We start from the raw sequence: 144,179 nt of genomic DNA, 5'->3' as shown, positions 1-144,179 counted from the left end.
GCACAGTGTGTATTTATAGCCAGTGGGTCTCCAGCTGTGGAGCCTGAGTTTGGTGAATACACACAGATGCCAGATACACAGAAGCGACCCCCCCCACGGGAGTGCTCTCAGCCAATCAGGATGTACACACACACACACACTCACACTCACACTGTACTACACATCGCACTAGGGAAACCCAGGCAATAGTCAGGTGCAAGACATGATATTACCAGTGAAGTTTTAGAATTGTTCAAGTTGTGAAAACGCAGAGAATTCCTTTTAAAAAAGATCCTCTGAATATTTGGAGACCTCTTTTTCTAATTCACTTCTCACATATTATGTATATTTAGACATTTGGCAAGCGGAAGACATTTAAAGGAAGTCTGGCAGTGATTTGCTCTTAAAGGTGGAATCCAGTAATTGAGTATTTCATAAAGTTGGAAGATTCACAAGAAACTGACTTCATCAGAACACAAGAAGCAAAGACTGTAGTTCCTAGTGGAGTGAAACCTCAGAAAACAATGGCTCTTAAATGTCCCATAATGCAACAGTTTGTGTATCAGTGCTCTCTTGCCTGAGTAAAATGACATTTTATGATGGAGTGCTGCCCCCTTGTGTAGGAAACACACACACAAACACACACACACACACACACACACACACACACACACACACAATGGGAGGAAGAGATTGCATGGGTTACTGATTGAGCTGAATGTCTGTAGCTCAGTAACCTTTCTGTTTGACTTTATTTAACACCAAGGTTCATCAGCTCCCGGGTCAGTTACTGACTTCTAATCATTTCTCTTTAGCTCACAGTGTTTTTTTAGTTGCTATGACAATGTTATCAGTAGTACGATGCAGTATTTCAAAACCCTCAGTACAGGACTCTCTACTGGTCATACTAGTACATCATTACCATTACCGTTCATTGATTGTCCTTTATTTGGCTCGTCAACATCTGTCACTACGAGACCAATGTCTCCACCTCTCAGTTTCTGGTGAAATATGAGTACATTAGTTAAGTCCCCTAAACATGTGATAGTGTAATCTCAGTTATTGTAACAATCACTTAGTCCAAGACCATGTAAGATACATGTTATAAAATAACAAAGTGCTAAAGACCGCTGGCTTATTTAGAGACACGTTGATCCATGTGTGTTGTCCCTACAAATAAATGAAATTACTGCCAACTAACATGCTAGTTAACATTAACATAGGCACAGGCTAATTACTGCTAACTAACATGCTAGTTAACATTAACATAGGCACAGGCTAATTACTGCTAACTAACATGCTAGTTAACATTGACATAGGTACAGGCTAATTACTGCTAACTAACATGCTAGTTAACATTAACATAGGCACAGGCTAATTACTGCTAACTAACATGCTAGTTAACATTAACATAGGCACAGGCTAATTACTGCTAACTAACATGCTAGTTAACATTGTAATTCCGGTAATTCCTCTACTGTGCGACTGTTGCGTGGTTATGACAATTGTTAGCCTATTTTTATAAAAACGTCTGCTACGGAGTCATAACCTTAGATGCAAGGTAGCAGAGCCTTTTATACATTGTTGTGTTTCTTTAGAAATAAACAACAGACTTCAGATGGAAAGTTATTTGCTGTCAAAGTGACGTCAAAATGAATGGGAGTCAATGAAATGCTAATGGCGGGTGATGTAGTTATTTCCTGGAACTTTCAAAACATCTATTAGAAAATTATAAAACTATAATATCCTTGTACTGGTGTCTGGCATGTGTGCTCCTTGTCTTTGATGGTTTTTACTATTTCTATTTCTATTACATTATTATTATGTAATGCCATGTACGCTCTGGAATAATCAATCAATAAATCAATAAATCAAACAAACAAACCAGGCAAGGCAAGGCAAGGCAAGGCAGCTTTATTTGTAGAGCACATTTCAGCAACAGGGCAATTCAAAGTGCTTTACACAAAATCAGTTAAATAAAACACAAGTACAAACAGTTTAAACAGTATAAAACACATGAATAGACAGTTAAAAACAAAATAGACACATAAAACATAAGAATAAAAGTTACAGTGCAGCATGAGAAATTTAAAGATAAAACATATAAATGGACAGTCTAAAACAAAATAGAAACATTAGGACACATAAAACACAAGAATAAAAGTTACAGTGCAGCATAAGAAATTTAATTGTTTCAGAACACATCTACTGTTCCCGCTTGGGGAAATTATGTCACTCAGTTCTGTCCCTGACAGAAGGAAAATATCAATGATATTTTTACTTTTAGCTTTTATCTGGCCCCTGGCAGCAGATTTTTCGTGCACTTTTCCAACAGTGTACCCCAGGTACACTCACTCAGTTTACTTTTAGCTTTTATCTGGCCCCTGGCAGCAGATTTTTCGTGCACTTTTCCAACAGTGCGTCACTCACCCGTGTCTGTTTGTTAAAGAAATGAGCAGTCATTTAAAGAAAGGCAGCATCACTTTTATCTGGCCCCTGGCAGCAGATTTTTCGTGCACTTTTCCAACAGTGTACCCCAGGTACACTCACTCAGTTCTGTCCCTGACAGAAGGAAAATATCAATGATATTTTTACTTTTAGCTTTTATCTGGCTCCTGGCAGCAGATTTTTCGTGCACTTTTATCTGGCCCCTGTCAGCAGATTTTTCGTGCACTTTTCCAACAGTGTACCCCAGGTACACTCACTCAGTTTACTTTTAGCTTTTATCTGGCCCCTGGCAGCAGATTTTTCGTGCACTTTTCCAACAGTGCGTCACTCACCCGTGTCTGTTAAAGAAATGAGCAGTCATTTAAAGAAAGGCAGCATCACTTTTATCTGGCCCCTGGCAGCAGATTTTTCGTGCACTTTTCCAACAGTGTACCCCAGGTACACTCACTCAGTTCTGTCCCTGACAGAAGGAAAATATCAATGATATTTTTACTTTTAGCTTTTATCTGGCTCCTGGCAGCAGATTTTTCGTGCACTTTTATCTGGCCCCTGTCAGCAGATTTTTCGTGCACTTTTCCAACAGTGTACCCCAGGTACACTCACTCAGTTTACTTTTAGCTTTTATCTGGCCCCTGGCAGCAGATTTTTCGTGCACTTTTCCAACAGTGCGTCACTCACCCGTGTCTGTTAAAGAAATGAGCAGTCATTTAAAGAAAGGCAGCATCACTTTTATCTGGCCCCTGGCAGCAGATTTTTCGTGCACTTTTCCAACAGTGTACCCCAGGTACACTCACTCAGTTCTGCTGCTGACAGAAGGAAAATATCAATGATATTTTTACTTTTAGCTTTTATCTGGCCCCTGGCAGCAGATTTTTCGTGCACTTTTATCTGACCCCTGGCAGCAGATTTTTCGTGCACTTTTCCAACAGTGTACCCCAGGTACACTCACTCAGTTTACTTTTAGCTTTTATCTGGCTCCTGGCAGCAGATCTTTCGTGCACTTTTCCAACAGTGTACCCCAGGTACACTCACTCAGTTCTGTCCCTGACAGAAGGAAAATATCAATGATATTTTTACTTTTAGCTTTTATCTGGCCCCTGGCAGCAGATTTTTCGTGCACTTTTCCAACAGTGCGTCACTCACCCGTGTCTGTTCGTTAAAGAAATGAGCATTCATTTAAAGAAAGGCAGCATCAAAAGAAAAGTCTTCAGCCTTGATTTAAAAGAACTGAGAGTAGCAGCGGATCTACAGGTTTCTGGGAGTTTATTCCAGATATGAGGAGCATAGAAACTGAAAGCTGCTTCACCCTGTTTAGTTCTGACTCTGGGGACAGAAAGTAGACCTGTCCCAGATGACCTGAGAGGTCTGGGTGGTTCATACAACAAGTCACTGATTTTTATCTTCCCTTATAACTACATTTCCTTTTACTTTGTGCATTTATTGTTTCTCTTGATTAAATAGTTAATTCACTTTGATAGAAATTATTGTACAACATAAAAGAGAAAATAAAATGCATTTGAGTATAATTCTGCTTTGTGTTTGTTGTCATAGTATGAATACAGAAAGATTTTAAGACTACAGCAATATCTCCATAAAATTCATTAATATCCCCAATGGGAACAGTATGTGGGACCAAATCATGTCTTGTTTGTTATTTCAATACACACTAGGTTTTTCCTTAACAAAAGTTTTGTTATTTCAACACAGACGTTTTTTTCCTTAACAAAAGTTATGGATGTAACACAGAAAGTTCAATAAAAATCACAAGATTGATCCACATTTCTCCTTGTGAGAATACGTCTAGCTTAATAATAGGTCAAAAGGTCAGTGTGTGATTGGGTTTACTCAAACACACCAGCAGCTGATAGGTCGCCCCCTGCAGCCTCATGCCCCGTCTCGTCCAATCACTCTGCTTTATTTGGCATGTTATGTAATCGGGCCGCCTGGGGGAGGGGGGGGGGGGAGGGAAAGCTCTGCTCTCTCTGTCCAGCCGATCGCTTCCAGGCAGCAGAGGAGCACTGTGGCTGCACGCACGGTGAGTCTCTGCATGGGACACACACAAACACACAAACACACACACACACACAACTGTTGAGGACATTAATTTGACACTCATTCTGGCTGCTTATGACTTGACACAGTGTGGTGTGGATATTGTGCTATTATTAATATTGTTAATAGACTGTTCTGTTGGGAGCTGTCCAACTGAACACTTTCAAATCCAATCAACTTCTCCGCACTTTTGATTTGTCAACACCGGAGGCCTGAGCTACATTAAGGGATTTCATTGGTTGGCAGGATTGCAGGCCCCGCCCCTCACTGTTTGGGGTCAATAAACTGTCAGTCATAATTACTAAGCACTTTTTCATTCATTGACAATGTGCTGCTGTACAATGATCATTTTGCTGTTTTTATGCTGCATATATTTACCGTAAATACAAAACTAAACTAAACAAACTAAAGAATAACAAACATAAGCCAAATGTCTCTGCATGCAATATTTATTCAAGATTAAATACTGTATTGCCATACAGCTTAGTTTTTAGGAATTAGCCTCAGTGTGCTCCTGACAGAATAACAGACAATAAATACAACAATAAATAAAAACAGAACACGTAATAGTGCGTTGAAGAGTACATGCATTACATCCATCCATGACCGATCCAGAACAGAATAAAGGTGCTGGTGAAGAAGCCGTGGAGCAGCAGGATACTTCTGCAGGCTGTGCTGGGAAGGAAGCGGGGTGTCTTGGAGTTCGATGGCCCTGAGGGGAGTTATTAACGGGGGTTAGGTTGGTGGGGTGCTTGGAGTCCTGTAGTATTTATAGACCTTTGCGCTGAATGGGGGGGCTTGTGGAAGTCAGAGATGGGCTTGAGTTTGCAGCTGAGGGTTTTTGAGGCAGAGCAAAGCATTCTGCTGAGCTGTGGAGCTGCCATCCAACACTTATAGAAACAGGTGAAAATACTTTTTGTATAACTGCAGCATGCCCAACAGTCATGACATGCAGGCTGCTCCTTCTGTGGAATTGGATCTGGAATTGGAAGGGGTATGTTCAGAATAATAGCAGTGTTGTGTTCTGTGAAGAAACAGGTGTCAATTATGGCCCATATTTAATTTATAAATATCCATATTAAAGGAAGGAAGGAAGCAAATGTTGTGCATGCTGGATGCAGACTTTGATTAAACAGTTGATTGGAGAGGGGAAAACATATAAAGAAGTGCAGAAAATGAGAGGCTGCTCAGCCCAAATGATTTTAAATGCCTTGAAATAGCATCAAAGCCTAAACGACGTAAAAACAGTCAGCTACCATTGGAATGGATGGAAGAATAGGCTCGACCAATGATCAGCTCAGGGAAAATCAAAGAAGACTTAAAGTTACCTGTGAGAATCAGAAGAAGGCTACGTGAAGCAAAGCTATCAGCTAGATGTACCCCCCCCCCCCCCCCCCCCCGCAGAGTCCCATTGCTGAAAGAAAGCCATGTATTGAATAGGTTGAAATTTGCCAAAGGACACACTGATAGGTCAAAGGAGAAATGGAGCAACATTTTGTGGACTGGCGAGAGCTACTTTAAATGCTTGTAATAATTCCAAACATTTGTTGTGTTTATCCTGGTGTGTGTTGCTGCCTGTGCAGAACCCAGTGACTGTGAAGATGAAGATTGCATTGATTGGACAGAGTCTGTTTGGCCAAGAGGTTTACAAAGAGCTGAGGAAGGAAGGCTACACCATCGTAGGAGTCTTCACCGTTCCTGACAAGGATGGCAGGGCTGACCCACTGGGTGAGACGTTTACTGACTCATTAAAACACAATGCATGGCTGTAGGACCAGTTCAAGTCAAATTAATGAAATACTATCTTTCCTCTCTCAGTTAAAGCCCGCCTGTCATTTATAGACAGGATTTATCACTTTGTTGCACTGAACTCAAAGGAAAATCAATATGGTTGTCCTGTCAAAGTTGCATAGTCATTAGTATTGATGTTTAAGGGCATTGTGAAATCCCCTGTATGCTATCTTCAGGGGTTAAAGTGGCATCTGCCAGGTGGGGGAACCCTGAAATCTGAGGGGTGGGGGTGATAACATCACACCAAATTCCATTCTCAAATTTAACACTGTAAAGTCCCTTTAAAGTCCCTTTCCAATACACTGCACTTTTAAAGAAATTTCTATTTTTAAGCCAACTCGCGTTACTCTTGTTATTTCCTTCTGCCAAGACAGCTAGTAGTTACATTATGATTAGTGTCATAACTGCATGCCGAATGAATCAGAGCACTCAAGGCCAAACTGCCTCCCAAGTAACCTGTGACCGGCTATTCTTTAAATGGAGTCCGACGCAGTCAGTCCACAGAAAACCCACCAGGGCTACATTCACTTCCAGAAAACTTCACAGAGAACAGCATCACCGATCCGTTTGAGCTAAGCATTCTCTGTCCAGCTCAGCTAAAATCCCCAGACCTGCAGTAGGTTACCATGTCGACCAAGCTACAAAGCCTGTTTGTAACCAGTAGGCCACTGCAGCAAGATCTTCACCGACTTTACCAGACAGTATGCAGCTGTTCTGCAACTGCAACAGACTCACGGTGTGCTGCTGAGAGGGAACAGGGGAACCACTGGAATGGAAACAGGAAGCACTGATGTATGAAACTGCCAATTAGATTCATTTACTTGTAAATTGAAGCTAAAGTAACGCCGAACCAGGTCGTTCCAGCCCACCTTAACTCCTGGATATCAGTACTGTAGTATCTTATACTACAAAATCCTCTTTATCTTTTCAGTCTTTACGTACCTTGTCACTAAAAGTTTTTTTTAAGTGCTGGATCATTCTTTTCCTCCACAGCAACTGAGGCGGAGAAGGATGGTGTTGCCGTGTTCAAGTTCCCCCGCTGGCGTGTGAAGGGCCAGGCCATCCCGGAGGTGGTGGCTCAGTACAAGGCCACGGGGGCCGAGCTCAACGTCCTGCCCTTCTGCTCCCAGTTCATCCCCATGGAGGTCATCGACCACCCCAAACACGGCTCCATCATCTACCACCCCTCGCTGCTGCCTCGCCACAGGGGAGCCTCCGCTATCAACTGGTGAGTCATGTCATGTTCGTTAGGTTGAGGTTGGCATGACGACTAGCTCAGTCTTTGACCTGCTGTCCCCCGGACACACAGGACCCTGATCCACGGTGACAAAAAAGGCGGGTTCACTGTGTTCTGGGCCGATGACGGACTGGACACGGGACCAATCCTACTGCAGAGGGACTGTGATGTTGAGCCCAATGACACTGTCAACACAATCTACAAGAGGTTTCTCTTCCCAGAGGGTGTCAAAGGCACAGTAAGTGTAGGGAGGGGGCCAGGCATTGTGGGGGGTGTAGGCTGAGCTTTTTGTGAGTAAATATTATAAAGCCATTCCATACACGCATTATGATAGGTGCTTCAGAAAAAAGGCACATCAGAGGATTTATTTCCTGAGGTGTCTCAAGAACTATGGGATGCCCCTTAACATTCTACAGAACTTTTACTGACAGGCAACATGTGGTTTGGTTTGGTAGGACTACTTCACATGACCTTAATCTTTTAACAAAGGTGGTCAAGACTGCATCTAAAATCCTTCAGGTTCCACTTGAACCGCTCCAAAACATTTACTGGAGACACAGTACCAGGAAGGCACAGGGTATTCTGCAGGATTCTAGTCATCCTGCACAAAATCTCTTCTCCCCCCGTCCATCAGGGAGACGTTAGCAGAGCATCCCGACGTGCACATCACGTTTCCGCGTAATAATGAATGAATGACAGTAGGGCTCTGATCTTAGTTACTATGGTTACTGTGCTTGGATGTTTTTAAATGTTAATTTTAAATATTTTTAATTGTTACTTATTAGCTGGTGCTGAGAGAGTGCCAAGGCACATTGTATTTCATTACTGTGGTACTCTGTACTAATATGGATATGATAATAAACTTGTGAAGTGAGATAGTCCACAGATGGTTCACTAGTTATACTTTAACATGCTTTGTTTGCCTCAGAGGTTATAGTCTAATATAATATGTCATCTGGCTCACACTGTGGTGGAGAAAACTGTAGAGTCTCAGCTTTCCAGTCATCCACACTTTTACACTGCATGAAAACACTGCATTGGTTATCATAAAGCGGGCGTGGGACTCAGAAAGCTACTTTGGACATTTCTGTGTGTTTGTCACATTTTAGCTGTCTCTGGTCCCCAGGGTGAGGGGGGGGGGGGGGGGGCAGCGGCTAGACCAGCAAAAGCCAATGTGTGCTTCTTTAATCGATATGTATTATATTATACATTATCTTTTGCATTTGTAATCCAAACAATGCCAACCCCCCCCCCCCGACAGTTGCTATTAGCCAAGGCGGACACAGAGGATCAAAAAGCACGATGGACTCTAAAGCTCTAAAGAAGAGGTTGTTATCTTCTTGCAGGGGAAGTCACCGGGCACCACAATCTTCTGAACATAGTCATACTGAGACATCCAGAGAGAGTCGTGTGGAGCTGAGAGTCTTCATCAGCTTTGTAGCAACTTATCTGACAATGGCTTGAATGTAAAGGACGTTCATTAATATCAAAAAGTTACGCACTAAAGCTTTAAATAGCAAAATGAACAAAAACAGCTGTCGGCCATCTTTGCCTGATAAAAGAGTCAAAGTACAGTGTATATTCATTTACTACACTAATATGTGAACCCAGGTACAAACCATTTCCATGACAACATGTAGGTAAAGAAAAAGATGTTCTTCAGTTTCCTGCAGTCAGTTCATTCTACATAACAACACAGGGATGGCAAACAGGTAGCACACATGTTAGCTCCACTGACTGGAACTGCATGGTCCTGGTTCCAGGTGGAGGCGGTGAGGCTGATAGCAGAAGGGAAGGCCCCGAGGATCAGCCAGCCACAGGAGGGAGCCACGTATGAGGGCATTCAGAAGAAAGACAACGCCAAGGTAAAACCCGACCAGCAGGTCTCTCTACGAAGGCCCAAGGGAGAAGACACTATGAGCCAAATGTAAAGCTATAAGTCATGTAAAAATACAAAATAAAGTGATTCACTATCACTAGATTATTAGATCGTAAACAAGAAGGAACTGACAGGAAACAGTGAAGCTGATTTAAATGTGGAGACAGGGTACTCAAAATATGAGTAGCACTAATACCCTATAGGTTTATGCTGGTATGAAACATTTTATAGTGATATAATGTATGCTAACTAAAATCCATTCCTGACCTAATGATTACACGGTGTAATGTAACTGTCAGTTGGTATAGTTATAGCAATCGTTACCAGTTTGGTATCCTGATATTAACAACAGCTTTAAAACCATGTTGCAGTGAGAGCACGATATCGGATGCATTTGGCCATTGACTCTAGATTTAAATCAGCAACTAAGAACTATTGTTTGAATTGAAATACCACTGAATGTATAGCATTGGAATATTTGACTTTTGAGTGTATGTGTTGTGAAGCCTTGGACATTTCTGGTAAATGATTTCAGTGATTGATTTGCAATGATGTGTAATTTCTAAAACTTGGTTTTAAGGTTTTTAAAGAGTCCCAAATTAAAATGTAAGTTCAATATTAAGATGCTCAAATTTAATTTTTGACATTCAGATGCAAAATGCAAGAAATTGAAGGTTGGGGTAAATAACAACACACTAAATATGTTTGAAAGTGGGAATTCAAGCTAAAAATAAAAAAAAATAATATTGCATATTAAGACATGATGACAATTGATTCCCCTGACTGTTGGCAGATTGACTGGAACCAGCCAGCTGAGGCTCTTCACAACTGGATCAGAGGAAACGACAAAGTGCCTGGTGCCTGGGCAGAGGTGGAGGGACAGGTAACACTCTGACTGACTTTGAAGACTCTCTTAGAACAGACATCATGTTGTCAATTGACATCTTATAAAATAAGTTAATCTTAAAAACGTGAATATTAGGTTTTTAGTAATTGTGAATTTAATGTAAGTCAATAATTTGTCCAGCTTGTGTTTATCTTCACTAAAGTGCTCAGGTTCAGATTAATATTCTAAGTGTCTGACAGCATTATGGGAAGGATTTCTCACGAGGTCGACCTTTCTGTTAAAGAGGAAGATCCTTTTTTTAAACATAAAAACATCAGAAAAATTGTGTTCACTAAACCGACCAGACTCCATGTAAAAACACATTCATTTTAGCATCGTAAAAATACACACTTCAAAGTCCACAAAACCAAATTAAAACTATGAAAAGCCGTTTTGGGATGTCTTTCCACTTTTCCAACCATCGCAATTTTTTTTGGTTTTGGTTGAAATAAACAAACAGACACGTAGAATATTAATCTGAGTCTGTCAGCAGCAAAACAGCACATTATTGAAGGGAAATACAAGCTGACGATTGTCCTATTAACTTAAATCGTAGCTTGTTTCTCTGCTGCCGACTGCACCGATTTATTTATTTATTTGATTAGGGCAATGCACATTGATCAACATTTCTGTAAATGCGCCAGTGTTAGCCAATTGGCTATTTTTCAACTACAGTCAGCATGCATGTCTTTATGGTGGGAAGAAACTGGAGCACCCGGAGGAAACCCACACAAACACGGAGAGAACATACAAACTCCACACAGAAAGGCCCGAAACGATCTGGATATGAACCAAGAACCTTCTCGCTATGAGGCAGAAGTGCTAACTGCTATCTTCTAAGTGCCACTTAGCCACCGTGCTGCCTAATATCTGCCTGATTAAGAGATCTCTCTTTAACTGTTGACTTTTATTAGATCTGGTCCTTACCAAAGGTGTGCTGTTTGGTGTCTCTCTTTCTATAGAAGGTGACTTTCTACGGCTCCACTTTGGTGGATGATGGCTACACAGCCACGGGCCAGCCGCTGCAGATCCCCGGAGCCAGCCGGGCCGCCATCGTCACCAGGGCCGGCCTGCTGCTGTACGGCAACGACAGCAAGGCGGTAATCTTCCTCTTCTTCTTCTTCTACTTTTTCTTCTCTTCCTCTTGCTTTAGTAACACCATTTGTTTTGTCAGTTAAGTATTTATTAACATGTTTTCATATGCATTCAATCCGATAGTCTTCATACAATGTTATTTAAGTGTCCTCCTCCAAAGACTGAGGCTAAAGTACTGCTAATCTGATGGTTGCTTTTAGTCATGCTCTGTTTTTGTGCAGCTGTTGGTGAAGAATCTTCAGTTTGAGGATGGGAAGATGATTGCTGCAGCGCAGTACTTTGGCTCAGGCAGCAGTGCTGCTGTTGAGCTCACTGCGGAGGAGAAAAGCTTCGCTCAACAGATGAGGGTAGGAAAGAAATCCAACTGAAGAGTTTGTCCAGTAAGAAATGTTCCGCGTTGACTTTTGTTGCTGATGTTTCCTCACAGACAGTGTGGCAGAGTATTCTGAGTAATGTCAGTCAGATTGAAGACTCCACTGATTTCTTCAAGTCTGGTGCTGCGTCCATGGATGTGGTCAGGTAAGGAGAAAATGGGTGAAAGATGGATTTCTCTTCTCAAACAGAACTCATCTGGTGCACTGTAGGCATTCAGCTGACCATCCCATCTGAAGCTAAAGTCATTTCTAGACTACCAAAGCCACACGCATCCAAAGCTTATGATGGCAAAGGTTTGAGACTGAATGCTGACATATTCAAATCAAAAGGTAATCTATTTATACATCCATGCATATATGCACACATAAATTTATTGTAATACAGTATTTATCTGCACTGTCCAGTAATAATAAATATATTATTAATTCAAGCTATGACTATAGGTTTCTGTAGCTTGTAGGCTGAAAGGTGAAGACTGCTGCTGTACTCAGCTCATCAGTTCCAATGTGTTCCACTAGTCTTATGTTTTCACAGCAGAACATATGCGTCAACACTTGGAGACATGTTAACCTCTGCAGCATAATCCACTTCTCCACACAAAATGTCCACCACTTTGGTCCAGACTGAAAAATCTCAACATGAATATCATTAGACCAAACATACTCCTATTCATTTCCAGGATAATGTGTGTTGTTGCGGTACTCTTCAGGAAACAACAGACTTCGAGCTAGCAGGCTACAGGCTGAAAATGTCAAGTTTTAAAGAAGCTTTGGCATACCTGCTTTGTTCTGTCTGGTGAATGATTGTAAAGATTTATTTAGGGCATCTCCTCTCTAACTGGGACCTTTTGGGACTGATTGTGAGACTGCTGTAGACTGAGTTCACACGGAGATCCACTGTTAGAGATAATGAGTTGTAACCATGTATCAGCTGATTTAAGTAGCTCATGTAACTGTATTGTGTCAACAGGTAACTTCATTTAATATGATAGGAGGAGTTTTCTCCTGCGGGGCACAAATATTCCACCAGAAAAAGTTCCTTCCTGAAGCTACAGTATTTAGCAGAGGCTTAGCGCCGACCAGGACAATTAGTTCAAGGAAATGCAAACAACCCAGAGTGTTTTGTTCTCCTATCCCAGAATGCATCTGTGGTGTAGCCAGACCTTACTGCACAGCGCTGTGGAGATAGAACTGGCAGTGCGGCAAAAGCATAACTTCTTAATTTTAAGGTTTTAAGCTATTTGTCTTCTATAACATATCTTCTTTCAGACTAGTGGAAAGAAAACATTTATTTAACACTATGTCTATTGTCTATTTGCGCCTGTATCACACATTTTCTGTTTATCTTTAATATTGGTATTTATATTATTTTATTACAAGTACTTACTTTTCAATATTTATGGTCTCAGGTTAATATAATTTAAATTATGCTACCGACTCTTGCTTCTTTGCTCTAATTACACATTCAACTTAATTTTTAACGTCACTTACACCGCAATATTGTTTCTCTTATTATGGCAACCGCACTTTAAAATTCCTTTTGTTTGACGGCATTTTACTTACTCAGTCTACCATATTGTCATTGTCTATTTCTTGCCTGTATTTCTTTCGTGCTTACTTGTTTGTGTGTTATTGTTTTTTTTTGCTGTTGCTGCTATGCTGCTACTGTAACGAATTTCCCCGTCGTGGGATGAATAAAGTATAATCTAATCTAATCTAGATTTCTTTAAAATATCTTCAGCATGTTAGCAATGCCACTGTGAGCATGTTGGCATGCTGATGTTAGCATATAGCTTAAAGCACCGCTGTTGCTATGTGGCAGTTTGTGTTAAAAACAACATTAACATTACCACTGTAATCTACGGAAGAGGATTAGGGCCACATGTGAAAAAAAAACGTATTTGTTTAAATACTTGACATTAAAACTAGGTGGTCTGAGAAGAAAGTGAGAATTCTTCTTTTAGAATTCAGATTTTTTTATACTTGGAATTTGACTTTTTTTAAACCTTAAAAAAAAAGTCAGAATTTCATTTATTAACCGTAGTAAGAAATCCAACCGAATCCATGTTCCCTGTGCAGGCTGGTGGAGGAGGTGAAGCTGCGGGCCAGTAGCCTCCAGCTGCAGAACGAGGACGTCTACATGAACTGCACCTTCCAGGATTTCATCCAGATGTGCGTCAGAAAGCTCCGAGGGGAGGACGATGAAGAGGAGCTGCTCGTTGACTATGTTAGTGTGTAAATAGACAGAAAGGAGCCGTGACTTGGCTGCTATTCTGGAAGATGACATGTTGACTGTAGTTTAATTCCTCAGGTGGAGAAGAACACCAACAACATGAGCATAAAGATGCCTCATCAGCTGTTCATTAATGGAGAGTTTGTTGATGCAGAAGGAGGAAAGACTTACAAGACCATCAACCCCACAGATGGCACGGTGAGGACCACAACGCCCACAGAATCACACAAAATCAAAACCATTTATTTTATCATTAGTCTATATCCACAGCGTTCCACTTCCGGGATTGATAACCCGGACCGTTACCTTCCTCTGTCTCGGTGTTGGCGCTCTAACCTGCGGCTGATTTCTGAGGACTATGGTTACCTGGTCCCCAGATCTCTGCAGGGTAAATCCAGACAACTAGCTAGACTATCTGTCCAATCTGAGGACTATGGTTACCTGGTCCTCAGATCTCTGCAGGGTAAATCCAGACAGCTAGCTAGACTATCTGTCCAATCTGAGGACTATGGTTACCTGGTCCTCAGATCTCTGCAGGGTAAATCCAGACAGCTAGCTAGACTATCTGTCCAATCTGAGGACTATGGTTACCTGGTCCTCAGATCTCTGCAGGGTAAATCCAGACAGCTAGCTAGACTATCTGTCCAATCTGAGGACTATGGTTACCTGGTCCTCAGATCTCTGCAGGGTAAATCCAGACAGCTAGCTAGACTATCTGTCACATCTGAGTTTTCTGTTGAAGACTAAACTACTTCTGAACGTCCACATGTTCCACCAAAACGAGTTCCTTCCTGAGGCTGTGTGGACTAGCCAGACCCTCCTCCGCAGCGCTGTGGAGGAAGGTATGGCAAAGCGAGACTAAGAGCACATTATTTTAAATTCACAAGGCCAAATAAAAAAATTAAAACTTCTGGTGTTGGGGCTGCGGCTGTTGATAGCTTGCTAGGTTACAGGTAAAGGTGGATTTATAAAATGCCAGTCATTAAATGGAAATAACTTTGATATAATGCAAATTTTACAGACTGCCGTATTCAATTTAAAAAAAAGAGATCTTTATCCACTATATTGTTCTAACCTGCCGATCTGATCGGACGGGGGAGTTGTCTTTTACCCTGTCCTCTCTCCTGGCTGTGTGTGTCCTGCAGGCCATCTGTGACGTGTCTCTGGCCCAGATCAGTGATGTGGACAGGGCAGTCGCTGCTGCTAAGGAGGCCTTTGAAGAGGGGGAGTGGGGCAAGATGAACCCCAGAGACCGAGGCAGACTCATCTACAAGTCAGTGCACCTGGTCGTGCTAAACTTAACTTAAAGTTATAGTGTGTAGTTTCTGTCTCCCCCATGAGGAATTCTAAGTACTGACAACAACACTTTCAGTGCATCCACATTATACAAGCCTTCCGTGACTGCACACTGAGTTGTGTGGAGCTGATAGTCTTAATTAGCATTGTAGCAACTCATTTGGCAACAGCTTGAATGTAACAAACATTCATTATTATCAACTGTTATGCAGTAAAGCTTTACGTCTGCGGCTTTAAGCTCTACGGGCAACACACAGCAGCAGTGTTTGACATGTTTCCTAAGGCCACACCCTGGCATCCTTACATTACATTCTGCAACACTCTTCTTAACACTATACCTTAAAGGTGCTCATAGCGCTGTCACGAGTGTTTTTGGCAAGAACGTTTTTGTCATATACAGCAAACATCTCCTCACTATCTGCTAGCTGCCTGTCCCCAGAACACACTGTAAAAACATCTCCTCACTATCTGCTAGCTGCCTGTCCCCTGAACACACTGTAAAAAACATCTCCTCACTATCTGCTAGCTGCCTGTCCCCTGAACACACTGTAAAAAACATCTCCTCACTATCTGCTAGCTGCCTGTCCCCTGAACACACTGTAAAAACATCTCCTCACTATCTGCTAGCTGCCTGTCCCCTGAACACACTGTAAAAAACATCTCCTCACTATCTGCTAGCTGCCTGTCCCCAGAACACACTGTAAAAAAAAAACATCTCCTCACTATCTGCTAGCTGCCTGTCCCCTGAACACACTGTAAAAAACATCTCCTCACTACCTGCTAGCTGCCTGTTCCCTGAACACACTGTAAAAACATCTCCTCACTATCTGCTAGCTGCCTGTCCCCAGAACACACTGTAAAAACATCTCCTCACTATCTGCTAGCTGCCTGTCCCCAGAACACACTGTAAAACATCTCCTCACTATCTGCTAGCTGCCTGTCCCCAGAACACACTGTAAAACATCTCCTCACTATCTGCTAGCTGCCTGTCCCCTGAACACACTGTAAAAAACATCTCCTCACTATCTGCTAGCTGCCTGTCCCCTGAACACACTGTAAAAAACATCTCCTCACTATCTGCTAGCTGCCTGTCCCCTGAACACACTGTAAAAACATCTCCTCACTATCTGCTAGCTGCCTGTCCCCTGAACACACTGTAAAAAACATCTCCTCACTATCTGCTAGCTGCCTGTCCCCAGAACACACTGTAAAAAAAAAACATCTCCTCACTATCTGCTAGCTGCCTGTCCCCTGAACACACTGTAAAAAACATCTCCTCACTACCTGCTAGCTGCCTGTTCCCTGAACACACTGTAAAAACATCTCCTCACTATCTGCTAGCTGCCTGTCCCCAGAACACACTGTAAAACATCTCCTCACTATCTGCTAGCTGCCTGTCCCCAGAACACACTGTAAAAACATCTCCTCACTATCTGCTAGCTGCCTGTCCCCAGAACACACTGTAAAAACATCTCCTCACTATCTGCTAGCTGCCTGTCCCCAGAACACACTGTAAAAACATCTCCTCACTATCTGCTAGCTGCCTGTCCCCTGAACACACTGTAAAAAACATCTCCTCACTATCTGCTAGCTGCCTGTCCCCTGAACACACTGTAAAAAACATCTCCTCACTATCTGCTAGCTGCCTGTCCCCAGAACACACTGTAAAAAAAAAAACATCTCCTCACTATCTGCTAGCTGCCTGTCCCCTGAACACACTGTAAAAAACATCTCCTCACTACCTGCTAGCTGCCTGTTCCCTGAACACACTGTAAAAACATCTCCTCACTATCTGCTAGCTGCCTGTCCCCAGAACACACTGTAAAAACATCTCCTCACTATCTGCTAGCTGCCTGTCCCCAGAACACACTGTAAAAACATCTCCTCACTATCTGCTAGCTGCCTGTCCCCAGAACACACTGTAAAAACATCTCCTCACTATCTGCTAGCTGCCTGTCTTCTGAACACACTGTAAAAAACATCTCCTCACTATCTGCTAGCTGCCTGTCCCCTGAACACACTGTAAAAAACATCTCCTCACTATCTGCTAGCTGCCTGTCCCCAGAACACACTGTAAAAAAAAAAACATCTCCTCACTATCTGCTAGCTGCCTTTCCCCTGAACACACTGTAAAAAACATCTCCTCACTACCTGCTAGCTGCCTGTTCCCTGAACACACTGTAAAAACATCTCCTCACTATCTGCTAGCTGCCTGTCCCCAGAACACACTGTAAAAACATCTCCTCACTATCTGCTAGCTGCCTGTCCCCTGAACACACTGTAAAAAACATCTCCTCACTATCTGCTAGCTGCCTGTCCCCTGAACACACTGTAAAAAACATCTCCTCACTATCTGCTAGCTGCCTGTCCCCAGAACACACTGTAAAAAAAAAAACATCTCCTCACTATCTGCTAGCTGCCTGTCTTCTGAACACACTGTAAAAAACATCTCCTCACTATCTGCTAGCTGCCTGTCCCCTGAACACACTGTAAAAACATCTCCTCACTATCTGCTAGCTGCCTGTCCCCTGAACACACTGTAAAAAACATCTCCTCACTATCTGCTAGCTGCCTGTCCCCTGAACACACTGTAAAAAACATCTCCTCACTATCTGCTAGCTGCCTGTCCCCAGAACACACTGTAAAAACATCTCCTCACTATCTGCTAGCTGCCTGTCCCCTGAACACACTGTAAAAACATCTCCTCACTATCTGCTAGCTGCCTGTCCCCTGAACACACTGTAAAAAACATCTCCTCACTATCTGCTAGCTGCCTGTCCCCTGAACACACTGTAAAAACATCTCCTCACTATCTGCTAGCTGCCTGTCCCCTGAACACACTGTAAAAAACATCTCCTCACTATCTGCTAGCTGCCTGTCCCCAGAACACACTGTAAAAAAAAACATCTCCTCACTATCTGCTAGCTGCCTGTCCCCTGAACACACTGTAAAAAACATCTCCTCACTACCTGCTAGCTGCCTGTTCCCTGAACACACTGTAAAAACATCTCCTCACTATCTGCTAGCTGCCTGTCCCCAGAACACACTGTAAAAACATCTCCTCACTATCTGCTAGCTGCCTGTCCCCAGAACACACTGTAAAAACATCTCCTCACTATCTGCTAGCTGCCTGTCCCCAGAACACACTGTAAAAACATCTCCTCACTATCTGCTAGCTGCCTGTCCCCAGAACACACTGTAAAAACATCTCCTCACTATCTGCTAGCTGCCTGTCCCCTGAACACACTGTAAAAAACATCTCCTCACTATCTGCTAGCTGCCTGTCCCCTGAACACACTGTAAAAAACATCTCCTCACTATCTGCTAGCTGCCTGTCCCCAGAACACACTGTAAAAAAAAAACATCTCCTCACTATCTGCTAGCTGCCTGTCCCCTGAACACACTGTAAAAAACATCTCCTCACTACCTGCTAGCTGCCTGTTCCCTGAACACACTGTAAAAACATCTCCTCACTATCTGCTAGCTGCCTGTCCCCAGAACACACTGTAAAAACATCTCCTCACTATCTGCTAGCTGCCTGTCCCCAGAACACACTGTAAAAACATCTCCTCACTATCTGCTAGCTGCCTGTCTTCTGAACACACTGTAAAAAACATCTCCTCACTATCTGCTAGCTGCCTGTCCCCTGAACACACTGTAAAAACATCTCCTCACTATCTGCTAGCTGCCTGTCCCCTGAACACACTGTAAAAAACATCTCCTCACTATCTGCTAGCTGCCTGTCCCCTGAACACACTGTAAAAAACATCTCCTCACTATCTGCTAGCTGCCTGTCCCCAGAACACACTGTAAAAACATCTCCTCACTATCTGCTAGCTGCCTGTCCCCTGAACACACTGTAAAAAACATCTCCTCACTATCTGCTAGCTGCCTGTCCCCTGAACACACTGTAAAAAACATCTCCTCACTATCTGCTAGCTGCCTGTCCCCTGAACACACTGTAAAAACATCTCCTCACTATCTGCTAGCTGCCTGTCCCCTGAACACACTGTAAAAACATCTCCTCACTATCTGCTAGCTGCCTGTCCCCAGAACACACTGTAAAAAAAAAACATCTCCTCACTATCTGCTAGCTGCCTGTCCCCTGAACACACTGTAAAAAACATCTCCTCACTACCTGCTAGCTGCCTGTTCCCTGAACACACTGTAAAAACATCTCCTCACTATCTGCTAGCTGCCTGTCCCCAGAACACACTGTAAAAACATCTCCTCACTATCTGCTAGCTGCCTGTCCCCAGAACACACTGTAAAAACATCTCCTCACTATCTGCTAGCTGCCTGTCCCCAGAACACACTGTAAAAACATCTCCTCACTATCTGCTAGCTGCCTGTCCCCAGAACACACTGTAAAAACATCTCCTCACTATCTGCTAGCTGCCTGTCCCCTGAACACACTGTAAAAAACATCTCCTCACTATCTGCTAGCTGCCTGTCCCCTGAACACACTGTAAAAAACATCTCCTCACTATCTGCTAGCTGCCTGTCCCCAGAACACACTGTAAAAAAAAAAACATCTCCTCACTATCTGCTAGCTGCCTGTCCCCTGAACACACTGTAAAAAACATCTCCTCACTACCTGCTAGCTGCCTGTTCCCTGAACACACTGTAAAAACATCTCCTCACTATCTGCTAGCTGCTGTTCCCTGAACACACTGTAAAAACATCTCCTCACTATCTGCTAGCTGCCTGTCCCCAGAACACACTGTAAAAACATCTCCTCACTATCTGCTAGCTGCCTGTCCCCAGAACACACTGTAAAAACATCTCCTCACTATCTGCTAGCTGCCTGTCTTCTGAACACACTGTAAAAAACATCTCCTCACTATCTGCTAGCTGCCTGTCCCCTGAACACACTGTAAAAACATCTCCTCACTATCTGCTAGCTGCCTGTCCCCAGAACACACTGTAAAAAAAAAAAACATCTCCTCACTATCTGCTAGCTGCCTTTCCCCTGAACACACTGTAAAAAACATCTCCTCACTACCTGCTAGCTGCCTGTTCCCTGAACACACTGTAAAAACATCTCCTCACTATCTGCTAGCTGCCTGTCCCCAGAACACACTGTAAAAACATCTCCTCACTATCTGCTAGCTGCCTGTCCCCTGAACACATTGTAAAAAACATCTCCTCACTATCTGCTAGCTGCCTGTCCCCTGAACACACTGTAAAAACATCTCCTCACTATCTGCTAGCTGCCTGTCCCCAGAACACACTGTAAAAAAAAAACATCTCCTCACTATCTGCTAGCTGCCTGTCTTCTGAACACACTGTAAAAAACATCTCCTCACTATCTGCTAGCTGCCTGTCCCCTGAACACACTGTAAAAACATCTCCTCACTATCTGCTAGCTGCCTGTCCCCTGAACACACTGTAAAAAACATCTCCTCACTATCTGCTAGCTGCCTGTCCCCTGAACACACTGTAAAAAACATCTCCTCACTATCTGCTAGCTGCCTGTCCCCTGAACACACTGTAAAAAACATCTCCTCACTATCTGCTAGCTGCCTGTCCCCAGAACACACTGTAAAAAAAAAAACATCTCCTCACTATCTGCTAGCTGCCTGTCTTCTGAACACACTGTAAAAAACATCTCCTCACTATCTGCTAGCTGCCTGTCCCCTGAACACACTGTAAAAAACATCTCCTCACTATCTGCTAGCTGCCTGTCCCCAGAACACACTGTAAAAAAAAACATCTCCTCACTATCTGCTAGCTGCCTGTCCCCTGAACACACTGTAAAAAACATCTCCTCACTACTTGCTAGCTGCCTGTTCCCTGAACACACTGTAAAAACATCTCCTCACTATCTGCTAGCTGCCTGTCCCCAGAACACACTGTAAAAACATCTCCTCACTATCTGCTAGCTGCCTGTCCCCAGAACACACTGTAAAAACATCTCCTCACTATCTGCTAGCTGCCTGTCTTCTGAACACACTGTAAAAAACATCTCCTCACTATCTGCTAGCTGCCTGTCCCCAGAACACACTGTAAAAAAAAAAAACATCTCCTCACTATCTGCTAGCTGCCTGTCCCCTGAACACACTGTAAAAAACATCTCCTCACTACCTGCTAGCTGCCTGTTCCCTGAACACACTGTAAAAACATCTCCTCACTATCTGCTAGCTGCCTGTCCCCAGAACACACTGTAAAAAACATCTCCTCACTATCTGCTAGCTGCCTGTCCCCTGAACACACTGTAAAAAACATCTCCTCACTATCTGCTAGCTGCCTGTCCCCAGAACACACTGTAAAAAAAAAAAAACATCTCCTCACTATCTGCTAGCTGCCTGTCCCCAGAACACACTGTAAAAAAAAAACATCTCCTCACTATCTGCTAGCTGCCTGTCTTCTGAACACACTGTAAAAAACATCTCCTCACTATCTGCTAGCTGCCTGTCCCCTGAACACACTGTAAAAAACATCTCCTCACTATCTGCTAGCTGCCTGTCCCCAGAACACACTGTAAAAAAAAAACATCTCCTCACTATCTGCTAGCTGCCTGTCCCCTGAACACACTGTAAAAAACATCTCCTCACTACTTGCTAGCTGCCTGTTCCCTGAACACACTGTAAAAACATCTCCTCACTATCTGCTAGCTGCCTGTCCCCTGAACACACTGTAAAAAACATCTCCTCACTACTTGCTAGCTGCCTGTTCCCTGAACACACTGTAAAAAACATCTCCTCACTATCTGTTAGCTGCCTGTCCCCAGAACACACTGTAAAAACATCTCCTCACTATCTGCTAGCTGCCTGTCCCCAGAACACACTGTAAAAACATCTCCTCACTATCTGCTAGCTGCCTGTCTTCTGAACACACTGTAAAAAACATCTCCTCACTATCTGCTAGCTGCCTGTCCCCAGAACACACTGTAAAAAATATCTCACTATCTGCTAGCTGCCTGTCCCCAGAACACACTGTAAAAACATCTCCTCACTATCTGCTAGCTGCCTGTCCCCAGAACACACTGTAAAAACATCTCCTCACTATCTGCTAGCTGCCTCTCCCCTGAACACACTTTTTGCTCCTCACCCCAGGCTGGCTGACCTGATGGAGCAGCACCAGGAGGAGCTGGCCACCATCGAAGCCCTGGACTCTGGAGCGGTTTACACTCTGGCGCTGAAGACTCATGTGGGCATGTCCATCCAGACCTTCCGCTACTTTGCCGGCTGGTGTGATAAGATCCAAGTAAGACTGAAATGAGATGAAACTGATCTCAAACCACCACATGATAGTAGGACACAGCTAATCAGCAAAAGAACATAGCTGAATACATGGGGTCCTCTTTTCACAGGGTAGTACCATTCCTATCAATCAGGCCCGGCCCAATCGGAACCTCACCTTCACCAAGAAGGAACCAATAGGGTGAGAGAGTGGATTACACACACACACACACACACACACACACAAATTGTTTAAATAGAGACAGACACTACTGTTACGTTTAGATAAGATAATCCTTCATGTCCCAAAACAACAACAAATGAGAAGCATATAAGATATAATAAATAAGTAAACAGTAGAAAAGCAAAGTATTAGGGATCAACACTGGGAAGGCCGATACTGATTATTGGTAACACAATTTAATTGAATTCTTTAAGCAATTATTTAACAAACTTTCAACACAAGAGTAGAGAGAGAGTCAGATAGCGTTGTTGGGGGGTGGGGGCGTTACATCAGACTCAGTGGTGAGTGAAACCAAGGGAGAGGGACAGCCCCAGAGCTGTAGGACACTTTTTAATTCATTAACTTCATCAGTTATCAGGCAAAACCCCCCCCGCAGATACAGATACTCTGCAAACTGCTAAAGAAACGGGCTGATCATCATCCAGGAGACGATAATCAGTCTCTTCTTACAAAGTCTGTATAATAAGTAGATGTTAGGGTTTCAGAGGATGTAGGGCCCAAATGCAGAGACGGACAGGCTTGGAGGATTTAATAAACAAATGATGAAGTCCATACCAACAAAGTCCCGAGAACAGAAGGAAAATACCAAAACAGGTACAAGCAGAATCCCAAAAACCGGACAGGCAAAACATGGACCAGTGGCAAGCAATCCACTCAAGGACAAACGCGAAACCCCGAACACAACACAACAATCGGACAAGAGACAAAGACAGAACGGAGACTCAATACACACGGTAATGAGAAGATAACAGAACATATGCAAGACAAGACCAAAAATAACATAATCACAATCAACAAGACAGAAAACCAGGCTAACAACTTAAGACAGGATAACAGACCACCACCATAAGACAAGACAAAACACCAAAACCGTGCTGTCATCACAGTACCTGACATAGGAAATACTGCTATTGCACAGTTTTTGTGTGCTCTCGTTAAAACAGGAACTCAGAAACAAAACAAGTGTGTGTTAAGGTATTACCTTGAATCACATATTAATGCAAAAAATAAATAGACACATACAAACACAGACACTTCCCTTCCCTCTCTTTCTCCTCAGAGTGTGTGCTATCGTGATTCCCTGGAACTACCCTCTGATGATGCTGGCCTGGAAGACCGCCGCCTGCCTGGCCGCGGGGAACACAGTCGTCCTCAAACCGGCCCAGGTCAGACTCTGACAGTAATAACGGCTAGATTCACCGAGCCTGCTGACACGGAGGTCCAGCTGCTTATTGTGTGTAATGTGGACTGACACTGAGATGTGTTGGTCTGTATCTGCTGTGGCACTGCCACTATTTTCTTGATTTCATCTTCGGCATTCCTCCAAACAGAACTTTTTTTTTCTTGCCTCCACGATCAATACTTTCAACGTCACAAAAGGTTTTTCCCCGTCTACAGCGTGATAATCCGTAGAGATTGGACAAAGAATGACCTAGGGGGTGCATTTCAAGTCATTTCCATGTTAATTTATGGGAGGAGACAAGGCGGGGTCTGTGGCTCGTTCCCATTGATTGTGATGTATAAAGAAAAGGTGTGCAGGACCTAGCATACGCCCAGTTTTATACATGTGAATATTTCTGTGCGTAGGTACTTTTCATGTTTTGGCCGTACGCCATCTTCTGGTGTGAAAGCTGCGCAATCTTTTATACATGAGGCCCCTGGACCGTATGTTCCTATTTGTGTGTGTCTAAGTGACTGATGGGAACAACAATCTTCGACATTGGTCCCGTCTTAAGAAGATCTCAGCAGTCGGCAGCAGAGAAACAAGCTACAATGGAAGTTAACAGGACAATTGTCCAGCTTGTATTCACCTTCACTAAGTACTGTTTTGCCGCTGTTTATTTCCAGGTGACTCCACTGACAGCACTGAAGTTTGCCGAGTTGGCGGCGAGAGCGGGACTGCCTAAAGGAGTGGTCAACATTCTGCCGGGATCAGGTAGGAACACTTTGCTTGTTTTTTTTGTTTAAAAAAAAAAAAAAAAAAAAAAAAAAGTAATCACACACAGTCCTGAACTACACGCACACACATGCTCAGGATCTGTACATGCACTAATGGAGAGATGTCAGAGTGAGTGGGTTGCCAGCTGAACCAGCGCCCTGAGCGGTTGGGGGGGTACTGCCCAGTGCCCAGGAGGTGAAGTGGCATCTCTCCAGCCACCAATCCACACTCCCCACACTATTTGGCCCATACAGGGACTTGAACCAGTGACCCTCCGGTTCCCAACCCAACTCCCTATGGACTGAGCTACTACCACTGGTTGGGCAGTACATCAGTTTTAGGAGATTTGTTTTGTGATATCAGCTCCAGATTAAGAGTACACTGTGAGTACCAGCTCATAAAGTGCATGAAAGGTATTTGAGTTGTTGTTAATGTCCTCCTATTTTTCTTCTAGGTGCTCTAGTGGGTCAGCGTCTGTCGGACCACCCTGACGTCCGTAAACTGGCCTTCACAGGCTCCACTGAAATTGGTAAACACATTATGAAGAGGTGAGAGGTCCAGCACATTTCCAAAACTCTGACCAAACAAAAGGTCACACCAGTGCTCATCTCCACGTACCTGTGTCCTCCTCTACAGCTGTGCAGTGAGCAACGTCAAGAAGGTTTCTCTGGAGCTCGGAGGAAAGTCCCCTCTCATCATCTTCAGTGACTGTGACATGGACAAGGCTGTGCGCATGGTGAGGTCATTCATCATTCTAGTCCTTAGACCAAAATAATAGAAATAATAGACTAATACTGCTGCTGGTATTTCGTAGCTGTAGGTCTTAATTCACATCCTGTAATGACATCATCTATTGATTTATGGACTAACCATTTTTGGTAAATTGGCAGTCAGCATCTTGTTGTTCTGCACCCGGACGTAATGATTTCTGACGAGGGGGTGGAGCTGGGGAGGATGAAGTGGCACAGCCAGTGTTGTTTATGGTTGCTATGGAGTTGCGCTAAGCTAAACGCTAAAGGGGGAAACTTGCGGATTTTCAACCCTTCTGAAGCGTGTCATCCAGCTGAGATTTATAGCCAGCTAACGCTAGCTTGTTAGCTTGGTTGGCGACCAAATGTTCAGATTAACTCAGCAGATCAGATGAAACCAATAGCATTAGCAGCATCTTGACTACTGGCCTGCCAGAACTGACGCTGACGCTCAGTTCTATGGTGGAAATAGTAAAAAACTGTGATGTGTGTGTGTTTCAGGGAATGAGTTCAGTGTTCTTCAACAAGGGAGAGAACTGCATCGCAGCTGGAAGACTGTTTGTGGAAGACAACATTCATGAGCACTTTGTGAAAAGAGTGGTATGTCTTTTCATCTCGGACTTGCATCTCATTTGCTTAGTTGTCATGGAGATAAACAAATGATTATTCATAAATACTTTAATTTTAATTACAATGAATGTAATTAATAAATGTCTCATATTTTACATTTGTATACATTTTTCATGTAATTCTGCATTTTAACATCTTGTATTCTATAGTGTGTATTATTATTATTTGACGATACATACCTCATGTCATTGCATCATTATTGTCACCAGCCAATCATGTTTTTCAACCATTTTCCCATGCATTGGTGTCTAGGCTTTGTAATTGGTCCAGCCATCAGGCGGGCTGCAGGACAGGTGTTCTGCTGTCGCTGCTGACAGAAAGTCTGACAACATTATGGGATGGATCCCTACAGAGAGAGGGCTTGTTGTTGATGAAACAGCCCTGAAAACAAGTTCTTCAAATTAAGAGTTTATTCCAACCAGACCAGAGTGGTGATTGGTGGAACAGTGGAAAGATGAACCAAGACGCCTTTTGGTAGTTTAATTTAGTTTCTGTCCACTTTGAATGAAGCGTGTTTTACGATGATAAAAGTAGTGATTATTTACATGGAGTCTGGTGGTTTTGGTGATAGTGATTTTATGGAAGTTCAATGTTAATCTAAAAGGATCTTACTCAAAAAGGTGAACTTTTAGTGGATGTACGGAAGGTGCGCAATAGAGCTCAACAGTCCCGCCCCCCCTCTGAGAGACCTGGGGTTCTGGATGTAAATTTCCCATTCTATCATTGACATATGGAAAAATCCGTATATAAATAGTTTTAGACCATGCCTTAGGCTAACCAGCTACCATGTTACTCATAAACATACAACATATCATTTTGAGTGAAACAGAAAATCCCAAAAAGTCAAAGTGACCCATTAAGAGGTTATTTACAGGCTGAAAAATGAAAGACAGACGAGCTTTACTCATAAGATTACTGTAGCATCGAAAACAAGACACAAGATCGATGCTTCCATTCATTAAAACGTCTTAGTCCAATATAAAATGAGTGATTGAGAGATTTTGAAAACCTTTGCATGCACACTTTATAGAGGCTACAGTGTGCATCTATGTTTTTGGTCATCTTATTTGTGGTTTGTCTCAGGTTGAGGAGGTCAAGAAGATGAAGATTGGTGATCCCCTGGACCGCGCAACAGACCACGGTCCTCAGAACCACAAGGCCCACCTGGACAAACTGGTGGAGTATTGTCAGATCGGCATCAAGGAGGGAGCCACTCTGGTGTGTGGGGGCAAACAGGTGCAGCGGCCAGGTAGCGTAGCAATGTCTGTGTGGTCCATTTGTGATATGACAGATGATGCATGATCTCATGTCGGTCTATAAAGTGCTGTCTTGTTATATTTCTGTCCCCAGGTTTCTTCTTTGAGCCCACAGTGTTCACTGATGTGGAAGACCACATGTACATCGCTGTAGAGGAGTCATTCGGCCCCATCATGATCCTTTCCAAGTTCAAGAGCGGGTAATGCTGACTGAAGATTATGCCACATTTACCACAGCTCACAAGATGTTAACAAACTGTATTTTCTTCTTTGTCTCAGCGAGGTGGACGATGTCCTAAGAAGGGCCAACGCGACAGAGTTCGGCCTGGCGTCAGGTGTCTTCACACGGGACATCAGCAAAGCTCTGTACGTCAGTGAGAAGCTCAACGCAGGAACAGTTTTTGTCAACACCTACAACAAGACGGACGTGGCCTCGCCTTTCGGGGGCTTCAAACAGTCTGGCTTTGGCAAAGACCTGGGTAAGAAAACCTGCTGCTGGTATTGCGTAGCTGTAGGTCTTTAGTCATGTCCTGTAATAGAAATGGCATTACACAAGGATACATTTAGGCCATTGAGGGTTAACGGGGAACCAGCCTGGCCCTGTTCACAGGTAACACATGGGCCTCCCAGCTCTTCTAAAGTACCCTGATTAACAAAAATATAAAAAAGGTGAAAACTGGGTACACGGAGCGCTCTCATCAAGACTGTGAATTCTGTCATAACTGTGTAGCTAAGATTATATTATTCAGGCTGAATCCAGCATGACATAAACGTTGGAGTTTGAAACCAGTTAAAGAATGGTATGTCTCTGCAGTAGGGACCGTAGGCCTCCATGCGTGGTAAAGATTGATTGTGTACTGTAGGTCGTTGCTCCTGAATGTGTGTTTGCACTGCTGGATGATCAATAAAACTAACAACGCATCCAGCACCATGAGACACAGTTTATTTAACTGGCTATTAGAGGTGTGACGAGATCTCGCGGGATTAAAATGTGACGAGACTTCACATCGCGGTAGAAATTCATTCAACTGAAATCGCCAGCAGCCAGTAGAGTCTACCCTGGTGGGTCTTATAATACATCTGGCTTTGAAGATGAGCCTGGCTTGGACCTCTAAATTAGCATAGAAGATAATATAATATATATTACATTTAACAGTGCCCGCCGCACGCTGATGTTGTGAAGCTCAGTCGGTAACAAGGAAACGGCGGATGTTTGAAACCCAACACACTTGGTTCATATCCTGCTGCTGAAGTTTGTTGTGATTATTATCCACACTTACTGTCAGGGTCTATGTCCCTCCAACAGGACAAGATGCTCTCAACGAATACCTGAAGACAAAGGCAGTGACCATCGAGTATTGAAATCCCAGCGGGGGGCAGTGTGATGTGTGTGGACACTGATCAGGGAGGGACATGCAGACCTGGACTCATGTCTCTCATTAGTGACTACTGACTAATAATCTGATATCTGTAATAATACTGGATGTGCCTTAACATATTAAACAAAAACCTGTGAGCCATGTTGTTGCAGGTATTGTCCTAATCTATGCAAGTGAAGACAAAGTCAGCTCTCTGACTCCTTTGTAATCAATGTGATAAGTTTAAAAAAACAAAATAGGAATATTTTCAACAGATTGTATTAATTTCTAATATGGCTTATATTAGGTCAAACATTTCTAATAAGAATGACAACTGCTGAGCACCATCCCTGCTGCCTCCCTCTTTATTCTTGTGATGATGGCTTCATCCAAACTACTAATGTAGTTATTAATGTAACATTCTAAATCTCCAATCATTTTGATACACACAGTTCCTCGTGGCTCTAACCCTTGAAATGACTGCTCAACACACACAGAATACTTGAGCTTGTGGCTTCCACATTGCAGTCGATCATGCACAACACAACATGCAAGAATTAAATCTGTTGTGGTTTGGGGTTTTTGTTTGGGTGTGTGTTTCCCTTTCCTTGACCTCCTTATGTTTTTTGTCGGTTTTCTCCATGGTCCTGTGTTCTTTGCCTTGTCTTATTCCCCTGTGTCTGTTTGTTCTGCTTTCTGCTTTATTTTGGAAGTCACTTCCGGTCTTGTCTTGTCTTGTCTAGCTTCACTTTGTTTGTCTGATTGTCCTGCCCCGCCCTAATGTGATTCACCTGATGTCTCACCTGTTCCCCGTTACCTCGTTACCTCATGTATTTAACCCCAGTGTTTCCTCTGCCTCTTGTTGGATCATTCTAGTTAGTTTGTCTGCTTGTTCCTCGTCGCCCTGTGAGTTCCTGTTTCTGCGACCAGCTTCCCTGTGAGTCTCACCTACCTGTTTTTGTCCTGTCGGCTCCTCACCCTTTCCTCCCTGGACCCCTGTGGATTTTGTATTTTGGAAGTTTTTTTGCATCTTTTTCTTCTGTTCCCTGGTGTGTTCTGTTTGCTATTGTGGAAAATAAATTATTCCTGCCTTGCCTGTCTACTCTGCATTTGGGTCCTCCTTTATGCCGTACCGTGACAGAATGATCCAACCAGTCATGGACCCAGCAGAGCGCAGCAGGGGCCCAGTGGACATTGGGGAACGCTGGACGGTTTTAAGCCGGCTGGAATACGGCCTCAGCCGTTTCTTTTCGGAGCTGGGCAAAACCGCAGACGTGGGGCGCCAACTGACCATCTGTGCCCTCATGCGGAACGCCGTGGCAGGCCAGCCGTGGACCGTGAGGGTCCCAAGCGTGGCCGCGACGATCCGGGAGGTCTACCGACTGGAGGCGATCCTGCAGGCCTCCCTTATCCCCCCCAGCGAGCCGGTGTCAGCCGAGGCGGACCCCCAGCCGCCGACCGCCGCCGAGGCGGACCCCCAGCCGCCGACTGCTGCCGCCGCCGAGGCGGACCCCCAGCCGCCGACTGCTGCCGCCGCCGAGGCGGACCCCCAGCCGCCGACTGCTGCCGCTGCCGAGGCGGACCCCCAGCCGCCGACTGCTGCCGCCGCCGAGGCAGACCCCCAGCCGCCGACTGCTGCCGCCGCCGAGGCGGACCCCCACCGCCGACTGCTGCCGCCGACGAGGCGGACCCCCAGCCGGCGCTTGTCGAGACCGGTTCCCAGGGAGTGTGCACTGGACAGTCCTCCCTGGGAGCCGCCTCGGACCCCCAGCCGGCGCTTGTCGAGACCGGTTCCCAGGGAGTGTGCACTGGAAAGTCCTCCCTGGGAGTCGCCGCGGTTACTCAGCCGCCGGCTGCCGCGGACACTGACCGGCCGAACGGACTCCCTGATTCTGACCGGCCAACTGGACTTCTTGACCGGCCGACCGGACCCCTTGACTCAGACCGACCGACCGGTCCCCCTGACCCCAACCGGCCGACTGGCCCCCCTGACCCAGACCAGCCGACCGGCCCCTTAGGTTCAGACCAGCCGACCGGCCCCCCTGACCCAGACCGGCCGACCGGCCCCCCTGACCCAGACCGGCCGACCGGCCCCCCTGACCCAGACCGGCCGACCGGACCCCCAGACCGGCCGACTGGCTCCCTAGATCCAGACCGGCCGACTAGCCCCCCTGACCCAGACCGGCCGACCGGCCCCCCTGACCCAGACCGGCCGACCGGACCCCCTGACCCAGACCGCCTACCGGCCCCCTTGACCCGACCGGCTGCCTGGCCCCCTAGACCCTCACCCGCCGACCGCCCCTTAGACCCAGATCCTGACCGGCCGACTGGCCCCCTAAACCCTGACCAGCCAACCGGTCCCCTAGATCCAGACCAGCCAACCAGTTTCCCAGACCCAGACCAGCTGACTGGCCTCCCTGACCCAGACCAGTCGATTGGCCCCACTGACCCAGACAGGCCGACCTGCTCCCCTAACCCAGACCACCTGACCAGACCTCCCGACTCGGACCAGAGGCCCAGCATTTCTGACCCCTGGCTGGCACTCAGTGGTCCTGCCCCCCGGCCGACGGCAACAGTTTCTGGCCCTCAGTCGGAGGTCAGTGCCCCCGACCGCCAGCCGGTGTCTGGGCCTCTGCCCTCTCTAGGCACTGGCTCCCGGGGTCCCCCTGGTACCGGTTCCAGGCGTCCCCCGGGACTCAGTCCCCGGGCTTCCTCAGGTCCTGGCCTCAGTCCCAGGTCCTCAGGAACCCCGGCCCCCCATGTCTTTGCTTCTCCTAGTCCTAGTCTCCCTGGTCTTGTGTCTGTGCCTGTCTCTGTCTTTGTCCCCGTCATTGTGTCTGTTCCTGTCCCCGTCTCTGTACCTGTTCGTATCCCTGTCCCAGTGCTTGTCCCTATGCCTACGTCTGTCCCCATGCTTGTCTCAGTCCCTGTGTTTGTCTCTGTTCCAGTCTTTGTCCCTGTCCCGGTCACTGTCTCTGTCCCTGTCACCGTTCCTGTTCCTGTCTTTCTTCCTGTCCCTGCGTCCACCCCATCCAAATTTGTTCCCACACCTGATCCGTCTGTAGTCTCGCCGTCTCCGTCCGTCCCATCTAAAACTGCCCCTGAACCCGACCCCTCTGTCTCCGTGCTGTCCGTTCCGTCCGCGTCCCATTCTGCCCGGTCTACGCCTGTCCCGTTTCCCTGTGGGTCTTCCGTGAGCCCCTCCGCGGGCTCTTCCGTGAGCCTCTCCGCGGGCTCTTCCGTGAGCTCCTCCGCGGGCTCTTCCGTGAGCCTCTCCGCGGGCTCTTCCGTGAGCCCCTCCGCGGGCTCTTCCGTGAGCCTCTCCGCGGGCTCTTCCGTGAGCCCCTCCGCGGGCTCTTCCGTGAGCCTCTCCGCGGGCTCTTCCGTGAGCCCCTCCGCGGGCTCTTCCGTGAGCCCCTCCGCGAGCTCTTCCGTGAGCTCCTCCGCGAGCTCTTCCGTGACCCCCCTCCCGGGGGCTTCTTCGTGTCCCTAGTGCGCCCCCCGTGGGCTTCTCTGTGCTCCTAGTGCGCCCCCCCTGTGGGCTTCCTCGTGCCCCTAGTGCGCCCCCTAGTGGGGTTTTGTGGTATACCCATTCTTGGGTCTCTAGTGCGCCCTCTTGTGGTTTGTTTTTGTACGCCCGCTCTCGCGTTCCTAGTGCGCCCTCTTTTGGGCATTCTGATGCATCCCCTCGAACCTCCTAAATCTCTCGGTCCCTCTTCGATCCCTGTGTTGGTGAGTCACCCACATTCTCTGTATCTCTCTCCCCTTCTCTGTTTTGTTTGTGTATGTCTCTCTTCCACCCCCTGTGTCAATGTCCCCCTCATTTTGTCTCTTAGTCCTGTCCCTCTCTTTGGTCTAGTCATCTCTCACTGTCCCCTGTCTGGTTGTTTTGTCTCTTTGCTTGTTTTACAGATGCTGTCTCTCTGTGTGCCTCTCCATGTGTCTGCTCAGCTCACCTTGTCCCTTTCACCCACTCCGTGTCACCTTGCCTCCTTGTTCGTCTCCCCCATTGCCTCAGGCTTTCAATGTCTTCGTCTCTCTTTCTGTCCCGTCTGTCTCGCTCTCCTTTGTCTGTCTGGCTTTTTCTGTCTCGTTTTCTTCCCTTTTGTCTCTCCACCCCACTCGTCCGCTCTCTCTGTGTGTCCCGCGCTCGTTCCCACTCCCTTCTGGTTATCTCTTGACGCGTTTTCCTCTCTGCCCCTATCTCCCTGCGCCTTCCTCTCTCCATGTGTCTGTCTGTCTGACTACCCGCATTCCTCTCACTCTGTCTGTGTCGCTCTATGTCTCTATCCCTCTCGTTCGGTCCGTTGTCTCTATGTCTCTTTCTTTCTCCCTATCAGGTTTGCTCTCCGTCTTGGTGTCGTTTCTCCTCTGTCTTTGTCGTTCCCTGGGCCTGTCAGTCGGTCTTGTCCTCTGTGTCCCTCCTTCTGTGTGTCTCGGACTCGGTCTCTCTAGCGTCCTGTCTCTCTTTCTCTCATTTGGTTTGTTTTGTTTGCTCTCTCACTTTCTCTTTCTACAAGTGTGTCTCGGTATCTCCCTCGTTCTGCCTTTTTCTCTCCTTCGGTCTGTCTTGCTCTCTGCATCTTCCTCTCTTTGCGCCCCGCTGGCTCTCTCCCTGTGTCCCTGTCCTTTGTCCCTCCTCGGTCTTCTCTCTTCTGGTCCCTCGCTTGTCACCTGTCTCCGACCCTTTGTCTGGACTTCTTCGTGCCCACTTCCTTGTGCCCTCTCTCATTGTTTTTCCCTCGCCTGGTCTCTTGTCCGAACCTCTCCTCCTGCACCCTCTAGTCTCCGTCTTGTCCTCTCACTCCCTCCTCCTCAGTCCCTCCCTCGCTCCCTCCTCCTCAGTCCCTCTCTCGCTCCCTCCTCCTCTGTCCCTAGCGTGCTTGTGCCTTGCTCCTTGTGTCCTTTGGTCCCCTGGGTTCCCCCGTCCCTCGTTCCCCTCTTTCCCGGTGTCTTCCGCCCTTTCTGGGTTGTTTTCTGTTCTCTTTTGGGTTTTTGTTTGGGTTTTTTGACATCTGGGATCTGTCTTTGGGGGGGGGTACTGATGTGGTTTGGGGTTTTTGTTTGGGTGTGTGTTTCCCTTTCCTTGACCTCCTTATGTTTTTTGTCGGTTTTCTCCATGGTCCTGTGTTCTTTGCCTTGTCTTATTCCCCTGTGTCTGTTTGTTCTGCTTTCTGCTTTATTTTGGTAGTCACTTCCGGTCTTGTCTTGTCTTGTCTAGCTTCACTTTGTTTGTCTGATTGTCCTGCCCCACCCTAATGTGATTCACCTGATGTCTCACCTGTTCCCCGTTACCTCGTTACCTCATGTATTTAACCCCAGTGTTTCCTCTGCCTCTTGTTGGATCATTCTAGTTAGTTTGTCTGCTTGTTCCTCGTCGCCCTGTGAGTTCCTGTTTCTGCGACCAGCTTCCCTGTGAGTCTCACCTACCTGTTTTTGTCCTGTCGGCTCCTCACCCTTTCCTCCCTGGACCCCTGTGGATTTTGTATTTTGGAAGTTTTTTTGCATCTTTTTCTTCTGTTCCCTGGTGTGTTCTGTTTGCTATTTTGGACAATAAATTATTCCTGCCTTGCCTGTCTACTCTGCATTTGGGTCCTCCTTTATGCCGTACCGTGACATAAATCTATCTTTCAGTATCATGGATATAGTGCCATTTGGTCAGCCATGACACAAATCTATGAACTTCAATATGCAATGGAAAATAATGTAAGAATGAAATAGCACAACGTGGTGTGAACAGCAGACACACGTAGGGAGAGGAGTGGACTTCACAGAGAAACCCCATTCTGTTTCCTATGTTTAAAGGCCCAGTGTGTAATGTTTTAGTTGTTTTGGGTAGCTTATAAAACAAATATATAATGAATCTAATTTGAATTATATTATGAAAATATAAATTATATCCATTTAAAAAAAGGAGGGAGAGAGGGAGTGTTGCACTGAATGTGTTATCCTGGCTAATAAAACAATCTCTCAAACTATGAAAGGAAAAGCAGCAATATCATCAACTTCAAATGATTATTATCATCATCATCCTTAAAGTGTTGCTGTCCAGATAAAAACTTCCAAAGAATCAGCTTCAATGTATGTTCATGGCCACATTGAGGGAGTGGACCTTTCTCAATTCACAAAGACCTTTAAATGTCACACTGGAGGTACCAGGGGGAGGGAGGAGAACAGGTTCAGCCATCCACTTTCAGAGGAACAAAGAGCAGCATGTAACACTCAGATATTAAATCAGTGGTGGAAGAAGTATTCAGATCCTCCTATATTTCTGTGCAGGTTAAATAAAACTGGAGAAGGAGTTGAGTTGTAATACAATTCTTGTTGTATTTATCGTCTTAAGTTGTTTGGATGAAGATTTTAGCACAAGCCAGCACCAGGCCAGCCAGTTCAGAACAAGGAACACGTCTTTCAACAGGGCAGATGTGATCTAAACACACAGTAGCACACATGCTGGGGTTTATTAATGAAGTCCGGTGGATGTTTGTGTGTTTTTGTGGTCGGCCTCTCAGTGGGAGTTATTTCTGAAGCTTGCTGTGGTTTTCCTGAGAACCTGTTCTGCAAAATGACACTTTCAGTGTGCCAAAGTCCACGTAGTCAGACATACAAGGGTGGTCTTCTTGGACTTTGCCATTATTCATCTTCATCATGGCTGGACACCTGCTGGTAGTCGTCCTCATGTGTAAGTTAAACCTTTTGTCACTGTCTTTCATTGTAAACGTAGGCAGGTACACACCAATACAGGTCCACTTTTTTAGCAAGAGCCAGATGAATATGTAAAGTCAAGCCGTTATGTATTGGTAGCAGCATGGTTAATTAAACTTTTTAATCCGGTTTTAGAGATCAAGGGTTTATTGTAATATCTGTTTCACTTGTCACTTGTTGTTTTCTCCAACAGATTCCTTTTCTCAGATGAAAGCACAAGGTCAGTTTCTTTGACAGTACCTTTTTTCTATTTTCTATACGGTGCATTAAATCAGTTGCCCATAAGGCATCTTATCTTCATGCAGCTATTATGTATGTGATACAATAGATTATAAAGATATTGATAGATATAAAAGATATTAATATGGTTCCATTATCTTTATTGTGGTTCACCACGCCCCCAACCGGCCCCGTCAAGAGCCTGGGTCTGTCCCAGGTTCCTTCCTAAAAGGGAGTTTTCTTCACCACTGTCACACTAAATGCTTGCTCTTGGGGGAATTACTAGAATTGTTGGGTCTTTGTAAATTATAGAGTGTGGTATAGACCTACTCTATCTGTAAATTAAATAGCGGTCTAGACCTGCTCTATCTGTAAATTATAGAGCGGTCTAGCGGTCTAGACTTGCTCTATCTGTAAATTATAGAGCGGTCTAGACCTGCTCTATCTGTAGATTATAGAGCGGTCTAGACCTGCTCTATCTGTAAATTAGAGAGCGGTCTAGACCTACTCTATCTGTAAATTATAGAGTGGTCTAGACCTGCTCTATCTGTAAATTATAGAGCAGTCTAGACCTACTCTATCTGTAAATTATAGAGCGGTCAAGACCTGCTCTATCTGTAAATTATAGAGCAGTCTAGACCTACTCTATATGTAAATTATAGAGCGGTCAAGACCTGCTCTATCTGTAAATTATAGAGCGGTCTAGACCTGCTCTATCTGTAAATTTTAGAGCGGTCTAGACCTGCTCTATCTGTAAATTATAGAGAGGTCCAGACCTGCTCTATCTGTAAATTATAGAGCGGTCTAGACCTGCTCTATCTGTAAATTATAGAGCGGTCTAGACCTGCTCTATCTGTAAATTATGGAGAGGTCTAGACCTGCTCTATATGTAAATTATAGAGCGGTCTAGACCTGCTCTATATGTAAATTATAGAGCGGTCTAGACCTGCTCTATATGTCAATTATAGACTGCTCTATATGTAAATTATAGAGCGGTCTAGACCTGCTCTATCTGTAAATTATAGAGCGGTCTAGTCCTGCTCTATCTGTAAATTGTAGAGCGGTCTAGCGGCCTAGACCTGCTCTATCTGTAAATTATAGAGCGGTCGAGACCTGCTCTATCTGTAAATTATAGAGCGGTCTAGACCTGCTCTATCTGTAAATTATAGAGCGGTCTAGACCTGCTCTATCTGTAAATTATAGAGAGGTCTAGACCTGCTTTATCTGTAAATTATAGAGCGGTCTAGACCTGCTCTATCTGTAAATTATAGAATGGTCTAGACCTGCTCTATCTGTAAATTATAGAATGGTCTAGACCTGCTCTATCTGTACATTATAGAGTGGTCTAGACCTGCTCTATCTGTACATTATAGAGTGTGGTATAGACCTACTCTATCTGTAAAGTGTCCTGAGATAACTCTTTTTATGAGTTGACACTATAAATAAAACTGAATTGAACTATAACACGTGGAGCTCTCCACCTTTGTGTTCCTTCCAGCTCCTCCTCCACCGACCCTGACAGCGAGTCCAGCGGTGATCACACAGACAGACCCAGTCACACTCAGCTGCCAGGCTCCTTCACATCCCACTTTGTCAGAGTGTTATTTTCGTATGGTGAGAGGACAACCTGGCCGACGTTTCCCTTGTCGGCACACGCTGACAGGAAGTGAGCTGCTGAGGCTCTCCAATCAGAGTTCACCTGCTGAGGTTCAAGTGACGTGCTTTTACCTTCACGTGTCTCAGTCTCCGGACAGTGATCTCTCCTCCATCATCATTCGAAGTGAGTGAACACTACTAATCTCATGACGTCTGCTACAGTTTGAGCACAAACAACAAAGTGGCTTTTAACATGGAGGGGGAGTCTGCAAAATAAATGTTTTTTAAAAGAGATTTTTCATTTATTTAACCAAACACATACTTTGTTTTCAGCTCTTCTTCCACCGACCCTGACAGTGAGTCCAGCGGTGATCAACGAGACCGACTCAGTCACCCTGAACTGTCTCACTCCTTCATCTGTTTCTGTGTCTCTGTGTTATTTCTTCACTCTAAGTGGAGGAACTGTCAGAGAGCTCTCATGTCTGCAGACGCTGACAGGACGTGAGCTGCTGAAGACGGCCCATCAGAGTCCCCCCGCTGGCGTTCAGCTGACGTGTTTCTACACTGTAAAGGTTGGAGAGAAAAATTATCCATCGCCACACAGTGACACATCGTCCATCTCCATACACAGTGAGTGACTGCTATTATAATTCGATACATGTATATTTTATAGTATTTTGACTTTTTTACTTTGTTGTCTCACCAGGGAGGACTGTTGGTACAACAAGTGCCACTGGTACAAGTATCTCTACTTTCCCACCATCAGTGAACCCAGCAGCAGGTAATTATTACCTTTTACTACAACCCACACACTCTTTACTAAGTGTTTTACATACACTCGCTACACATACAAGTTGTAAACCAAAACAAAGAGAGAAACACATGTTTCAGAACCTCCACACCCATCAAAGGCAAGGCAAGGCAGCTTTATCCGTAGAGCACATTTCAGCAACAGGGCAAATCAAAGTGCTTTACACAAAATCAGTTAAACAGACAAAACACAAGTAAAAACAGTTAAAAATCATAAGCATTAAAAACCGGTAAAACACATGAATAGACAGTTAAAAACAAAATAGAAACATTAGGACACATAAAACACAAGAATAAAAGTTACAGTGCAGCATAAGAAATTTAAAGAAATGAGCATTAATTTAAAGAAAGGCAGCATCAAAAAGAAAGGTCTTCAGCCTTGATTTAAAAGAACTGAGAGTAGCAGCGGATCTGCAGGTTTCTGGGAGTTTATTCCAGATATGAGGAGCATAGAAACTGAAAGCTGCTTCACCCTGTTTAGTTCTGACTCTGGGGACAGAAAGCAGACCTGTCCCAGATGACCTGAGAGGTCTGGGGGGGTCATAGTGTAGTAGCAGATCAGAAATGTATTTTGGACCTAAACCGTTAAGGGATTTATAAACTAGCAGGAGTACTTTGAAATCAATTCTTTGAGACACAGGAAGCCAGTGTAAAGACTTCAGAACTGGAGTGATGTGATCCAGTCTCTTGGTCTTAGTGAGGACTCGAGCAGCAGCGTTCTGAATCAGCTGCAGCTGTCTGATTGATTTTTTAGGGAGACCTGTAAAGACCCCGTTACAGTAGTCAAGTCTACTGAAGATGAAAGCATGGACCAGTTTTTCAAAATCCTGTTGACATATTAGTCCTTTAACCCTTGATATATTCTTAAGGTGATAGTAGGCTGACTTTGTTATTGTCTTAATGTGGCTGTTAAAGTTCAGGTCTGAGTCCATGACTACACCAAGATTTCTGGCTTTGTCTGTTGTTTTTAAAATTGTTGTTTGAAGCTGAGCGCAGACTTTTAATCGTTCCTCTTTTGCTCCAAAAACAACCACCTCAGTTTTTCCTTCATTTAATTTCAGAAAGTTCTGGCACATCCAGTCGTTAATTTGTTTGATGCAGTTAGTCAGTTTTTGTACTGGACTATAGTCCCATGGCGATAAGGTTATGTAAGTTTGTGTGTCGTCCGCATAACTATGGTAACTTGTTTTGTTTTTCTCCATAATCTGAGCCAGTGGGAGCATGTAGATGTTAAACAGAAGAGGCCCCAGAATAGAGCCTTGGGGAACTCCGCACGTCATATTTGTACGCTCAGATGTATAATTACCTATTGTCACAAAGTAATCCCTATTCTGTAAGTAGGTTTCAAACCAGTTTAGTACTGAGCCAGAAAGTCCTACCCAGTTTTCCAATCGGTCTAGTAATATGTCGTGGTCGACCGTGTCAAATGCAGCACTGAGATCAAGTAGTACTGAGATTGAAATTTTGCCACTATCTGTGTTAAGGTGGATGTCATTAAAGACTTTGACGAGAGCCGTCTCAGTGCTGTGGTGTGGTCGGAAACCCGACTGAAAGGTATCAAAACTGTTGTTTAGTGACAGGAAATGGCTGAGTTGTAGAAAAAACGCTTTTTCAATGATATTACTTAAAAACGGAAGGTTTGATATCGGCCTATAGTTGCTCATTAGTGATGTGTCTAGGTTGTTCTTTTTTAAAAGTGGCTTGATTACTGCAGTTTTCAGGGCCTGTGGAAAGATACCTGAAAGAAGAGACGTGTTCACAATCTGTAGAAGATCAGAAGTCAAACAAGTCGAAACACTTTTGAAAACACTCGTTGGTAGAATATCAAGGCAACAAGAGGAGGATTTCAGATGTTGTATAATGTCCTCCAGGTTTTCATGGTTGATTATATGAAATTCTGTCATATTGGAAATAGTTTTGCTTGAACACTGTGACAACACATGTCCTGTACTTGATATGGAGGCACTGACTGTTTGTCTAATCTTCAGAATTTTGTCTTTGAAGAAGGATGCAAAGTCATTGCAGGCCTTGGTAGATAAAAGTTCAGATGCTACTGGCACTGGAGGGTTTGTTAACCTATCAACAGTAGCAAACAAAGCACGGTCGACCATGACATATTACTAAACCGATTTTCTGTTCTCACCAGTAGGACATTTCTCCATGGAGATCTTTTCTTACCAGAGACAACTTTGACCTTAGCGGGAGCAAAGGTATCAATAACATTTGGAATTTTACAGTTGAAATTATCTACAAGCTCACTGACTGATAGCCCAGAGAGGGCGGGTGTGGAGGAGAAAAGCTGTATAAATGTTTCACTGGTGTTTTCAGTGATATACCGTTTTCTGATTATCTTTGTTTGGACACTTTTGGGCCCAGAGATAGTGCCGCTAAAGAAAACACAGGAATGATCAGAGAGAGCAACGTCAGTCACCACAACCTTGGAAATGTTCAGACCCTTGGAGACAATCAAGTCCCTAATTGCGAGTGGGCTCTGTCACATGCTGAGTCAGTCCATAGTTCTCAAAAACACAACCCAGTTCTTTGGTCCCCCTGTCCTGGGGGTTGTCAACATGAATGTTAAAATCACCCGCAATGATTACACAATCAAAATTAATCCAGATTATAGACAGCAGTTCAGTGAAGTCATCAATGAAGGTTGCACAATATTTAGGTGGCCTGTAGATATTTAGAAAGGGGGAAGATCTTAATTGAAGAGCAACATATTCAAAAGAAGCAAAATTTCCATAGCATATTTGCATACAGTGGAATGAGTCATTAAACAAAATGGCGACTCCACCTCCTTTCTTATTCACTCTATTCTCACTCATAAAACTGAAGTTAGGGGGAGCGGACTCGATGAGACCAGCAGCGCTGTTATTATGGTCTAACCAGGTTTCAGTTAAAAACATAAAATCTAGATTGTGCTTAACAATAAAATCATTTATTAAAAATGATTTTCCTGCCAAAGACCTGACGTTTAGTAAGGCTAGTGTTAGTGTGTTTTCATTTTTTGGGACAGGCTGTAGCTGACGAGGAATGGATGCTAAATTTGCTAAGTTTGCAGTTAAGTGCTTATTCACCATTCTTTTCCTATTACCTATCACAACATAAATTGAGGAAGAGTTGAATCCACAGGGCCCGGGCTTGTCTTGGAAAAAGTCATTAGTATCACTAGTCCTGCAGCCAAGGCCCGGCACATATCAGATAGTGCTTGCTAGATTTTGCACACAAAATGTTCAAATTGTCAATGAACTGCAGAGAGTGGACGGTACATTCAGTTGAAAGCCATTTGTTTAGTGCCAACAGCCGGCTGAATCTCTCATCTCCTCTTCTGACTGACGGTATAGGACCACTGATAAACACATTTGCGTTTAGAGAGCTGACGGTGTCCAGCAGTTCCTTAAAGTCCAGTCTCTGCAATTCAGACTGTTGCTTTACAACGTCACGTGACCCGATATGCAGAATAATGTTCTTCACAGTTGGGTGTTCTGCTATGATAGCTGGGATTTTTTGGGTAAAGTCAGACACCATGTCTTTGGGAAAACAGAGTATTTTGGTGTTTTTACTGTTTTTTAAATCTTTTACAGCAGAGTCACCCACAATCAGGGTTTGAGGCCCAGTTGTTAGCTTTTTACTTTTTGAATTGCTCTCAGTCCTTACCCTGCTGTGTGGCGATGAGACGCAGTCCCGGTCCTCAGATGTCTGTCCAGCGTCCTGCAGCAGAGGAGCAAATCTGTTATCCAGTTGCACACCAGGTTGTTGGGGGGGCATTTTGTTGCTTATTTTCCCTTTTGCAGCTGTCCACGGCTGTGTCCAACTAGGTAGAGGGTTGAAGAGGCGCTCTGCCCAGATGATAATGCAGGCCAGCCGGTCATATCACAAATCTCAGGGCGCTGTGCCCTGCCCGCTAGTCGTCCTCCCATTTCCCAGGAGAATGATTTACTCTTAGGCTTCGCACCACAAGAGTTCCAGGGAGGACTGCCACTTGTTGATTTATTACCAGTTCCACCCTCCTGTTTCCTTGTAGTCTTCTTGGTGCTAATTAGCCGTGTGTTAGCATGCTTTTGTCCATTGTTATGGGTCCATGGTAAAGTGGTGTCATTTCCACAAGATCCGTTAACTTCCACGTTCACTTCTAGAAGGTGAACTTTGGTTTCCAGAAGTGCAATCTTCTGAAGGAGTTTGTAGTAGTCTTCCACGGAGAAAGGAGGCATCTTGCTGCTAATTAGCTTTATCTACAATCATTGTAGGACAGGCTTAAGCTATTGGTAGGCCACACTCACACAGAATAATGTTAAAATATGGCAATAGCCTACTATGTCTACAAAAAATGTATAGTCCAGTGTTTTTGAAGTGTCCAAGAGCCGCTGCTCATAGTTTCTCTCAGAGGAAAAGCACGATTATCAGCAAAAATATGCAAGCAGAGGCCGGAGCAAGCAGCAAAGCGTCTGCACTGTAAGAAGCAGGAAGTCTGTCAAAATGCCAGCTGTGTGTAACTTTAAATAATCACAAATCATATGTATTTAATAGTATTATGACTTTTGACTTTTGTACTTTGTTGTCTCACCAGGGAGGACTGTTGGTACAACAAGTACCACTGGTACAAGTATCTCTACTTTCCCACCATCAGTGAACCCAGCAGCAGGTAATTATTCAGAAGGCTCATCACAACATGAGACTTTGCTCCATGTGTCACCAGGGGCTCTACACATGAACTCAGCATGGAGAACATTGGTTGTGTTCACAGTTTACTAAAACAGGTTTTAAACAACTCACTGGAGGGGTTAGTTTATCTCCTTACCGCCATCTTGTCAGTCAAAAATAGTCGATCTCCGAATGCAGCGTTACAGGGAGGAGGGTAAAGATGAAAAGCTCCTAAAGCTTATTCCATATAAATGCACGGATAATTTGTTTTTTTGTCGTTAGTAAAAAACAATATTGACTCGGGTCCATTCACAAAAAGCCCCTAGTTGATGTTGGCGAGTTCTGCTTTAAGTCCCGCCCTCATCGGCCTCATGGGAACTCCTCACGGTGCTGGGTGATCTTTATCTTGTCCCCATTATTTTAACAGCCTGGTCTACCAAAGAGGATGATTTAGCTGTTAGCAAGCTACCCCAGTCCAGCCCATGGTGCTTTCACTCAAGTTCAGACATATTTAGTGTAACTTTGAATAATCACAAATCATATGTATTTTATAGTATTATGACTTTTGTACTTTGTTGTCTCACCAGGGAGGACTGTTGGTACAACAAGTACCACTGGAACAAGTATCTCTACTTTCCCACCGTCAGTGAAACCAGCAGCAGGTAATTATTCCCTTTTACAACGACCCACACACACTCTTTACTAAATGTTTTACATACACTCTATGCAGTATTAACATGTAAAACACTGAATATATTAATACAAAAAGTGATTGTCCTGAATCTCCGTCAAAGTGCATTTTGAAGAGATGGTTTCTGATTGGTTACTCTGTGATAGATGCTGTATGCAGTTGTTTATGGATATGTGAATTTAGCCTTTCTAGTGCAGATGTTAGCCCAGTTAGTAAAATAAAGCAGCAAATGAAAATGTGCTGATACTAGTACGACTCCTATGACTCCAGAATATGGTGACGGAATAACGGGTAAACTTTTAGTTTTGCATCAAAATGCAAACATGCTTTTTTGTTGATGTACTCATGTGCGAGTGTTAATACGTCTCACACTAAAACATAAAAACATACAAAACATATTACAGTAACATAGTATCTGGTAGTATGTATCTTTCATAATTAGCTTGAGCTGCAGAAAATCCCATTAGAAATTGGGGATTAAATATTAGATGTGATGCCATTTGTGCAAAAGGTTAAGAAATAGCTGAGATTTTATTTTGAAAAGTCATCTTCAGCAGACACACTGCACAGTGCTACACAGAAGTGATACATTTTCAAAATATTTTATTTTCAACTTGAATTCAGTGATAAAATTATGTTTAAAACTATTTTCCAATAACCATCAGTAGCAACATTTGGGTTTCCATGTTTCATCTTTGGTGTGACCTGGGATTTGGTGGTTGGTATCTACAGAACACAGCTTCCTGTTTTTCTTCATGTTGTGGAAGCCAAACTGTTTCAGACTCGTATCGTTGCAGAAGCGGTGGTTCTGAAGTGTGTAGCAGCCGCGGCTGGCTGTGGAGTCACGGTGGGCGTCCTCTTGCTTGTTTCTGCAACCCTCTGCAGCAAAAGAAGAACTGGTGAGAACAAGGATCATTCGTCAGTCAAACAATGTTTTACACGGGTGGACAAGCTGTTACTGTTGGTTTCTTTCTGATTATTACATATGCACTCTATGTAAACTCAAGAAATGCATTGCTGCATCTTAAGTAAAAATAAATGTATACTTGTATATATAACCTCTGCAATCATCTTACTTGGAGTGTCTCTCTCACCAGCAGGTTCTGAAGAAGTAAAAAGACTAGAGCCTCAAAACGAGAATGTAAGTATAACATGAGAGGCGATATAGAAAACATTTCCCATATACTGAATATTAACAGGTGCTACATTGGGGTTCTTTCTGTTCCCAGTGTGACACATACCATATGTACTCCATCATCGCTGAGCCAGCTGCCTCAGGCCTGAAGGGTAGGGTGTACAGCACGGTGCAGCCACACTGACACCTGGAAGAGAGGCAGACCCCCTCCAGGACCTCGTCTTTTAATACGTCTGCAGTGTCTTTTTATCAGATGAACCAAACTTTACAAACGGGTTGATGCAGACTGACGAAGCACCGCTTGTTCCAAACTGCATTTTGATTTAGCTTTATTTCAGGTCAAGATTGAACTTGTATTTAGTTTTACTCATATATGAAAGCATATGTTCACTTTACCTCTTTTAATAATACCCCGCAGCACTTTGGTTCCACTTTCCCAGCCTCTGCAGGTCTTTGGGGGCGACTCACGACTATTATTTAGAATCCTTTCTCTTTGAATAAAGTGCGCAGGTTTGAGCTCTTTCAGAAATATCTCTTTCAGTTAACACCTGCACTAAATACATTTAACCTTGTTAAGGGTTAAACAATCATTTTGACTGTGTGTGAGCAAGTGTGTAGGTGTGTGTGTGAGTGTGTATCTGATGAGCAGGTGTGTAGATGTGTGAGTGTGTATCTGATGAGCAGGTGTGTAGATGTGTGTGAGTGTGTATCTGATGAGCAGGTGTGTAGATGTGTGTGAGTGTGTATCTGATGAGCAGGTGTGTAGGTGTGTGTGTGAGTGTGTATCTGATGAGCAGGTGTGTAGATATGTGTGAGTGTGTATCTGATGAGCAGGTGTGTAGATGTGTGTGAGTGTGTATCTGATGAGCAGGTGTGTAGATGTGTGAGTGTGTATCTGATGAGCAGGTGTGTAGATGTGTGAGTGTGTATCTGATGAGCAGGTGTGTAGATGTGTGAGTGTGTATCTGATGAGCAGGTGTGTAGATGTGTGTGATGATGAATGGTTCCTGTACTACGTTACAGAGCTTTGAGTGGTATTTAAGACTAGATAAGATATATAAGAACCGATATTTACAGTTATATTTAATCCTCAGCTCCAACAATAGGTCTAATGAACTGTAATGATGTGATGTAGCCTGTGTATACTACTCCTGGCATTTTAGAAAAGGCAACAAATCATATGATACGACATTGTGTTAATGATAAAGTGAAACAGAGCTGTTGTCTAGGCAACAGAAATGATGGACATGTAGCCTAATCTTTGTTCAGCGATGAGAATGAGAATAACTGTAAATAAAACCCACGTGCACGTTGTGCGAGTGTATTTCTAGACTGTGTGTTACATATTGTGTGTTATACATATGATCATTTGGAACAGTTCCTTGTGCTTTTCTGGTAAATCATCGTCTATAATACGGTACATGACAGATTTATATGAAAGCTCAAACCTTTTTAACTTGTCCCAGACTTATTAGCGGTCAGACAGCTGGCGCAGAGCCAAATTCAGGATTTACTCTGTACTCTGTTAAGTATCGTTCAGCATTGATACAAGCGCTGTAATAAAATTATTAGTAGTAGTACTTTTAAAACTGTGACTTTCCTTTTGATAATGATGTATTTATGTATCTGCCTCGGTGGTTTTCTACAGAGGTTCAGAGTAAAGGATGAGAGCCTCGAACACCTAACCTGAACTTCAGTTAACATTTAGTGTAATTTAATAATGCTAAATCATGTTAGAAATTAGTAGGATAAATTATAAATTTCTGAGTGAAACGTCTTCTTCCTGTCTGGGCATCTTTCTCTGGAAATAAGTTTTAAAGTCCTGTTCATATTTAGACTTGTTTTGGGTATTTTCTAAAATCAAGCTTTATTTTTTGTAACTTTTGTTAACAGCGACCTGCCATCTTCACTCTATTTTTGTCATCCCATGTTTGTATCGTTATATATATATTTTAATTGCCGGTTTCATTTAATGTAGCACAGTTAACGGTCTGTGAACCATACATTTGCAGAATGATTTTGTTCTTAATGGATTTAATCTATTAAATAATTCCCCATAGATTAGATAGAGCCATTATAAGAGGACTAGACCTGTGTTAAGAAGCAGTGGGTGTCATGTTGCTGTTACCTGGAGCTGGGGTACGGTCACGGTCTTGGTGGCCTCGGACGCGGCCTCGGTGCCCCCTAAGACGCGGCCTCGGTACCCCTCGGACACGGCCTCTGCGGCCTTGGTGTCCCCTCGGACATGGCCCTGGTGGCTTCGGACACAGCGTGCTTGGCCAGCTCCCCGGGCAGCAGTGGCCTCACGGCGGTCTGGATCTCCCTGGAAGGGAGGGGGGAGCGCTTGTTGTAGGGAGCCAGACGGGAGGCCTCACCTGCAACGTGCTCAAAGATGTTGCTCACAAACGAGTTTGTGGGACCCATGGCTCTGGAGGGGATGCCGGTGTTGGGGTGGACCTGCTTCAGCACCTTGTACACGTAGAGGGTGTAGCCTTCCTTCCTGGTCTTTCTCTTCTTCTTGCCGGTCTCGCTGACTCTCTTAGACACGGCTTCTTTGAGTCCTTCTTAGGCGTTTTAAGGGCCGGCTCTGGCATGCTGACCAACTCAGACAGTTAGTAAACTACTGCGGTGACTCACTACACGACTACTGTCCAGGATGCAAATGTGACCGTGCTGCTGCTCGCACAGGATTGGTCCTTCCCGGGAGCTCGTGTAGTTATGTGGACCTGGCCACCCATGTAGGAAGCATTTGTCTTCTTTAGAACAAAAGACTTTCTTTGTCAGCTTCATTAATGTGGTCACAAAAATATATTTATGTGTTACGCGTCTTCTTCCCCTCTCCCAGGCAGCTCCAGGATCTCCCCGGCTCCCACAGCTTCCTTCACGGAGCAGCCTGTGGACCCGGCCGATGGGAACTGGGGCCCGGCACGGGAGGAGCGGGTCTTAGCCTTCGCTCTGGCTTTTCCTTCAGTTTTTCCTCTTCCAGACATTTTTAGATGCTCTTGTGACACTCAACTCAGAAAAGTCTTCCCCCCCACAGCCGAAGGCCTCCTATTTAATGTATGTCGGGGGAGAGGAGCGCCGCTTCCAGCAGAGCAGCGGAGGGCGGCCCGCTCTCACATTTGGAGGGCAGTTTCAAAGGATTGAAGCCGATGAGCGGCAGAGATCCGGGCGCTGAGCCCCTCACCGATCAGGAGCCGGAGGTCTGGAGCAGCGCCACCGTCTCACATCCGGGTCCCACAGTGTCTACAAGTATCTATCACGTGATTGCAGAAGACATACAATTATATAACTTTTTTTTATTATTATTATAACTAGTTGAGGTTAAATGAATCACAAGATCACAGACTAAATGAAATGATTTAACATATGAAAAAGCTCAACAGAGGTTCATTCCAGTGACTTTTCTCTTTAAGAAAGTGGTAGAGCTGTTGCCTGCCAATCGGAAGGTTGGTGGTTCGATCCCCGCCCCATTGTCGAAGTGTCCTTGGGCAAGACACTGAACCCCGAGTTAAATACAGCACATTTACATTTAATCTGGAAGCCATTTAGTCTCTGGGTGAAACTGAAAGCAGAAGACAGAAAGTGCAGTCAGTCATGACTCCCCCCCAACTTCCCTTTGAGTTGTGTTTATCAGACTCACCTTCAGCTTGTGGTGTCAGCAGGGTGAAGTTCTACAGGATCTCTGCTGTAGCTGGTCTCCCTAGGAGGAAGCTCTTTCTCAGTCTGGGTTCTTGTGGTCAGAACTGCCTGATGAGATCTGCTCCCCCAGTTTCAGTTTCATCCTTATTCGGGGTGCATAATAATAGATGGGGGTGACTTGAGTGAACCATGGCCTGTAAATATTAATAGACTGTTGAGTCTCATATGTTGTTTAACCGCTGCCAGTGGCACCAACCCACATGGAAGCCACTCACACCACACCCCTTGTTGACTTAGCCTTCAAAATAAAAGCCCGTTTTCTAAATACAAATTTCACACATTGCTTCTTTGTCACATTGATACATTACACACTCAGGGACAAATACAGTGCCTTGCGAAAGTATTCGGCCCCCTTGAACTTTTCAACCTTTTGACACATTTCGGGCTTCAAACATAAAGATATAAATTTTTTATTTTTTGTGAAGAATCACCAACAAGTGGGACACAATTGTGAAGTGGAACGAAATCTATTGGATATTTTAAACTTTTATAGCAAATAAAAAACTAAAAAGTGGTGCATGCTAAATGATCGGCCCCTTTACTTTCAGAGCAGCAAACTCAGTCCAGAAGTTCAGCGAGGATCTCTGAATGATCCAATGTTGTCCTAAATAATTGATGGTGATAAATAGAATCCACCTGTGTGTGATCAGGTCTCTGTAGAAATGCACCTGCTCTGTGATAGTCTCAGGGTTCTGTTGAAAGCGCAGAGAGCATTATGAAGTCACCGCGACCCAAGGAGCCAAACCACTTCAGGCCTGTTGCCCTGACTTCTCACCTGATGAAGACCATGGAGAGGATCATCCTGCGTCACCTGCGACCCCTGGTGGGCACACAGCTGGACCCCCTGCAGTTTGCTTACCAGCCTGGGATTGGAGTGGACGACGCAGTGATCTACCTGCTGCACAGATCGCTGCTTCACCTGGAGGACAGCGGGAGCACTGTGAGAGTCATGTTCTTCGACTTCTCCAGTGCTTTTAACACCATCCAGCCTTCGCTCCTCAGAGTGAAGATGGAGAGTGCCGGAGTGGACCAACATCTGGCTGCATGGACTACGGACTACCTCACCAACAGACCACAGTATGTGAGGCTCCATCACTGTGTGTCTGACGTGGTGCACTGCAGCACAGGTGCCCCTCAGGGTACGGTGCTCTCCCCCTTCCTTTTCACCCTCTACACCTCGGACTTCACACACAACACCACCCACTGCCACATCCAGAAGTTCTCTGATGACACAGCCGTTGTTGGTTGTGTCTCTGAGGGGAACGATCTGGAATACAGGTCGGTTATCAAGGACTTTGTCAGCTGGTGTGAGCTCAACCAGCTTCAGCTTAACACCAGCAAGACAAAGGAGATGATAGTCGACTTCAGGAGGAAAACATCCCCCTTCTCACCGGTGAGCATCCAGGGATTGGACATTGATGTAGTGGAGAGCTACAAATTCCTGGGTGTTCACCTAAACAATAAACTGAACTGGACTGATAACACCCAAGCACTCTACAAGAAGGGCCAGAGTCGCCTCCATCTGCTGAGGAGACTCAGGTCCTTTGGAGTGTGTAGGACTCTCCTCAGGACCTTCTATGACTCTGTGGTGGCCTCTGCCATCCTCTACGCTGTGGTCTGCTGGAGGGGGGCAGCTCGGACGGGACAGGAGCAGACTCAATAGACTGATCCGGAGAGCGAGCTCTGTCCTGGACTGTCCTCTGGACCCCATAGAGGAAGTAGGGGAGAGGAGGATGTTAGCCAAGCTGACATCCATCATGGACAACACCTCTCACCCCCTACATGACACTGTGGGGTCCCTGAGCAGCTCCTTCAGCAGCAGACTGATACCCCCCCGGTGTGAGAAGGAGAGGTACCGCAGGTCCTTCATCCCGGCCGCTGTCAGACTCTACAACACCTGCTCTACCTGATAGTGTTGTAGTTTCTGTTCCTGTTTTTCTCCCATCTACATCACACACTTTCTGTTTATCTTTAATATTGGTATTTATATTATTTTATTACAAGTACTTACTTTTCAATATTTATGGTCTCAGGTTAATATAATTTAAATTATGCTGCCGGCTCTTGCTTCTTTGCTCTAATTACACATTCAACTTAATTTTTAACGTCACTTACACCGCAATATTGTTTCTCTTATCATGGCAACCGCACTTTAAAATTCCTTTTGTTTGACGGCATTTTACTTACTCAGTCTACCATATTTTCATTGTCTATTTCTTGCCTGTATTTCTTGCCTTGTATTTCTTGCCTTGTATTTCTTTCGTGCTTACTTGTTTGTGTGTTATTGTTTTGTTTTTCTGTTTTTTGCTGTTGCTGCTATGCTGCTACTTGTAACGACAGAATTTCCCCGTCGTGGGATAAATAAAGTATAATCTAATCTAATCTAAGACCAAGGAACACACCAGGCAGGTCCTAATACTGTTGTGGAGAAGTTTAAAGCCGGATTTGGATCCAAAAAGATTTCCCAAGCTTTAAACATCCCAAGGAGCACTGTGCAAGCCATCATTTAGAAATGGAAGGAGTATCAGACCACTGCAAATCTACCAAGACCTGGTCCCTGTAAACCTTCAGCTCAGACAAGGAGAAGAGTGATCAGAGATGCAGCCAAGAGGCCCATGATCACTCTGGATGAACTGCAGAGACCTCCAGCTGAGGGGGGAGAGTCTGTCCATAGGACAACAATCAGTCGGACACTGCACAAATCTGGCCTTCATGGAAGAGTGGCAAGAAGAAAGCCATTTCTCAAAGATATCCATAAAAAGTCTTGTCTAAAGTTTGCCACAAGCCACCTGGAGACCCACCAAACATGTGGAAGAAGGTGCTCTGGTCAGATGAAACCACAATCAAACTTTTTGGCCACAATGCAAAACGATATGTTTGGCGTAAAAGCAACACAGCTCCTCACCCTCAACACACCGTCCCCACTGTCAAACATGGTGGTGGCAGCATCATGGTCTGGGCCTGCTTTTCTTCAGCAGGGACAGGGAAGATGGTTCACATTGAGGGGAAGATGGATGCAGCCAAATACAGGACCATTCTGGATGAAAACCTGTTGGAGTCTGCAAAAGACCTGGAACTGGGACGGAGATTTATCTTCCAACAAGACAATGATCCCAAACATACAGCAACATCTACAAAGGAATGGTTCCCAAATAAACGTCTCGAGGTGTTAGAATGGCCAAGTCAAAGTCCAGACCTGAATCCAGTCCAGAATCTGTGGAAAGAACTGAAACCTGCTGTTCACCAACGCTCTCCATCCAACCTCACTGAGCTCCAGCTGTTTTACAGGAAGAATGGGCAAGAACTTCAGTCTCTCGATGTTAAACTGATGGAGACGTCCCCCAAGAGACCTGCAGCTGGAATCGCAGCAAAAGGGGGCTCTACAAAGTCTTAACGCAAGGGGGCCAATCATTTAGCACGCACCACTTTTCAGTTTTTCATTTGCTAAAAAAGTTTAAAATATTCAATAGATTTCGTTCCACTTCACATTGTGTCCCACTTGTTGGTGATTCTTCACAACAAATAAAATGTTCTATCTTTATGTTTGAAGCCTGAAATGTGTCAAAAGGTTGAAAAGTTCAAGGGGGCCGAATACTTTCACAAGGCACTGTACATATATGGTCAGTGTTGGGCAAGGTACTTCCAAAATGTAATACATTTTAGATTACTAGTTAGGCTACTTTCATTTGAGAGTAATAACTTATTACAATATTACTGGCTCTGAATTGTAATGAGTTACACTACTTTTGAGTTACTTTCACCAAAATAAAAGCAGAATTTAGACTTGGCAGCTAGTGTGTGAATTTCACCACCGGATCAATAAAGTCTCCTCTTCATCCAATTGAATACATCTTAGATTATTCCTAATATTTTGTATAATATCAATACACAAAATAACTACAGCTATAAAAATAGACAAGTAAAATGTACAATAGGCAAGTAGGAGAATGAAAATACTCAAAAGTACCTTCCAGTTGTATTTAAGCACTGCATTGTTGTAAAACAATTAAGAAATTCATGTTTAGTTTTAAACTAAAGTAGTCTAAAGGAAATGGTCAATTACAGTGATTAGAACTCACTAGCTCCATTATTTACAGTACTTGATTTACAGTTGATGTGTGAAATGGTAAACAACTTTATTTATTAAACAGTAATTTAGTTTTACTGTGAGCCGTCACAGGAAGTGCTTTTATTTTGAAGTAGCCTACAAGGAAATGATCTGCTTTGTACTCTTGCTAGCTTACTGAGATGAACGAGAGACACTAGATGTAAAACATATAGAACAGTACTGGTCCCAGTAAGAGACCAGCGTGGTCGCTATCTATTCCATTAAAAGAACAACTCCAGCTAGAAGAGTAGCAAGCCTCCGGAATGATCATTTCACAACAACTACACATTTTCAGCAAAAACACTGACAAAAACGTTGAGTTGAATTATAAGCAACTGAAAAGTAGGCTGAGAGCTTCACACATCGAATAAACATTTTAGTTATATTAACCATGCAGTGATGATCTCCACCACTGCAGATAAACATCTATCTATCTATCCCTCCATCCATCCATCCATACCTAATCTGAAGCAGAAAGGAAAGGTCTCTATGGGCCGATGCATGGTAACACCCATAGGCCCCTACAGTGTTCCAAAGCTCAAGTCAAAGAAAGACAGAAGAGCTTTTACTTGAATAGAATATTTTATTTAGAGGACCCAAACAGCATAGCGATGTTCACATCTAAATCAGTAAATAACATCCAAGGGGACAAGAAGAATGCCATCCTCAGACCAGGAAGAAACGACAGGAAATAAGAGCTGGAAGGAGAAAAAGAACAGTGAAAGTGTGTTAACAACATGGAGGTGTAGTTGCTAATGTTTCAGTCTGTAGGCTTTATGCCACGGAGACACGTTTCTCTATCTTTAATGGTACTTTGTGCCAAGCTCGTCCTGAAGAAACCTTAGCCCTGTTTAAAACATAAAAACTAAACATGTTGCAAAAAAGGAATGTGAAGAAAGGTGTTTTCACCAACTGGTTTGGAGCAAAAGAAACAAGGTCCCAGCGTAGTTTGGGCAGAACTCGGTGCTAAAGGCCACGCAGTAGGCTGTAATCTGCCAGTAAACTGACTCCAGTAGAGGCTGCTAAGTGGAAACAACAAGTCGCCATATACCTTTTATTAATTACCTTCTAAATTAGAATAAACTTGAAATAAAATAAAAACCCAGGCTTTATTGATCCATAGGCTAAATTTGGTTTCCGCAACAAAATCAGTAAATACAGATTGGAATATTTAAAATATGATATAAAAGTGAAATAAATTAGCAATTAAAGACACAATGTCAAGTCAAAAGTGCCAATGGGGTCAGAAGAGAGAGCCAGTGTAGTTTATGTGAATGCAGTGTGCCCCCCCCCCCCCCCCCATGACAGGCAGACTCACAGCGCCTTCACTCCCCCGAGGGCCGCACGCTCTCGAAGACGCCGGCTTCCTTCATGGCCGTGAACTCTTTGACGGCGTCGTACTGCTTGTAGAAGTCAGCGTAGGCCTGTTTCCTGGGCTCCGTCACACCGTACTGGGGAACGACAGAGAGTAGGTTTTATTGCAATATAAAAAATATATAACAGGAAACAAAAGACAACCAATAGTCAGAAAAGAAAAGCTAGAATTAACCTTCAAATGAGTTGACTGGACACCAGTCGGATTAGATTTAGTTTTCTATTCTGAACGTCTGCTGAAGTATACGTTAGTCGAGACGCCGTCTATAAAGTCATGTTCATGTTGAATCACGTCAGACTTATGACTGTAGCCACGTGGCCGGGGCTCACTCTCACCTTGAAGCCGATAGCAGCCACGAAGGACAGAGCGAACGCAATGGGCAGGTGGAACCTCAGACGCTTTCCCAGCAGCCCCCTCATCACAGGCTTTGCCAAAGACATGACGGATCACCTGTGGACATAAAAAAATATATATAAATAATTAAGATTCAAAAATGAAGCTCCACTGTTGGGTTGATCGCTGCAGTCAATATGAAACATCTTCTATATAGAATGACTCATTTCTATGTGGAACAATATGAGACATTTGCTCTTCAAATAATTTCAGCCCCACAAACCCGTTTTTTTGCAGCTGATACTGATATCAATATTTGGGGGGTAAATAGATCTGAAAGTGACCATTAGCATATTATTTTAACATACAAAAGAGCTTGATACAGACGGCTTTGATTTGTTTTTCTATTGTGACCATGATACATACTAAGCAAGACATTTTACAGTTGAAAATTAAACTAACATAAAACGATAAAAAAAGGTGGACAAATCATTGACCATATCCTGTTTCTTCCACTAACGCAGCATCAGATAACAAATTAAGGGCTGTGGTCAGAAGTGGAGCTGCTCATCCATGCCGTCATTTCCTCCTGTAATCCACTCTTCTTCTCCCCACTCAAATCTGTCCTCCACCGTCTACTGCGTCCATTCAGAGTGCTGCTGCTAGGTTCCTTACTGGATCCAACAGGCCACACACATCACCCCTCTGCTCCCTTCACTGGCTTCCTGGAATTTATAGAATCCAAGATTCTCACCCTAACCTGTAGGGCTCTACGCGGTAAGGCCTCTGCTTATCTTGCCAACATATTTCACCAACATTTCCTTCTCCAGGTCTCTCAACCTAAATTTGCTATCACACCTCGCACTTTTACATGACATGTTATTTAGCAGACCCTTCATTCAAAGAGACTTACAATTTCTACACATGTCAGCGCTAACACGCCTCTGGAGCAGCTAGGGGTTAGGGGCACATTGGTTGATGTATCACAGTGGGAACTGACGCCAGATCTCTGACACCAAAGGCATGTGTCACATCCACTGCACCACCACCATCACCAACCGTATTTCAACATGTCTGAAGACACGGGGATATTGACCTTTGTTGCTATGGCGCCCAGACTCTGGAACCCTCTGCCAACCAGCGTTAGCGTTGCTGAGAATGTGAAGACTCACTTGTTCAGGCTAGCTTTTGGGTAACCTCGGTCGTTTATTTATTGATCATTTCATCTGTTGTATTTTTTACTTTATTGTATTCTCAGACCATTTCTCTATTGTGTTGTATTGTCTATGCATATTGTAAAGAACTTTGTGACCCTGTCTGTGAAAAGCACTGTATAAATTAATGTTTCTTACAAACACACACACACACATATATATATATATATATATTAGTATTTGTTGTCCTTGTTTATATATGCTGCGAAGCTGTGTGAATTGTGTTTCACATGCAATGACAAACTCATCTTATCAGCCTTAACTCAACTTTTAGTAAACTGGGTTCATTTTCAAATAAGAACAGTAGTTCAACTTCTTACAGTCCTCCCTTTAGAGGACAGTGTGTCACATGTCGTGTGACTAAGACAATGATAAAATAGTCCAGATGACTAATCAGCGTGTCCCTGAAGGCAGCAGACGGCCATCAGACGCCCTGCCTCTGTGAGAGTAAGGGTACGCCCAGTCTCACCACACGGTATACACAAACATCATCACATGGCTACCCAGCTGACGTCAGGACGAGGCCCTGCAGGGGATCCCCAAGATATGAAACACAACACCACGAAACATGTAGGTTTAAATATGCACATGGCGCAATAATAATAACATCCTGTTAACTATGTGCAGAAAGGTAAGGATGTGTGACATATCAACAAGTACAGCGGTGCTCTGAGGTTTTTGAACGGACAGCTCTAATATTAATAAGCAGACGGCATGTGACCCGTGATCTGAACCAAATGAAGTCTCTGGTTTGTTAATGTCACTATCAGCCACACAACACTTGGCAAATGTCAATTCAAATCCCTCCCATTCAAAAACAATAAGTTGATAGAAAACAGCATCATGTTGAGTTGATTCTGAACCAATCAGCTGTTAAATCAGCTGAGAGGCCGGCGTTTCCCAGCATGCTCTGGGTTCGCTTGGGTCGGTGAAATGCAACAGCGCCTTGATCTCGTGATGTCATCGTTGCCCACGTGTGTATGACGTCAGAGCAAGTCGGGATCAAGTCGGACACAAACCTACCCAGCATGCAACAGGCAGACCTGGCTCATCTGGAACGAGCCCAGTGTTGTTGCACCTGTTGGGGCGGGACAAAGGACCCCGTTACCATCCTTATTGGTAGAAACAACGCGTGACCTGATAGGTTCCATAGCTTCCACCTGAGCAGCCACAACAGGACACATCTTGACGTCAGTAATCACCAAGGGGGGCCGTGCTCATCTCCTGGTGTTATCCATTTCTCTAGTGTCTTCACACTGAAGGAATCTTACAATTCATATCTTTAAGAGGTCTTGTTCTCACTTCAGCAGCCTCCAGGCTCCAGAAACCTCCATTCTGAAGGTCATGGAGCGCTTCATAAGTCAGCCGAGCCAACATGTTAGTCCTAGTAACATGGCGAAATTGTATTTTATATGGCCGTTGACAGCTGTTTCTCATTTATAATAATAATAATAATAATAGTGATAAAACCAATGTTGAACCTGGCTTTATCCAATGTTTGCATTTCTGTTCCGGATATGTATGGAAACTAGCACATAATTAATAAGATAACTATTTGCTTATTCAAACAAAATGTCAGAAAACTATTTGTCTTACTGGCTACCATCCACTGAGTGAGTTTAATGTGTTCTCGTTCAGTTACAACATGTTCCTGTCCACCGCCGCGGTGCTAACAGCTGGAGCTAGCTAGCATAGCATTGTTAGGGTCAAAGTAGCATAATGCTGCCTAGCTGCTTCCTCTCTTCGTCGCATTAGCGGCTTTCTCTGAACCTTAACTAATAAACTGCATGTGTAACTGAGAGAATATAGGGAGGAACGTTCAGTAAACGTGTATCTAATGTCTACAGCACGCTGAGCTAACGCTAACAATAGCTCGTTAGCTAGCTCATACAGCTAACTGCTAGCCTAAAGAAAAGCCATATATATATATATATATATATATATATCTATGGAGGAAAAAAGATTCCGGATGAATGGTGAAATGCAGGCCTCGTATTAATGTGACAAAGCAACGTGGTATCATCTAAACCACTCACCTACGTAAGTAGACAGGTTTGTAGGAATACTCCCAGGTTGGACTCACGACCTTCACAGAGACGGCTAACAGCTCGGCTGCTCTTCTATACCGGAAGAAACGCTCTACTGGAGCCGCCGAAGGACAAATCTGGGTACCCGAAAAGCGAAGTGTTGGCAAGTTAGGTCATTGGTCGTCTTCTTCTTCTTTGGGTATTAACGGCAGCTTGCACCCTTAATGTGTCACTGCTACCATCTTCTGGAGTTAACTGAGTCCTACAGTGTCCAGGAGTCAGACGTGTCCCCTCAGCCCTGTTGTCACTAGGAAGCTGCCTTGTCCACTTTCTGTTACCTTACATCATTTCATTTCATCATGTTCTTTCTCTCTGATTCTGTGAAATAATACATTTTAATGGTTTATTTGATAGGGACTATGCATATTTATGAACATTGTTGCATAAAAAACACCATGCAAATATGCCAGAATTAGTCAAAATAACTACTTTTCATTTGTGGTCCCTAGGCAGGTGACATAGAACTGACATGAAGACAGCCAGCAGTCTCACTGCGCTCATTCAGCATAAATTAAAAGGTAACCATAATGGTGACATACACAAAACCAAACAACATGATGAAAAGACATTATTCATCCACCTCTATACTTCATTCAGTTTAATTCAAATGCAGGCTCCATGTTGATGACCAGAGGTGGAACAGGTACTCAGCGCTAAAGTAAAGTAATAATACTGTGTTACAATAAAAGTCCTGCAATCAAAAGGTTGCTTCAGTGGTACACAAGTATTGGCACCAATACATAGCCTACTTCATGTACCAAATGTAAAAGTACTGATTGTGCAGAATGGCCCCTTTTAGAATATTATATATTGGATTATAAAAATATTGAGCATTAATTATTCATTACTTTAATGTTGCAGCTGGTAAAGGTGCAATAAAGTTGTGTACATCATATTGGAACGTTCCCCACTATATGCTACCTCAGTGTTGGTGTTATGACATACTGTATGTAATTGTGAAGCTGCGTGGCATTATTTAAAATTATAATCTTTTAACAAGCATTCTTCTGATAGATACATCAACATGTATTTCTAATGAAGGGTTCAGTAAGTAAGGGAAGTTTATTTGCATAGCACTTTTCATTGATAAAAATCACAAAGTACTTCACAATAAAATCTGATACAACAAATTAAAATACAAAAATATTTAAATACAAATATAAAACATAAACGCAGTGACACAAATGCCTAAACGTACACTTCCTCATTACCAAGTCAGAGTTAAAAAATATATTTGCTTTTCTTAAAGATATAAAGGTCGATAAACTACAGACTTCTAAAACTCATAAATAACAGGGATGGGTGGCATGAAAGTATGATGTGTGAAAGTGTTGTGGAAGCCCTTACTGTGTCAATCTAAAATGAACGAGCATCAAGAAAAACCGAGGAAGCTGCAGCTCCTTGTCCTCCAAAAAAGGGATTTCTGCCCCCAGCAGGTGACGCTGCTGCTCCACCAGGAGTCCCTCCCTGTCCTGTCCCAGAGCAGACATGATCCCACCGCTGGGATGGGGGTCTGCTCTCCTGCACATCCAGCTGGCTCTCTAAACTACGTCCCATCTTAGCTCAAACAAGGCAATTATTTTGGATATCGTTCGTGTTTGAATGTCATGGAATTGATTTTATGCGTGACTGTTGTTTGTGTTGATGTTTTGGGGGGTCTGTCAACAAGGTTACAGAAAAACTACTGGCCCCATCATCAAGAAACTGGGTGGAAGGGTGTAGCAAGGGTCAAGGAAGAAGCCATTTTATTTGGAGGCAGATCTGAATCATGGCGCAAATACACACATTATTTTTCACTTTCATTAACACTGCAAGATTTTTATTATTTATTATTATTATTATTATTCCAATACCACGTTTGTGGTATTGGAATAATGTGAAAAAGGACTTCCCCGCTGGGCAAATTCCCATTGCATCAGCATGGTGGTGGGGGCACGCCTTGGTGGAGGTCTGCGCTGACGGAGGGCTCTGCTAGTTGGAACTAGGATGGCTGTGCCCCGAGGTATACAGGATGGTGAAGCTGGATCCTGACCTGCGGGGGGGTCTCCAGGCTGGTGCCCCACATTTTACAGAAAAATAGCATTGGTTCAAAATTGTGTAAACCCATCTGACAAATAATTAAGAAATAAAATGTAATGAAATGATGCAGAATTATGATACATGAAAGAAACTTTTATTTTGTCGTCAAAATTGCAGCCTCAAAATATGAAATGAGATACACAACTAACATTTATTCAAAAAACAAAAGGCTATCAGTAAAACCTTATGAAGATGATTTGTTCTGTCTTTTTTAACAGTTGAGAGACAGAGAAACAGGAAGATGCTTTATTCACATTTTATTTTACAAAATACTGCAGATTGTTGCAGAGTGAACAAGCTTTACTAAAACACACTCGGTTAATAAAAGAAACAGAGAAATGTATTTGGATGTTAGCAGTAAACAGCTTTAACCCAGTTACCCCGAACCCCAAACTGAAACAATGAGAGGGAAGATGGAACTCCATCCATCCTAAACGGCACCACCTTCTCTTCCATAAAGTGCTTTTTATTCAGGTGAGTATAGAACATTTCTACAAGCTTCTCATACAAACTGCATTAATTGATAATTAAAAGGAGAAGGCTGCAGGATAATAATCCCTATTATCACATGAAAACCTCTTTTCATCTAAGAGATGTCCTTAATGTTGTTTTGAGGTATCATAAACCCCCGTGATTGGTGTCTCCACCCAAAGAGCAACATGCTGAGTGTGTCATGGTCCTGGGTGTTCTTCAGTTTCCAGTTTTATTTTGTAGGGTCATGTCTTGTTTTACTTCCTGCCTTGTGTGTTTTTTCCGCCTTTTTGATTGTCTGCCCCTCCCTTGCTTGGGAATGGATTGCTTCAGTGCGGCTTTGTGTTGGCGCTCTACCTTGTGGCTGATTTCTGAGGACTATGGTTACCTGGTCCTCAGATCTCTGTAGGGTAAATCCAGACAGCTAGCTAGACTATCTGTCCAATCTGAGGACTATGGTTACCTGGTCCTCAGATCTCGGCAGGGTAAATCCAGACAGCTAGCTAGACTATCTGTCCAATCTGAGGACTATGATTACCTGGTCCTCAGATCTCTACAGGGTAAATCCAGACAGCTAGCTAGACTATCTGTCTAATCTGAGGACTATGGTTACCTGGTCCTCAGATCTCTGCAGGGTAAATCCAGACAGCTAGCTAGACTATCTGTCCAATCTGAGGACTCTGGTTACCTGGTCCTCAGATCTCTACAGGGTAAATCCAGACAGCTAGCTAGACTATCTGTCTAATCTGAGGACTCTGGTTACCTGGTCCTCAGATCTCTGCAGGGTGAATCCGATTTATCCAATCTGAGTCTGGTGATGACTAAAACTACTTCTGAACATACACATGTTCCATCAGAACAACTTCCTTTCTGCCGTGGCTCCGTGCGGGGCTTAGCACTGCCCAGGACGATTGTGCACGCTGTGGAGGAAGGTCTGGCAAAGCGAGACTAGCCCCTCCCTAGTCTCGCTTTGTCAGAGCTTCCTCCACAGCGCTGCAAAGGAGGGTCTGGCTAGTCTACACAGCATTCTGGGATGGGAGAAAAACGTGCTCTGGATAATTGACATCTCATTTAACTGATTACATCTTGGAAGTTGCAAGTGCTGTGCGAACAATCTTGTAAATCAAACGTTGTCTAATGCTTTCTAATGCTTTCTTATTCATAAAACGTGTCAGACATCACCACCTTTGTGTATACATTTTTATTCATTTACATTAGGAAGCTACAGGACAGCGTCTTTAAAACATGACCTGCACGAAAGAGAAACAAAATAAAGACTGTACCCAGCACTTCTGAAAATGCACTTCCGAAAGCGTCTCTGTCCCCAGCACATGTCCAACCAAACGGACGCACATGCTGATGTTGGCGTCTGAGTCCCCGTCTCTGCTGCCAACCACACATAAGCTACAGTATAACGCCATCTGAGCTGTCCGTTATCCTTTTTGTCATTTATCTGGCGACGTAATAACTGAGTGTTTTATGTGTGTGTGTGTGTGTGTGTGTGTGTGTGTGTGTGTGTGTGTGTGTGAGTGATTCAGATGACAAGGCAATACCAATATGGTTTGCAACTCATTTGATGTGTGTATGAGTGCCATGAGAGAGGGTGTGTACACCAATGAAAAATGAAAAATCAGGGAAATAATCAAGTTGGGATGATAATTAATGCAATATTTCTCTGCTTCAGAATCTGGACTCACTCAGTCGCTGGTTTGATTTCTTCTTTGTTTAAATCAATCTTTCTTTGATTATTATCCAGACTTTCTATCCAACATATTACAGCTCAATTTGGACTTCTTTGCTGTCCATTTCATCTTTAATTGTTGCCTTCTTTCAAATGTCAGGAATACAGAGTAGAGACTGCAGTTTGTCGATACAGATTGAAAGTGTTGTCATGGTTACTGATCCTTCAATACTAATTCTGCTTGGGATTTTGCCGTTATCGTTTCTTTTCCTGAATAATAATTCAAACCATGTCCACCATGTCCTTCATGTCCATCTGCATGTCTCAAAGGAATCCATCCTTCAATATTTTATGCGTTGCTTAAATTTTTCATGTCCAAATCTGTCTCACTAACGGAGAAGACACGGTGAGGGGGGATTTGACCACACTGGTCTTTGTGGTTCTCTAGAGAAAACCTCCTCATCCTCTCACGGAGGCTACTGTCACCGTCCACTGGTGTTATGTTGATTAATATTCCAGCTGTAGTAGTCCGACCTAGAGATGTTAATGATTTGACCGTTAACTGTCATTAAGAATTTAGAGTTGGAGTTTTCAGTTAAGCCGTTAAAAACAATAAGTTGCATTTTAAGCTGTTTTTTTTTTCGGCCCGGGGCTCTCTGCTGGACGCCGCTCACAGCTTAGAGCTTCGTGCCACTATATCGATGAGGACTGGCGGATTAAATTGTCCAACCTACACACAGAGTACGCCAGGTAGACCCACAACTGACAACCTTGTAGGTGGATGCGGTGGAGACAGGCTCAGACACACCCCGGACCACAGTGGACTGGTCAGTCGCACAAGTAGTTCCAGGAAAGTGGCTGCATGTGTCCAAGAAAATGCACGGAACATCGTGGCTAATCGACCAGCACAAGTCTGCAGCTGCACGCAGAAAGTGTCCCAGAGTCCCGGACGGGTACACTGGGACTCTGTTGCCCGCCTGTCGGTTAACAACTAACAATCATTTGACCAAGGTTGGCTATTGGTCAGAAAAGAAACCTTTAAATACGCATCTGTAGTATGAACTGGGATTATCAGAAGTCTACAGGTCACCCAGTTTATAAACAGGCACCCTTAGTGTAATGTCCCTTGTTGTTTTCGTCCTCTGTTGGCACATTACTGTCTGATTGTCCACGTCTGTGACCCGACGTGACAGAATACGGGACTGGACTAACTTGTCATCATGCACCACTTCCTACTTTCACTTCATGACCTCTGTCTAATAAACACTTCCCTCCTTTACTGTCTGGATTGTTTTACTCCAAAAGAGATGTTTCAATGTAAAATAATTTTTTAATAGGAGGGGGTACCAGGGTGTTTTCACACCCAGTATTCAAAGAAATTCTTCAGTGAAATGTTGGTCAGAGAAGAAGAGCTAGCCCCTGATGGAGAGGAATGTTCTAAGGTTATAGGAGATACCTGCGAGGTATTCTGAATTTTGTGGATGATACCAATTTCTCATCCAAGTTTTAGACTGGACCATGAAGCTGCAGGTGTGCTCCATCACCGTTAGAGGTGCTTGTCGGAGGCTTTGCAGACCCTCCCCCTGCCTCCACAGCTTCCCAGCAGCGGGACGGGACAGTCTGCATCAGACTAACTTTCCACAACCGACAATCCGACATTCACACCCATTTTAAGCAGCAGTTGGCCAGCTGTGTGGATGTTACGACCCAAAGTAGTCTAGGGGTGGAGGACGCAAACAGTTTAAAATAATCAACCCAGGACAGAAAACAAATGGTAAATATGGCATTTTTATTGTGCCCGCACAACACGAGGCTACTTAAAGCAATCTTCAAAAGGAAGATGAAAATAGGCACAGGTATCGCAAGTTTGATTCAGAACAGGTCACGGAGCAGGTCCCAGAGCAGGTCCCAGCACCTCTCTACGCTGGCTTCCACAGAAGCCTCTTCTGCACACAGCCATGCTGCCCTCTCTTAAGCTGCCAAGCACTGATCAGCCGATCAGCCTCAGCTGCTGGCCTGCCATCAGCAGCACACACCTGCAGAGAATCACACACACCTGCAGAGAATACACATAACAACACGGCATATGACACCCCCTCCAATAAGAGGGAACCCCTTCCTCTTTGCACGCCCAATAAGTGCTTGTGAGCCATTCACCAAAAAATGCGGCCAACAGTCAACAGGGATCACTACCTAAAGATCCACCCCCCAATCCTCCTCTGAATTGGTCGCCACCCACCCTGTCCTAAAGACCCACCTACGCTTCAACACACCATGTTGACCACTGACTTCCAACACTTATCCAGCGAGGGATCATTTTTTGGGGCTTAAATACACAGTAGTACGCTCAGGTACGCAGTTTTTAAACTCCTCCAACAACATTAGTTCACGCAAAGAAGACATATCGGCAACCTTACACGCTGCACACCACCGGTCAAAAAGAATCCTATCTCCCTCCAAAGTCGTCCTACAAAGTTCTCTGGTTTTTTCTAAGATTGCGGAAACGCTGTCTGTAGGCACCAGTTCATGTGCTTGCAAAATAGCACTCTTTACCTTATTTTAATCAAACCCGTCCTCCACAGCCTCTTGAGCTTTACCCACTAACTTACAGCGTAATAAGATAGCCCACACGTCCTTAGGCCACTGCAGAGCGGCAGCAATACGCTCAAATGCACCAAAGTCAGCTTCAACCACTGAATCACGGAAAATAGGCACCAGCGAAATGTGCTTAGTCACATTAAAACTGACGGTAGAACTGTGAGAATGAGCCCCAGCAGCGGTGATGTTACAGGCAACTCCCAACCCAGCCTGTATTTCCATCTGACACATCTTTAAGGCAGTCTACGCCTCCAATTTCTTCAACTCTAACGCTCTGTGGAGCTGAAAATGCCTCTTTCTTCTCCCTCTCTACCTGAAGGCGCATTGAGCGCACCTTCAACCTGGCATCCAGCTTAGAACCCGGAGATGAATCCACCGACATTGGTTCAAACTGCGGTAAAGTGACGGGCTGTCGGTCGGCTCCCTCATGTCGAACAACTGGAGTGATAGTATCAGGTTCACTCACCGCTAGATCAGGGTCGCACACAGGTGCAGATACAGAGAAAACCTCCTTACTAAAAAGACCATCTAACACAAAAGCCTTCAGCCTTACGGAGGGAAACAGACAGAAATACCAGAATATACCGCAATCTCATGCTTCAATCTGATCCTTCTTTGTACACTTGTCAAATGTACCTAAAGTAGGGTCAGACACAAATGCACCTAACTTGAAAGCTGCCATCGTACGCTATTCACAAGCTAAGTTTAATATTCAATATAAAAAATAATCCCACACAATAGGCCTCCAACCTTGCACTGACGGAAACAAATCTTCCCCAGAACCTGCCTAACCAATACTAAACCCTGTGTATCTTCTGAAGCCATGCCAGCCTCGAGGAAGCACATCAGCGGCCAAAACCAAAGGCAAAACAATAAACTAGTGTCCCAAGGAAAGGTTGATTAGGCCCAGCTGGACACTACCCTACCTGGACTGAGGAAGCAGTTTCACAATCACACACCAGCAAAGCCACGGAGACAGCACACAGGGCTATATGTCATCAGCAGCACACACCTGCAGAGAATCACACACACCTGCTTAGAATCACACACACCTGCAGAGAATCACACACACCTGCAGAGAATCACACACACCTGCAGAGAATCACACACACCTGCAGAGAATCACACACACCTGGAAAGAATCACACACACCTGCAGAGAATCACACACACCTGCAGAGAATCACACACACCTGCAGAGAATCACACACAACACAACACGGCACGTGACAGTGGAGGTGAGACATGAGCCAGGGATTGAACTTTTCTCTCAAGCTCTCTTTGGTCATCCTTACACAGCCTGTCTTTATTTTAAATGTACAAACACGTGCAACACCATGAATGTGTTCCAAGGGAGACTGCCTGAAAATGTGCACTCTTATCCCCACAATTAACTTGTCTCCCACCTTTCTATGAAGGCTGTCCAGGCTCAGGAGGTCATGGATGGTTCAATCCCCAGCTCCTCCTGTCCACATGTCACAGTGTCCTTGGCCAAGACACTGAAGCCCAATGGCACTTGCACCTTGCATGGCGAGAGTGAGTTGCAGAGTGCTTTATCAAGATAGGCATGTAACTAAAAACACTTCAAACTGCACTTTGTATGAACTTGCTTCTTTCTAGCCTCATGGATCCAGGGTAAGTCATAAAAACAAAGTCCCAGAGAAGAACCATAAAGCAAGACTTTTAAAAGCATAAAACTGGGGCAGAGGGGTTTTGACATCACGGCGTTCAGTCGGAGGACAGGCAGGGTTGTTGTTCAAAGTTGTTGGCTTGTACCATCATGGAAGTGGAATGGAGGGTTGTGAGTTTGGAAGTTATCATACCATCATGACGCTTAAATTGAGGGGTGTTCCACATGGTGAGAAATTCCACTTCGTCAGGAAGCCATTGGAGCCCTGGAGTTGTGTTGGGAGCCATAGGGTTGTACCATCATGATACTGGAGGGTCCTAAGGCTGTGGGTTGTACCACCGCTGGAAGGGGAGAGCTGTTGTTAGAAGTCATAGGGCCGTACCATCATGGAAGTGGAGCGCAGGGAGTAGCTGGGGCCCCTGAAGTGGTGCCACTTGATGCCGTTGAGCTTCCTGATGTTGTGGCCAACGGTGTAGTAAATACCGTTCAGGTTGGAGAAACCACAAGCGTCAAACCACCAACCTGATGGAGAGACAGAGACACACGGAGGAGCAGGAGGAGCAGGAGGAGGAGGAGGAGGAGGAGGAGGAGGAGGAGGAGGAGGAGGATTGTGAGAAAGGGAGGGACGGAACAAAAAAGAGAGGGATTATTAATGGAGAAGAGGCGCAGATGGATGGAGTCTATTTGTACTTTCAAATGAACACATTAATGTCATGTAATATGAATATATAAAAACGGCTGCTGGCACAGCGCTCTGAACCCGGCTTCCAGTCACCTTTCTCGGCTAAATTTAACTGGAAGGACGGCTCAACTTAATTTTCATGTGACCTGTCACCATAATTTCGTAGGATATTATAGAACCTGTTCATGACGGTGTGTTTAAATATTTCCTAGAGGGGACATTGTGGAAGTGTCCTATCTTTACTTTTATAAACGTTAGGAACATTTGTCGTGGAGGACGCTGTAACCCAGAATGGAGCGGAGATTTGGAGCCTTACCTCCCGTGAGCATCAGGGCACACTTGCAGTGGTCACAGTTGTCGTTGTCCTGGTCTCGGGTGCTGAAGCCGGTCCCGTGGGTGGTCAGGCTGCTCTGCCTCCCCGCTGTGCCGCTGTAGCCTCTCAGATACAACCTGAGTGACAAGAGACAGGGTGATCCATTGGAGGGCTGATCCATGAAATGAGCATGTGCAGTTGTAAGATATGATGAGATGTAACTTTATCCCAAAGGTAAATTGGTGTACAAAGTAGAAAAGAGTGTAAATATAAAGTATAAATAGATAGAGTCCTTGCTAATCCCTATGGGGATTTTCTACGTTTACAGCAGCTTTTATTAGCAGCAGACAATGTTCAAAAATATACTATATACTATATAAGAACACACATTACACACCGCACTCTAAATGGGATAATTGTCTGTATAATGATCGTTCACAACACTGAAATGAACCGTATCCAACACTCCAAGCAGCCCAGTGCTGGTTTTGATTGAAATTTTGAGCCGAAGTACCAATTGCTCGGTGGAATCAATAACTGTCAGTTGGGTGGAGGGAAGGATGAATGGTAGCATGGTAGTGTTACTACACAGCCCAGCTGTGTAAGCACATTGTTTTAAATTAAATGTCAATAGAGGTCATCAAATCACTGAATCATTTATCTCTAGACTTTTTAATTCACATGCATTTTCTTCACTTCAGTTTTCTACATCTACTTTTTGTTATCCACACTCCTGAGGCCACATTTCTTAAACAATAAAGGGCAAATGTGTTGTGAAAGATGAAAAATGATGAAACACTGCTGCAGTATGGAGCCATACTAATCAGTGACCCTCTCTGACCTTTCATGGCATGGACTCATCCATTCTCAGCTGACTTCACTCACTCCTAATCATGGCCTACTCTAGAAATCCTCCTGTCCTTAGCTGTGGCTGGCAGCAGCATGTGAGGGCCCTCTGTCCACAAACCATGGTTGTGTGTGATAAAAAACAGTCAATCCCATCATCTGCCTCTGCCCTAAATGTGTGTAAAGTAACAATAAATGGCCTAAACTGAAGCATCAGTTGTCCAAATTAGCCAATACCATGGGTACCATGCTCATGGAAAATCCTGAGCCCCCCCGTGTGCCAGACTGCTAGTAGGCTACATTCATTAAAATGAAGCACTGCAGTTGGTGCTAAGTGGAGCGTCTGTCATAGTTGGTTCTGTCGCTGTCAGTCCCCCTGCGCTGTATCCTATCCATATATATCCATATCCTGTCCTGAGTGGAAAGATACTACTTTACAGCTTTATTATTATTGAGTTAATAGGTGTGTGTGTTTGTGTTGGCTGCTGTCCATTTCCTAAGGTTCTGAAATGCAAACATTATAAGGAAAACATAAATTGCCTATCGCTGTCCCTCCTACATTCTTGTCGATGTACCATGGTGATGCTCAAACCCCTGTGAACCAATCCTAGAGACAGACGCCACACTGGCTCTGTGTGTGTGTGTGTGTAACTGTCAGTTACCTGTACTGCTGTCTCTCGCTGGTCAGTGTGAACCGGTCATACAGGGAGTGGGCGGGGTGTCCCTCCCAGTCCCTCAGCTCCACTCTCAGAGAGTACTGACCCTGACTGGTCAGCAGGTACATCACCTCGTTCCCCAGCCAGTGTTCTCCGAACACGTCCCCGAAGCCCTGCAGGACGGGAGGAGGCTGGGTCAGTGATCCAAACATTTTCACTCTGACCTTAAAGTAGACCACCTCAAGGGACAAACGGACCATTTTGTATTCCCTCCAGCTCCTCTGGAAGTCAACGCTGCCGTTAAATCGCCGCTGGAACACCGTCCAGCCCCCGCCACTCGTTTCCATGTCACAGAACACCTGGAGGAGAGCAAAGTAGGATTTAGTCTGACACTCATCACACTGGTAGGGGATAATGGAATCATCTAAATCAGGTCAAACTCGATTTAAAAGGTGTGGAAACCCTCAGTATTATGCTTTACTATAAGAAAGCCACAATAAAGTTCATAATAAAAGTTAAAAAATGACTTTTGATACTTAAGTACAGTAAATATCAAATACTTTTACTCAAGGTGGCTAGTAGGCTGGTAGGACGGTTGTACTTTTACTCAAGTATTCTTTCAAGTACTTTACAAGACCACGTATAAGTATGACTTTTATTTTTAGACTGTCTTATAAAATTTTACCCCCCTCCCTTGGCTCTAGGGCTGGGTACCCCAGATGATTTCCCAAATCAATTCTGATTCACAAGGTCCTGATTCAGATTCCGGATTCAATATCAGTTAGGTTAGGGGAACATCAGATTACTGTACAAACTGAGCTTGGATACAAACGAGATCTTAAGAGAACTTCTAATTTGTACAAGCAAGAAGCAATATCATAATCAATATCAGATAACACAAAAAGAGAAGGGTTATAATTGGAGAACTGATTATTTTAAGAGAGCCCTACCTGGCTCCATCATTATTTTTGATTTGATTTGATTTACCATGGCCCTAATATACCATCATACTGTATATATGTGACAAGGAGGAAATTGTTTGACAATTTTTCAGTTTTTCTTTTAAAAGGAACACAATTCTTTTTATATATATACTGTATATATACATATATATACATTTTATTTGTAATGAATATTTTTCTGTATATTGAATAGTCCACTAGTTGTTTCAGCTGTGTTATGTCCAGTGTGTGTTTCCATCACACTGACGGGTCAGTCTTAAAACCACTGATCTAAAGACCAGCCAATGTTTGGTTTTTTCAAGCTCGGACACGTTGGCCATTGTGTGTGTGTTCTGTTGTTGAAAATATATAATACTTAATGAATAAAATGGGTGGAAGAACAGGAGAACCTAGACGGAGGTTCAGTGGTCCTACCTGCACCGGTTCAGTCCTGTTCCCAATGTAGATGGTATAAAGGCCGCTGACGGAGTGGCCCGCCTTGTAAGCATCTGCACAGTCCCTCCACATCTGGTCCCGGGGAGGTGACCCTAAACAGACACACACTCTGTATATTATGGCTGGGACGATATGCTTTTGTCCCGTGTGTGTGTGTGTGTGTGTGTGTGTGTGTGTGTGTGTGTGTGTGTGTGTGTGTGTGTGTGTGTGTGTGTGTGTGTGTGTGTGTGTGTGTGTGTGTGTGTGTGTGTACCTGTAGTGGTGGCCACCATGTTAATGAGTGTGTGGACAGACTCCATCAGCTGAGCCTGCTGCCTCTGCAGAGCCGTGTTATTGCTGCTGGCGACCCTCAGCTGCCTCTCCAGAGACTCGATGGCCGCCACCTGCGCCCTGACGACAGACTGGGAGCAAACCACCCGCATCAGTCTGGACTTCATACAGCAGATTTACAACAATGATGAACCCTCGTTCCGAGTTTTAATTTTTACTCTCTGGCTTTTGTTCATATTCTATGCACTTAACTATATAATTATATATTTTACTTTTTATCCCATTGATATTCTTTATGCTTATGTCAACCAGCTAGGACTGAGGCTCGGCCTTATCCATGTTGCTAAATGATTCACATGAAGTAATCCTGCTGATATTTACATTGCATATAGTATGTAGTATATAGTTAAAACACATGTAATATAATAGAGTGGATGCATTACACTGACACCTGTCCAAACACCTGCTGATGAGTATACCTGCAGCCTGTTCTTCTCCTCCTTCATGTCCTCCAGCTCTCCCTTTTGCTGAGACTCCAACCTCTGGACTTTACTCTCCAAACGACTGATGGACAGACGGACAGAGAAACAAAGACTTTAGACACTCCATCAACAGCACACTCACAAGACATGTATAGTACATGTTTTTCACTGCAAATCACATAAAGGTCAACCCACAATGCAGCAATGTATGTTTGGTGCCAGTGTGTATTGTCCTTGTTCTTACAGAGATCTGGCCACAGGTCACATGACATCGAGAGAGTTCCAAAACTTGATGTTTTAATGATAAAACCATTGTGTTCTAAAACGGGTTGTTTTGACGCCCCCCTGGATGATTTTGTAGTGGCAATGTTTCTGCCACCACGGCATCAGAATTAGTGCAGACGTCCACTGTTACTTTATAAACACTGTTAACAGGGCGGTAACACATCAAGATATACTGCAATGCATCACGATTTGGCAAAAATCTACCGCTCCCTGTTCAGATCCTCCAATCAAGGCCGGGGAGGGTCTAAATGCATGTCAATCACTGTTTAGGCACACACATTAATTCTCCCTTGTGGGGGGAGGGGCTTAGGAGACCATTTGGGGCTTTGGTAGAAAGGGGGGAGGGACTGAGAAGTTGTCCTGGATCCTCCCAATCCTACCTACAGCACCTCAAATGGAAAGACCTGCAGTGTGTGTGTATGCAGCCGTAAACCTCAAAGATACACACAAGTAGGTTTCACTGACTAACCAGGTATGTACAGAGAACGTAATCCATCCGCCCTACACTGACTCTGCAGCTCAATAAAACCATCAGCGGACCTCTTCCTTTACTGCGGCCATAACTACTGCGTCTGATAGAGGGCTGTGTCACGTGAACGATAAACACATAATGTTGTTTGGAGAAACCGTTTGAAACGACTGATGGAAAGTCTCGATCAAACATCAGCAGTCAACTGATCAGGTGGGAGTTCCAGAGACACACTTCTGATGTTTGACCCTCATGTATGTTCAAATGAAAAATGATAGAAGACATATAACATAAAGTACAGAAAGACAATTCTGTAGCAGCTGGATCAAGGAATTCTGGGAATGGTAGGCAATAAGTAAAATAAGGAGTGGAGACGGCAGGCTGAGGGGAAGTAAATTACTATGTCATCACACAATAACTCCTGGAATGTGTCATATTGTTATCAGTGTGTTTAACAGTGTGTGTGTGTGTGTGTGTGTGTGGTGGTGTGTGTGTGTGTGTCAACAGGAGGACAGAAATCCAAACTATTTGTACTACAAATCTGTCTGTAACGGCCCAGAGGTTGTTACTCCTGAGTTACTCCCTCCTGTTAGAGAAGCCGTAAAACAGTGAAATATAGATTTATAACCGCCCATCATTTTTTCTGCCAGAACAGACTGCAGGTCACGTTATCTCTGCAGCTGAACCAGCAGGACAGCTGCTGGAAATAGACGCCAGCCCCCAGTTCCATCAACAACACGGGGGCCAAGTAAATGAAACCTGATGAAGGAGTGGCATCAGAGGGAAACTTGGGACACTGAAACACTGATCTCCAGTTCACACTCACTTTGCTCTGAGTGCAGACAACAGAACGGGTGGGGGGGCAGCAGGAGTCGGGTGGGAAAATGTGTCTCCCAGAATAACTCACACTCGGAGTGTTAAATACTTTGGGCTGTTGTCCAATATCAGGAAAAACCATTATTGTAAATGAAATATCTCATAACCTTCTGTATGAGTAGATTCTTCATCTTTTTATTAGAATTACACTCAATGTTGTTGTCACTAACGTTCAGGGACTTCATGTCCCAATTCATCCCAAAGTTGCTGTTTCCTGCTGCAAGAAGACATTAATTACCGTAGTTTAGAGTAAAACAAGTCGCCATGCGACAAGCTTAGCACAGAATTTGTGTTGTTAAGAGAAAATTGTGCTCCAGTTGATCCTGAGAGGAACATGGACGTTAACATAGAGGTAACGTTAGTTGATCAGCAAAGTCCGCATGGTAGATATTCTGGTTACCATGAATGTCTGCACAAATACATCAAGTAGACAGAAGTAAAAAGTATTTCCCAAGGTACGTGGAAACTGTGTTGGCACTGGAGGAAATGTCAGGGGACGAGGAATGGATTCATCCTCTGGGAACCATGAACGCCTCTACAAAGTTTTATCTTAATCCATTGAATAGTCGTTGACATATATCAGTCTGGACCAAAGTGGTTTACCAGCTCTGCAAGGAGGATAGCCATCCATGCCAGGCCAGGAGGATTTAGGCTCCCCTGTTCTCCTCTAGTTCAGGTAAATGGGAATGTCAGTCCATTAAAGGTCCTGACACTCCAACCCGATGGACAGTTTGGCCGACCTGACATGTTCGGTCAGAAGGTGGGCACTGGAGGCAGTCGGACTCAAAGGACCAATCTGATTGGTGGAGTGCTAACCCGGAAATGATGGGTGGGATGAGTGTGACCAGAGTCTCTCAAAATCTGAGGAAAACCTTTTAAACTGACCTTTGCGGATCTAAAATGAAGACAGATTCAGCAGCTGCACAGAAGCACGTGTCGGTGAACTATTTCAGTAAATCATGAGACTGTATCCTGTACAAGCCGCCATGACAATCTGGCTTTGAATTTCTCGAGAGACCAGACCCACGTGACATGTTTGTCCAATCAGCTGCCGTCGGCAGTAGCCATGGCTTTGGTGCGTTCCGAGGGATTTTATTTCATTCAGTCCGACAGCCATTGGTGTGCCACACATGGAATGTGAGATCTGTTAATATAACATCCGTTATAGCCTTTCTAACCACACTGTAGAACCCAGTTTGTGCTGAAGTGTAGCTGACGTGTGTCAGACGTGACCCTCCACCATCATGTGGCTCTGTTCCACCTGTGAGTGATATCACTTTACATCTGTCGGTGAGACTGAGAGCTGAAGCACATGACCAGCTGCTGCTTCTGACCACTGCAACACGCTGACCCGCACATGAACGACCCAACATCCTTCAGGGGCAGGAGGACTGATGGGGAGCCGCTGATCGCCGGGGGGCTGCGGTTTGGACAGCACAAGTCTGTTTGTGTGTGTGTGTGTGTCTGTGTGTGTGTGGATTTATGAGTTTGCACACATTTCCAACTACATCCAAAACACAGAAAATAGTGTTTTTTCTATATGAACACAGATATTAAATGTTGAGTTTAGGGCTGCAACTAACAATTCTTTTCATAGTCGATTAATCTGCTGATCATTTCTCTTGATTAATGGAATAAATGTTTAGGTCTCTAAAATGTGAAACATGTAGATCAGTGTTTCCCAAAGCCCTCAAATGTCTTGTTTTGTCCACAACTCAAAGATGTTCAGATTACTGTCACAGAGGAGAGAAGAAACTAGAACTTATTCCCATTTAACAAGCTGGAGTCAGAGAAATTGGACTTTCAAAACACAAAAAGACTCAAATTATCACAGTCTTATGTTCATGCTTTGATGTTTTAGCAGCAATGTTTCCCTGTTCTCATTAGAAGTTATTATTTTGGGTTCTAACTAACTGAAGGCAGCAACAGCCTATATTCAGATTATTCTTTTTTAGGTACTGATAAAGAAATGGCAGATTGTTAGGTAAAAAAACGCTGCCTTCATCCAGTAGTGGCTCATCGGCCTGACCATTACCCAACACAATCAGAACCAGCACTCTGGACACATCATTGTCATATTTTAAGGTAAAATAAAGGATTAAATACCTAAAAGTTGTGAATTGATCCTTTCTTTAAGGCTTTTAGGGACCTCTCAAAACACACAGGATTATCTCAAGAACGCTTTCTCAGTTAAAACCGGACTGTTTTTCTTATTTCTTATTGTTTTTATTTAGCTATATTTTGGAAAAATGCAGAGGAGTCCACGTACCTAAACAATTAAAAAACTTAACTAACCCTAACCCTATAAACAGTGAATTTTAATAAACTCAAAGCAAGGCCAGAAGTGGAACAGACGCTGGTTTGATGTAGGCAGCGATTAGAAGAAAAAGAGAGACGTTTGTATGAAAATACCAAAAAAGAAACATGTAGCTCCACACAAACACAGCTGGAGCTTCCATGGTTTGTTAGCGACTGAAAACATCTGTTCAACAAAAACCGACTGCGAGAAGACTCCCCCAGTCAGATCAGGGTGAACATGTGAGGCCAATGTCCCCCCCCCATGCATCACCGACGTCCACTGAAACTCGTATTCTACCGTAAACGAAGACACAAGGGGCATTATGCAGTTTTGGTTACTTTCTTTCTCGCTTTTTCACAGGTTTCTGCCTGTCTGTTTGTATTATCTGTTACTGTAAACAGAGGACATGCTTGATAATTACTCTGCATGTTTTACTGCTCAGCGCACCGTCCAACTTCACCTCACCGTGAAAAATAGTAAAAATATTGTGATTCCAAATATTGGCATGTCTCGCAGCGGCAGCTGTGGACGTATTTTCATCATCTCTAATGACCTGCTTGGATTTCAAATGTTCTCACTGTTATAGTTGTGAAATCGCAGATAAGGCTCTGGGCAGTCCGTCTATCCTCCCCCCACCCCCCCATGCAAGGTCAATTCAACTGGTTTCATCACACACAGATTATCGTCCAAAGCAATGTATTTCTATGTGTCCTCAAACATGTCCGCACAGGATTTAAAACAATAGAAGCTATTTCTGAAATGTATGGTGCCTTGAAAATGCACTTAACAATATACTTTAAATATATGTTCTTAAATATTTAGAGATGTATTATTGTCTTCATTAGAGATGCAGACAGAGATGCAACTGTAAACACTGACTTGATCAACTTATATTAAGTGTTAATTTGCAAAATATATTTTTTCCTAAATCCTGTTTTTTTTTTGTTTAGGTGCAGTCCATTAGCCTGGAAATCCAGACCATATACACCAGATATAACAGATACACCGATGTGATTGGTGCAGCTCACCTCTGGCCCCGCCTATATCAGATACACCGATGTGATTGGTGCAGCTCGCCTCTGGCCCCGCCTATATCAGATACACCGATGTGATTGGTGCAGCTCGCCTCTGGCCCCGCCTATATCAGATACACCGATGTGATTGGTGCAGCTCGCCTCTGGCCCCGCCTATATCAGATACACCGATGTCATTGGTGCAGCTCGCCTCTGGCCCCGCCTATATCAGATACACCGATGTGATTGGTGCAGCTCTGCTGCAAGGGCATAGTTAATGAGCAGCATTACTCGATGGAGGAACTCATCTGAACTCATCTGAACTCACTGAGCGGATTCAGATTGTTCTTTCTGAGAACTCGGGATCTCCAGGGTAGAGGTCCAGGGAACATAAATCAAACTGGTGTTCTTTTGCTTTCCTTTTCATCTGTTTTTGTAAATAAACTCTTCATGCTGTATGTTTCAGGGGTGCACTTTTACCAGAAGGAAACTTTTGTCTTCTGTACTTCCTGTTCCAGTGGCATAACGCCTTCCCTGCTCCAGTTTGTTTTTCTGGTATGGTTTTATGATGATGATGGTTTTAAATTTCAGTCTTTTTTCATCCTTTACTGAGTTTGCTTGTTTTTACTTTGTGCTCCAACTGTGCAGTCGTTGCAGACCCTGCCACTCCTATCACCCGGCCTTCCTTCACTTGTTCCCCATTCCCTCATTAGCTCCCTAGGTACAGTATGTACCAGTCCCCATCCACTGCCTCTCTGCGAGAGGGGCTCAGTGCCTCAGCCTTCCTGCATCTGCTTTTTGATCCTGATGGGCTTTTTGACCCGGCCTGTGGATTTCAGATTGGGCCTCAGCCGGACCTCTCTGTCCTTGCTTTGACTGCCTTTTTTCATCCATTTTTACCAAATAAAGACTCTTCTTTTTACCTCCTGAGTTGTGTTCTTTATGTCTTTAAGCTGTGGCAGGTTTTGTATGTACTGCACATTTACATACGTCCCAATGATATATTTGATTGTATATACTCACATTTTACACATTTAACACAAAGACAAAAAGAAGTCAAATATGGCTGGTGTGAGAAGATGTTTCTAACTAGATTTTCCAGCTGTTGAAGGGGTCTTCATAGCACTTTGCTGTGAGCTAACGAAGGTGTTTTATTTTCCACTTTCAAGGTTAGCTCAAAGATGGCGGCCTCTGTGTTCTGCTGGAAGTACATTGAGAGCGTGTAAAACAAGCAGTGTGTGTGATGGAGTTTAGCTGAACGTGCTCATGTCGGGGGTGAACCCAACCTATCCGGTTGTGACCTAATAAAACGAGAACGGGAGCAGTGTTCACTGTCGCCAGGTGACCTTATCTCAAACACTAAGCATGGAGGGGGGGCCACTACGCATTCTAACAACAGGGAACACTGTTTGACTGGGGGGACAGACTTCCACACAACACCTGTGTTTCTTGTGCCACTGGCAATTCAGACGCAGCTACCCGTACTGCTGATGCCAGTTTATATGAATTTTTGAAAGAGTCTAGTAGTGTTCACTGAAAAGCGTTTACTGAAAAAGAATAGCTTGGAGCAGATTAATTCTTCATATTATGCTTTTTGGCTTTCCCCTTTCCTTTATTGTGTTGAATATATTTTTTGTGCATGTTATAGGTTTACAAAGTGAAAAAGCCCAAAGCCCCCCCCCCCACCCCAAAGGGACTTACCATCTCCAACATAAAACTCTGTTCGCACACTGCTCCAAACAGCTCTAATGTAGTCCAGCCTTTACTTCAGAGACACACGTTATAATGCTCTCCTAGCTGCTAGCATGGCACGCCCTCATACTCTGCTTCTGACTGGCTAGTAGTCCTTACCTAGGTACTGTCAGGGCCCTCATACTCTGCTTCTGACTGGCTAGTAGTCCTTACCTAGGTACTGTCAGGGCCCTCATACTCTGCTTCTGACTGGCTAGTAGTCCTTACCTAGGTACTGTCAGGACCCTCATACTCTGCTTCTGACTGGCTAGTAGTCCTTACCTAGGTACTGTCAGGGCCCTCATACTCTTCTTCTGACTGGCTAGTAGTCCTTACCTAGGTACTGTCAGGACCCTCATACTCTGCTTCTGACTGGCTAGTAGTCCTTACCTAGGTACTGTCAGGACCCTCATACTCTTCTTCTGACTGGCTAGTAGTCCTTACCTAGGTACTGTCAGGGCCCTCATACTCTGCTTCTGACTGGCTAGTAGTCCTTACCTAGGTACTGTCAGGGTACACCCTCATACTCTGCTTCTGATTGGCTAGTAGTCCTTACCTAGGTACTGTCAGGATCCTCATACTCTGCTTCTGACTGGCTAGTAGTCCTTACCTAGGTACTGTCAGGGCCCTCATACTCTTCTTCTGACTGGCTAGTAGTCCTTACCTAGGTACTGTCAGGGCCCTCATACTCTGCTTCTGACTGGCTAGTAGTCCTTGCCTAGTGACTCGCAGATGGAACAGAAGTGAGATGTCTCACTCTGTCGCTAAAACAGAGAGCTCGACACTCAGGGTGAAAAGAGGAGCTGCAGCAATGTGCAGTACAACAAAAAGATGGTGTTTTCTGAAAATGAAACCATGACAACCTATTCTGATAAAACTTCTAAATACAATTATGAACCTGAAAATAAGAAGAATATGAGCACTTTAAAAAACTCGTGAAACTGTGAACTAGTCCCGGTCATTTTAATCTGTGTGAACTGAACTATAAGTGTGAAATTGCACAACAAAAAGTTTTCAAAAAAATGTCAAATTCCTGGTATGTGTACACATGGCAAATTGTTACTCCTAACGTGTGTCCATAGAGCATTATTGAGTGTCAAATGTACCACAGATGAAGTATCCTACCTGTTCTTGTCTCGCAGCTGACTGATCTCCGAGGTCTGCAGCAGCAGCTCCTTCTCCAGCTTGTTGGTGGACAGAGAATTCTCCAGCAGCTGGATCTCTATTCGAGACGTGTGGTTCAGCACCTGGTGGAACACGTTCAACATTAGAACGAGGACATCGGCTTCCAGGTGGCGAGGTCAAAGTGGCGACGGGTTACCTTGGCTTCCACCACGTTGAGTTTGCGAGTCTGCTCCGCTGTGTGAGTGAGCAGGTTGGTTCCAATCTCCAGCATGGTGGCCGTTTGGTTGTGGACGACGTGCGACGGTATGTTAGTGATGGCCGGCTGCACGCTCTTCTGAAGGACGGTCTCCAACTGAGGACCACAAGACAAACACATCAAAAGGATTCAGAGTTTCTTCGCAGACAGTTTTAATGCTGCTATGACATCACATTCATAGGGAACGAAGACTAATAGAACCAAAACAAAAGACACGGCTGACACTGGACTGTAATTGGTCTGGATCAACGGAAGGACATTTCCAGGATAAAGCCTAACAGGCTGTGCCCCCCCCGCTTCAGCTCTCTGTGTGTGGCCGTTCTCAAAATCCATTCAGTACAGAAACAACATCAAGCTTCCAACTAGCAAGCTAGAGTTTTAAAACATTAGGATGGTGTAACAAGGCCGGTCTGCTTGGTTCTTTCAGGGAGTGATTTTAAGATAAATGTGTGGGGCATTTCCTCTCTAACTGGGACGTTAACACTGTATCAGATATTTCAAATAGTCAACAGGCTATTTCTAAAAACATGAGGCCATTTTTAACATCACTGCCTCCGGAGCTTAGTGTGTGATTGGTTTAAAGAAATGCAATGTCTCCTGTCCTGGTATGTATCTGTGACGTAGCCAGATCTCACTCCACAGGGCTGTGGAGTAAAGTCTAGTCTTGCATTGCCAGACCTAATGTATTAGTTATTGTACCATGGTCTGGTTGAATACTCGATTCTGATTGGCTGCAGGGTGTCCATAAAAACTTTTGAAAGGACACCCACTAAAGGAGTTCCAGTGAAACTGATTGTTAATTAAAACGGACTTTGTTTCCCAGTGAATACCGTTGTCTCCCATCCTGTTCACTGTTCAGGGCGCTACTCCAGGCTGCGACAGTAACGGTACACATCACGGATACATCTTCTAGTAAAAGTTGTTATGTTGTTTTGGGGACAGTGACATGGCTGATAGCTAGCTTGCCTTGATGTTAAACACACTGTCAAATTATTTGTACTGATTGCCAACCGTACACAATGTTATGTGATGTTATTGCTAGCATAGTATTAGCTCTCTGTCTCGGAGCTGAGCTGAAGGGTTCTACGAAATGGCAAGTCGTATCTAAGGTCTAAGGTCTGTTCTATTTCCTGGAGCAGTGACCAACGTTTCCATTGAATTACAACCTTATGGGATGGAATTGATTGTTCCAGGTTTTAGTCAAACCCTCAGGCGTAACCAAGGAAAGGGAGTTATTGTTTGGAAAAACTTAAGATTCTGATTGTAAAACATATTCAAATATTAATTAATGTTTTAAAAAATATATACTTTGCGAAAGACCATGGTACAATGCCCTTTGATGTGTCTATTGTCATGTATTAATGAACTGTGTGTCAGATGGTTCATGCCTTGCCGTCGTCCAATAATACCTTACATTGGACACCTGGAACCCTTAACCCTTACATAATTCATTTCTTTCCACTGCATACAGTAACTTTGACTCATTCCCTCATTGTGTTAAGTCTATACGGAGGCTCAGCATCAGGCCTACAGAGCACTAACACCACCCACTCAGTGCATCAAGTTCACCAAATCAAAGATGTCAAGAGGTCTGGTATATAAAGACGCAGGTCTCTCCATCTCTGGGAATATCAACCGATGCCAACTCGCACTGCCATTCTGTGACCTTTCACCCTGACAAATAAATAATCCATCTACTCAGCCATCTATTCATCCCTCAGACTCCACGTCTTCAGGGTATCAGTGCCACTGAGAAGTACAGGCAGTTGATAAATATATCGTTGGACCAACAAACAGATCGGTCCCGGTGGGACGCCCAGTTACCAATGAGGCTGTTTGATGAGTCAGTGGGAGGACAAGTTAAGGCCACAATGCCCACATAACATGAGTCTGGATCACTTTCCTCTCATTTATCGGTGGCAGGCTCAGCTGTCATTAACTACCTTACTTTGCTAATTTACTTGAGTGAGTAACTTGATAAAAAAACATGTCTGGAGAACAAGCGTCTCTACAACACCACAGCACAACCATAAGTGGAGTTTCTGTAGTTCCAACAAGTCCAGCAGAGTGAAACGTCTGCTCTCTAGCTGATCGTGTCACGTCAATTTCTGAAGTTCCATTCTTTATTCATATTATATTAATCATTTATGCTCATTCACCTTAGATTTCAACCAGGGCCTTCAGTATTTCAAACAAGTAGCTTATGAAAAATTAAACCTCACTGTGATTTGTGTCAGATCCATATTTAATCAACATTTACATTTACAGCACCATAACTACTTTTTCAAGTAAAGTAGTGTAACATGCGCCTACTTAAAGTTTGGCGCAACGTTACTTTTCCCAGGGACAGATCATGGCTGCGTGACCGGTACAAGTCGATACATCGTCGTCATTACATCCACTGACCCGTGTAACGCCGAAGACCTGCCGTGGGCATTCAACCCACGCTCAACTCGTTCATAATGAATCAGCCGGCACTGAGTAGAGAATCCAGTCTGCAGTCACTGATAAACCAGAGACTGGCTCTATGGTCAAAGATAGTTTCTGGATAACTAACTTCAGTCTCTGCCAGAGACGCCTGCTTGTAAAAGTCATGTAAAAGTAACAAGTAACGTTAAAAGTTACTTTCCGTAGGGTGTAACTGAGTAAAGTAACAGATTACTATTTTAAGACGTAAAGAGTAACGAGCAAGCACTACTTTTTAAAAGTGACTTCCCCAACACTGGTCATCGATTAAAAACGAAAACAATAACCAGGAAGTAGAGAAGGTCACACGCTCCGTTGCTGGATCCGAATGTTCAGACAATCACAGGAGAGGACTTGTGATCTCCTAAATTTTAGTAATGAAAGGCTAAAGGCTTGGTAGCACCACAAAGACCATTTCACTGGGGCTGAAACGTGTTTGTTATGGCTGCTGAAGCCTGACAGCTGACTCCTTTTTCATAAGTGCTGACTAATCCTCCAGTATCACCAACGTCATGTTATCATGCCTTTATTCCTCTCAACGGCTGATGTTATCCACACTGATTGACTTTATCGCATTCATCAGTCTTCATGTTACTCATTTTCACTACTCAATTAAAGTTACTCATGTGTTATTATGTTTAGTCTGCTTCAATTCAGCTTCAGATTAACAATCAGAACATGATTTTACGATCCGTATCGCCGCCGTCACAAACCCAAGTGGCCTTCTACAGGGACGTTTGTGTGAGTAAGCATAGTGGAACCTGGAACGAGAAGGGGAAACATCAGATGCTGCGATGCAGCGGGAAAGCTAATCAAACAGGGAGGAAATCGGTGGAAGGAGCTGGTTCCTTTCTCCCTCCGCGCTCTGCTTCCCTTTGACAAAAGCCAAACTTCCACCTGGCTGCTGCACAGCCCAAACAGCAGTGAAGCAGAGGGGGAAATACAGGCTGCAGTATAGAAAGTTTTTGACAGAAATGTGTTGTCAGTGGGTGAGAGGGAGATAGAAGGAGAACATAGAGAATTCGGAATAATCGAAATAAGCAAGAAAAATTGAACAGGTTCTTTTTTTGGTCTTGTTATTTCTTTGTCGAGTCGCTGGAGACGCAATGTGCTGACTTTTCAATTGACCCTTACTTCCTGCTGTAGGATTAGAACTACACACACACACACACACACACACACACACACACACACACACACAATTAAAAGCTACACAAGCTGACCGACGAGCTCTGGGACTACGCAGACAGCCCCACGTATGGAGGGCTTGTTTCTGAGATGCTAACTCAAACCACATGTTGGCTTCCCTGTGATCTCGCCCTCTGGGTGACATAACAGAGGGAGGTGGGGGGGGGGGGGGGGGCAGTACTGGGTCACCAAACAGCCCCGATAAGAAGACTGACGTACAGGCAAGTAGCACCGATAGGGATCTGGGGTAACAAGTGCAGTGTGAGTCGCTGATGTGTGTTGGGATCTGAGCTGGCAGCTCTGGACCCAAAGGGACACTAAGTCACTGGACCTAAGAAGGCAAACAGCTAAACATGGTTCCAGTAGTTTGAAGTCCCAGAGCAGTGAAAGGTGAAGCTGTGGGGGTGGATGGCTGCACAGTGTTACCATCAGAGACACAGCTTCGGTTCCTTTTTCCATTTCCACCATCCTTTGATAGGCTTAAAGAGTTAACACGTCTATCTGTCTAATCTTGCTGCAGCAGCGATGACCCGTGCACCCCAGGACTCTGTGATATCAGTGTTGGGGCGTGTTTAAGGGTGGATTCACAAATAACAATGAAAAATAGTATCAAAAATCGATGCAGCAGAATCAAAGAAATCTTTTTTTATTCCACTTGATATTTTCTTGTCAAAAACGACCCATCGGGTCCCGTCGGTCTCGGCTCGGGTACCATCTTCTAGCCTGCATTACCCACCGTGCAACTCAACTTGAGAGTGAGACAGTAAGAGCAGATGATGTAGCCTGGCGCCTCCAACCTGTAGCTCCAGATGTTTCACTGCTTCCCAGATTTATTTCATTTCCAAGATTGTAGTCTTCAATCCCAACCGACACTGACTCAAGTGAAATCACTTGACATTTATCAGACTTCTCACAGCTCCCTCTGGAGACACCAAAGGCTATACCTTCCTTTTCAAACAATTGCAGGAGAACTTCCCAACACATGGAAACAGTGTAAAATTGGCTTCATGACTCTCCGGTCCAGAAAAACCATCAGCATTGCTTCAATGGTTTAAAAGGACTTTATAGAACAGCAGGAAGTAGTGTGATGGCTGTTTGCCTAAAGTCCCCACTACAGTGGGATGCCCTTAGGTCATCTGGTTGAGCGGTCCTCTACTGCATCTCGTACCCCCCCCTCTCTCCCACTTCCCTGTCCTCAGCTGCCCTATCCAATGAGGGCAAAAAAAGCCCCAAAAAGTATATTTTTTAAAAAGTTTCCACTACCCAACACCAAACTTGCTATCTTGTAATGGGGAGTCAAGAAGTTGTTGTTGTGGTTTTCACACTACACCGTCTTCCACTAGGAGGTATCACTGAGACGTGACATGGAACATGACATCATACATAACACCATGCAACGCGTTCCCTTGTAGTCACGCTTGTCGTTGGCACAAACGTGTTCACAAAATACTGTTGAAAACCTATTTGCCTGAGGTGAAAAACTACTTTGGTCTGCAAGACAGACATTAAAGGACCTGAGCATGTGCCCCCCCCCCAACATCTCTCCATTATTGCATGTATAGGACCTGAGCATGTGCCCCCCTGCCCTGACATCTCTCCATTAATGCATGTATAGGACCTGAGCATGTGCCCCCCCCCCCGACATCTCTCCATTAGTGCATCTATAGGACCTGATCATGTGTATCCCCCCCCCCCCCCCCGACATCTCTCCATTAGTGCATGTGTAGGACCTGAGCATGTGTATCCCCCCCCCCCGACATCTCTCCATTAGTGCATGTGTAGGACCTGAGCATGTGTATCCCCCCCCCCCCCGACATCTCTCCATTAGTGCATGTATAGGACCTGAGCATGTGTATCCCCCCCCCCTCCCGACATCTGTCCATTAGTGCATGTATAGGACCTGAGCATGTGTGTGTAATCAGGCCTGTGTGTAGTGTGTAATAACAACCGACTGTAAATTGTAATTTCCCCTGTGGGGATTAATAAAAAGTATTTAAAAAAATTAAAAGACTAACAGCAACAGGTTTGAACTTGTACTGGACATTGCTTCAGAATTCATTCCTCTGATTCTTTCATTTCTTTGAATACACACAATGTGCATGCTTGTTTGACATCTTGTGGAAATAGAGAGCGATAGTGATCTCTTGAAAAACGATAGTCATATAAAAAGATATACTTGATCTTATTTAACTTGTAAAAACATTGAGAGCTTGATGAATGTGAACGAAGACTCACATGCATACTTGCAGGGCCGGTTGTATTATTATGTTCTATATAGTATTCTAAATTATTGCAGCACGTCTCTGAGTATCAGAGCGTCCAGATGTTGTGGCTGAATCTCCGAGTGAACAGGCCACCGGCCTCAGGCTCCGTTTCTGAGCAGGGAACTAGATCTCTGTCATCTCCCACTCCCCCTCAACAGAGTCCAGCCCCTCTCTCTTTCTCCTTCCCATGGATGAACTTATCATCTTCAGATGAGCAAATAATCGCTTCATCTCATCTAGCTTCATTTCTATCTGTCTTTCACCTTTCTTCACTTTCACTCTGTGTCCCTCCTGTATGTTGTCTGACGAGTGGTGTGTCCTTCTGAGGGAACGGAACAGCTGGACGCTTCAGTCCGTCCGAGTGTCAGGCAACAGACTTTCATCAGTAAATGCTTAACGTGCAGCTGAGCATAACAAGCAATAAAAAGGCAACTTGTGGCAACTTCTTTTAATCGTCCCCCCGATAATATTTAGACATACTTTAAACATTTACTTTATCATGATAACATGACACAGGTTTAAAGAAAAGTTCTGCATTAACTATGATCTCTAATCTGCTCGTTAGGAAGCGAACACACTGCATTATGATGGCTGTCAGCGCGTAATAACCAGGCAGACAATATGAAAATATGAGTCCTGGTAATGGATTTATCAATGATCTCCAGTTTTGGAGATTTTTGTAGAAATCTTCTTTATGGACCTAATGTGATAACTGCAGAATTGTAGTGTATTTTCTCCAATCCAATTTACAACTTTGCATCACAGACTTACTAATAATATTTGGAAATTCTTGAAATTCTTGTCATTTTTTGACTTTTCTAATAATGACTGATCTTCTGTTACTTCTGGTGAAGTGAGAGGTTCCAAATATTTATTCCAATGTGGTCCTTCATTGAGGTTACTAAATGTAAATTTTGTTAATACTTGGGAAAAATCGTTGTATTATATTTGACCATTTTATTAGATTATTAACAGCATTGTCTTTTTTAAATGCTTGTTGTGTAATTGAGTCTATTCAGTCATGGTATGCGCTGTGCACCGCCCTCCTACAGTAAACCAACAGCAACCCTGTGCGTCTGTCCCGCTGTGTCTCTGCGTCTGTGGGGAGACACCTGTTGGACCCCTGTGACACAGACAGGAATCCCCGAAGGTAGTCTGGAGTGATGGAGAGAGATTTGAACGTTTCATTTCCTCATAAAGATCCACCAGTAACTTCCGTGTGGTTTGTGTGAGCCCAGGTTCATCGGATAAGAAACAGCACCAGTTCCCTGCGGGGCTTTTTAGTTTGGGGATTTTAGAAATGTTTAAGGAATCTGAGGCACTGAGGCTTAAAAAAGCCTTTATTATCTCACAACACAACATGCCAATATCCAGGCTATGTTATATTCAGATTAAGAAAACAACTAATTTAAGAAACCAAAAGCACAAATGTAACCGCTGTCAAGGGAAAACCTAGTTTCTTTTTCAAATGTTTGGTCTTCAGGTTCACGACCTGAATCAGGCGAGGACAAGACCTTTATCACGGCAGACATGTTGACATGTCATCGAAGGAAAGGCACAGGTGTATTCACAACCATCAACGATGGCTGCATTCCACTGAGGAGGGGCCTGGTGTTTAGCATGCTGACTCACTGGGACACTGAATGGAACTGAGCCATCGTTGGGGCTTTTCCTACGATGACAAGTTCAAATGTCTTCTGTGAAAAAGGTCCCTCTACAAACAAGAATGAGTCCAAAATCAGCGGTCCTCTTAGCAAAGACTCAGTCCAGTATTTATACATTATTTAAAAAAGACTGCAATTGTGAGTCCTAGATTCAGAAAAAAACTCACTTTTATAAATAAAACATCTCCCCCCCCCCCCCCCCCCAGTGTCTTTGTATGCTTCTCACAAACCTGATGTGATGAATTTAGGAGCCTTTGTTTAAATAAAAAAAGAAAAGCTATTATTTTTTCCAAAATTCCAAAGTTTCAAGGATTTTCAAAGCCTGTTGGAAACAGAAAGAACACCTGAATATTATCCTCTAATATCTAGACATTTTAGTTTCATAAGATCCTGGGCCTGGCCCAGTAGTGGGAATGAACACCTTCCCTTTTTTCCATACACGTGTCCTGGCTCGGCTCGGCTCGGCTTGACTGCGCGTGTCAGCCCAGCACGGCACGGATTGCATTTCCTCTACTTGTGTGTCTTTGTTTAAAACAAACAGAGATAATTTTTAAAAATGTCTTTCTGTCTGGTCTGAGGAATGGACGTGACTTGAGTCTCGCAAAAATCCCTTTTGTCAAGGCAAGAAGGGGGGTCTTAACAGATTTGGTCTGACTCCAGAGATGGTCCATCTTGGGCGTGACCCAGCACAACTCTGGTCATCTACACTGTCATGTAAATGCAGAGAATGAATTTTGCAACATGTGTGTGTGAAAATAAAGTACCTTTACCTTTTATTAGACTAAGAAAACTAAAGAGCAACCTAACACCCTGATAAAGTCTGACTGATCTAGCCCAGATCCCAGTTTTGTCCGATTGTTAAATCTTAAATGCACATGGGCCGCATTAGAGCTTTACTTGTCTTAACCACTACTCCAAGCACTCTCCACACGACTGGCGCCGTTCACCTTGTTACACACATTCATCCCCATGGTGGTGGGACTGCCATACAAGGGCCCCCTGCTCATCACATCATCATTCACAGGCCCTCGGCGGCATCGGGAGCAACTCAAGGTTAGGGGTCTTTCCCAATGGACACTTCGACATGGGACTGCCGGACCAAGGAACGAACCCCCAACTGTTCTACCACGTGATCCACAGCCCCCCAGCTTATCTGTCTCTCTTTTTATCTAAACCAACGTGTTTTTCTGTTGCTTTAATGCTTTGATAATACTTCTGCAGGTTGTCTAGACTTCATAGAACCATAGTTACATAAATGTATCCTCTATTTACGTTCATCAAGGTGACTCTTCCAAACACATTTTTTTGTGTAGTTTTGACTATTTTCCAGCTAAATTTTAGTTTCAATAAAACTTTCAAAAATCAAATGCTTTTAGTCTCGGGATGCTGATTTAGATGTGTTCTTCGGACAGACACTCGTTAACTGTTCATTACCCGTTAATCGTGCACCCGTCCAGGACTCGTCTCCACCGCGTCCACCAGCCAAGTTGTCAGCTGTGTGTCTGCCTGGCATACTGTGTGTGTAGGACGGAGAATTCAACCCACCAGTCCTTATTGACGTAATCGCGTAAGTAAGTTAACAGTGCAGTGGTTATTTCCAGCGTGTAGAGAGGAGAGTAAAACAAGAAACAGATGCACTTTTAACTTTCACTTTCTCTACTTTAAGTAGCTTCACTGCTTATTATGGGAAATCTTCATTTGTGAAAGAGGTAGGAGTGGGAAAGTGGTGAGAGGACCCAAGTTAGTCCTGCTATTCTGAATCTAGTTCCCAAAGGACGCAGCATGAGGACTCATCAGAAGTGGGCCGAACACAAACAAAGCTCTTTCCAAAGAAATTAGGATTGAACCTTATCTTCTTCTTCTTCTTCTTCTTCTTCTTCTTCGCTAACCTTCTCTGCTGCTACAATCTACAGTCGGCCAAGCGGAGGTTTACTCATGTGTAGGCACCAGATAACACGAGATAACCAAAACACAAGACAGCCAATGGCTCCATGAGCGGCAAATAGCAGCACTTTTTTTTTTAAGTCTGAAGTTTTTGGACTTTGGCAGCCCCAGGTGGTAGTGGTAGGGATTTTTATGAAGGCCACAGTTAGAACTGTCATAGTCTGGATTAATGAAAGTACATTTCCAGGATATCTGCCTGATCTTCTGCTGCGTTGGCATTCTCAAAATCCCTTAGGAAACAACAACAAAGCTAGCAAGCTACACGCTGAAAATTACGACATGATTGGCTAACAGCTAGCCAATGAAAGCCGGGCTATCAGCATCCTTTACCCAGCTCATGAATAGTAATGAGCTCAGGCAGCCTGATGTCACACTGACCAGCTGTTGTGATTGGTCTGATTTCTCCTCTTAATTCTTTTCAGTAGCTAGAGCTGACAGAGGAGGTAGCAGTTCATCTTCACATTCACCACATAACACACACACAAATACACACACACACACACACACACACACACACACACACATACACACACACACACACATGGACCTGACAGATTTAAAAAAAATGCAAGTAAAAACAGTTTGTGTGGCAGCGCACCTTTAAGTCCAATTTAATTTGGATAAATCATGATTCACCGACAGTTCTTGTAAGTGACGATGAAGTCACAGCCAGGATAACTGATTCAGTTCCCAGCAGAGACACCAGCCCCAAAATATATAGGCACATAATGGGAAAAATGACCAAGGAAAAGAAAAGAAAACTTTCTGCTTCTGTTTAATGTGCATTCCAGCTTTACGTGTCTCTCTGACAGATCTCTCTGCTGTGTCACTAAAGTACATATCACAGGCCACTGACCACAGGAACCATCTGGTGTGTGTTAGATCTCAACATTATATCAGTATGAAGGGGCACAGCTCTGTATGAGTGTGAGTAAGTAAGTGTGTACGTAAATGAATTAGTAAGTGAGTGTGTTAGTAAATGCTACACTCTACAATGTATATGTGTGTGTGTGTGAGTGTGTGTGTATGTGTGGGTGTGTGCCCGAGTTAGACTGCCGGGTCACAACTTCAGCCACGACAAACATCTCAATCATCTCACCACAATCAGGACCAGATGGGCTAAGTCAACACAGTGGTGTGTGTGTGCATGTATGTGTGTGTGTGTGTGTGTGTGTGTGTGTGTGTGTGTGTGTGTGTGTGTGTGTGTGTGTGTGTGTGTGTGTGTGTGTGTCTAAAGGATTTAAGTAAGAGTTAACTTGCATGTACTTTAATGGCATAGTGCATGTTCTGCTACTTAACTGCTACTTGTTTGTATGTGAAAGAGGGAGTAAGTGTTAAAATGCAGTACAGAGATATACTATGTGTACTTACAACTGCTATGCTAATCTACTTGGTAAAAGTTTGAAAGAAAGATCAGCTCTATGGATTAAAAACAAACCAATGTTTGTGATCCTGGTTTTTTATCCAGAACATGCATTGCTTTTGCTGTTTCCACGACCTTGTGTTTAAGGGTCTTCCTCTCGTCAGCTCGGCTCATGAAGGGGAGTGTGTGGTAGAGCGAGTGAGAGAGTGATGGTGATTAGCTTCAGAGTGAGTAGAGACTCTAGAGTCCAGAGTCCTAGAGAGAGGAACAAAGTGTCTCCCCAGCAGGAGAAGTTAACCCTCTCCTTGACGTCATGTAGTTTATGGAGAAGGAGAACCAGGAAATGAGTAGGGGGGGGGGGGGATGCAATGCTACCAAGCCACAGCCAAGCGACATGCGCCGCCACGACATGTAGTTTTTTTTAACCTGCATGATTTTATAGAAAGTGTCCCCAGACTAAAGGCTCCTCAGAGAGCTGAGCTATAGAAGACTATGACAGGCCAAACCCTTCAGGGCCATCAAGGCGTCCTGCTGGGAGACCATCTGGGTCAAGGGAAATGCACGAAAGAAAAATGGCCTGCAAGAGGTTAATGCTCGGATGTAATAAAAAAAGAAGCCAGTTAAAGAATGCAAACAGAGAAATAGTTTGATTGAATTACAAATGCAATTCAGCCCTGAATTCTATTTGGGAACAGGAGGATAAATAAATGATGTTCTCTCTACACTGGACAGAAGAGTACGTTCACACATACACAGAAGAAAGTGTGTAACTTTACCTGCATGTCCTAATCTATTTACTATGACAATAAACAAAGCCAGTGTTTTATAAAGTATTAATAACTGCAGCTCTGTGAGCGTGTTTGAACAGATGGTGCTGGATGGACGCCGCTCGGTGACGGAGTCATGGACTGGATGACAGACAGCGTGCTTACATGACTTTGGTTAAACAAGAAAGACGGATTGTGGTCGAGATGTTTCGGTTTCCGTGGAGAGGAACGGCAGAGGAGAGACTCTTTATTACGGTTTTATTTTGAACTGAAATGAAAAATAAAAATACAAATACAATAAAAGGGTTTGGGGTTTCTCTGACATTTTTCTTCCATTCTTAAGAAAATAATAACGCACCTTTTAAGAGACCTGAAATGACTATTTAGTTACACTTTACTTGAATATCTCCATAAGAGTGACATGACACTGTCATGAACATTATAAACAAGTCATAAACGTTGATGACGTAACGCCTCTCTCAAGTGTCATTTGGTTTGGTTATGGTTCATGTGTCATGTCTGTGTCATGTGTTTATGACCGTGTCATGTCACCCTTATGGAAATACCTTCAAGTAAAGTGTTACAGACGTGTTACCGCCATATTTTATATTAGTGGCAAAGATGTTTAGAAATATTGTGTGAGATGCCGTCCTAAACCAGTTAATGCTCAAAGCCACAGTGACACTATAATATCATTTAATACACACTCCACACTGTTTTATTTATTCTATTACTTCTGATTATTACTATATAACTTTTCTCTATTTACCTTACTTATTCTAAAAAAGGCCCATCTTATTTTATCTGTTCAAGCCAAATACATCCCGAAGAGTGTTACATGTAGAAGTCTGAAAGAAAAAGGACTTCCATATGTCTGATAGCAATCCGCTTTGACTACCTGCTGTCCCCAAAGAGAGAGAGAATTCACTCGCTTTAGGGGGGATAAAAAGGGAATGTTAGAGCCCCTCAGTGGCTGTGGTGCTTGGGGATGTGTGTGTGTGTGTGTGTGTGTGTGTGTGTGTGTGTGTGTGTGTGTGTGTGTGAGACTGTAGAGAGAGTGAATGAGAGAATGAGAAAGAACAAGAAGAGATTTTCCAAGAAGCTCTGCGTGGTTGTGGTCAATTTGGCCACAAGTCACTGGGAATCTCTCCCTCTTTTACTCCCTCTCTTTTCCCCTCCATCCCCACTTCCACTACTCGCACCTCCTCCTCTTTTCATCTGTTATTCATCTCAAATCTCACACCCCATCTTTATGCTCCTTCACTACTTACTGCCACATCTTCTTTTCTTTTTCTGCCTATTCAAAGCAAATACTTTGCAGAGTTTTTTCTTTTATTTCCTCTCCTCCTACTCTTCCTCTCCCTTCTTCTTCATCTCCTTTACCCCTCTATTAGTCTGTCATCTCTTTGCCCTCGGCCTGTCAGCTTCTATGGCAACTGAAATCTCCCACAATGCCATCTTACAGCTGCAGGGTTAGGCATGACTCTTTAAACTGGGATTTGAAAACAAAATGAACCACCATTCATTATCTCATTCTCTCTGTGTGAGACACACACACACACACACACACACACACTGAGTAGGAGTATTTTATCCCTGTCCAGCTGATAACAGCCTGTCTGCTCTGCTAACTAATACGGTGGCCTTTTGAACGGAAGATAAATCTCACTTACAGTCTCTATCTCCGTTTCCTCCTCTTGGCCATTTGTCATCTAACGTATGGTGTCTCAAGGTCTGGCCCGAGGCCCCAAAAGGACTAGAGACACTGAAGTGGAGCCCTTATTTCAACCGAGGATGCATTTGGATTGTAAGGGTCAAACCTAAAGTCAGTGGAGTAATCTGAGTCTGTTGGATAAATGCGAACTACACAGTTCTTCTCCTGCTGCTCCCAAACAAATCTGCAGTAAAACACAATGAACCTGAACGCACCACGTACGCTGATTCATGCTAATTCATAACAGAATAACGTTACTAAACACTACTAGACACTGGCGGTGTCTGCTGAAAGCCTGCGTAATGCAGAAATGCATACAACTGTTCTCCACACGCTGAAGCAACGGTACAGCAAGCGGGCATGGAAAAAGGAACACAGCTCATCATATCGTTAGTTTTAGATTTAGATCTTCCCCACTGAGACAAGAAAAGGAAACGGGACATTAGTCAGCTTCCTTGTAAGTTTAAAAAATACTTTAATATTCTGATGTTGGTTTTCATATCCCCAAACAGATCAGCTCCTGCATAGTTTAGTCAGGTGTAACTAGTGTTCATTTACATTATCCATCAATCTGGAGATTTGTTTTTGATTAATCAAGTTTTTAGAAAATAGTGAAGCATGCCCCGCCACGAATTCCTAAAGGCCAAGTTGATGTCTTCGATGTTCAATGGGTTTTTGAATTCTTCTCTGCTATTTATTAGGTTTAAAATAAATGGCCAACTGATTTTCTGTTGGTCGATTAAACGGACAAGCTTAGAAAAAGATAGAAAAACTGTATGCATCTTGTGAATTGTTCAGCTTGATATTTACAGAATGTTTAAAGAGGTAAACCCTATTTCTCCATCTGTCTGTATACATTTACATTTTGTACATGAAGCGTGTTTGTTGGAGTCACATTGTGCTGACTGAAGGTTCAGTCATATGAACAGACTGATCTCATGAGATGAGTATGTATGACACGCCAATCCGTACGCCATTGTTGGCGTGTTATCAAGACGCGTACTTGCTTTTTAGCGTGTTCATCAACGCTGTTTGGCCTCCATTGACTTACATTCAGACACTGGACTTTTACCCAGGAGACTAGGGATCGTGTCCTACATGGCACATTTCCTAAACTCAACCGTCGCTTTCTTCTCGCTGTAACACGGCGAGTGGCAGTACCACGGTAAATGGCAATTATGTTTACGTGAAGTCATGATGTCATGTTGCACAAGAACAACTCCCACCGTGTCAGATTTCCTTTACAGAGGAAGGTAAAAACAATAAAACCACTGAGAGCAGAATCAGAAAGTTTGAGTCTCAGAAAAAGACATGAGAGCTCTTCTTGGTCAGGGCTTTATGTAATGCATATTTCTACTTTGATTTTATTGGCATTTTAAACTTGTCTTACGAATCTAATCTCGGGAGGTCCAAGATGTTTGACGGTAACACACAGTCCCCAGAGCTGTGTGTGTGGGTTGTGTAGCCGATATAAATAGAAAACTCACACATAAAACTCTGAACTCCGCTCCCATTCAATACTGGACATATGTTGATCCTGGATGTATTCATGATGCACAGCATGTAGAATGATCTCTGCAGGATAGATCAAGTGAGGCAGTGATTTAAGATTTCTGATTTGTCCGTCCTTCAGAGGAGATGCTGCTATATATCGTCGTTATTATCTATTGTCATAGTCAATCAATCCATTTTTTTGATTGAAGTACAATTCCAGCAACCCAGTCACCGTCTGACGCGGGCACCCTGGCCAGCAGGATGCCCAGCAGAGACCATCACAGTCAGTGTTCAAATCCTCCTTGCTCGCCCCGGGGCCCCCTTTGATGCAGAGATAATGAAGATAATGGTCTTGCTTGTCCCTGTACTGTAGTTGGGATCGTAGCCATAGGTCATAGCTGATCGCCACCTCCACCTCTCCTCTGTGTTCACTCTGACGTTTACATTTGAAGACTTGACCAGCCAGCCCAGGCTGGCAGGGTCAGCAGGAGACTCAATAATCACTGAATCATACAGCATAATCACTGAATCATACACAATAATCACTGAATCATACACCATAATCACTGAATCATACACAATAATCACTGAATCATACAGCATAATCACTGAATCATACACAATAATCACTGAATCATACAGCATAATCACTGAATCATACACAATAATCACTGAATCATACAGCATAATCACTGAATCATACACAATAATCACTGAATCATATACCATAATCACTGAATCATACAGCATAATCACTGAATCATACACCATAACCACTGAATCATACACCATAATCACTGAATCATACAGCATAATCACTAAATCATACACCATAATCACTGAATCATACACCATAACCACTGAATCATACACCATAATCACTGAATCATACAGCATAATCACTAAATCATACACCATAATCACTGAATCATACAGCATAATCACTAAATCATACACCATAATCACTGAATCATACACCATAATCACTGAATCATACAGCATAATCACTAAATCATACACCATAATCACTGAATCATACAGCATAATCACTGAATCATACTCACTGAATCATACAGCATAATTACTGAATCATGCACCAAAATAACTGACTTATACCCAATAATCACTGAATCTTAAGCATGCCACTATACAATGTTCATTCCTGGGAGTAATTAATAGCAAATTATATGAAATGATGGAAAAACACATTCCTAAGGTGAGTGTGTTGTGGTAATGAAAGTAGCAACTTGGATATACCATAACTGTCAACGTCAGGATTTCATTGAAAACATTGAAAAAAAGATCAGTGATGTTTTGATGAGAAAAACAAGAAAACAGTCTGCTGTTCAGAAATAACAGACCTCAGGAAGTCTTCGCTGGCCTATCAAAAATGATTGCTGAGCAATAAAACATCCTCTCTGTGAGATGTAGGCAGACGCTCATCTCAATACCCATGTATCCCTTTGTTTCTTCTGAGGCATGCTGTTGTGATGTAGGTGGTCTGTCGCTGATAACATCAAACAACAAATCAGCATGGGAAACTGAGACCTCTTCAAATTCTAAGTTCATTAAATCTGCAGGAAGGAGCATTTCAGGAATGCACCTGCTAGCCTGCAGGGGAACGGCAGTGGACAAACACACCTGAGTTTACCAAAATAAAGCTTTCCTCTCAGTTACATACATGTCTCTGTCCACAGGAAAATGTCTATTGTCTATGTCTATATACAACAAGTCTAAACTGAATCACGGGCCTGAACAGCAGTGAGCAGCGCTTTGTCCAGAGAAACCTGAACTCATCGCCTGTCTCTCAACGGTTTCCTTTGACATCAAACATAACAGGCTGACCTTGAGAGTGTGCAGTTTGTTGAATCATGTTACTGATTCGGTACCCAGAACTACTTTCACAGCCCTGTGTCAGGGCTGGAGTATGGTCTAGGTCCCACTATGGGCCCGGTCTCGCACCCAGCGCAATTGACTTTGGACAATACTTTACTTTGTGCCGATGCCCCTTAAACCAAAAGCATGGGAAAGGAGGACAGCTGCATCGTCTATAGTGAGGTCATCTCCATCTAATCTTAGACTACATTGCAAAAATGTCACCATGCATTCATAACCTGGTGATTCAGTGAGCATGAGAGAAAAACATCGGAAAGTATGTTTTTGTGACATTTCTTTATTTACATTTTGTCAAAAAGAAAAATGCAACAAGCACGCCTGCTTTTAAAAGGAACTTGAGATAATGCTCTGATTGGCTTATTGCACATTACGCCCGCACCACATCTAATAGAAATGTAGCTGCTTCAGACCAACACATTTGAAAGAGTCATTTATCCCGCCGGTATCATGGCAACAGCACCGAGATCCGCCCACAAAGCTACTTGCTTTTGGCGTTTGATATTTGCATTATAGATCGTTAAAATAGGGCCCAACATGGTTTTATTAAATTTCCAAGCACATTGTAGAACTTTTGAAATGTTGCAAAAAAGAAATGTGAACTAGGTGTGTTTTGATCTACAGGTTTGGAGCCAATGAACATACAGATTAGTTTGGTCAGAAGTCGGCGATGTAGGCTGCACATGGCTTTAGGACCCAGAAACCAAACAACCCACCTACGAGTCAGTTTAGCTAGTTAATTGTTCATTGTTCCTTCATGTGAGCTAGTACTGGCCAAGTTTAATGCTGTGTGAAGAGGAAGACCCGTTACGGGACTATCCGGTAAGACGGCGTCAGCTAAAACAGTCAGTCAGGTTATTCAGCAAAGTCGTTTCCATATCCCATTTAGAGCATCAACTCTTCTTCTACAAACGCAAAAATCCCAACTCAACTCCCCACGGACTGAGCTACTGCCCCCCCCCCCAGCACAGCAACAGCAGTGCAGTTCGAGTTGACCGCCTGAACTAGCTCGCAGGCGTCGCCCCATTTATTTTAGACAGTTTTATTTTCACTCATTGAAAGACAATCCTAAGACCAAGGGTCCCCTTTGACATGCCCAGTTTGCCCCAGCAGTAATCTGTCCATGGCTAGATATCAACATTAGGTAAGAGGGAAAATGTGTATTTTTGTGATTTGGGTGAACTGAGCCTTTAAGCCTGCAGTGAAAAGTGACAGAGAGGCTGAACATCCACTTGACACTGACACTAACGTCCAGACAGGACCCCCCCGAGACACGCACAAAGTCAAACACAGACAGCGAACCTCTCCACAGAGCTGGTTTCCCCTCAAGAGAAACACTTTCATTACAGACAGTTCCATAAGCAGATCAACAAACCCAGCATCCTGCAGTACACAGCGCTTTCTGGCCAGACGGGCTGGAAACGCTTCCTCCCAAGTTGTTTGTTCATGTGCAGAAACTCTGAGTAAACCCCCCCCCCCCCCCCCCCCAAAACACACACTTCATATTCTCTGTCCTTTATTGTAATTACACGGAGGTACGGGGTTAAGGCTACATTTGATTGCGCCAGCAGATTCCAATTGCCGATTAATTACGTGTTATCATAAAGTTCGGACTGAGCCTGAAGTGGATTTTCTGTTTTCTTTGCAATTCAGAGGGTGCTGGCTTCCCCCAAACTGTGCCTGAGTGCTTTGACCCGGCTGCTCAGAGGGAAGGAGCAGTGCCGGGCCAAAAGGAGAGATTCCTCTCTCAGGCTCACATAAACAAACAGTGAACGGCCAGCGGCAGAGTACAAGGCGACTGGAGCACTGGACTGATACTAGAAGTAAGAAGAGATGCCACCTCAGTGAAAACTTAAGTCTCAGAAACAGGAATTCTCTTAAATGCGGAAGTCAATACAGCTCATCTTAAAAATGCTTGTTATAACTGATTAGAAATCTTATCTTTGAAGCTTTTTCTATAAGACAAATTGGCCCAACATGAGGAGATACATGCAGTATGGACTTCTTACTGTATACTGTAACTAGACATTGGAACTTGATGTTTGGAGCTTGTATCATCTATTGTACACTGCTCTTCTTCTGGCATTATCTTCTCATTTAAGAACACAATAAAACATGTCAAATGTGTATAATAATAACAACAGAGTGAACACATAGTAATTTTCTTCTTGGGTTAATAAAGTATAAATTGTTAGGAAGTGGTGATGGCACAGTGGATATGTTATGTGCCTTTGGTGTGTTAGTCCAGGGTTTGATTCCCACTGTGATACACCAACCAATGTGTCCCTGAGCAAGGCACTTAACACCTAGCTGCTTCAGAGGTGTGCGACCTCTGACATGTAGAGCAATTGTGAGTCACTTTGGATAAATGTGACAGCTAAATGACATGGAATGTAAAATATAGCCTTATTTACACAACATAATGTATTTAAACCTCTACAAATATAGTATACAAAGAATCTCCCAGAACAGAAAAATGAAAACTCACATGTATAACGAGAGACAGGTGTGTCGGAGGGGGACGAGTAAGAAACTCCGCACACTGTCTAACTCACAAAAAAAATGTAATAGCTGTCAACATTTGGGTAGTAGATCATCTATTCTAGTCTAGGTCTGGTACCTAAACATTGCCGGATATAAAACTTATTGTTGCTGGACAGTGTGCGGTAGTAACGTTGCAAAAAAGAATTTCTCACCACAGTTGGTCGGCACCACTTCACTAACACTACACAGCCATTAAAACATTTTACAAATAGACAAGAACAAGGTCTCTCCAGTCCCACAGCACTATCAGTTCAGAGTTTTCTTAAAGGTCCCATGGCATGACAATTTCACTTTTACTTCACTCGTTCACTATGTAGTTTTTGCGTCCCCCCCAGCCAGCCTATGGTCCTCCAGTGACTAGAAATGGTGATAGGTGTAAACCGAGCCCTGGGTATCCTGCTCTGTCTTTGAGAAAATGAAAGCTCTGATGGGTCCATCTGGAATCTTGCCCCTTATCAGGTCATGAGGTCAAGATTCCAGGTTACCTCCTCTTTTGCTGCTTTGCCCGCCAAGACAATTTAAAGACTGTTTGGCTGCAGCCTGGAGCATCCCATGTCATGCCATCCCGCCTGGTGCCATCCCCAAGCTTCTACTTTTCAAAATAAAAGCTTGCATCTGGAATAAAATAAGCTTGCGTCAAATATCATAATGATGAATAAAATACTTAAAAATATATGTCCGTCTCTAAAATAATTGCAGATTATAGGCAAACTGTCAGACCGGCTCTAGTGGTTGGAATTCTACAACAAGGCTGAATTATGGGAAAGAAACTTCAAATACAGTATTAGGGGACCATTAAGGTCTATATAAAGAGACTTCAGATACAGTATTAGGGACCACTAAGGTCTATATAAAGAGACTTCAGATACAGTATTAGGGACCACTAAGGTCTAAAAAAAGAGACTTCAGATACAGTATTAGGGGACCACTAAGGTCTATATAAAAGAGACTTCAGATACAGTATTAGGGACCACTAAGGTCTATATAAAAGAGACTTCAGATACAGTATTAGGGGACCACTAAGGTCTATATAAAAGAGACTTCAGATACAGTATTAGGGGACCACTAAGGTCTATATAAAAGAGACTTCAGATACAGTATTAGGGGACCACTAAGGTCTATATAAAGAGACTTCAGATACAGTATTAGGGACCACTAAGGTCTATATAAAAGAGACTTCAGATACAGTATTAGGGGACCACTAGGTCTATATAAAGAGACCACACTAAGGTCTATATAAAAGAGACTTCAGATACAGTATTAGGGACCACTAAGGTCTATATAAAGAGACTTCAGATACAGTAATAGGGGACCACTAAGGTCTATATAAAAGACTTCAGAAACAGTATTAGGGGACAACTAAGATCTATATAAAAGCATCCAAAGAGCACCGTGTCATGGGCCCTTTAAGTTAAAAAGACATTTGATGTTAAACGTTGAATTGTCACAATAACAGAACTTTAACCATGGTCCAGCCGTTGTATTCTGCTCAGTTCAAAGTGACTCCGGTGCTGTAACTAACCGGCTGATAATGACGAGGTATACAGGGGAGTCTATCATCAGATAGGTCTGTTTAGTGTCACCCATTTACAGACCAGTCTTTACGACCTTAATCAATTCACCCAGATGTTGGATAATGGGACAAACATCTGAAGAATGTCCAGCTTGTTACATGTGAATCAGCTGTGTGATGGTTGCTCCAACAGAAATGTGAGTCCTCAGTGTGAGTCCTGCACCCTGCTCAGTCGCTGGGTGCCACAGCGCTTATTTGTGATGCTTTAAAGGTCTCAGTGTGTTAAACTGTAAAAACAAACGTCCCTGGCCTGACGATGTGCAGTCTCTGATGTTGGTACAGCGCACTGTACTCTGCCTTCAACTACGATAAAGAACTGGTCTCACATCACCATCTGACCTGGTGTGAGAAACACGACCCTTTCTAGCCTGCTACACGAAATAATAATAACACATCAATGATCTGCCTTGTGAGATTACTGGCTTTCAAAGATGACTTTACCGACAAAACAAACAAACCTTCCACACACAGACGACCCAGGTGTTGAATTTTTAACAGCTTTAGGCCCCGGTTAGACAAAGCGTGTTTTAACAGGGTGGCTTTTTGTAATTCTTTTCAATGAGAGTAAAGCGCTTTGCTCTGTGCTTTTGTATTGTTAAGCGTCTCTCTTTTTTTTTGCAGGAGTCCCATGAGCACCTTGAGTTGAAAAAACTTTAACTTAGAGCGGTCCGTCATTCAACTTCACAGCAGAATACCGGTTTGCTGAGGACAAGCTATTCGATGGCTTGCCTGGCGTTTTGCAACTTGCAAACGTGCTCTGTCTGATGCAACACATTCCAGCTACTAGCGCCAAAACTGTATCTCTTTAGTCCAGACAGCTTCTGATAAACCAGCGACCACTGCAGTATTTTGCATGGAGAATTATTACATCTTCACTGACTTTGGCCAGACAGCAGCAGACGTTGTGGAGGAGGACATGTGGCTCCTCTGACAGCCTTAACCTTGGCCAATGTGAATATATAGCTTGTTAAACCATGACAATAAAAGTATCTAACATGTGTGATACCAACTGTGTCAGATTGGTTCAGGGACACAAGGCGGCCATCATTAAGCATTGAGAAGAGTCTATCTTCTCTATCCCTGCAACCTGCCAATCCTGAATGTGTTACGTTTACCCAAATCTGCGTTCTCACTCATTGCGAGACAATACATCTGTGTGACAACACATCATCTCTCTCATCAGGGTTCTCCCAAATTCCTTCCTAAAGAAAACCATAAGAAACCCCAAGACGTTATAAATTTGGTGTTGCTCCCTTATTTCTGAGAGCAGAAGTATTGGAGTCAGTCCAGTACACGAGAGACAGTTTTAGACCGTGTGACATTTGTTCACAATGTTCGGTGATCTTGACAAAGTGCAGCGTGAACGCCAACCCAGCTAAATGAAAAATGCTACCTTTTTGCAACTTCAGCTTGGAATCTCTTGGAGTCTCCCGACCTATAGGTGTCAAAGCGCCCTACCTGACCGTTTGCAACGAATCCTTCAGAGCCTCTAAAACTTCAGAGGCTCCATTCACCGCTTAGTAGTAGTAAACATACTGCGCTATATCCACCAGTGGGGGAGAGACCACCGAAGCACTTGCACGATGGAGCACTGAAACTTTCCACTACAACAACATAAATGAGGTAATTGACCGTGGTGGAGTGGGAAGAGATCAAAGTAAAGGGTGGTAAAGCCACAGTGTCTGTCTCGGAGTAAACAGCCGCCCCTGTTTCACTGGGCTCAGTCTCTGATTGAACTCTGATTAGAGTCGCACACGTAACGCCTGTTCCTGGAAGCATTACACCACATAAAGTAAATAGTCCCCAAAAATGGTTTATCCACATCAGTAATTCACTTCAGTGTTAAATATGTTTGAACCCTCCCCATAATCCTCTGAACAAACTAGTTATCTCATTTGTTATCTTTACAATCTTACCAAAGTATATTTACATGTGATAATGTGTATAAAGATACTATTTGCTGATCTCCTTCTGCCCTTTGTCAACTCCACTTAACATTTGCTTTGGATCAGAGAGGTGAAGACATTTGGAAAGTGGAGAATGTTTATCATACGACCTTCTGAGGAAACTGAGGAATGGCAAAATAATGGTTTTCCAATTCTAACAAGTGAGTGAGTGAGTGAGTGTGTGTGTGTGTGTGTGTGTGTGTGTGTGTGTGTGTCTTATTTGACAGAGTGTGTGAGCTCATCATTATGCAGGTGTATTCAAACTGCAAGCAAAATGCAGGTGGACAGTACATGTGGACAGTGGACATTGGGGACAGTACATGTGGACAGTGGACATTGGGGACAGTACATGTGGACAGTGGACATTGGGGACAGTACATGTGGACCGTGGACATTGGGGACAGTACATGTGGACATTGGACATCGCAGACAGTACATGCGCATTGCCAACAAGTCCTCCAAAACATTTGACAATATAAACTTAGCATAAAAATTGAGGACATTTGTGTTTGGAAGATCATTTATCTGTGGCAGACATTCTTTTTGGCTGCAGAGCTGATTATGTAGGTTGAGCCCATGAAATATTTGCCAAATTTTCTCTGCCAATGCTACACAGCTTCACCTGCCACTGACTCGTTTGGTGTTTGGTGGATTAGAGGATTGAAGTTTGAAGAAACAAGACATTTTGGAAATTCATCAATTTATTCATTTCACAAACAGGAGCCTCAGTAGCGTGTGAAAGAACCATACACAGTGACAACAGCCTGCCCCCCCCCCCCCTCATGCTGGGCACACACTGCTGTGGGATGGCATCCTAATCCTCAACCAGCATTAGTCTAAAGTCAGCCAAGGTGGTCATGTTGGTCACTCTGGCAGCAACAGCACGCCCAAGCTGATCCCACAAGGGTAAATGGGGTTGAGGTCAGGACTGCTGGCAGGCCATTCCTCTTCTCCACTCCCACATTCTGGAAGTAGTCTCTGATAAACCCCCCCTGTGGGGGCAAGCATCATCTTGGAGGATAGAGTTCAATCCCAGACTGTGGAGATATGGGATGGTTGCAGAATCTCATCTCTATATCACTCTGCAGTGAGACTGCCTCCAATGATGACAAGCCTCGTTTTTCCAGTGAGGGAGATGCCGTCCCCCAATTAAGTTTCCACACCGCATGGAGTCCACATGGAGTCCACATGGAGTCCACATGGTTTATTTCATTTTCAAATTTCCAGTCTTCAGAACAAACCGATGCTGATATATATATATATATGTATATACAGTATGTGTGTGTGTGTGTGTGTGTAGCCTTTTGGTAACTTTTACTCTTTATTCACCAGCCTCCACCTCTGCTGTAATCTCCCAGGTAGCCTCGGGGAATCAATACAGTTAGTTTTATATTTTTCTGACTTCATCATGTATATTATTAACATAATTGGAGCTAATTAGAGCTGAATAAAAGCAGAGGTGGCTGCTGCACGTAGCACTAAGTAGAGTGAGTTTCTGGCAGTAGCCAGAGCACTCGATGACAGGCTGAATAATCATTACAAACACAATCGGCACGTACTCGATTACTCCAAGAACACAAGCACTCTGCAAAATACGTCAGTGATGAAATATCAGCATCCATCTAAAAAACTAGAAGGCTGTGTGTGTGTGTGTGTGTGTGTGTGTGTGTGTGTGTGTGTGTGTGTGTGTGTGTGTTTGATGGTGTTTTATTTGTACATTACTATAAGTACTGGTTGATTTTCACTCATTTAAGCATGTATTTGGCCTGCGGCATCAAATAAAACCACGTTCACCCTTTAGTAATGCTCTTTCTCATTAAATAAGTACTCTTTAAATAACATGATATACTTGTTTGCCTTGGCCACCTTTCTTGACAGCAAAGACATCTTTCATCAAAACACGACTTAGTTATTCAGTTTGAAATTAAAGTGAAACACTTACAGCTCACTTGAAATCAGCCCAAATGATTTAAAGAAAAAAACAATCAGTTAGCCAAACCATAAAGGGCAGCTTTAAATGGGCTATTGAAAGCACATTGGGAATTAAAGGACAGGGTCACAATGTTTAAGTCTGTCTTAAAAGAACAGTCAGGTGTTACAGGCTTTACTTGCAGTAATCCTGTCTCTTCTTTCTTCTGTTACCTATTCAGTCTCTCTTCCAAACTCTGTGCTGAAGAATTTGGATTGATGTTTTAGCTCTGCCTGCTTGGAGACGCACGTCATAGCATCACAGCACAGAAGGAGAGAAAACTTCTTTTGTTGGGTAGGGACTCAATTTTCAATTTTGGGATTTGTTTTTTATTTTATTTTTCCTTCAATACTGTCATAAAGTAGCCTGACAAGCCAGACCCACATCCAGATGTTGGAAGTGGGAACGCCCCATTGGCAGGGCTCAATCCGAGGGGCGGGATAAACAGTTGTCATTCAAATTCCCTCTGCATGCAATAGGATTGCTCCACCAAACCAGAGCAACGCTGGTTGCACACACACACACACACACACACACACACACGGGGATGTCCCGCGGTGCGGTAGTCAATCTCACTGTTGGTAACGTGATAGGGACAGAGAGAGCATTGAAATCAACAGGAAGGAGGGGGGGGGGGGGGAGCCGGAAGATTTTAAAGGCATTTTGTCTTTTAATAAATATGAAACTACACAGTGTCATCATTGAATAATAGAGACATAGGGAGGTTAAGGCTATAATAGGCCTATGTGTGTGCTTAACTCAGCTGTAAAATGCAGTCACAGATCGCTATCTTCTCTTGGGACGGGGGGGTCACGTGATTGGGACATGCCGGGAGTATTTTCGTGGGCTCGGGATGGGAGCAATTGATTCCCGTGTCACCCTCTAACACACCCACATACACACACGGTTTTTATTCATGCAAATATCCCCTTTGTGCACACAGAGGACAGAGAGAGGACGAGGCAGCTCTCAGGCCCGCAGTGGGAACGTTGGACTGTCCGTTGGTTTCTGCTGCAGCTGGTCTGCTGACAGCAGCGTTTCGCTGGGAAAAGCTATGTGACAAATGAACCCAGCAAATATGGCCATCCAATGGGAATCAAAACAGCTGATTAGAGAGGGACGCTGTGTGTGTTTCTCATCATGTGTCCAACAAATAGTACGGAAATAGATCAGTAGGGGGTTGTCTGTGTGCGCTGTGTACCAGCCGTTGTCCACTCACAGTGTGGAGTATTACAGAGACATGGAAATAGGTTTTTTTACAAACTGTATGCATCTGAACATAATCTCTTAAACCGCAACACATCCGGTTAGATAAAACCTGTGTGTGTGTGTGTGTGTGTGTGTGTGTGTGTAATGTTTCACAGTAACTGTGTTTACAGCTATCAAAAGGTGTGATTTGGGAAACATTTGTGAGGTGAAAAGCAGCTTTAGAGAAGTTCTGCTATGGATTTGTTAAACTCACTGTGCTCAACTGCACACACACACACACACACTCAGAGTTGATTGTTCAAAGAGTTGAACTGAGCGTTAGGTGGCAGTCAAACCCAAACCCTAATTTGTTAAACTAGATGCTGGCAGAGTGAGGCTCAGACCCTCTGAGGCCACTGAAGGAGTTCCCTGTCCCAGTTTCACAGTTTCCTCCAGCAACAACCTCAGAAGCCAACCTCTGCCTCCAGCCTTTACTGCAGTGTTCATCTGGCTGCAGAGCTGAGTACCTGCACATTACTGAAAGCATATAAACTGATATCAACAGCTTTTTAAATGTTCTACCTACATATCAAACAATGCAACCTTTAAAAACGCTCTGCACCATTAAGGATATTCATATATCTGCTGATATATAAATAAAGTTTAAATCCAGTTCTCTGTGTGTTTCTTCCCTCCCTCTCTCCACTTTGTCTCTGTCTTACATTTCCTCTCACCTCCCTCACCTCCCACTCCTCCCTTCCATTAATCTGAGTTAACTTTATCTCTTTCACCCTCTTTGTTCCTCTCGTGATCGCCTGACTGCACTGTAGTGATTCATGAGTTAACAGGCGACTGGTCTGGGAGTGTTGAACTATGGCTTCCTCTCATCCTCCTCTGTCTCTTTGTCAAATTCTCCCTATTTTTTCTTTCAGACTCATTTCACTTACTGTGTCTTTCTTTCCCTTTGCATGCTGTAATGTTTTATCTAATCAAAACTCTTTTATTCAAACATCTTGAATTTTCTGTCACTTGACACAGAAGCCTTCTGATTTCCTGAAACAATCCCTCCAACTCCTGGTAACCATGGCAACAGCAAACTGGAATGGAGTTGGAGTTGGACAGCTCAAACTCTTTCTGCAAGGAGTCTTCAAGGTCCTATGTCATCATCATCATCATCATCATGTTCTTGCACTATACAGAAGTTGCCCTAGAAGAAACGCTAAACAGAAATGTGGTTTTAGAGTTACACGGCAGCTGCATTGTGATGACACCTTGCTTTTGCAATGTTTCTGTGTTTCACGTTGCAACATGTGATGTGAAATTGTTTTAACGTGATCTTAAGTCAAGTCAAGGCACGAAAGCCAAGCGGCGCGCTGCTGGGAGCGGGGCAGCAGCTACACGGAGGCCACTTCACAAGGAGGTGGGGGCTGAATGGTTACAGTACACGACCCATTACTGCATCGTCACTGTTTCAAATCTTTACTCTGAATGGTTACAGTACACGACCCATTACTGCATCGATGTGACGATGTGGGGGAACTGACCCTCTTTAGTTTTCTGTGTGTCAGCTTGTGTGAAGTGAGCCTCCAGCAGCCACTCAGATCCCAGTGTGGATACCAGTCCAGTAATCAGCTGCAGTGATGCAGAACGCCGACCTGGCTCCCACTAAAAAGAAACTCCTGTAAACTGCTGGGTTTCTCTTTTTGATCCTTTTCCTCTTTCCAGGGCAGTGAAATCATTCAGTAACCAGGCCGGAGAATGAGAGCAGCTGCCTGATTAGAAGACAAGAGACGCACACAGCAGCCATGCTTCCATCCATGTATTTTTCTGTGCAATTTGAGTATCGCATTAGAAAATGTTGATTTAACGGCAAAATACAAAAAAAAATGTTTTTTGCCTTTTGTTAAAAGGAGTTAAAGGGGCTGTACACGATGTTGGGGGACGGCAATTGTTAACGTTCAAAATATTTTCAAACAAAACGGCTAGCTCGCCCCTCCCTCCCTTCCGTGCTTCTGCTCACTGACCCCCCCCAACCCCCACCCCAAATCCTTTTTGTCGGTTATAGGTTGGAACACTGTTTAAGTATCCTTCGTGGTGCAGGTGGGCACAGTTACTGCTGTAGACCTTAGATAGTGAGGAGATGTTTTTTACAGTGTGTTCAGGGGACAGGCAGCTAGCAGATAGTGAGGAGATGTTTTTTACAGTGTGTTCAGGGGACAGGCAGCTAGCAGATAGTGAGGAGATGTTTTTTACAGTGTGTTCAGGGGACAGGCAGCTAGCAGATAGTGAGGAGATGTTTTTTACAGTGTGATCAGGGGACAGGCAGCTAGCAGATAGTGAGGAGATGTTTTTACAGTGTGTTCAGGGGACAGGCAGTTAGCAGATAATGAGGAGATGTTTTTTACAGTGTGTTCAGGGAACAGGCAGCTAGCAGATAGTGAGGAGATGTTTTACAGTGTTTTCAGGGGACAAACTTTTTTTTCAGAGACCTAGAGACTCTAACCAGTTTTGGGCCAAATGATTCAGAAGTCCTTATATAACGCTGCCGTGATGAATTTAGTGCTAGTCACATAACCATGTATGGACGTCTGCTTCAGTCTGCAGGCTACGTGTAGGTTCATCTGAATGATGTCCGTCTTAGTCACATTCACTCAGAAATAGGGCCCCCCCCCCCCACACAAACACACACACACACACACACACACACACACATACACTCACTCTTCCACTCATGACCACTTCCCTTTGTGAGCACATTTCCTGCATTACTTCTGCTTTTCTTGCTTTACTTCTGCTTTTCATGTTTTCAGTTTCTACTTTTATGGCTTCCTCGTCATATTGTGGTTCTTGTGTATCATAAAATGAAACCTCAAATAAGTCACATGGTAGAGCGGGCTCCAATATGTATAGGTTTACTCCTCAACGCAGTGGGCTCGGGTTTGACTCCGACCTGCGGCCCTTTGCTGCAGGTCATCCCCCCATTTAATCTCTTCAGCTATCCTCTCAAATAAAGGCCTAAAAATGCCCAAATAATCTTTAAAAAATAAAAGAAGTAATATGAAATATTTGCACCTAAGCCAAATGAATGAATTTAACTGAAAGACTTTCCCCAGATCTAATGAATGTAGTTGGACTTCTCTAGATTAAAATTTTGCTTTTGTTTGTACTAGCTTTTCCAATGTTTTGACACTGATATGTTGATAATAACGGTCCAAAATTATGCGAAAAAGACATGCAAAACTACCACAAAGAAAACACATATGACCAAAACGACAAAAAATCCCACATAGTGACACAAAATGTATGGGAAATTGAATTTTTCTTTGATTGAAAAAAGTCACATTTTCTTGGAAAGGGACATCTAAATCTGGGGGGTGGGGGATCTCCGGGCACCTCAACACTCGATTCCAATTCAGACGCCAACGATTAAAAAGCACCGGGTGCAAAAACATTGGGTGCTAATCTAAAGTCAAGCTGCAGTGTATAACATACACACCAGAATCTGACCTTTACATGATCAGATCATAAACCGCCAGCCAGCACACAGCAGTCAAACCTTTTTTAAATACTCAAACACAATAAAACAGCCTGCTGTGGTAAAACCAACAGCAGCAACAACTGTTCCCATCACTGTCTCCAATCTCCAATGTTCATTCCCAACATTTCCCAACATGGCAACAAACTCAAAAAGAAGCAAAGAAGCCATAAACAGCTAACTCAGACTTCACGGAGAATGAATGTTGAACATCTCAAGAGATTTGAGATGTACTTAAAAAACAGGGAGGAGGGATTTCAAGGGAATGTGTCCTAGTGTCCTGCAAGTCTGCAGTTTCTTACTCCAGGATGGGATGGACAGCTCAAATCAAACCTGCCCTCTTTAAAGTGCCCATATTATAAAAATAAATTTGTAATATATATAATGTAATATATATTTGGGGGGTTATTTTGTGTCTCTGGTGCTTCCACACACTATCACAAACTATCATGGTGTTCTTAATGAGGTCCGGTTTCTGAATGTCCTCTTTCTTCAGTCTCCGGGTGAGCTGTTCAACATCTGCACGGCTCTCTACGTCAGTAGAGACGAGGTGGCTAATCGTAGCATGCTAGCTCGTTCTCAATGGCTAAACACTGCTCCAACTGCCACTAGTTGACCAGAATCTCCAAAAGAACTACTTACTGTCCCTGTTCTACTTCCTGTCCCTGTTGTGCAGGTATTCCACAAGTGGCCCTGGTCTAGAAGAAGTCTTCCAGTTAATCCTGCCTTGGACTGACCAAAGCTGGAGAAAGAGTTATCTAGCTGATGGGATCTTACCGAGCTACTGAGCATGTGCAGCTCCCTACAAAGATAGGATAGAAGTGAGATGTCTCACTCTGGAGCTAAAGCAAGTGAGATGTCTCACTCTGGAGCTAAAACAGAGACCCAAACACACAGGGGGAAAACAGGATCTGCAATAATGTGCAGTACAACAAAAATATGGTGTTTTTAGAAAATTAAACCATGTAAACCTATTCTGGTACAACCTCAAAATACAATTATGAACCTGAAAATGAGCAGAATATGGGCACTTTAAAAGAAGATCTGTTGACTAAAAACACTAGATGCAGGATTTATTGGATCGCATAGTGGATCACTGTCAGTGAGCTCATAATGTTCCACTCCACTGATTTGGATTTTTTTGTTTCAATTGTCCTCCTCATTCAATCTAAATTCCTTGGTCTTCCTTGGTGTGTATGCACTTTTAACGATGTGTTTGAGAGCCAGTTGCAGCTTAATGGGAGCTGAATTGCCAGCAGTTGTGTTTGGACTGGAGGAGGCTGACAGGCAGATAATGGCTGCCATTAGGCTGGTATTAGCACTGTCGGGGGGGTCTGCTCCGAGCTGTTTGATGTGTGGCTGTGAGGGATGATGGAGCACGCATCAAGTGTTTTTTTCCAGACCAACATCAATCTGCGAATACTCTCAGCACGGTCTGTTATTCTACTTGTGATGTAAGTAAGTAAGTAAACTTTATTTATATAGCACCTTTCACAGACAAGAAGGGTCACAAAGTGCTTTACAGTAAAAAACAAAATAAACAGCAGCACATAGTATACTAAGGCATATTGCTAGTTAAAAGCTTGTCTAAAAAGATGTGTCTTGAGGTGTTTTTTAAAAGATTCCACAGAATCCAAGGCTCTCAAGGCTAAGGGAAGAGAGTTCCAGAGCCTTGGAGACGCCACAGAAAAGGCTCGGTCGCCCCTGGTTTTAAAACGTGTTCTGGGGACAGTTAAAAGGTCTTGGTCTGAAGACCTTAGAGAACGACCAGAAGTGTAAGCGTGCAGTAGATCCTGGATGTAAGCAGGGGCTTGTCCATGCAAGGCTCTATAAGTAGTGATTAAAATTTTAAAATGCACTCTAAAACCAATTGGTAGCCAATGAAGAGCCTTAAGCACCGGAGTAATATGTGATCTCCTGCTGGTCTTAGACAGAAGTCTTGCTGCTGCATTCTGAACAACTTGCAATTTATCCATTGAAGATTTGTTTAAGCAAGTGTACAGTACATTACAATAATCCAAACGGGAAGAAATAAAAGCATGAACAAGCATCTCCAGCTCTTTTTGAGAGACCACAGAACGGATCTTAGAAATGTTCCTGAGATGGAAAAAACAGGAACGAACCACGGATTTCACATGACTGTTAAAACACATAGATTTGTCAAAAATGACACCCAGATTTCGCACAACATTACAATCAGAGAGTGATAAGGCCCCAATGGCCTGCCTAATCTTAGGGGTAATGCTGTCTGGAGCAAAGATCATCACCTCAGTTTTTTCTGAGTTTAATTGCAGGAAATTGTCCGCCATCCATTTGTTAATGGAGGCTAAACAAGTGTGCAACATTGTCAGTTTGTCTAGCCTATCAGGGCTGAAAGATAAATACAGTTGGATGTCATCAGCATAACAATGGTAAGATATTTCGTCAAAACCACCAATAATCTTTCCAAGAGGAAGCAAGTACAGACTAAACAACAGGGGGCCAAGCACAGAACCTTGGGGCACACCACAAGACAGAGGAGCAGAGTCCGACTTGTATGTTCCTATGGACACAGCAAAGGTCCTGTCTGAAAGATAGGAAGAAAACCAATCCAGGGCTGATCCAGTGATGCCTACAGCACTTTTCAGTCTATCAATCAGAGTGTAGTGGTCAACAGTATCAAATGCTGCACTGAGATCTAGTAGGACCAGGACAGAACATTTACCCCCATCAGCTGCCATCAAAATGTCATTGGAGACTTTAAGAAGGGTAGTCTCAGTAGAATGATTTTTACGAAAGCCAGACTGATACTTATCAAAAATATTATGAGCAACCAAAACATTATTTAGTTGGTTTGCAACCACCTTTTCTAAAAGTTTTGAAATAAAAGGCAATTTCGAGATAGGCCTGTAGTTTTTGAACAAAGTTGCATCTAAGTTGCTCTTTTTTAAAATAGGCTGCACAAGAGCATGCTTAAAACAGCCAGGGACCTGACCCAGCTGAAGAGATAAATTTAAAATTGAAACCAAACATGGGCCAAGAAGATGTAAGGTTTTTAAAAGCAAAGATGTGGGAACAATATCAACAGGGCTTTGGGAGGGTTTCATCGAGCCCACAAGCTTAATGATATCATTCAGGGAAATGGGGCAGAAGGAGTCCAGAATTGAGGGTCTCTGATGAGTAGCTATAGGTGAGGTTGCTGATGGTACAATGCTTGCCCGGACAGCTCTGACCTTGTCCACAAAATAAGACAAAAAATGGTTGCAGTCAACATTTGAGAACACAGGGACCATACATTCAGGAGGGGAAACAATATTATTAATAGTTTCAAACAGAGCTTTAGGATTGTTTTTACAGGTAGATATCAGATTAGTAAAATAGCAGGTTCTAGCATCCTTGATCGCTTCATTCAGTTCTACTAAGAGCCCTTTAAGATGCAGACGATGGACTTGGAGTTGAGTCGCTTTCCATAAACGCTCAGTTCTCCGACAGACACGCCTCAGGCTACGAATGGCGTCATTCAACCATGGGGATGAATAAATGAGGGAATTTCTCTAATGTTAAAGGGTGCAATTTTGTCCAACAGCAGGGTGCAATGATCATTAAAAGCCTGAACACATGCGTCCACGTCAACAGAAATAGAAACAGAGTTTAAGTCAAAAGCGGCTGAAAATTTTTCAACAGTAAGCTGGTTAATCGAACGTGAACAGGACGCCCGTTTAACAGGCAAGGGATCCTCATTATGAGCAAGATCAAATAGGATGCATTTGTGATCACTAACAAATACATCTTCAATGCAGACATTATTAATGTTCATATCATGAGAAAAAACAAGGTCAAGCGTATGCCCCTTGCTGTGCGTAGGACCAGAGACATGCTGATTAAAATTAAAAGATTCAGAGATATTTACAAATTCAGAAGCGTTTTGGCAAGTGACATCATCCACATGAATATTAAAGTCACCAACAATAATCACTTTGTCCAGCTTAATAATGGATGATAAAAAGTCAGAAAAATCAGTAAGAAAGGGGGCCACCGGCCCAGGTGGCCGGTAAATTAAAATGCAATAAAATGTATTTAAACGACCAACTTTAGTAATCTGTAGTTCGAAGGAAGGGTACGTGCCAGCGCTCATTGATTGACAGATAAAATGCTTTTTAAAAACCACAGCAAGACCACCACCACGGCCCGTGAGTCTTGGTGTGCTGATAAAAGTACAATCCACAGGGCAGAGCTCATTCAGGTGAACGTACTCAAGTTCCCGTTGCCATGTCTCAGTGAGCAGCATGAAGTCCATGTTTTTGGAAGAAAATAAATCACCGAGCAAAAGAGACTTGTTAGCAATTGAACGGGCATTTATGAGACCCATCCTGAGCGGTGCAGGAGCAGCTGATGAAGGGAAAAAGGCTCGCGACAGCGACCTCAGATGCGCACAACACACACCGCGACCAGCGGTAGGTTTTCTCCAGGGAACTGGGACCAGAGCACCGGGAACAGCGGGGAAGACGGAACGAAGACAGGATGGTCTGGAGTCACAGTCAAAGACCCCCAGCTTCAGGAGTTTTTTCCGATGTACATCATGAGTACCAGAGAGCTGAATGTTAGAGATTGGATGTGACGTTTGGGCAGAGCGACTGTAACTGTGGAACTGTGTAAATGGAGGATTTGCACTCAAATGCACTCAACGGTGCAAATCGATGGAGAGCCTTCTTTCGGTAGGGAATGAGTCCTTACCCCAAGTGAAGGGGTTGAAATACCTTGGGGTCTTGTTCGCGAGTGAGGGGACCATGGAACAGGAGATTGGTCGGAAAATCGGAGAAGCGGGGGGGTATTACATTCAATTTATCGCACCGTTTTGATGAAAAGGGAGCTGAGCCAGAAGGCAAAGCTCTCGATCTACCGGTCAGTGTTCATTCCTACCCTCACCTATGGTCATGAAGGCTGGGTCAGGACCCAAAGATCCAGATCCATGGTACAAGCGGCCGAAATGGGTTTCCTCAGGAGGGTGGCTGGCGTCTCCAACCTGGCCTGGGAACGCTTCGGGATCCCCCAGTCGGAGCTGGTAGATGTGGCTCGGGAAAGGGAAGTTTGGGGTCCCTTACTGGAGCTGCTGCCCCCGCGACCAGATACTGGATAAGAGGACGAAGATGAATGGATGGATAAATGGATGGATGGATGGATGGATGGATGGATGGATGGTGTACAATGAATCTAGGATTTGCACGTTTGGCTGTTACAGTTTTAAGCTAACATGATTTTGTCCACTGCATAAATCAGAGTCCATTTCTCCACTCCCTTTTACTTCTGTTTTGGTAAATGGAGTGCATTTACACAGCGCCTTTCCACTTTTCCGGACAAAGTGCTTTACAATTTGCCGTTAATTCTCACACACATACATAGGTAATGGCGGCGCTGCCATATAAGGCACTTGCATGTGATCAGGGGCAACTTGGGGTTGGACGTCTTACTCAAGGACACTTTGACACGCGGAAAGGGATCAAACAGCCAACCTTGTAGCCAAGGACGGCCCACTCTACCTCCTTAGTTTTCCTAACCTAAGCTAAGTCCTAACGGGCTGTTCAACACATACAGACTGACAGAAAGAGAAGCACAGAGCTGTTTATGGATTGCTTCCACTGCAGAAACAGGACCATGATGTGAATCGCTCTTCTACGAGGTTCTGCAAAACAACATGTATCGCAAGACATAAAAAAAGGCTACTCTGTATATATGTAGTTAAATTGTAATCATAAACATGTTTGAAACGCATAATGAGGCACATGTGAAACCTTTAACTGTTTGACAAAAATTCCTCAATATAACAAAAAACATAAACTGCAGCTTAACTGACATTTGACATCAAACTGTGAGTTTCTGTTATTTTCCACTCCAGGACAAACCTCAAGATTCTACTAGTATATCTTGTATTAAAATATCCCTCCTATGTCGTCTCTTTCTCTTTGACATTCTCCATCTTATCCCATCAGTGTCCTTGCTATCTTTCTCTCTCTCTGTCTCTCTGCAGGTTATCATCCAAATAACCTCGGAGCACATCAAAGCATTGTGTGGTAGTCGGGCTGAGATCTGACCACAGAGGCTTTCCTGTCCCTCTCGGCCTCAGGTCCATTTGAAGTCAGTCATTTGGCAGAAAACTAAACAAGCCCCCTGTTAACTACCTCACTTACTGCTGTTTACACACCGCCTGGCTCAGAAACCACTGGAGAGGCCACACCGGAACCAAAGAGTGATGGAAACTTTGACCTAGGCTTTCTATTGCTGGTGTAGAAACAGATCTTGTATTATTTTACTTCTGGGTATCATTATTATTAATATTATAGCTAAAAGGATGTTCTGACCTTTTATAACAGATTCCAGCTTAAAAACTCAACATACTCATGTCCAATTTAAGTAATATTGAAAGTGGGAGTTGCAGTGGGGCTTTTTTCACACTTCATTTCACAGCACTGCTGGGCAGTAATGCCAGTAAGCAAATTATCTTCTCATTATGTTTGTTAGACATTCATGTTCCCCAGATGATGAACCCTAGTGACTTTACGGATCCTCTGACTTTTTCCGCTAATGCCACCATGAAGTAGACATTGTTGATTCAATTAAGAATAACAGAACAACTATCGGATAGGTTGCGAACATCTGCCCCCGGTGACAGCATGGCAATCACAAAGATTGGGAAGAATTTGAACAAATGGAGGGAATGCACTGTGTCTCAGTTTGGGGGGGGGGGGGTCTGCAGCCAGACTGTAGACACGAGACAGCTGTAGTTGTGTAGAAAAACTCTGCTTTGTGCAATTCTGCTTCTCTCTTCTATCATGTCAAAACCTTTGTTGTGCAGTCTACCAAGGGGAAATGCATTTTACATTAGCATATGCACAAAGCTTTGGTTTGTAACAATCTACAGCTGACACAATAAGTTGATTAATGAATACATCTACAATTATATACAGAAAATGAATCAGCAACTGGTAATCATCAAAAATCCTCAGGTTCCAGTTCCTTATTGGAGGATTTACTCTTTCTCCTTGTCTTACATGATAGTAAACTGCTTATTTTGGGGGGGTTTGGGGTGTTGGTTGGACAAAACACACCACTGTTCACCGTTTTCGGACATGCAAAGATTTAGGTTACTTAGCAGAACCATCAATGATTAGTAGAAATATACGTCCCAAAAATAAAAGCTTAATAAACAGCTAATTAGATGAGCTGATTCGTTATGCTCTTTTGTATCATATAGACCTGTTAATATTGTCTGTATTGCAATCCTGTTTTCCGGCTACATTAATAGCAGTAGTTAGAAGATGAGTAGGAGACTTGCTCAATACAAAAGAAAAAAGTTCTCAATAACATCAACGTAAAGTAAACTCATAGGACATGAACCAAATGACACAATTTTTGTAATTCAATCAGGAGAGAGACATGTCATACTAGAATAGGACAGTCATGAGGAATTTAATTTAATTCACTTTAACCCTAAAAATATCTAGATGCTATGATGTTGGTGATGTAACTTTAAGAAGAAAAAGGAAGAAAGAGATAGGGATGGACAGAGAAACTGAGATGAGGCGTAGTAACTTTTATCTGAATTTATTAAAGCTGTGATGAGGGGACGGCAACAAACGGGACTCTGAGCGCGATTAGATCCTGAAGCCTGAAGGTGAGAGGTCGCCTGTCTGTCTCCTGTCGGGCTGCTGCCAGGCTCGGCTCTGGACTTGACCCACGTCTCCTCTGGGGTTCAACAGTGTGGGTGGTAAACACACACACACACACACACACACACACACGCATACTGGCTTGTTAAAAACACCCGTGAAATCTCAGTGGTTTAATCCAGTGACACACCCAACCACTCTGAATTTAAACTCTCTGCAGATTAAACTTTTTCTAGTAAAGTCCTTCAATCCCTCCTTCAGATACTCAGAGCAGGAGGAAAAAAGCCACTCCGGTGGGCTGCGGAAATAATCTTCCACTGGAAAGTACGCAATCCATGTAATGTATCAATCTGAGTTAATCATCTAACACTTCAAACGAGGAGATTGGATTGGAAGACTGTTTTAAAGCGTTGAGTTGCAGAGGTAAGGAGACTGATCCTGTATGCAGTGTTTAAGAGTAGTAAAGTAAATATCAAGTGATAGAATTATATTCCCCACACCACTGCCTTCAAACACTATCAGCCATTTATTTTGTTGCAATTTTGTTTTATTTTATGTTTCTTTTCAAAAAGGGCTGTGAGTAACGATGATTCTGGATTTTTGATAAACCTCGATTAGTCGTTTGGTCATTAAGATTTCAGAATATAGTGAAAACTAATATGGTGTTTCTACAGCGGTTACAACGTTCTCAGAGAACCTTGTGAGGACTTGGAGGAACCAGGAACTTGACTAGTTCCTGTACTAAACCTCGAGGTGCTTAAAAAAGTCCCTGCTCCGGGGAAGTGTTCTAAAAGGTCCAGGATCATTCCTGATTGGTTGAACAAAAATACTTTACTGTGCCTCCTCTATCATGAAAGAAGTGGGTACGCTAATATCAATATTAAATTAGGGTCTTACACTTCTTCTCATTTAATAACGGTGAAACAAACACACAGAGATCAGTAAACCCTTTTCACGGTTCTCCAGCAACAAGAATGGGCTAAAGGGATATTTCTTTTCCTGGTTTAGTTCCTCTGGTGCCTCACTGCAACGTTTTGTACGAAATGAGACTTAATACAACATTTACTTACTTTTCAGGATACCACCGTGCTTCAGGTTGCACTTTTCTCTTTCCCAAACGCCAGCTCCGGTGCATGTCAGCATTCTGAAGGCTGAGATGGATTCGAGGAGAATAAATCTGCTGTCATCTCAGCATTTCTTCTGTAACAATTATGATTCATACCGACTTCTGAAACAGGAGCATTATTCATGCTGCGGCAGAGACGTTTAAATGATTCTAATGATGATGAATGGAGACTCTCTGCACACACACATTCCTTTCAAAAATGTTTTCTCTAACTAATCCAATTTCAAGGACCAACATCACCTGCTGCACCCAAACCACTTCAATCTGCACATCAGCAGGCATCTGACTGAATGTTTCAACTCTCAGGAGCTGAAGGAGGAACTGGAACTACTGGAACACCCAGGAAGATGCTGGGTGCTCCCTATATAGTGCATAGAGGCTACAGTATGAACATTTTTCTTGGATCACAACAACCAAAAGGAACCTTGTCTGACAGTGGGATGCTTCTTTGGCCTTGCATTAATTAAAGAAATGTGGTTCCTGTATGAATAGACCTTTAAAGCTATAGTGCGTAGTTTCTGTCTTCCTCATGAGGAATTCCAACGGCAACAAAACTGGGCTATGCATCCACATGATACAAGCCTTCTGTGATCACGCTCCACCCCCACGCCGCCTCCACGCAGTAGCTTGTAACCGAGGACGAGACTGAAGATTAAAAAAACGATGGACTCTTCAGAAGAGGTCATTATCTTCACTCGAGCTTCTGTCCACGAAAGTCACCTGACGCCAGCGTGTCTGAACCCAGCCATACTGGGGAGTCCAGAGAGCGGGGTGTGGAGCTGAGAGTCTTCAATAGCTTTTTAGCAACTCATCTGGCAATGGCATGAATGTAAGGGACATTAATATAAAAACGTTACGCACTAAAGCTTTGACCACAGGGGTTCTTATGTGACAGAGATGCTTTCATAGCTGTTACATACCAACCTTTCTGCTTGCTTGATTAAATGTTATATACTTCATTTAAATAAAAATGAAATCTGGTTTACTACATTTAGCCACGCTGTCAGCACGGACGCAGATGGCAATGATCTGTCCAGAGAGAAATTTCTTTGCAACTGATGGTGATGGTGGCCAGAGGATGAATCCTACAGACGTTGGTGATCCCCTGACTCTGCATGGAGCTCCAACACCAAGTCTCCACGTACGCCAGCAAAATGTCTCCACATCCACAGTTTCTACAGACTTCTACTAATGACTTTTAGGGCTGAAACTGACGATCGTTTTCATTGTCGATTCTTCGATGATTTTTCTTGATTAATCGATTTTGTTTTTGGTTTATAAAAATGTCAGGAAATGATTAGAAAATAAATTCCCCAGTGTTTCCCAAAGCCCAAGATGTCTCCTTGAATGTTTGGTTTTGTCCACAACTCAAAGATATTCAAGTTCACTATCATAGAGGAGTAAAGAAACCAGAAATTGTTCACATTTAAGAATCTGTAATCAGAGAATGTGGACTTCTTTTTCTCTTTTTTTCTTCCTTTAATAAACAACAACTAATAAATCAATATACATATGGCATTGTCATAGTCTTGTCTAAAGTTGTAAGTATTGTAAAGGCTGGTATTCGTGGTAGTGCTGCTACTGGCTTGGCTGTGCGTTTCCAAAGAACACTGCAAAGTGTTTGTGCGTGCGGCCAGTGAGGGATCTTATCCTTGTCGTTGCACCAGCGACTACCACTGATTGGTCTGGGCTCTTGGGTTCTGGTGATTACCATGAACCTCCCATGTGTCTCATTATCAGCTACACACTCAGTCACTCACTCCTTCATCAGACAACATTTAACTAGAAGAAGACATTTCTGCAGTACTTTTGCAGGATACTGTAGATGCAAGTAAGGAGGAACATGGTCTTACATTGGCTCTCATTATGCACCGCGCAGCCACAGCTCTAATGAAACCACAGACGGAGGAATTATAGTTAGGAAAACAGGACAACACCAGGGAAAGCCTCACTGCTTTTTCTTCTGATTGAAACCAGCTGCCACTCATCCAGAGCAATAACCTGAAACTTTGATCTCTGTACTGCAGATCACCAAGCAAGAAAATCGAGGTTGTTACAATCTAAAATAACAACACACACACACACACACACAAACACACACAAGTACATGGCTGCTGAAGATGACATTACCGTTGATGGAATCCTGAGTCACACATTGTTTGTTAATGTTTAGTTTCTCCAGGTCTATCGAGGGGTTAAACGGTCCCGAAACAACATGTACTGCATGTCCTATCAATACTACAGAACACTCAGCCATTCACTAGTGTATGTTCAGCCCGTGATCGGGGGTGATAGTTCGATATTACCCTATATTATCATGCATCGAGTGACAAGATCTTCTCCAGCATAATGAGCTGAGCTTTAACAAGGTTCTTAGGGAAAATTACTAAAAGATTCATGAACATCTTCATCTGTGCTCTTTAAAGATGGAAAGTTTGTTGTTTTTCTACATCTGATATCAATGGGAGCCGCTTACCTTCTGCAGCCACTGCGTGTTGTTCTCCATTGTGCTCTCCAGGTGCTGCAGTTTCTGAGCAGACCATTCCCCGTCGATCGGCGGCGAGTCTCTCTGCACAACACTCGCCCCCCCGCGAGAGACACCATAGTGTTCAGCCTGTGAGGGCAATCCTCCGCCCTGGCACGCGTCCAGCTCCGGCAGAATGAAGGTGTAGCTGCACTGGCCATGTTGGATGCGGTGATACTTCCTTCTCCTCTCCGCACCTCCTCCTCCACCACCGCCGCCACCACTTCCTCTTCTTCTCCCAGCTCCTCCTCGTTCTGGGGTTGCAACCCCGGCTGCATCAGCGACCACCGTCATGGTCCACAGCAGCAGAAGCCCCCCGCTGAGATCTAAACCTTTCATCACGCTCTCTTTACCTGTAATCAAGTGTCTTCTCTCAGTGCCAAGAGGGTCAAGAGAAGCTCCTTTACGCTGTTTACGAACACATCTGCGTGCAGGATGCACAACGAGACTCTGCACCGACCAGTCAATCCATCAGGTCGGATTCTGCAACGTAAGCTTGTTCCGTTTAACTTCAGGAGACAACTTTGCTCATGGATCACACTGTTTTTGGAAGGCAGAAACAGAAAGCAACACCTGTCCTATGGGTTCCCGTTCCCCTCCCTGAAGATGTACATTAGATGTGTTAGTCAATACGTGGGCTCCATCTCTTTTCTTCTCTCTCCTTTTTTTCGTCCTCTGTTGTCCTGTTGTTCTTGTTGATGAAGATGTTTCAGGATGGGTCTACTGGCTTGAGCCTGGGCAGGTCCTTTATGGTTTTCTTGAAATTCACTCCTGTCCTTAATGTGCCAAGTGCAGGGAAACAAACATGGATGGAGAGTGAGTTGAGTGACTAGAAAGAGATTAAAATAGAGGTTGTGGTTAAGGATAGGGAATAGTGAATGTCCAAACTGACTGCAAGAATTAAAAAGATGGAGGTGAAAACAGCCTTCTCTGGGGGCTCCAGTTCCAGAAGTGGCCGAAGAGAAATCCTTCTGCCCCTTTCTTATCTGGTGCTGGCTGAGAAAAGGAGGAATGAGCGAGGGAGGGATGACGAGGGGGGAGGAGGAGAGGGAGGAGTGGAGGGACAGGCGACCTGAGGGAGGTCTATTAGAGTACCCTCTCTATTTGTAGGCTGAGAAGAAAAGAAACGAAAGAATGAGAAGTAGCCAGAAAAAAGAAAAAGGGGGAAGATTAGGGGGTCAAACAGAAGGAGGCAAAATAAAAGACAGAAATCACTAATAACACTGAGAAAAAGAAACTGAAATGGTGACATACAGAGGAAAGACAGAAAGAAATGAGTAAAAGAAAGGAGATCTCAGCATGGTTTAGAAGCCGCTGTAATCTTCTCTCCAAACTGATTTTTCAGTAAATCCCAGAGCCTTGTATGGTCATTCACACTGAGTCAGCAACTGGAGGCTCTCTGAACAGCCATGCTCTGGGGCATCATGGGAGATCAGGGGCCAAGGAAAACCACGTAGTCCCCATTGGTAAAGAATCTGTCCTTGTCGCAGGATGTACCATCTCCTCTGTCTGCTGCTCTTCCCTCTACATGGAAATCCATACAGAGATTAGTTCCAGACAGATGGCTTGGTCCCAGGCTTATGAAACCCAAACTCTACGTGTGTGTGGGGTGGAGGGGGGGTTTTCAATTGTTGAGTTTATTTGCACAGCGATAAACTGTTCGGCAGAAGTTGACTGATACAAATACGGATTGATGAAAGTAAAGCGATAAGAGAGAGTTACAGATATGTGCAAGAAGATAAATGTGATAAATGTGAAATCTCAACTTAAAACAATAAAATGCTGCAACAATACAAAGAGCAACATGAGGTTTCTGTAGAGAATTACTGTTGCTGCACCATCCTCTGCTGGTAAGAGAGGACACTCTGCTCTCCTCATCCTCCTTATGTATTTTGACATAATAATCTTATTTTCAGTCCGGGTTGACCTGGGTCTACTGTTACTGCCGGGCTGCAGCCTCCAGCTCCATCAGGGCAGGGTCGCTCGCTCACCCAACGTTGGCCACTTGGTCCTTCGGGGGGGAGCAGAGGGGTTACACAGTGAGTGGCTTCTGCCCCCACCGGAGATCATTCTCACGGGAACAGGAGCGGGCCGAGAGCCTGGTGCCCAGAGCTGCGATACATAGAGCTGCAGTGCATAGAGCTGTGATACATAGAGCTGCGATGAATCCTCTTGTTGCCTCATTTTCTATTTTGAAAAAGAGAAAATTTTGAAAATTATTTGTCAGTGTTGTTTATAAAAGGTAAGAAATGTTCCATCTTACCTACCTTAGTTCATTATAATCTTGTTTGTTGTGTTTATTAGCTTTTTACTTTTATATATATATAGCATCTGACCAGCTAACTAATAGCAGAAATGAGCAGGACCTGGCTTTTTGAGAGACAGTTCCAACTATACCTTTCCTGTAACTACAACGATCCATGTAAAGTATGTTCATCTGACCCATGCAGCAGCCTCCAGGTCTAAGTGCCCTAAACATGCATTCTGTCGAATGGCCAGCAGAGACCCCTACACTGGCTGCAAATAGAAGTCGTCTCATTGTCTAGTTTCAATACAGCATCATGTTCATTTTGTAAATTATTGGCCCATTTATTTGAAAAGACGTAGAGAATTGTTCTCCAGTTTGGGTGTTGTGTTTTTGTCTTTTTTCTTCACATTGTGTTTCCAGTTCTTAGGAAGTTGATTGTAACATTTTGGTTACCTAAAAAAAGTTTTGTTTAGTGTTCAATTGTACTAAAAAAACACCTTTCAGTCAGGTTTCCGACCACACCACAGCACTGAGACGGCTCTTGTCAAAGTGTTTAATGACATCCACCTTAACACAGATAATGGCAAAATTTCAATCTTAGTATTACTTGATCTCAGTGCTGCATTTGACACGGTCGACCATGACATATTACTAGACCGATTGGAAAACTGGGTAGGACTTTCTGGCTTAGTACTAAACTGGTTTGAATCCTACCTAAAGAATAGGGATTACTTTGTGTCAATAGGTAATTATGCATCTGTGCGTACAAATATGACGTGCGGAGTTCCGCAAGGCTCCATTCTGGGGCCTCTTCTGTTTAACATCTACATGCTTCCACTGGCTCAGATTATGGAGAAAAACAAAATAAGTTACCATAGTTATGCGGACGACACACAAATTTACATAACCTTATCGCCATGGGACTATAGTCCAGTACAAAAACTGACTAAGTGCATCAAACAAATTAACGACTGGGTGTGCCAGAACTTTCTGAAATTAAATGAAGGAAAAACTGAGGTAGTTGTTTTTGGAAAAAAAGAGGAACGAAGGACACAGTGTGTGTGTATGCATACCAACAGCTGAATTGATCGAGGCATTACGGTAAGCGTACCTGACTCATTTCCGTTTCCTGTGCCTGTGTGTTGGTTGCGTGTTGGTAGCTCTGCTGCTCACGACATACCAGTTCAGTTTGTTAGATTTGCTATTACAGCGGCTAACTGTCCGCTAAACACTTATTCTTATAGCAGTTCTGCCTAAGCACTCACATATCTTCTCATTTTTTTTTAGCGACTTTTGTTAAATAACAGCTGTTTTAACGCTTGGTAGCTAACGCTACCATACTTTAGCTTAGCTGCTAACGACTTTAGCCTAGCAGTTAGTTATGTCGGCCCCCTCTCCGACTTTCTCCTGCTCGATGTGTGAGATGTTTAGTTACTCCTCTGCATCCTTTAGTGGTGATGGCGTGTGTAACAAGTGTAGTTTATTTTTGGACGTGGAGGCGAGGCTTAGTGAGTTAGAAGTCCGGATCCGCACCATGACAGATCAGTCGTCAGTTACTGTAGCTAACCCCCCCTCGGTAGTCGGCACGGGCCGGCCTGAGCCTGAGTTAGCCTCTGGTAGTTCCTCGCGAACTCCGGAGCAGCCAGGACATAGTGCGTGGGTTACTGTGCGAGGACGAGGAAGAGACAGTCGTAAGCTTTCCAAGACGTCGGACCGCCACCAGCCTGTTAGCGTTTCTAACAGATTTTCCCCACTCAGCAACACACCCGCTGAGAAACCAACTCTGATTATCGGCAGCTCTATTTTGAGAAACGTGAAGTTAGCGAAGCCGGCGGCCGTAGTTAAGTGCATCCCGGGGGCTAGAGCGGGCGACGTTGAGTCTTATCTGAAACTGCTGGCTAAGGATAAACGTAAATACAGCAAGATTGTTATTCACGTTGGCGTTAATGACTCCCGGTTACGGCAATCGGAGGTTACTAAGATTAATGTTGAATCGGTGTGTACATACGCGAAGTCAATGTCGGACACCGTAGTTTTCTCTGGACCCCTGCCAAATCTAACCAGCGATGACATGTATAGCCGCATGTCGTCATTTCGCCGCTGGCTATCGAGGTGGTGTCCAGATAATGATGTGGGCTTTGTGGATCACTGGCAGTCTTTCTGGGGAGGACCTGGTCTGATTCGGAGAGACGGCATTCATCCCACTTGGGATGGAGCAGCTCTCATTTCTAGAAATCTGGACAAGTTTATTAGTGGACCTGATCCTTGACAATCCATAGTTGGGACCAGGAGGCAGAGTCCCAGTCTAACACACTTCTCTGCTCCTTTATTCCAGGTGTTACCTAGTAAAAATCCCATAGTGACGGTGTCTGCCCCCCGACCATTAAAATTATTTAAATCAAAGGTAAACAGAAGAGGAGCTGTGCATGAAAACCTCATAACAATTAAAACCACAAGTGCAATAGTTCAAAAGAATAGGAGAATTAAATGTGGACTCTTAAACATCAGATCTCTCTCTTCTAAAGGGGTACTAGTAAATGAATTAATATCAGATTCTAATATTGATCTATTCTGTCTTACTGAAACCTGGCTGGGTAATGGAGAATATGTTAGTCTAAATGAATCCACCCCCCCCAGTCATATTAATACTCACATTCCTCGAGGCACAGGCCGAGGAGGTGGAGTTGCAGCTATCTTTGATTCTAGTCTACTAATTAGCTCTAAACCTAAACTAAATTATAACTCATTTGAAAGTCTTGTTCTTAGTCTTTCACACCCAAGTTGGAAATCAATGCAACCAGTTCTATTTGTTATAGTTTACCAAGCACCTGGTCCAGACTCTGAACCAGTTCTATTTGTTATAGTGTACCGAGCACCTGGTCCATACTCTGAATTTTTATCCGAATTTGCAGAGTTTCTATCGAACTTAGTGCTAAAAACGGACAAAGTTATTATTGTAGGGGATTTTAATATTCATGTGGACGATGAGAATGATAGCCTTAGCACTGCGTTTATCTCTCTATTAGATTCTATTATAGTCTTAGTACTGCGTTTATCTCTCTATTAGATTCTATTATAGCCTTAGTACTGCGTTTATCTCTCTATTAGATTCTATTGGCTTCTCTCAAAGTGTACATAAACCGACTCACCGTTTTAACCACACCCTCGATCTTGTTCTGGTATATGGTGTTGAAATTGAACATTTAATAGTGTTCCCACAGAATCCCTTCCTATCTGACCACTGTTTGATAACTTTTGAGTTTATACTGCTGAACTACACGCCGTTAGGCAAAACCTCCTATACAAGATGTCTATCTGATAGTGCTGTAGCTAAATTTAAGGATACGATTCCGTTAGCATTTAATTCATTACCAAGTCCCAAAGTAACGGAGGACTCCTATGCTATTAGTCCCTCCCAAATCGATCATTTTGTTGATAGTGCAGCAGGCTCGCTACGAATGACTCTAGACTCTGTTGCCCCTCTAAAAAAGAAGATAATAAAACAAGAAGGTTAGCTCCATGGTATAACACTGAAACTCGCAAATTAAAGCAAATATCGCGGAAACTTGAGAAGATCTGGCGCTCCACCAAACTGGAAAATTCTCGTTTAACCTGGCAAGATAGTCTTAAAACGTATAGGAAGGCCTCCGTAATGCCAGAGCAGCGTACTACTCGTCATTGATAGAGGAAAATAGGAACAACCCCAGGTTTTTTTTCAGTACTGTAGCCAGGCTAACGGAAGGTCACAGCTCTACTGAGCCAAGTATTCCCATAGCTCTTAGTAGTAACGACTTTATGAGGTTCTTCAATGATAAAATTATAACTATTAGAAGCAAAATTCACCAAGACCTGCCTTTAACTGGCACTGACTTATCTCTAAACTCAGGAACCTTAGAAACAGCTGTAAACCAGATACATGTTTTGACTGCTTTGCTTCACTTGATCTTATCAATTTATTTCAATTATCTTCTTCATCTAAGCCATCAACCTGCCTCTTAGATCCCATCCCGACTAGGCTACTTAAAGAAGTTTTACCATTAGTCAACACTTCACTACTAAATATAACCAATTTGTCTTTATTAACAGGCTATGTACCACAGCACTTTAAAGTAGCTGTAATTAAACCTCTTCTGAAAAAGCCAAACCTTGATCCAGATGTTTTAGCCAACTATAGACCTATATCCAACCTTCCATTTCTCTCAGATTCTTGAGAAAGCAGTCGCCAAACAGCTGTGCGACTTTCTGCATAGCAACAGCTTATTTGAGGATTTTCAGTCAGGATTTAGAGTTCATCATAGCACAGAGACAGCACTTGTGAAAATTACTAATGACCTCCTAATTGCTTCAGACAAAGGACTTATCTCTGTACTTGTGTTATTAGATCTTAGCGCTTTATTTGATACCATTGACCATTATATCTTATTACAGAGATTGGAACATTTAATTGGCATTAAAGGGACTGCTCTAAGCTGGTTTAAGTCTTATTTATCAGATCGATCTCAGTTTGTTAATGTTAACGATGAATCCTCTGTGCACGCCAAGGTTAGTCATGGAGTCCCACAAGGATCTGTGCTCGGTCCAATCCTGTTCACTTTATATATGCTTCCTTTAGGCAGTATTATTAGGAAACACTCCATAAACTTTCATTGTTATGCAGATGATACTCAATTATATCTATCAATCAAGCCGGATGAAACTAATCAGTTAGCTAAACTTCAAACGTGCCTTCAAGATATTAAAACCTGGATGACCTGTAATTTTCTAATGTTAAACTCCGATAAAACTGAAGTTATTGCTCTCGGACCCAAGCACCTCTGTGACGCACTATCCAAAGATATAGTTACTCTGGATGGCATCACCCTGGCCTCCAGCACCACAGTGAAGAATCTTGGAGTCATCTTTGATCAGGACATGTCCTTTAATTCCCACTTAAAGCAAATTTCAAGGATCGCCTTTTTTTCACCTACGTAATATTGCAAAAATCAGGAATATCCTGTCTAAAAATGATGCAGAAAAACTAGTCCATGCATTTGTTACTTCTAGGTTGGATTACTGCAATTCTCTGTTATCAGGCTGCTCGAAAAAATCCATAAAGACTCTACAGCTGATCCAGAATGCTGCGGCACGTGTTCTGATGGGAACCAGGAAAAGAGATCACGTTTCTCCTGTTGTTAGCTTCTCTGCATTGGCTTCCTGTAAAATTTAGAATAGAATTTAAAATCCTTCTTCTCACCTACAAAGCTCTTCATGGTCAGGCTCCATCTATCTTAAGAGCTTATAGTACCTTACAACCCTGGGGAGAACTACGCTCCCAGAATGCAGGGTTACTGGTGGTTCCTAGAGTCTCTAAAAGTAGAACGGGAGCCAGAGCGTTCAGCTATCAGGCCCCTCTCCTGTGGAACCAGGTTCCAGTTTGGGTCCGGGAGGTAGACACAGTCTCCACATTTAAGAGTAGGCTTAGACTTTCCTTTTTGATAAAGCTTATAGTTAGGGCATAGAATCGAATATTGTTAGGGAGTAGTAGTTAGTCACATTGTTTTCAGATTTATCTATCATATAATATAACTAAGGGAGACTTGGCATACAGCCCGATCCGGTGGGGGAGTTCTGGCCCGGCCGGCTGGAGCTCTCTTTACCTTGTCTCTCTTGGTTTTGTTGTAATAATAGTTTTAGACAGCTTGGGACTTATTTTGATACACTAGTTAGGGCATAGAATCGAATATTGTTAGGGATTAGTAGTTAGTCACATAGTTTTCAGATTTATCTAACATATAATCAAGAATATAATAGAACTAAAGGGAGACTTGGCATACAGCCCGATCCGGTTGGGGAGAGTTCTGGCCCGGCCGGGCTGGAGCTCTCTTTACCTCGTCTCTCTTGGTTTTGTTGTAATAGTTTTAGACAGCTGGGGACTTATTTTGATACACTAGTTAGGGCATAGAATCGAATATTGTTAGGGAGTAGTAGTTAGTCACATAGTTTTCAGATTTATCTAACATATAATCAAGAATATAATAGAACTAAAGGGAGACTTGGCATACAGCCCGATCCGGTTGGGGAGAGTTCTGGCCCGGCCGGGCTGGAGCTCTCTTTACCTCGTCTCTCTTGGTTTTGTTGTAATAGTTTTAGACAGCTGGGGACTTATTTTGATACACTGAGCTCCTCTCTCCTCTATCTTTCCATCTTTTCATTTATGTGCATCCATGTCCCAGAAATGCTTGTTACTAACCTATTTCTGGGGAGTCATTCCCCGGAGTCCTTATGTTCTTTTTTCCCCAGCATGTTCCCTTGGATCAGAGAGGCTCCGAAATCAGGGTAGCAGCTATTGCCATGGTTCCGCTACACGTTCTGTGATGCCATGTTCAACTGCTACACTGCGGTGCCCTGCTACGTCCTGCTACGTCCTGCTACGCCCTGCTACATCCTGCTACGTCCTGCTACGTCCTGCTACGTCCTGCTGTGCCTTGTAATGCCGCACAGCGTCCTGCTATGCCAGGAACTACCACAAAGAACTGCTACAAACTACTAATTTTTTCTATTTTTGTTATTGCCACTCTTCATTCTAACCCCAACCGGCCCGTCAGACACCGCCTACCAAGAGCCTGGGTCTGACCGAGGTTTCTGCCTAAAAGGAAGTTTTTCCTCGCCACTGTCGCACTGTTGCTTGCTCTGGAGGAAACTACTAGAACTGTTGGGTCCTTGTAAATTCTGGAGTGTGGTCTATCTGTAAAGTGTCTTGAGATAACTCTTGTTATGAATTGATACTATAAATAAAATTGAATTGAATTGAATTGAATTGAACGATTAAAAGTCTGCGCTCAGCTTCAAACAACAATTTTAAAAACAACAGACAAAGCCAGAAATCTTGGTGTAGTCATGGACTCAGACCTGAACTTTAACAGCCACATTAAGACAATTACAAAGTCAGCCTACTATCACCTTAAGAACATATCAAGGGTTAAAGGACGTATGTGTCAACAGGACTTGGAAAAACTGGTCTATGCTTTCATCTTCAGTAGACTTGACTACTGTAACGGGGTCTTTACAGGTCTCCCTAAAAAATCAATCAGACAGCTGCAGCTGATTCAGAACGCTGCTGCTCGAGTCCTCACTAAGACCAAGAGACTGGATCACATCACTCCAGTTCTGAAGTCTTTACACTGGCTTCCTGTGTCTCAAAGAATTGATTTCAAAGTACTCTTGCTAGTTTATAAATCCCTTAACGGTTTAGGTCCAAAATACATTTCTGATCTGCTACTACACTATGACACTATAAATTGGTTTTTAATGCTTATGATTTTTAACTGTTTGTACTTGTGTTTTATCTGTTTTAATGATTTTGTGTAAAGCACTTTGAATTGCCCTGTTGCTGAAATGTGCTATACAGATAAAGCTGCCTTGCCTTGCCTTGCCTAAAAGACACACGCTAAAGGCACAAGTTCATGCTGTAACAACAAACGTGCTCTGATGGCTGTATAGATCCGGCATAAGGAGTCATCGCTTCATTTTTGCACCTGGTGAACTAATTAACTAGCGAGCGCCAGCTCCACCCTATCGTCCAAATATGGTCTCTTCTGACTCCAACCAAACAAGATGTTGTCGACCAAAATACCAAACTCAAAGCTGCAAAACGATACTCGATGAAACCAATGGGGGACAACACGGCATTTGATAGCAGACAGGAAAGAGAGGGACAGCAGGGGGGGTTGACATGCCACAGTTGTCCATGGTCGGATTTTTGTTCGGTCCATTTGTTATTATTTATTGAGTATTTCAGGGCCGTACCTTTCCTTTGTGAATTTTCTTTTCAATCTAAATTCATCCATCCAAATACCACATTTGATTCAATCCTTTTGGTTTTCCCAGGTTTGAAGATTGGTTAATAACGTTACTAGTCTTAGTTTGGAAGTTGGGTTTGGGTCTTGAGAAGATGGGAAAGCGTTTCACATTTTAGTTATTTTAGTCATTTAAATCACATAATATCCAAAAAACATTCATTTTTTTATGTCTATATCCAAAAAATGTTGCAGCATTACAAAATATTATCATCCTAATGTACAATGCCGAAGAACAAGAGAATGGCATGCTCAGATGTTTCTGTGCTCTCCACTTCTGATATCAGGAATAACAGGAGGGCCCATGAGTCCTGAAACAGCCCCCTCCCCCTCCCTCTGTGGGAACGGACGGATCAGGATGGCTCTTTTGTTATTCCAGGACTTGATTTCAGTTGTGTCTGTTTTTCTTTTGGTCCCGTTATAAACTTGATGTGTGTCTTTTTGTTTGTCTTCCTTCTCCTTCTTTGCTGTTTTTCATCTGCTGACAGTGTTTAGGAACTACTGCTTTAAGCGGTTCTATAGCTAAAAGTTTCCAGTTGTGTAGAAACTTACATGTGGTGTTTGAGATGACTTTACTAAGGTTAATTTCTCTAATAATTCCTCATTTTTTGGGAGGAAACCCCAAAATGATGTTTGCATTTAACCACATGTGAGAAGAAACTTTTTTGTCTTAAATGTGTTAGATTTGGTCACCATGACGCAGTCACTGTATTTTGAGTTTCTATCTCTGTGATGTACTTGCTTTGCAATGTTGTTTCTCTTCTGTGTAAAGCCAAAAAAGATTACTTCAGATAAAGTTGCAAAGAACGTGAAGACAGGTGGAGGTTTAAAAAAAAAAAGAAGAAGAATATACAGTCCAAATAAGGAGGAGTGTGGAGACTAAGAGATTTAGAGTGAGAGACAAACCAAGAAGGATTTGATTGTGCCTTTAGATGATGGAGTCTCTGAAAAAAATGACATCTTGGCTCGGATCAAATGTGACTACAACCTGCAGAATCAATCATTAACCTATAAAGAAGAGAATGCCTTTGTATAGCCTACATAACTTCATTATGTATTTTCATTTTCGCAATGCTGAAAGTACAAACTCTTCTGTTACTTTCATCACTGCTGGTACTGCAGTGACTATGGCAAATATTCATTCCATTGATTTAGTATTAATAGGATACAACTTCTCTCCTTATTGGTTTTAAATTGACTTGCCATTGTTGTTGATGCTTCCCTTAGGTTTTGTAGTTGCTCTCTGTAGGTATATACTTTATGTATTGTGCATAGCATTTAAACTAAGAGAAGACATTAAATATATGCAAAAGATATGCACACTTTTTTTGGTGCACTCTGGTTTGTGCCAATGTTGGCATGATTTCCACTCCATTTCAATGTGGCACAAAACAGAACATTATGCAGTCGAGTCACCTCATATGCTGCCTTCAGGCCACTTAGGCTCTCCCAGTGATCCAAAGAAATCCAAAATAAACTGAAAATTCAAACGCAAATACAAAAAGCTTGATATCTGCTTTCTCTGGCAGTCAGCCAAGGACCAACCAGGAGGTCAGAGCAATGTACAAGAAAGGCGCACAGTGTGAAGGCCAGAGACTTGTCCAGCTGTCAACTGGATGTTTGGACCAAGTGAGCCAAAAAACAACAGAGGAGCTGTCAACAGGCCCCACCTGACGGAGGTGAGCTGCCTGTGCATCATATACAGAAAGTCAACAACGCAGCAAACAGCAACACAGCTCCCTGTTTCACTGTGTGTTTTAGAGAGGTAAAAGACAGGGATTACTGTAACTTCAACGTACCAACGTGTGGTTGACTGTTACCGCCTGCTTAGAGTTATTGAACAGCTGTTAACTAGATGTACCGCCTCGCGGTTGTATGCCTCCACCAACAAGTCAAGTTGCAGTTCACATCCATGTCTGTCCACACTCGTATACTGTTTGTAGGGACTTTGAGGCAATTAATAATAAAAAGGGTGTGAAGTACATTTTTGGGTGAAATGTGAATGCGTCACACACATCTGCAACACACAGAAGATCTAACCAATCAGCACGGTTCTCAAGGTTGGTGTCACCAGCTCCGTATTAGACCAGATGTCTCCCTTCTGTCCCTGAGGTCTGGAGCTGATTAGGAGCCAGAACCCCAACATCAATCTAGCTTGATTTATATCGCAAACGTAACGAAAATTCAAAGTGTTTTAAAGTAAAGTCAATTTAGAGACAAATGCACACTAAGACAAATTAAATTTGGATAGTAAAAAAATAAAAAAAATATTAAATACTAAAGCCATAGAAATGATGATGTCTAAGCGAAGTCATTTGACCTTCTGGATATAAAATGTGATCAGTGGGCATGTTGTGTTTTTCCCAGCACAGTTGTTGTATTTAACCTATGTGTTTAGTGAAATTGTCGGATAATGTTGCGGTTATAAAATCACGATTTCAGCAACGTAAAACACAACAATGATAACACTGGGAACCAAGCAACAGGCAGGCCCTCCAGACGGCTCCTCACTAGCATTGTCAATATGTAAACCGGATCACGTTATGGCACACTTAGCGTCCAGGATGTGAAATAATGTGTGAACCTGATAGTGCAGCCGTGCTGTGATGGACGAGGTCACCACCCTCCTCACACTTTGTAATTCTCAACACCTGCAAAAACACACGAGGGGAGGTAACCTGAGGAGCTTTCGCTCATTCATGAAAACAGAGGGAGTATTTCTTTTACACAAACAGTCTAAGTGGATAGACAGATGAGTGGATAGACAGATTGAGGGATGAAAGGATGAATGAATAACCCTGCTGAGCTAAATGCATCAATTCTGTGGTTGATGGATAGAACCAACCCCAGTTTGCCTTGCCTTTGGCTGTTTCTGACCATAGACTGTATATTAATGGACAGAGCATGTGTGGCGTCACCCATTGGTTTGTGGAGATCTGCTGTGGGTTGATGAGTTTGCTGTTCCTGGTTGAGGATGTGTCGATTTTAGATGAGAGGGGGGAGAGAGGGAGGAGTGAGGGAGGAGTGAGGGAGGAGAGAGGGAGGAGCTGCTTACACTATGTTACGTTACACACTTTCACTGGGATTCACATCATAGCCATGCCCTAAAACACCCCCTGCTTTATTGTTGATTTTAAAATCAGTGAGACCATAATTCAAAAAATGAACATCATTCTGTGTTGCAGAAGACTTTAAACCAGAGATTGAGACCATAAACGCATTATGAAAATGTTTCCCGGGGTAGGAAATCAAGTGAGAAGGGGTCACTTTCCCACAGACGTCTACAGAAACCGACCTCTGCACGTGTCCCGCCCCCCCCCCCGCTGGAGATAAGGTATAATGCAGCTTTAAGGAGCCCCCCCCCTGCTGGAGATCACATATGATGCAGCATTAAGGAGTCCCCCCCGCGGAGATAACGTATAATGCAGCTTTAAGGAGTACCCCAATGCTGGAGATCCGATATAATGCAGCTTAATGGAGTCCCCCCCCCTGCTGGAGATCAGTTATACAGCAGCTTAATAACCACCACACCTTTGAGTGTGTTGTGTCACTGTGTCCTGATTTGGTCTCCTTTGTTTGCCACTTTAACTTCTAATATAAATGATCGTGTTGCATTTCAATGAGTTCAGTGGTCAGAGTAAAGGTTATCCTTATTACCTTTCCAACTGAGTGTTGTTGTAACCATTTGCTTTAACTTTGCCTTAACCAGAGTTGGTCAAAGAACGCACCGTGATGTTACAATACACAGGACAGGTTTGTAACTTGCTGCTAAATTGATTTGATACAAAATGATTAGACCCCTTTTGAAAAGAGAAACCTCCTGACATGAAAAGGATGCCAAGTGGAATGAATTAGCAATCCAGTCTGATGACCATGCTTGTTAAGCACAAACTCTATTTTAATGTTTGACTGATGTTTTGAAAACCGAAAGTCCAAAAGCTCCTGAACATAAACTTGAATATCTTGTTTTCATATTTTTCTACTCCCAGCCTTTTATGTTTTGACCAAATTTGGTATAATAGTAATTTTGTCTCAGTAACTCTGAGGCCTTCGGGACACGAGAGTCAAATCTCACAAGCTGAGCTCAAATGTTTGTCTATGCTGTGTGTTTATCTTGAAGATTGGAAGTGCTTTTGCTTGACTTTTTATTATGGTCATTCCATCATATCTGTTGCACGTTTCTGACAATAAGAAAAAGATTAGAAGAGATTAAAGACATTATGTCTCATTTTGCATGAAGCATCTAAAGATGAACTGAGCAGCACTTACAAGAGCCTGATGTCTCCATCTGTCCACTGGCTCCGAACAAAGCCTCTTATCTGAAAGAGTTGATCTTTTTAAGCTGCAGTGATTCCTTCAATACTTCCAGGATAGGTTGCTTAGTAATATTAGTCAAAACTGACAAATGTTATTAAAACCTAAATAAACCAAAGCCAGCACACTGGCAGAGATTTATTGGTGTAGTTTCCTTCCACACATGTTTCTCTTCGTTTTAAAAAAGGGATGCAAATCATGTTGAAAAGAAACAAAAAGCAGACTGCTGGTGTCAGCAAACCATCACCTCTGCCTTAGTGCATATCAAATTACAATAATGTGAAGAGCAGTACAGCAAATAACTTTTTTTTGTGCATAGAATCCAAAGCTATTAAAATAATAATTGTTATAATCATGTTTGGATGTCAAGTAAAGAGCAGTTAACTGTGTGTGGGGATAGCCATCTTAGTGACTATCTTCCCTCCAGGCCCGTAAGCCTATCATCAGTGAGGCTTGTTCTTCACAAGTAGGCGGATTTCTACTTCCTAATAACCTGCTGGATTTAGGGCTGGGCAATATGGAGAACATCAAATATCACAACATTCTTGACCAAATAACTCAATATCGAAACCGCAATGGTATTGTAGGGTTGACTATTGGTGCTTTCACAAAATATTTCCACATTGAAATTTTTGATAAATGATCAACAGTTATGTGGATATGGTACAGGCCAAAGGTCTGGACCCACCTTCTCATTCAATGCCTTTCCTTTATTTTCCCTGAAGGCATCAAAACTATGAATGTACACATGTGGAATTATGTACTAAACAAAAAAGTGTGAAATAACTGAAAACATATCTTATATTCTAGTTTCTTCAAATTGAAGGCATACTGAACCAGCAGGGCTACCACAGCATCCTGCAGCGGCATGCCATCCCATCCAGTTTGCGTTTAGTTGGACCATCATTTATTTTCCAACAGGACAATGACCACAAACACCCCCCCAGGCTGTGTAAGGGCTGTTGGACCAAGAAGGAGAGTGATGGAGGGCTGCGCCTCCACAGTATCTGATGAGCAGGTGTGTAGATGTGTGTGAGTGTGTATCTGACGAGCAGGTGTGTAGATGTGTGTGAGTGTGTATCTGATGAGCAGGTGTGTAGATGTGTGTGAGTGTGTATCTGATGAGCAGGTGTGTAGATGTGTGTGAGTGTGTATCTGATGAGCAGGTGTGTAGATGTGTGTGAGTGTGTATCTGATGAGCAGGTGTGTAGATGTGTGTGAGTGTGTATCTGATGAGCAGGTGTGTAGATGTGTGTGAGTGTGTATCTGATGAGCAGGTGTGTAGATGAGTGTGAGTGTTTATCTGATGAGCAGGTGTGTAGATGTGTGTGAGTGTGTATCTGATGAGCAGGTGTGTAGATGTGTGTGAGTGTGTATCTGATGAGCAGGTGTGTAGATGTGTGTGAGTGTGTATCTGATGAGCAGGTGTGTAGATGAGTGTGAGTGTGTATCTGATGAGCAGGTGTGTAGATGTGTGTGAGTGTGTATCTGATGAGCAGGTGTGTAGATGTGTGTGAGTGTGTATCTGATGAGCAGGTGACACCTTGTCCAGCAGCCTGGGCCACAGTGTATGAATGTGTGTGATGATGAATGGTTCCTGAACCATGTAGGAGAGCGTTGAGTAGTCGTTGAGACTAGAAACGATTTAGAAGAACAGTTTACATATATCCCCATGTAGTTTTGTTTGAATTTACAATATGTAAAAAAATAAGAAAATGATCACTCTATGAACGGTTGTTTTCTGTGTCAGTGAGGTAGTCAGGGTGTCCTTTGATGCATCACACAAACTGTATGATGATAATTGTTGGCGGAGCAGTGTCTTTTAATAAGCTTGATTAAGAAACCTCAGACGTCGCTCCCTTAACGACCTCTCCTGACAGCTCTTAACAAGTTAGGACTCCTCTGACTACGAGCTGGTATCTAAAATATAATTGTATCTCCAGGAATGCACTGAGCATTACAAATTGATAATCTCTAACAGTTTAAGAGATGTCAATGGGATTTTTTTACATTACTCTTCTATGCATCCAGTTATAAAGAGCTCTGCCTTTTTCTGTGTTTCATTAAGAGATTATAATGTTTTCTGTAATGAAAATGTCTCATAGTTTATACACAGTGGTATGTAAATCTGTAAATCTCAGTGTTTCTGTCCAAGGGAAAGAAAAAGAGGCAAGAATGCTTTCAGGGAGTAAAGACATATCTTTACTATTGTTTTAATGGAATTTAATGCAGTTGCATCTTCAGAATGACTTCAGAGATTTCAGAAGCTTGGAGTTAATGGAGGGAGATTTCCCACCATCAGTGATGGTCATGTTTACACTGTGTTAGCTGCTTCATTCTCACTGGATCGCAAAGGGAACTCCAAACTCTGAAGGTCAACAAGGTCACGCAGTGTGGTATTAAAAGGACATGTATCTGCCTACTGTAGAGGCATCGCAGAAGTGAAATGTATCATTGATGAGTGAAATTGCAGTGCTATTTCTTTTAAAAGGCATCTGTGGGCCAATCAGAGGCCAGTTTTAGACCAGGAGGACAGGCTGCAGCCCACGGTTACTGACAGGCTTTTAAATCCTTCAGTAAACAGGGTCCAGCTCCCCTCGCTGCTGGGCAACATTACCACGCATCAATCACTCGCTCTGTCCCAGCTGGAGTTCACACGCTGAGTCCTTTCCAACGTGCAGGGGTGTAAAACCGTCACATCCTGAATCAGGATCCACTTTGGACCTGAAAGCATGAGGAAAACCCTGAGTTTCTCTCTCTACTGGCAGACCTGATTGGTTAGTTTCTCTCTCTACTGGCAGACCTGATTGGTTAGTTTCTCTCTCTACTGGCAGACCTGATTGGTTAGTTTCTCTCTCTACTGGCAGACCTGATTGGTTAGTTTCTCTCTACTGACAGACCGGATTGGTTAGTTTCTCTCTCTACTGACAGACCTGATTGGTTAGTTTCTCTCTACTGACAGACCTGATTGGTTAGTCTCTCTCTACTGACAGACCTGATTGGTTAGTCTCTCTCTACTGACAGACCTGATTGGTTAGTTTCTCTCTACTGACAGACCTGATTGGTTAGTTTCTCTCTCTACTGACAGAGCTGATTGGTTAGTTTCTCTCTACTGACAGACCTGATTGGTTAGTTTCTCTCTCTACTGACAGACCTGATTGGTTAGTTTCTCTCTACTGACAGACCTGATTGGTTAGTCTTTCTCTACTGACAGACCTGATTGGTTAGTTTCTCTCTCTACTGACAGACCTGATTGGTTAGTTTCTCTCTCTACTGAAAGACCTGATTGGTTAGTTTCTCTCTCTACTGACAGACCTGATTGGTTAGTTTATGCTTCCCATTCTTCCTTCCAAAAGTATTCCAGTTCTTTGAGATTTCTGTCACGCGCTGCTCCTTTAAGGTCTAGCCATAGATTTCACGTTATGTTGAGGTCAGGAGATTGTGAAGGCCATGGCAAAACCTTCAGTTTACGCCTCTTTTGAGGTGTGTTTAGGATCATTATCCATTTGTAGAAGCCATCCTTCAGCTTTTTCACAGATAGCATCAACTTAGCATCCAAAATTTGCTGAAATTTTATTGAATCCATGTTTCCTTCTACTCATGAAATGGTCCCTGTGCCACTGGCTGCAATACAACCCCAAAGCATGATTGATCCCCCCCATGCTTAACAGCTGGACAGCGGTTCTTTGCATTACTTTTTGAGCCCTTTCTTCTCCAAACGTACCTTTGCTTATTTCGGCCGTTAAGTTCTATTTCAACCTCACTGGTCCACATAATTTGTTCCCATAATGCATCAGGCTTGTCTATATGTTCATGATTTTTGTGGTGAGGACGTAGATGAGGTTTTCTCCTGATGAATCTTCCATGAAGACCATGTCTGTACGAGTATCTCTTTATAGTGGAACGATGTAGCCCAACTCCAGGGTCTCCAGGTCTTTCTGGTGGATCGGGCAGTCTAACGGGGGTCTGGACTTGTTTTTCTCTCAATCCTGCGAGCGGTTCGGTCTGATATTGTTCTTGGTCTTCCAGATCTTTAACTCCCACTGTTCCTGATGACGCACATTTCTTAATTCCATTCCCAACAGAGGATATTCTCATCTGAAAACCCTTTGCTGTCTTCTTCTAGTCTTCTCTTCTCCTGCTTTGTGAGCGTCAACTATTTTCAGTTTCAGTTTCCTAGACAACTGCTTAGAAGAAGCCATGATGCTGATTGGTGGGGGGGGCGTCAGATGAGTCTGGGCATTTAAAACCTTAAGATTGACATCACCTAGAAGGATTTTTATTGTGTAAATACGTTTGATTTATTACTATTATTATAACCAACAAATGTATTTTGAGCTACTGAAATCTAGTTTGGGATTAATAAAGTCTATCTTGTTTTATGGCAGTTACATTCTAATGCAGAAATAACTATCCAGCCATTGAATAGATGGTCTACTGTGGAGTTTTCAGTCTCTTTTCCATTGCTGTATGATTTTCATAAGCTACAAAATGCTGGTGGGGTTAGGCCCTAAGAGAAGATGGGAGTGAGTATATATGTGTCCAAAAAGAACCACATCTCAGAATACAGTGTCTCAGAACACCTCTGCAGGTAGTTTGAGGAAGCAGCATCAACATCCCCCTATGATACATCTTATTCTCAAAACCAGCTGAACATGTTTTTGTGATTGTGATAACAGGGTATGAGAAGGCTCCACGGCAACAAAAAGCTACCAAACTCACCGAACAAAACCATCAACATCAACATAACCAGCTCAACTATCACATGTAAGGTTGCTTTCCTCTTTCTGTCTGAAGTTGAGCCAAGACTCCAGATTTATCTCAATCACTCTTTGAAATGTTCTTCCCACCAGCAGGTTGTAAATAAGTAATAAATCACAATGAATCACAGCCAGACCTCAATCAACTTAGCCAAGTTTATTCTACAGACCCGTAAAACATTTAAAAATCTCTATCTTATCTATGTTTTCCTTCCAGATTGGCTGGCAGTCCCACTGCAGTGAACTGTCGCAAACACATACTCATAAACCATAAACGCACACTCAGCCATTGTTCCATGTTTCACTTGGAGCAGATGACAAACGTTATCAGACTCCAAGCCCACAGCATCGGCCAAGACACATTAGGGTTTTGTGAAATAAGGCTGGTGTCCCTCCCAGCCCACACAGCCAAGATATCCAGGGAGGACTGTCAGGAAAAACCATCTGTGTTATTATTCACGAGATGGCTTTAAATTGTAGTGTGTGTGTGTGTGTGTGTGTGTGTGTGTGTGTGTGTGTGTGTGTGTGTGTGTGTGTGTGTGTGTGTGTGTGTGTGTGTGTGTGTGTGTGTGGGAGTCAGTGTGAGGACTTTCTGGCACTCGCACACTGCAGGATGCTCCTTTACACACTTGTTTTACTCCTGTACCACCACGCTTCACACGTTCACACACTCTTCTGAGGAAGACGAGGCTGGTCAGTGCATTGCCATATTCAGCGCACAGTGTCTTTCTTGTTGCAACACTTCTAACCTCCTCGTCTAGACTCCAGGGCATCTTAGGCCAAACACACATTTAACAATGATTTGCTAATTGCCACGGCTAGGTTAGCTACACAGAGTCGACCATTACATGATGCTGATGTGTGGAAACAAATGTTGGCTTGGTTCTAAAAAAGAGTCTGAAAAGAAAATGAGTATTACACCAAATTAGTAGTATTTTACAGATATTGCCTTCTAGACACATAAACTACAGCACACCTAGTTGGACTCCAGTCGAAGATTTTTGTATGCATGTCATAATCTCCTGTCTGTCTCTCAAATGTTCATTAAAGGTTGAAGAGATCAAACATGTTGGAAATAGTTGGACAACACGTGACACATGTACAGGTGATTGAGGAAGGTAAAGTAATGGATTGAATTGAATTGAAATAATAAAATCTATTAATGGAATATGAAAAGTTAAGTATATGACACCATGTGATCAGCAGCAGTTTGTTGTGGTTTTGTGTTGTAAGCAGGACACAGTATGTACAACAGTATGTGTCACATCCTGATGGTTTTAAATAGTTTGAAAGTTGATGATGTAATGCTGTGAAACTTGTAGCCAGTGGGACATGTATCACCATAACTATTTTTTATCATAGTCATAACCACTAGTGTTGTGTTTAACAGTTCCTGGTTAAAAAAAAGCTGCTAATGTCTGACATGAACACCGCTGTAACCCCCACCTCCTCCGTTATAGATTAATAATATCTTGCTTCTATCAGTTTTTGGATTGTTTTAGTTTCCCAGTCACTTGCTTGCTTATTTATTTAAGGCCAAATAATGAACTTTCTATATGACTATTCTATTTGTGCCATGTTGTGTTTGTGTCGGGGACTTCCTATTGGTCCAAAGAGCATTTTCTTTCTTCAGCCCTCTCTCTCTTTCTCACTGCGTAGTTCCTGTTTCTTGTCAATGCCAAGAAGCAAGGTACGATGAGTAGGTGGGGGGGGGGGCGACCTGTTTCTAAGTAACATATTATGACAGATATTCAGGAAACACAACTGTTGAGACACGATAACCAGCTGGAGATTAATAATCTGACGGAGGATCTCAGCATCCAAATACAAATACCTCATCACTCATTGATACAATCATTAAAATGAACTTGCATTTGAAAGTATAATTTTTTGGAGATATTAGGAGCAGGAAATATGAGAAAAGTATTAGTAAATATAAAAATGTCAACCAGTGTAACAGGACTGACCACTGGTTAATCCTGAGAGTGTCTCTGATCAGGTTCCAGAAAGACAGGCTGGGTTCTGTTGATAGAGATCATATCCAGACTGCAGCTCTCAGATTGATTCACAATCTGACATGATGGGAACTTTTCTCTCTGATCTACAGGCGGGGGGGCCTCATCTGATGTGAAGGGATGCAGAGACGGATGGGTGGACTTCATCTGCAAATATCCAAAAAATAAAATATATCCAAGAGTTGATGTAGTGAAGGAGGGCAGCCAACCAATCATACTAAGAAAAAAGAATGTGTGGCAGACCGAGGGCAGATTTTCTGTGTACCATGATGTAAAAAATAGAAATCTGAAAGTGGTCATCACACAACTTCAACAAGAGGACTCTGGGAAGTACAAGTGTGAATTTAGATTTAACCAAAAACCTGAAAGTGAGGATGTGTACTTGGAAGTTGGTAAGAAATGCTGCTACTTCTTATCACTGTCTCTCATGTCCTTTGTTAAAGCACTTTGTAACTGTGTTAAAGAGTATCTCCAACCTCAGATAACTAATGTATTATATATATATTTATATTCACTACCGTTCAAAAGTTTGGGGTCACATTGAAATGTCCTTATTTTTGAAGGAAAAGCATTGTACTTTTCAATGAAGATAACTTTAAACTAGTCTTAACTTTGAAGAAATCCACTCTATACATTGCTAATGTGGTAAATGACTATTCTAGCTGCTAATGTCTGGTTGTTGGTGCAATATCTCCATAGGTGTATAGAGGCTCATTTCCAGCAACTATCACTCCAGTGGTCTAACGGTCCAATGTGTTTGCTCATTGGCTCAGAAGGCTAATTGATGATTAGAAAACCCTTGTGCAATCATGTTCACACATCTGAAAACAGTTTAGGTCGTTACAGAAGCTACAAAACTGACCTTCCTCTGAGCAGATTGAGTTTCTGGAGCTTCACATTTGTGGGGTCAATTAAACACTCAAAATGGCCAGAAAAAGAGAACTTTCATCTGAAACTCGACAGTCTATTCTTGTCCTTAGAAATGAAGGCTATTCCATGCGAGACATTGCTAAGAAATTGAAGATTTCCAACAACGGTGTGTACTACTCCCTTCAGAGGACAGCACCATCAGGCTCTAACCAGAGTAGAAAAAGAAGTGGGAGGCAAGAAGATAAGTACATTAGAGTCTCTAGTTTGAGAAACAGACGCCTCACAGGTCCCCAACAGGCATCTTCATTAAATAGTACCCGCAAAACACCAGTGTCAACATCTGCAGTGAAGAGGCGGCTGCGGGATTCTGGGCTTCAGGGCAGAGGGGCAAAGAAAAAGCCAGATCTGAGACTGGCCAATAAAAGAAAAAGATTAAGATGGGCAAAAGAACACAGACATTGGACAGAGGAAGACTGGAAAAAAGTGTTGTGGACGGAAGAATCCAAGTTTGAGGTGTTTGGATCACAAAGAAGAACGTTTGTGAGACGCAGAACAAATAAAAAGATGCTGGAAGAATGCCTGACGCCATCTGTTAAGCATGGTGGAGGTAACATGATGGTCTGGGGTTGCTTTGGTGCTGGTAAGGTGGAGATGTGTTCAGGGTAAAAGGGATTCTGAATAAGGAAGGCTATCACTCCATTTAGCAACGCCATGCCATACCCAGTGGACAGCGCTTGATTGGAGCCAATTTCATCCTACAACAGGACAATGACCCTGAACACACCTCCACATGGTGAAGAACTATTTAGAGCAGAAGCAGGCAGCTGGTATTCTATCGGTAATGGAGGGGCCAGGCAGTCCCCAGACCTGAACCCCATGGAGCTGTTGTGGGAGCAGCTTGACCGTATGGTACCAGGAAGTGCCCATCCAACCAATCCCACTGGTGGAGCTGCTTCTGGAAGCGTGGGGGGGCATTTCTCCAGATTACCTCAACAAATTAACAGCTAGAAGGCCAAAGGTCTGCAATTCTGGAATTGCTGCAAATGGAGGATTCTTTGACCAAAGCAAAGTTTGATGTAAAAAAAATCTTATTTCAAATACAAATCATTATTTCTAACCTTGTCAATGTCTCGACTCGATTTTCTGTTCATTTCACAACGTATGGTGGTGAAGAAGTGTGACTTTTCAGGAAAACACTAAATTGTTTGGGTGACCCCAAACTTTTGAACGGTAGTGTATATATTAGAGCTGGGCAGTGATTAAAATGTTAAATAATTAATATTAATTATTAATTTAATTATTAAAAATTAATTAATAATTTCCGTGATTAATTGCAAATAATCGCAAAATGAAATTCTGAATTCAAAAGTAGTGTATATAGTGCAATTGTTTTTTAAATGTTCTGCCATTTGAACGAAAGTGCCGTAACATTTGTTCCGCGTGAACTTACCAGCATTTTGTTTATAAAGTAGCAGTTAAATAAAATATTCAGTGTACATCTCAACTTAAACATAAAGTATTTATCATGTCAAGAGATGAATTCCATCTGGTTGGAACGGGATGCATTCGCAACTCCTACTTATGTCCATGTCCTTATGTCCACGTCCTTCTGTTGTTGCTCTAACTCTGCAGCCCTTGCTGGACTGGGTTTAGAAGCCCACAACTTTACTGCACTTCGCAAGGACACTGTCAAACACACTGTTAAGCAGAGACACTGAGGGACACAGTCCAACGCTCTGTTAAGCAGAGACACTGAGGGACACTGTCCAACGCGCTGTAAAGCAGAGACACTGAGGGACACTGTCCAACGCGCTATTAAGCAGAGACACTGAGGGACACTGTCCAACGCGCTGTAAAGCAGAGACACTGAGGGACACTGTCAAACGCACTGTTAAGCAGAGACACTGAGGGACACTGTCCAACGCGCTATTAAGCAGAGACACTGTGACAGAACGCTGGAGTCCGTGCGCAAAGCAGGGGACATGATCAGAAGGCAGAAGGCTCACAGCAGCGATCAGATTTGTATCTATTTGTACTATCTGTCCTAACTGCGGGGACTTTGTTTGACACATTCCACTGCTGTGCAACTTCAATACAGTGTCCCGCGCATGTCTCAGCATAATGTCCCTCCTTTGTTTTCATTCCAGTCAGAGCATGTGAATGCAGCGCCCACTTTTCATCAGAATAATGCACCGTAACTCCAAGATAATTCTGGTTACCCAGTGAGTCCAGTAGTCCCCAGTGAGTCCAGTAGTCCCCAGTGAGTCCAGCAGTCCCCAGTGAGTCCAGTAGTCCCCAGTGAGTCCAGTAGTCCCCAGTGAGAGAAAAAGCGGGTGCATGTTGTAGCATGGTCACTTCTTTTGCAGTCCTCTCCTTTTCATACAACTCGTGCATTCTTATTGTGATGGTGCGTGTTGAGGGAATCTCATACCTGCCGTCGTTGCGATTCTCAGACCGATGGCCCCCACCAGACCGATGTCCTCCACCAGACCGATGGCCCCCACCAGACCGATGTCCTCCACCAGACCGATGTCCTCCACAACCCTAATGGGCCTGGAGTCTGTAGCTATGGCATTTGTTAGCGTCTCTTGCCTTTGTTTATCTCTACCCCCCCCCCACGCTGCATCTAACGTAGCCTGCTGAAGCCCCGCCCACTGTGTGTTTTGTTGAATGATTGGCTGGTATCAACTGTCAAGGGGATATTTCAGACTGGAAGTACTCTGGTGATAAGAAAGTTCAACTTTGCAGTATTTACAAAGCCTGTGAGCAACAAACTTTTACAATACTAAAGAAATAATAAAAAACTGCGTTAACGCGTGATAAAAAATTGTCTGCGTTAATTAATTAATTAGTTAACGCGATAATAACGCGTTGACTTGTCCAACCCTAATATATATATATATATATATATATATATATATATAT

The 144,179-nt window shown here is 43.4% G+C and overlaps 4 protein-coding genes, 1 long non-coding RNA gene and 1 pseudogene across 7 annotated transcripts; 3 read left to right on the top strand and 3 right to left on the bottom strand.

Moving 5' to 3' along the window:
• The first annotated feature begins 4,391 nt into the window (after positions 1-4,391).
• Positions 4,392-28,979, top strand: aldh1l1 (aldehyde dehydrogenase 1 family, member L1). Its single transcript, XM_032514054.1, has 23 exons — positions 4,392-4,462; positions 6,063-6,207; positions 7,264-7,498; positions 7,580-7,745; positions 9,271-9,372; positions 10,180-10,269; positions 11,235-11,372; positions 11,589-11,714; positions 11,795-11,886; positions 13,821-13,968; positions 14,053-14,172; positions 15,120-15,247; positions 22,329-22,479; positions 22,586-22,656; positions 23,759-23,864; positions 24,547-24,634; positions 25,092-25,185; positions 25,274-25,373; positions 25,888-25,986; positions 27,100-27,265; positions 27,367-27,472; positions 27,552-27,751; positions 28,579-28,979. Exons 2-23 carry the CDS (start codon positions 6,081-6,083, stop codon positions 28,632-28,634), a joined length of 2,709 nt encoding a protein of 902 aa, XP_032369945.1. The 5' UTR covers positions 4,392-4,462; positions 6,063-6,080; the 3' UTR covers positions 28,635-28,979.
• An 8,112-nt stretch (positions 28,980-37,091) lies between these two features.
• Positions 37,092-44,642, top strand: LOC116687947 (uncharacterized). Its single transcript, XM_032513692.1, has 8 exons — positions 37,092-37,334; positions 37,484-37,780; positions 42,531-42,605; positions 43,032-43,089; positions 43,192-43,266; positions 44,028-44,194; positions 44,393-44,436; positions 44,525-44,642. Exons 1-8 carry the CDS (start codon positions 37,166-37,168, stop codon positions 44,612-44,614), a joined length of 975 nt encoding a protein of 324 aa, XP_032369583.1. The 5' UTR covers positions 37,092-37,165; the 3' UTR covers positions 44,615-44,642.
• Positions 44,643-46,273: 1,631 nt separating this feature from the next.
• On the bottom strand, positions 46,274-48,422 carry LOC116688455 (histone H2B 1/2-like; annotated as a pseudogene).
• A 4,381-nt stretch (positions 48,423-52,803) lies between these two features.
• Positions 52,804-57,376, bottom strand: cox6c (cytochrome c oxidase subunit 6C). Of its 3 annotated transcripts, none has more exons than XM_032514505.1 (4): positions 57,233-57,376; positions 53,951-54,065; positions 53,559-53,691; positions 52,804-52,938 (listed from the first exon to the last, which is right to left on the bottom strand). In XM_032514505.1, the coding sequence occupies exons 2-3, from the start codon at positions 54,053-54,055 to the stop codon at positions 53,566-53,568; spliced, it is 231 nt and encodes a 76-aa protein (XP_032370396.1). In that variant the 5' UTR covers positions 54,056-54,065; positions 57,233-57,376; the 3' UTR covers positions 52,804-52,938; positions 53,559-53,565. The 3 variants fall into 3 exon arrangements, with proteins under 3 accessions (XP_032370396.1, XP_032370397.1, XP_032370398.1); XM_032514506.1 differs by having other exon boundaries at positions 57,199-57,352; XM_032514507.1 differs by lacking the exon at positions 57,233-57,376 and adding an exon at positions 57,203-57,221.
• Positions 57,377-64,628: 7,252 nt separating this feature from the next.
• angpt4 (angiopoietin 4) lies at positions 64,629-120,305 on the bottom strand. Its single transcript, XM_032514256.1, has 10 exons — positions 119,165-120,305; positions 78,348-78,503; positions 78,152-78,273; positions 70,351-70,435; positions 69,855-70,002; positions 69,581-69,693; positions 68,462-68,563; positions 68,211-68,377; positions 66,706-66,839; positions 64,629-66,229 (listed from the first exon to the last, which is right to left on the bottom strand). Exons 1-10 carry the CDS (start codon positions 119,549-119,551, stop codon positions 66,069-66,071), a joined length of 1,575 nt encoding a protein of 524 aa, XP_032370147.1. The 5' UTR covers positions 119,552-120,305; the 3' UTR covers positions 64,629-66,068.
• On the top strand, positions 80,716-97,561 carry LOC116688305 (uncharacterized). The gene is made up of 3 exons (XR_004331752.1): positions 80,716-80,725; positions 95,179-95,182; positions 97,484-97,561. It is a non-coding gene; the product is annotated as an uncharacterized LOC116688305 (long non-coding RNA).
• Positions 120,306-144,179: the final 23,874 nt, after the last annotated feature.

Source organism: Etheostoma spectabile, chromosome 4, assembly GCF_008692095.1.
Source record: "Etheostoma spectabile isolate EspeVRDwgs_2016 chromosome 4, UIUC_Espe_1.0, whole genome shotgun sequence".
In the NCBI taxonomy this organism is placed as follows: domain Eukaryota; kingdom Metazoa; phylum Chordata; class Actinopteri; order Perciformes; family Percidae; genus Etheostoma; species Etheostoma spectabile.
Note: the sequence above shows the minus strand (reverse complement) of the source record. Positions and strands in the feature narration are given on the sequence as shown.

Excerpts from the sequence above, each read along its gene's own strand:
- cox6c (XM_032514505.1), bottom strand. The coding sequence starts at position 54,055 with ATGTCTTTGGCAAAGCCTGTGATGAGGGGGCTGCTGGGAAAGCGTCTG. Across the intron at positions 53,692-53,950 it reads TGGCTGCTATCGGCTTCAAG|TACGGTGTGACGGAGCCCAG; the intron begins GTGAGAGTGAGC and ends GTCGTTCCCCAG.
- aldh1l1 (XM_032514054.1), top strand. The coding sequence starts at position 6,081 with ATGAAGATTGCATTGATTGGACAGAGTCTGTTTGGCCAAGAGGTTTAC. Across the intron at positions 24,635-25,091 it reads CAACATTCTGCCGGGATCAG|GTGCTCTAGTGGGTCAGCGT; the intron begins GTAGGAACACTT and ends TTTTTCTTCTAG. Across the intron at positions 27,266-27,366 it reads CAAACAGGTGCAGCGGCCAG|GTTTCTTCTTTGAGCCCACA; the intron begins GTAGCGTAGCAA and ends TTCTGTCCCCAG.
- angpt4 (XM_032514256.1), bottom strand. The coding sequence starts at position 119,551 with ATGAAAGGTTTAGATCTCAGCGGGGGGCTTCTGCTGCTGTGGACCATG. Across the intron at positions 69,694-69,854 it reads CATGGTGGCCACCACTACAG|GGTCACCTCCCCGGGACCAG; the intron begins GTACACACACAC and ends GTGTCTGTTTAG. Across the intron at positions 68,564-69,580 it reads ACAGGACTGAACCGGTGCAG|GTGTTCTGTGACATGGAAAC; the intron begins GTAGGACCACTG and ends GCTCTCCTCCAG.
- LOC116687947 (XM_032513692.1), top strand. The coding sequence starts at position 37,166 with ATGGTGAGAGGACAACCTGGCCGACGTTTCCCTTGTCGGCACACGCTG. Across the intron at positions 43,090-43,191 it reads CTACCCCAGTCCAGCCCATG|GGAGGACTGTTGGTACAACA; the intron begins GTGCTTTCACTC and ends TTGTCTCACCAG. Across the intron at positions 43,267-44,027 it reads GTCAGTGAAACCAGCAGCAG|AACACAGCTTCCTGTTTTTC; the intron begins GTAATTATTCCC and ends TGGTATCTACAG.